Source organism: Castor canadensis, chromosome 13, assembly GCF_047511655.1.
Source record: "Castor canadensis chromosome 13, mCasCan1.hap1v2, whole genome shotgun sequence".
Taxonomy (NCBI): Eukaryota; Metazoa; Chordata; class Mammalia; order Rodentia; family Castoridae; genus Castor; species Castor canadensis.
In genome coordinates, this window is record NC_133398.1 from 56,954,492 (window position 1) to 57,098,670 (window position 144,179).

The 144,179-nt window shown below is 37.5% G+C and overlaps 3 protein-coding genes across 12 annotated transcripts in view; all 3 read left to right on the plus strand.

Moving 5' to 3' along the window:
* Positions 1–3,258: 3,258 nt before the first annotated feature.
* Cer1 (cerberus 1, DAN family BMP antagonist) lies at positions 3,259–6,211 on the plus strand. Its single transcript, XM_020176551.2, has 2 exons — positions 3,259–3,930; positions 5,839–6,211. Exons 1-2 carry the CDS (start codon positions 3,424–3,426, stop codon positions 6,133–6,135), a joined length of 804 nt encoding a protein of 267 aa, XP_020032140.1. The 5' UTR covers positions 3,259–3,423; the 3' UTR covers positions 6,136–6,211.
* Positions 6,212–22,241: 16,030 nt separating this feature from the next.
* On the plus strand, positions 22,242–84,584 carry Zdhhc21 (zDHHC palmitoyltransferase 21). 3 transcript variants are annotated; one of them, XM_074051832.1, is made up of 9 exons: positions 22,242–22,396; positions 28,071–28,219; positions 33,761–33,958; positions 35,874–35,972; positions 42,541–42,652; positions 46,116–46,254; positions 65,503–65,619; positions 78,711–78,754; positions 79,303–84,584. In XM_074051832.1, exons 3-9 carry the CDS (start codon positions 33,805–33,807, stop codon positions 79,433–79,435), a joined length of 798 nt encoding a protein of 265 aa, XP_073907933.1. In that variant the 5' UTR covers positions 22,242–22,396; positions 28,071–28,219; positions 33,761–33,804; the 3' UTR covers positions 79,436–84,584. The 3 variants fall into 3 exon arrangements, with proteins under 3 accessions (XP_073907933.1, XP_073907935.1, XP_073907934.1); XM_074051834.1 differs by lacking the exons at positions 22,242–22,396; positions 28,071–28,219 and adding an exon at positions 29,552–30,618; XM_074051833.1 differs by lacking the exons at positions 22,242–22,396; positions 28,071–28,219 and adding an exon at positions 29,554–30,653.
* A 58,313-nt stretch (positions 84,585–142,897) lies between these two features.
* Positions 142,898–144,179, plus strand: part of Nfib (nuclear factor I B) — a 442,869-nt gene continuing 441,587 nt past the window's right edge. For 2 of the 8 annotated variants that reach the window (XM_074051840.1, XM_074051842.1), the window contains exon 1: positions 142,901–143,016. In XM_074051840.1, coding sequence (XP_073907941.1) covers positions 142,921–143,016 — 96 coding nt within the window. In that variant the 5' untranslated portion in view covers positions 142,901–142,920. Of the gene's footprint in view, positions 143,017–144,179 lie in introns of all 8 variants that reach the window. The other 6 variants (XM_074051846.1, XM_074051847.1, XM_074051836.1 and 3 more) reach the window with 5 other exon arrangements.

Here is a 144,179-nt window from a genome sequence, read left to right on the forward strand (position 1 = left end):
GTTCTTCATTTTAAAAATGTTACTAAACTATTCTCCCTCTTTCCTGGTCCTTTGGAAAACAAGAGGAATGATCTGCCTTCTTTTTACTTTTTAAAAATCATCTAAACTCTCATGAAACTATTGCTACCTTGTATTTTGAAAAGAGAGGTAGTATTGAGGCAACAGCATGTAGCCTTCACAAATTTCACTCCCAAATCCATCAGCCCAAAGTCCCCTTCCCACCTGTCAGCTGTCCTGTTTAACTTCGTGGCCATCTCCTTCCTCAACACTGCCTCTCACCTTTTGTTGATTTGAGACTGGGATTCTTGTGAAGGAGTTAGCCTTTCTATTTTTGCTCAGAAGGCATCTGCCATCTTTTCAGCTTCCTTCCCCATCTCAGTAAAAGGACAGAGAATGTAGCTGTCATTGTCCTCTCACAGGCAGCTTGTGAGAGACACCAAGACTCAACAGGTCTCTTGAGTGTTTGGTTTTCATGGCCTGCTTCCCTGTCCATTTTGTAAAAGTGCCACCAGTATAAGGAAACATATTGTATTTGGGTTTCCATGAAGTCCTCTGGGGATTCCTAGTGCCCTGACAACCAGGTCAAGCTGGAAACAGAGTCAGTTCATAATGACTGACTTGTCCACTATAGTGAGTGACATGAGGTGGCTACTCTGGCTCTCACACATGCCTGAGGCTGGCTCAGGAAGCAGACTTAGGCTCTTTGGGCATTTGTCGCAAAACACACCAATAGTTTGTGGTGCTGTCTTCAGGACAGTTTCTGCTGTGTCAGGAGGTCTCCTCCAGACCAACTCCACTTGGTTCATCCAAATTGAGAGGAAACCTGATGCCTTCGCACTTGAGAGGCAGGTGCTCTACCATTGTAGCCATGCCCACGGCCCATTTTGCTTTAGTTATTTTTCAGGTAGAGTCTCAAACTTTTTGCCCAGGACTGACCTGGACTATGATCCTTTTACCTATGTCTCCCAAGTAGTTGGAATTACAGGCATGCACCATCATGCCTGGCTTGTTTGTGGGGAGGGGGCTGCACGAACTTTTTTTGCTCGGACTGGCCTCCAACATTTTTGTTCTTAATAGTAGACTATAACTTATCACATACATAGTTTGAGAAGTGATAAGAAGACAGAGTGCCAAAAGAGGTGAGTGTTGTCTGCCCTTAGCTGTAAGAGGCAGGATCTGGATGAGGGTTTAGGTTCTGTTGTTCTCATCACAGGTTCTTCTTCACCAGGTTTTTACCCTTCAGGAAGGATATTTGCACACTTTCACAGGAATGACAGAACAGCACAAAGATATTCTCTAGGAGCTATCTTTAAGTAATGTTTACAAGCACTGAAATTTGGATCCAGAGAACAAGGAATTTAGGTTTAAAGGAAGGTTAAAATTCTGTAAGTGACATACATTCCTGTAGCTAATAAAATCCAAAAACCTGTAATATCCATACACTGTCTAACCTGCTTGAGGTCAGGGACCAAATTTTAATTATTTTCAGGCATCTGTTAGTGTCTGTTCAGATTCTTGATTCACAAAGTGAGACTCCTACAAATTTCAGTGCAACAGAAATGATTTCAACTATATCCCGTGGCCAGTCATTCCAGGGCCAACGGCCTGAGACCAGGATGAAATTCTAGGTCAACCTTCCATTTGGGAAATGCTAGATACTATGTGATCAATAGTGATGGAATTTTAGTCACCGAGAAATAAAGTTTAAAAGGAATCAGGAAATGTATGATAGTTGGCTTTTATACCATATTTATTACCAGGGGACCTAGTGGTGGCTCTGGAAGGCACATTGCACAGGATGGCTGATGGCATTAAGAATTTCAAATAGCAGCAATTCAACTATGATACATTGTAAGAACTTTTGTAAATGTTACAGTGTACCCTCAGTACAACAATAATAAAAAAATAAAACAGCAAATATTAATGTTCATTTACTGTGGATTAGAGCACCTTAGATTAATACTAGTACAGGTTCTAGGGGTATTTGGTACAGGTGAAATATATGCCTTCTCATAGAATTTTGGTAAAATGTTGGTTCATTTCAAAATTGTTTATTATTGCTATAAGTAAAGGAACTAGTTTGAGGCTTTATCTCTCAGAAATCCAGAAGAACACAAATGCCTGGAAAAAATATTCCAAAGGGCCAAGTCTTAGAAAGAAAAGTTTAATCAGTACTGAAAAAAAAGTTAAGGATTGTTTGTCACTGAAAGAGTAGAATGTGATGAGTAGATAAAAAAGGGAGAAATATGAGCAAATATTTCATTGATCTCCAGTGTGAATGCTGTTGGAATGCTGTGATTGACTAGATCATATTCTATGCTTTCAGTTTTATGTTTCTCATATCTTGGCTGATTTCACTGAAGTCACTGAACAATTTTATTTTTGATCCCTGAAGACTCATGCTTGTCTCAGTCTTTATTTAACCTGATCGTCAGTTACTGCAGAATAAAGGAAAATGTGGATTCAGTAAGTAAGGAACCAACAGCCAGCTTCATGCCCAAACCCACCCAACCTGGTTCTCAGAATCCACCTTCTCAAGTCTAGCTCATTATTTAAAGAAAGAAAAACAATTGCTAACTAGCTTGAGGGATACATTTTCCCCATCCTCACAGAAGGCTGATAGCTGCCAGCCTGTAAGTACTTAGGGTCCTGTTGAGAAATTTACAAACAATTGGAAGAGTTTACTGAGCCCTGACCAGTTGTGGAATTTAGCACCCAGTATTTGGTTCTTAATGTGAGAGGATTAAGATGGAATTACGAGTTTCCAGGTGTGGAAAAGGGGAGTGTGCCCTGTTACTATCTGCAACCTCAATCCACATGTAAAAAGCAGTAAGTCTCCGGCTCAGCAAAGTTAGCATCCTCTTGTCTTTCCTTTCTTCACTATTTTGATATATTCTGTAGTCACACATGTATATGTGTGTGTGTGTGTGTGTGTGTGTATGTAAATAGCTTTTCTAAAGGCCTGACTTTTGTTAAAAGTATGCTTTTAATTTTTATCTGATATGCCACATCTCTGCCATCCCATCACAGCACAGATTCACAGCAAATGTTAGCTGACTGTTTCCTTTTCTAATAACAGTGATGGGAAATCCCAGTGAGGAATGAGTTGTTTTTGTTGATACAGCTCCTTAAATCTCAGACGACAGCTGAACTGTCAGCTAATTACCCCCTGGGTCCCAGGCTTTCACTGGGGCCTTCTAAAATACACAAAATCGAAGCGAAGGCAAGACACCATTAGCACTACATAATTCAAGCAAACACTCCATGTGTTTACTCTGCCTGGCTACTGACCACCTGCCTTCTCAGCCCACCAGGCAGGTATCTATATATAGATTGTCCTGCTCACAGTCCTGCAGAGTGAGCTTCTCCTTTGGGCCTCACCATCTGTGAATCCGAACCTGTGAATTCTGGAGCCCTGGCAGCATGTGTCTCCTCTTGCTCCAGCTGCTTGTGCTCTTACCTCTAGGGAAGGCAGGCCATCACCCAGATGGCTGGCAGAGCCAAAGTTCTCTTTCCTTTGTGCTCCTGGACAGGAGTCGCAGAGAGCTACCCATGGGCAACCAAGAGGAAGCTGAGGACAAGCCAGATCTGTTTGTGGCAGTGCCACACTTGATAGGCACTAGTCTGGCAGGGGAAGATCAGAGGCAGAGAGAGAAGATGCCATCCAGGTTTGGAAGATTCTGGAAGAAACCTGAGAGAGTACTACACCATCCCAGAGACCTGGAAAGTGAGCACTTCCCACCCAGGACCCAGGCCCTCCCTCAGCCACTGGATGGAATGAAAGTGGAACAATCTCCTCTTCGTGAGGAAGCCAAGAAATTCTGGTACCATTTCATGTTCAGAAAGAGTCCAGCTTCTCAGGGGGTCATCTTGCCTATCAAAAGCCATGAAGTGCACCAGGAGACCTGTAGGACAGTGCCCTTCACCCAGGTATGTATTCTAGGGGGAGAGCAGATAAGGGCCTGTGGGAACAGTGACAGTTGGGATGGGTGGAGAGGAGGGGAAGAGGATGTTCGGAGCCTGAGTTTCGCCTAACTCCAGACATGGTCTGTGGGGATGCATTGTAGGATTTGGCAAAGTGTGATCACATTCCCAAAGTTTCCTTCTTACCTCTTCATTGTTTGTGGGTTGCTAGAAATGCCACAAGCATCCTGTGATGGAACTGTCAATATCGGTAGTCACCACGTGATCACACAGAGCTTTGTTTCATTCATTTATTTTTATTGGGGGTGATCTATCCAGAGAGGTAAGGCTGTAACCTCATCTGGGACCCTGGGAATTTAGAGCAATCACCAGAACACATGGGTAGCTGTATCTGTGTTCAGGTATAAATGAACAGAACAATGTCGTCTGTAGATAAGGTGAGATCCACTTCTCAGGGTTTTAATATTTGTATTTCACATCTATCTACTTCATAGGTTTATGAAAGCCTTCAGTAATAGCTGTTAAAACTATTCAAGTTTTAAAAAGCTACCTTGCAACTACCTTGAGAGTCTCAGGCAAAGTTAATATATCATTTATAGTATTATAATAGCAAAAAAACTTAGTTTAGTTTACTTTTTCATAAGCTTTCAAAAAATAATCTTGCTGGCGGAGTGGCTCAAGCAGTAAAAGTGCCTGCCTAGTAACTGTGAAGCCCTGAGTTCAAGTCCCACTGCTGCCATAAATAACTAAATAATCTAATGTGAACTCGCATCTCCTTTATCCTGCCTCCTGGTTCATATTGTGTTGATTGATTTGTACTTATCATGATCTTTTCTGCACTGTTAAGCCAAAGGGGCAATCTTCCTACTCCCTCTGGTCCTAGCAACTCCTCACATGCTAGAAGTTAAATTAAAATAGAGAAAATGTACCAGGTTCTTAAGTACGAAGATGCTGAACCAAAAGCAATGCAGGATAGGGTAAAATTTTACAGTCCAGTAACTACCCAATTATGCAGGCAGTGTTATAAGGTAATTGACTATGCAGGCAGGTAAGTATTCTGCCTGCAAAGGCAAGGATATGTAGCAATGACAAGTCAATCATTGAATAATAATGACTGCTTTTGTTGGTCCATGTGCAATTAGACAATTGCTCCTAAGAATTGGGCAGTCAAATTTCCTTTGAAATTCATATTTTGAATTCTGTGCTAGTTAAATTAAAATTAAAGTGCTTAACTCTTATTTTGAAAGTCACATAAAACTAGGTATATGGGGTTACAAGACAGGCAAAGGTGATGTAACAGAGGCACACACACATACTGTAATTCTACTGCATATATCTTCATAGACTCAGGCCCCACAAAATAGGATAGAATTAAACTCATGATTTCCTGACTTATTCTATGATCAACTGAAATAATAGGTGTTAAGTACCTACTATGCACAATGAACTATAAAGAACAGAAAGGTACAGCACTTTAAGAAGATTGCCATTAGGATTTTTTCAGAAGCCTGGAGGCATGGCTCAAGTGGTAGAACACCTGCCTAACAAGTGTGAGGTCCTAAATTCAAACCCCAGTACCATTCCTGCCAACCCCCCACCCCGGCAAAAAAAAAAAGATTCTTTTCAATTGGTTACATCCATCCAGTTAGACAAAATTAAACTTTTATAGTACAAATTATTTGCATGTTAAGTTAGGGATTTCCTACCATCTAATTTAATAATTAATCGGTAAAGAAAGCTTAGTTGAAGTGGCTTTGTAGATACCATAGTTTGAATATTGCCAAATGTATCCTAAACAGGAAAGCTTTGGAAATTTTAGTTTAAATTATCCTGATTTACACTCTATAGCTTCTTCATTATGTGCATTGAGAAAATGACTCAAGATAATGTGATGGAAATATGTTTGCTTTTCAGACTGTCACCCACAAGGACTGTGACAAAGTAGTTGTCCAGAACAGTCTTTGCTTTGGGAAGTGTGGGTCTGCTCATTTTCCTGGAGCTGCACCGCTCCCCCACACCTTCTGCTCCCACTGCTCACCTGCCAAGTTCACCAGGATGCACTTGCAGCTGAACTGCACTGGCCTGGAGCCTGTGGTCAAGGTGGTGATGCAGGTGAAAGAGTGCCAGTGCACGGTGAAGACAGAGCACGGAGATGGACATTTCCTACATGCTGGCTCACAGGATTCCTTCATCCCAGGAATTTCAACTTAAAAAGTGATCCCATGATTTCCTTTCAAAAACAAAGCCTCGACAGCAAAGGTGATGGCTGTACAGTCTGGGAATGTGAAGTGAGTGCATAATGCTTAAAGGAAAAGGTGGCTTAAAAAGAGGTTGCTAGAGCACAAGTTAGAGGAAATGGTATTTGGTTACTGATACACGTTTGGCATCTGGTCTTGCCTCTTCCATGAACTGGTGGTAAATGTTAACAGGTTGTGGAAACTTTCTCCAGCTAAAGTTTTTCATCCATAGATGAGAGATTAGACACAGGTGATTGCTGAAGTCCTTTTCACTACTCATAGTCTGTGATCTATTTTCTCCAAATTTTGTTAAAACCCTCTATCTAAAGAAGAAGGAAAAAAAAAAAAAAAGACAAAACTAGGGCTGGAGACATGGCTGAAGTGGTAGAGAGCTTGCCTACCAAGCACAGAGCCCTGAGCTCAAATCCCAATGCCACCGCAAAAAAAGAAAGTAGATTATAAAAGTAAAAATGGACTTTAATAGCTCCTGTAACACCAGCAAGAAAAAAAGAAAAATATGGAAATGTTTTCAAAAATGATTCCTCATGCTTATAGTTGCCTTTGGGACTCAGGAAATGTTTTTTGATGTCTTTTCCATGATTCTTTCCATAGGTGTAAGAAGTAACTTGCTCTGTTTTACACTCCCCATAGAAAGTTCTTAAGGTTACATCTCTGGCTTTGAAGAAAGAACGTTGACGCTACTCTTAGCAGTTCACATAGGGAACTGCAAAACAAGTACCTATGTAATAAGGAAGGAAAAATAAATGACCAGCCTCAGATCCAAAGGTCACTGCAGAAATACTGATGAAAGTAACCAAGAAGGGTTACTCAGCAGGGGTCAAATTAAATACATTCAAACGACATAAAACAGAAACAATTTACAGGTGAAATGTCTTATCCACATGCATTTTGGATTAGGTAGTAAGTAAGGTTCTGTATTTGGATGACTTTTTATTATTATATAAAAATATGTATGTCAAACTCTATTCAGCAAATGCCACAGCAGTGACAACTTCTTAGCATATGAGGAATGTTTTAGTGTACTAAATCTTGTGCATGAAGGATTCTGGGAAACACGGTGGCATGTACATGTGCGGTATTTGGTTCTTGGTTTGCCTGTCTCATAATACTATGGGAGATTACTTAGTGGGAGCATTTCTGGATGTCTCCACAGGCTTACGACCCTGGTCGTGGGCTTCTCCTGCCTTTGCAAGCAGTGTTCCATTTTATGCCTTTCAGCCACTGTCTTTTAGCCATCGTCCCTCTCCTGCCTGTATTTATTTGTATGCATATATTGTGCAGAACTGGCTTTCCCCAGCCAGATTACTTATTTTTAATAGTAATTCTTCAAAAAGTCACTTAAAAAAAAATGACTGGATTTGAATCCTTTTGCTTTCAGCACGCACACATAAGCCACAAATGTTTCCCAGAGTAGTGGCTAATTGTTTTTTAAAAAGAAATTAATTTATATTTTAATTCTCCTCCTCTTTAATCACCATCTCGCATGGTGTCTGCAGAAGCAAATGCATTTATATTTAGTGTGTATTATGCAACACATCAATGTAATGGAATACGAACTACACTGACACACATGTGGCATTTACAACAGTGTGTATCAATACCCTTTGGTGGTCAAAGACAACCTAATTGGCCAAGATGTGGTCATAAGGATAAAATTGTTAAGCATTAATGATATCCCAGCTGGTCAATATATTTTGGTGCCAAAAGCTATTGAGCAGCTGTCTACTCTGCAACTGTCTAACCTGATTATATAAACCTGCCTCTGCCAATTGGAGTCTCCCTCTCCTTACGTCCTTGCAAATCCCTTTTATCTATACTTGCAAATAGACTCTCAAACCCAAGCTCCAAACAATTATCAGTTTTATTCAAACTCTGGCCTGCCCAGTTTGTAAATTCCCACATACAAATTCCAGATGGGGTAGCTGATAACAGGGTCAGAGCTTACATTCATAATCACATGAACCTCATGAAATCACCCATTTACAACCATTTTTACTTGCAAAAAAGGCAGTTTCCAATGGCTCAGTGCAATTTGTGGGCACATAAGAAGAAACTGAGAGGAAACAGACAAAGAGTAACAGCTATTAAGTGCCAGATGCTATGCTGGGTTGGTTACAAAAGGTATATAACCTATTCCTCACAAAAAACCATATGAAGCAGGTAATCACCCAATTTTACAGGTAAGGAAAGTAAGCGTAAAAGTAAAAGCAACTTGGCTACAATCACCTGGGGCATATTTTCTCTTTGTATTAAAATATTTGCTCATTCATTCTCTATCAGTTTAGATTTATGCCTCCCAAGTCTCTTACCTGTAGACCTCAAAGCTACCTTCTTTTTACCTCTCACCTTGCTCTCACTCCTGAAGCATACTGATGGCATCTCTTGAAAAAGTCAGGTCCTCAGTCAAACAGTGCTCTGATTTGATTAGACTTCCTGCCATGGACCTACATAAATCTTGGTCTCAAGTTTCCTCTCCTAAGTATAAGGCTGATTGTAGTTATCTCAAAAATATTACAATGATCAAGTATAGGTAACAGCATTTAGAGAGCTTTAGATCCTATAAAATCACAAAACTACTTTTCTCCATTCAGATTTTTCTTTTTTCTTGAGAAATGGAAAAGTACAAAAGGATGATAAAACGCACTATCATCAGAATAGTTAACGTTTTGTCATCTTCTGTGCTCAGTTTATTAAAAAAAAAAACACAAAAACAAATAGACTCATTTCAGATGTAAGTAAAAATGTGGTGGTATATATGTCTATAATCCCAGCACTTGGGAGGCTGAGGAGGAAGATCATGAGTTCCAGGCCAACCTCAGCTACATAGCAAGACCCTGTCTCAAAAAAAAAAAGTTACATAAGTTACCTCTAACCACTCCACTGAGTCCCACTCCCAAACCCCTGCTTTCCTTACATCCCACCCCCCCAAAGATTTCTGTTTATACTTCAGGCTCTTTTTGTATTTTTACAAACTTATACATATGTTGATAAGTAATACAGAGAAAATTATTTCTGTTTATGTGCCCCTTCCCTCAGTGAGTATTTATGGGTCTACCAACTATGTGCACAGCTCTGGGTGCTGTGAATATAAAAACGTAGCTCCTGCAGAGTATCCATTCCAGTGGAGATGAGGGGGAGGTAGAACTTGAAAATCAACCAACTCAATCAATCAACTGAAAAGGAAAAATACCAGTGGCTACAAGTGGAATGCAAAGAGAGCTACAGTTTGATTACCTTAGATTGAGTAGTCTCTGGGAGGGGACAGTAAAGCTGTGCACTTTTAATTACCTACATGGTATTCTCCATGGATGCTCTATAGGGTTTTTTTTTGGTTTTGGTTTTGTTTTTCTCTACACAAGATCTGTTTCTGGCCTTGTTTTTACAACAGTTTATAGATTTTTTTTTTATATCTGTGTTCCAGAAACTTGGCATTTAGTATCCCCTACAAAGAGCAGTTAAGTTAGTTTTGAACATTTATTTCTCAATGTGCTCTTTTTTATTTTTAGTATTCAAAAACAGAGGTTTATTTCTTGCACACAGCATTTCATCAGCATTGGTTGGTTGTACCTCTGCCCCACTTTTCTCCAGGACCCATGCACTGGACTGGAGCAGCCACTTTCTGGAATTATGGTCATCTTCCTTGCTGAGACAAAGAAAGGGAAAATAATGAACTGTTTCTTAAAGATTGTCCTAGAAGTGGCTGGGTGTGGTAGCTCAAGCTTGTAATCCTAAATTCTCTAGAAGTGGAGATTGGGAGGATCTTGGTTCAAGTCCAGCCTGGGCAAAAACTTTGAGAGACCTCATCTCATCCAGTGGCTGGGCACGGTGGTGCATGCCTGTCATTTCAGTTACAAGGGGAAGCACAAATAGGAGGATAGTGGTCTAGGCTGGCTTGGGCATAAAGGGAGACCCTATCTTAGAAAATAACCAAGGCAAAAAGGTCTGGCAGAGTAGTAGTGTGCACCTGTCATCCAACTGTGCCAGGAAGCACAAACTGGAGGATTGCAGTCCAAGTCAGCCTGGGCAAAACTGAGACCCTATTTCAAAAATAACCAATGCAAAAGAGAGTGGCTGAGGGGATCAAGTAGTAGAGCACCTGCCCAGCAAATGCAATTTGCAGAGTTCAACCCCTGGTGCCACCAAAAGAAAAAAAAAAGATTGTCCTGGAAGTAACACAAATGATCTTCATCACATTTAATTGCCAAGCAAGTCATAGCAAACCTGATTTCACCTCTACAAAAGTGGGGTAAACAATTCCTTTAACCTGCTGAATGAATTCCCAAAAAGAAGGTCATTTAATTTCTGAATTTTTAGAGAGAATTTATCCCATTCAAGACACTATGCTAAGAACCTTAGGATAATCAAAGATACATTTCCCTTCACCCCAAGGTTTACGATGTAATAGCAGAGATAATATATGCAAATTATAAAGCAATAATTATAGTAGTAATAGTAAGAGCTACTAATTATTATTGAGACCTCCATCCTATGTGTTCAGGTACTTCAGAACCTTGTCTCCTAGGGGAGATATTTTATACTTTTCTTTTTGTTTTTGTGGTGCTTGGGATTGAACTCAGGACCTGGCACATGCTAGGAAAAGTGCTCTGCTAGGAAGTTATATCCTCTGCTTGAATTTTTTTTAAACAAGGAGTGGAGAGTTCATTCATTCATTAAGTCCACATGCTAATGAGTGTCTGTGATGAACTGGGACACTGGGAACAGAGAATGAAGTTTAAATGCACCCCTGTGGGTCCTCTTCACCTTGTTTAATCTAAGGTTTGCATTCAGTAGTTTACAGTGAAGTAGGTGAGTAGTAATACCTGTGAAGCTGGTTTTCTAAAGCCGGGCCCCATCCACCCACGTTTCCGGAACTGGGCTCTGATTTTCATTTTATTGCTTTCCTTCCTCTTACTCTGTTTTCTTCTCCTTCCTTCCAAAAGAAGCAGTCACCAGTGACCCTCCCATGGGTGTGGTTTTGGGTTAATGCTTTTCAAGGAAATTATGACAACCTCCTCTTGTCTACCAGCTAAGGGAAGCACACCTCTTTCATACCCAATAGGCAAAGAACAAGAATTTCCAGTAAGCATGTTTTATACGGCACAGGCACAATCACATCTCAGAAAGGAAACCCGAGGCCTGTCCAAACTTAAGGCAGCAAATCGAGAGCACTCAAATGAATAGACAAATCCTACATGATACTCCGGCTGAACAGAAGATGCCTTCTTCAGGACGCCTAGGATCCATGGGGCTAAACAGTATATGTGAACATCCAGAAATAATGCCCCTGAGAGGTCAGGATCATGAAAACAAAGTGTGAAGCATTGAAGGGGCTTCCAAATGTACAAATCATAGCACAGAGAGACTCTTCTCCCCTCTCTGGTTTGTCCTCAAAGGAGATCACAAGGGCACTGGTGGCTCACGCCTGTAATCCTAGCTACTCAGGAGGCAGAAATCAGGAGGATCTCAGTTTGAAGCCAGCCTGGGCAAATAGTTCTCAAGATCCTATCTCAAAAACACCCATTACAAAAAAGGGCTGGTGGAGTGGCTCAAGGTGTAGGCCCCGAGTCTAAGCCCCAGCACTGCAAAAAAAAAAAAGGAGATGTCCTGGCATAGTTCTAAAGAAACAAACAAAAAATGGTAGAATTTTCTTTTGTCTCTACTTTTCCTGCTTTCTGCCTCTGATCTCACTCTTTGCTCACCTCATTTCCAGATATTTAAATTGTCTGCAATTCCCCAGGTTTCCTGATGAAAACATCTAACTCTCTGAAGTATGAATTCAATTAGCATATGTTTGGAAACTAGTGAGTGTGAGGCCTTGGGGCACCAAGATGGCCATGACAGGCTCCTGCCTTGAGAAGACAGAATGTGCCTAGCTGAAGAGTTTGCCTTTTATTCCAGAAATAAATGACTTTTAACCCTGTTTGTGGATTAGAATTCGTTGTGAGCTTTTAAAATACAGAAATTCTGTTCCATTAGCTGGTGGTGGGTTTGGGGGGATCACCAGGCCTTGGGCTACATGTTCTTAAAGCTGCATAGGTTATTTTGTTACAAAGCCAGATAACAGGGAGGCAGGGAGTCATGGAAAATTTCTGATCACACCTATTATGCACAAGGCCCTGGATTCGATCCCCAGAACCAAGGGGTTTAAAAAAAAAAAAAAAGAAAAAATTTCTGATCACAGGAATTCTGAACGCTTGCTCATATTTCTTCTATTTTTTCCTTTTTTTTTTTTTTTCCGGTGCTGGGGACTGAACTCAGGGCCTCGCACTTGCCAGGCAAGCGCTCTTCCACTGAGCTAAATCCCCAACCCCTGCTCAGATTTCTTCTAGAAAGAAAATATTGCACTGCTCTCCTAATCTTTCTTATGTTCTTATTGTTTTTTCATTGAAATTCTTTACCCAGTTCTTTAGGTTTCAGGTCTATGCAACTAAAGAGTGGCATTACTCCTCCCTGTTAACGCATTGATTGAGGATTGAACCCAGGACCTCACACATGCAAAGCACTGCTCTGCTTAATTGCATTTTTTTTTTTTTTTTGTCCAGAGGAACTAGGGTTTCATCTGAGTTGATTTTCTTCCCCAACTATTTATTCCTCCATTAGCATTTAACTTTATAATTTAATATTTTCAACTATTATTGCTTACAACTTGCTTCAGATAAGTTACTATTTCTGGGTTTCACACACAGGAAGTCTGATTCAGGCTGTTTAGGGGAATGTTCAGGAACCTGAATTTTTTCACTTTTTCTTAATGAAATTTCTTTTTCAGTACCGGGATTTGAACTCAGGGTCTCATACTTGCTAGGCAGACACCCTACTGCATGAGCCACACCCACAACACTTTTTGATTTTAGTTATTTTTTAGGTAGGGTCTCACATTTTTCACTGGGGCCGGTCTCTGACCCCAATCCTCTACCTATGGCTTCTCGCATAGCTGGGATCCTTAGGCAATGCCACTGTGCTTGGCTTATTGATTGAGATGAAGCCTTGGTAACCTTTTTCCCAGTCTCTTCTCAAAACACAATCCTACAACCCTTCCAATCTCCACCTCCCAAGAAGATATGATTACGGATGTGAGCCATTGTGCTTACCTATGCAGATTTTCACGCATACACAATAGTTGAAAAAGAAAAAGCACCAAGAATGCCTGTAGGCCCTCTGCCTTAATCCAACAACCATTGGCACTTTGCAGTATTTATCTGTCAACTTGTATGAATGTACGTACCATATTTATTATGTATTTTTATTTGGTTGAACACGTGAAAACAAATTTCAGATATCCTGAGACTTCACCCTTATTACTCCAGTATGCATCTCTTAAAAATTAAGGCTATTCTTTTATGTAATAAGAATAATGTTATCAGCAATCCTAAGACTATTAATATTTCCAAGGCATCATCTAGTTATTTGCATTCTGGATCCAGTTTTCTCAAGTACAGTGGTGGAAGTTTCAGACAACACTGTGGGCCACTAGAGAATTTGGGGGAACAAGCAGGACTTATAGGACAATCCAAATAGATTTCAAGTTAGATTTAACAAAGCAGATCCTGAAATGCCTCACCACTTCAGTTCCACTTCAGTTGATACACAGTCCAAGTCAAGTTGAACAGGTCACGCTACTCTTCGAATGTCCTCCCACACACTGGTCTAACTATAAGAAAGGTGAAAAGTTCTTTTGTGCCCTCAGAAACTTCAAAGAAAACCCCCTGCCCTCATTTTATAGTAGAAAGGTGACCAGTGAGTATCCAATGACATTGACGTTATTAACTACACACCCTGATCAGGGAGAAGGTTTGCCTATGGGTATATGATCAGTCAAATGACTCCCTGCTGTGATGAAAGAGTTAAAACTGTGACTCAGCGTCATGCTCCAGGGGGGCTGTAAGAAATTGGGATCATGGGAGTTGTAGTGTGGTACTTTTCTACGCTCTCTGATACTCTCCATAAAACAGTGCACCGTATAATTTTAATATGCTATTTTAATATTTACAGGGTGCCTATAAAAGACTTCATAATGATAGCTGGTAGCTCCCATGGCAATTAATAAATGACAGCCCAACCATGATCAGATTGCTTCAGGAAAGCATCTCTTAGAATGCAGGCTTTCACAAGTCAGGCCTGGAGAAGGTCCCTGGATACAGGACTTTCTAAACGTGAGGTTGGCCCTTTTCATTATTTGCCAGCACAGTTCCATACAGTCACATCTCCGGGTTCTTCCCAAGCAGCAAAAGTGAGATAGGACAGGGAGGAGTTTGCTTGCTAGACACTTTGGGAGTGGCTTTTTGGTCTTGCAGGGCAGTTGCAGTGAAAGTTATTACTTGCTTAATAGTTCAAAGAGTAAGTGTATCAATAGAAACGATTTTTGTGTATGTGTGTGTGTTATACTGTGTGCTATGTGTATGTGTCTGAATTTGACAGATACCACTGTTTAAAGCAGCACGAGTATTAATAAATCCAAGTTGTGGTCAAAGCCTTCTAAGTAGTTGGTTAGTCTTTTACCATTGATTACATCAGTTTTCTTAATTGTATATTTGGTTGCTCAAAGCTGTTTCCCATTATGACACTCTAGCCAGCATTCCCCATGACATTTTCTCAAGCATATCTATCTGCCATTGCACCCATTGCAGCCAGTTTTTTTAACCAGCAAAGGCCCAAGCTTCCTGTTGAGGCATTGCAGGGTGTCAGAAAAGGAAATGTCTAGTGACCTAAAATTTTCCAACTATTAGCTGTGGATACCATGAACACAAAATAAATCTGTTGAATTAGAATGTTTAGAAATCAACAAAAGTTAATTCTCCCAAGTGTTTGGAACTTTAAGACACAGCAGAAAGTACTAATTTTATTATCTCTGATACCTGGACACTCCTTAAAGGACTTAAAGATTTACTTCACCTAGACATTGCCTCTAGGTGAGCACATGGACTGTCTCCCTCAGCCTCTCCTAGCCTTCCCTAATGCTAAGGACTCTCCTCTTTCCTTTTCCTTTCTAAGAGCTCAGCACTTTCTGTTCTTGTGTCCTCACAGAGATGATGAAAGACTCTAAATTTAATCTCAGCTTTCCTTCTCTCTCCTTCAAAATTTCCCACTTACTTACTCCTTTTGCTTCTGACTTTGCAAGTTAAGTAATTCTTTTCTCTCCTTAGCAAAGGTAACCTTCCATGTATTTCCATGTACTTGAACTGTTCATTCTACTGGTGTTCCTACCCACCACTTTGTTTAAGCTCCCAATGCTAGCTTTCTCTTCTTCTTCTTCGTCTTTTGTGTGTGTGTGTGTGTGTGTGTGTGTGTGTGATACTGGGGATTGAACTCAGAGCCTATGCATTAATTTTTTTTTTTGGATAGGGTTTCGTGCTTTTGCCTGGGCAGGCCTTGGACTGCAATCCTCCTACTTCTGCCTCCCACATAGGTGTGTACCATTATACCCAGCTTGTTCTTTTCTTTTTTTTTTTTTTTGGTTGAGGAGTGGTACTGGTGTTTGAACTCAGGACTTTACACTTTACCACTTGAGCCATAGCTCCAGCCCTCCAACTTGTTCTCTGAAATAGGATCTTGTTTACCTTTTCTCCTGGGCTGGTCTCAAACCATGATCTTCCTATCTTTCCTCCTGAGTTGCTGGGATTACAGGCATGAAACAAAGTACACTCCTTTTTCTCTTTTTATGATTATATATTAGAGATAAACCCAGGTTTCCTTATCCTAAAACACAAACAGAAAATTATTGTCTCCTTTTACTACCAAATTCTTACAGCAATACTCAGTGCCTCCTGTCTCTATTTCCAAATAATCAATCTTCCTGCTCCTTATTATTTGGTTTGAATTATTTGGTTATTCTCTTCCTAAACTACTAGTGAAAGTATACACATTTGAAAGGAAAAGTTTAAAAATAAACCATTAGTAAAGAGGTTAATGGGTTTTTTTTTTTTTAATTGACCATGCATTCAATGGTCTCCTATCTTGGTAAGCACAAAGCCAAAAACAACACAACCAAGAGACAAAAGAGTGATGAGTTATACATACTTATATGGGAAGCCCCACTGGGGCCCAGCACACTCCTCAGCATACTCAGTTTAAGGTCATAGTTCAAGAAGGAAAGATGGCAGATGCATTTCTGGCATGCTCAGCTCAGACTCTTGGAGCACATGTTGAAAAGGTTAAAATGGTGGACAGGAACACTGCTAGGCATGCTTAGTTTGCATCATAAGATGGTGGACAGTAGCCAGGCAAGGTGGTACATGTCTGCAATCCCAGCACTTTGGGACTGAGGGAGGAAGATCACGAGTTCTGGGCCAGCCTAGGCTACATAGTGAGACTTTGTGTAAAAACAACAGCAACAACAACAACAACATAAACCTCAACCAACAAACAAACTTTTATTTGAACAAGTTTGGTGGACAACATGGCTTCTGGGTATGCTTAATTTTTTTTTTCCAAAAAGTTTTAGCTGAAACATAAGGAAAGAACACTTTGAAAGTTCATTGATACTAGAGTTTGTCCCAAATGGTCCTGGCCTCACTTAGCAGATAACAAATTTACAAGAAGTCTCTTAAAGGAAGTGAGACGAAGCCTTGATCTGCCTCATGGAAGAACAGTGGTACTTTCTCTTATTTTTTATGGCTGGACCCAAAGACTGTACCTATATGAGTCTTCATACAAGGGAATTGGTTCTTGAATTTATGGGTCTGAAGCTCAATAGAAAAAAGGGCTAAATGTATTGACTTGGAAATAATGAAGGAGATTCTTGAATCATTTCTTTCTCCATCTGATCCTTAAATACAGAGGTTCTGCCTTCTCCTCCCTACTCTTACTACATCTCCTTCCTCAGCAACGTAATCCACTTACTATTTTATTAGTCCCTGCTGATAGAGATCTCCAGAAACCATATAACAAACTTGAACTTGCTTCCCTAGCTAGCCATAGAGTCATTTTACCTATTGCTATGACATTTTGCTTTTTACTGTTTTCTCATGATGAAATCGCTCAGTGAATAAATATCTCAATCTCTGTTCTTTATGCAAAGAGGTCAACATCACCAAAATTGCCCTATTTAAAATGTTTTTATTAGCTGTTTGTTTATTAAGTGGCCCTGAGGATGGAACCCAGAGCCTGGTAATACTGGGCAAGCATTTTTATCACTGAGTCATGTCCCCAGCTCTTTCCTACTTGTAGTATGCTCTTTGCATTTTATCAAGGACTTTTTTATCATCTTTCTAGACCTCTTTTACTTCCCCACTCTCTTGGGGCTCTGTTAATCCCATTTACCTAAATTAAGCTATGTCTAAATAAACTGGTCATAAAAAAATTTTTTAAAGCATTTTTCCAGTGGATGTGGTGGTACATACCAGTAATTCTAGCACTAGGGAGACAGAGGCAGGAGGAATGTAAATTTGAGGCCAGCTTGGGCTACACAGTGAGTTCAAGGCTAGCCTGAGCTACACAGTGAGACCCTATCTCAAAAAACTAAGGACTACGGATGTATCTTGAAGATAAACACTTTCTTGGCATCCAAAAGGCCTGAGTTCAATCCCCCAGTGTGAAAGCAAAACACAACATTTTTCTGCTTGGCTTTCACTTTGTTTCACAGTTCTCCAAAGGATGAGGATTCAGGATGACCTGCTCAAGGCACCATTTCCTCCCACCTTGGAGGAGTCCATGTGTGAACTGCTGAGTCTCACTACTGGGAAGGGCAGTTACTTTATTGTGCAGTGGACACAGGAAGGGGACTTTCCTGAAGAACATTGACAAGTCCTGACATTGGAAAGCTTTCAAGGTTGAATGGGCTGTTAAGACCTAATCAGCCAAAGACTACCAGGAACAAGCCTGTAGTTTGACAAAATCAAATTTATTGCTTTTCAAAGAGGGAGAGCACTCCTAGACAAGAGCAAGGAGGGAGGCATCGGCTGAAAGTTGGGCTCCTGTTGAGAGATTTGTGAGTGAGTCTAAGAGAGCCTGGATCAGTTTTGGGTTGACTGTTGTCTTGAGGTGGGAATTAGGAAAAGAGGGAGTTAACTAGGGAGTAGGTGGTGTCGGGGGATGAAGATAGCTGAGCAATTGGAAGTCACTAGTAATAAATGAAAATTGCATGTAGTCTGAGTTATCATTGGTAAGAAGTTATCATTTAAAGAGGGGGTCATTATGGCATTTTATAGCAGCTGTATGACCTTGGCAGCAACAGTGTTTCCTTTGCAGCTGGTTTTATCTATGTCTATCTCCTGGCCTGGCTAGAGGCAGGAGTTTTATTCAAGTTGTTTGTTTGATATACCTCAAGCCATTATGTCAGCCCCCTAACCCCACCCCCCTTTATTTTTGTGATAGGTTTTTTGAGATAGGGTCTCATGAACTATTTGTCAGGGCTGGCTTCAAACCTCGATTCCCCTGACCTCTGCCTCCTGAGTAGCTAGCATTATAGGCGGGAGCCACCGGCACCAGCTCTCAAACAGATTTTAATGCTTTCAGTGTACTGGATTCTAAACTCACACGAACATTCATCAGGATGTATTACCCCACTGGAATTTAGCCAAGTGTAAGAATCTCAAGTTCATCTTCGTTTAACTTGATAGAAACTTCTAGAACAAACAATAAGCAAATACCGGGTTTCAATTTGGGCTATTTAGATTTTCCAAATGCCTTCTCTGCCTTTTGATGATGCCATTGCCCTCACTAACCATCTTTTCCAGCCTAGAGCAAGCCAAGTACCCTTGCCCAAGAGCTTAACGGCTCTTCCTTAGAAATAGCTTTGTTTTTGAGCCATGTGCCTGTTTGATGAGCCCATTCTCCTGTCTTTGCATATGTTCTACATTTGAGCCATACCTCACGGACCCTTGCATCTTCATGCCTTCGTGCCTTGCTCAGCCACTCTTGTATGCATCCTGAAATTTCTTTCCCTCCTTTGTCCCAATCAAAATCCCCTTTTTGTGGCTGGAGTTACAGTGCAGTGGTAGAACATGTGCTTAGCATTCACAAGGCCCTGGGTTTAAATTCTAGCACCCAGCCCCAAAGCAAAATCCTATTGTCACTGGCCTGATTCAAGGGTCTTTCTCCATGAAACCAACCACTCTTTTTCCACCTCACTGAAACTACCAGCTTCTTTCGCGCTTTGCTCATAACTGTTTAGTGTTGCTTTTCCTTTGTCTCCTAAGAACACATGGTTAGAGTTTTCCTTGTTATTTGAAAAAAATGTTTATTTTACCTCCTACTTTCTACACTCTAGGGTAAGTTCTTATCCTGAAGTTCATGACTTCATTGACATCCTCTTGAAAGTGTGAGAAACTTTATATATAGATATGTATCCATGTTCATACACATTCACTAGTGTGTGTGTGTGCACGTGTGCACTTTGCTAGGGGGAAGATCCACAACTTTCATCACATGCTCAAAAAGATATGTAACACCAAAAAGGTTACAAACAACTTTTGGATTAGACTATTGTGGAATGGGCACTCTGCCACTCACACAGATGGAGGAGATGACTATGAGCAACCAAGAAATCATGACGGTACATCACATGTGGGTGCCTAGGGCATGGTACCCAGCTGGGCAGGTGGAGAATGCCATCTACCCAAAGCTGCCAAGGGCTATTAGCCAGTACTGATTAAACTCTGGACTGCACTGACTTTTGGAAATTGCAATAAAATCGTGTCCTGCCTAGTCACGGCACAGAAGCACAGTGGTTGGCTGAGTTTATCTACATAAATGCCCCAACTGTGCCTTTGTTAGGAGCTAAATTGGCAGAGGCAGCAATGTTACTTGTCCTTGTCTACTTTTTTAATTCCCAGATAAAATTAGTTTGATTAATAATCATGTTTCAGTCCATCACAGGCCCAGGAAGTAGACTAGAGTTCTGGAGGGATAAACAGTGTGTGACATACATCTTTTTTCCATCCTTTAATCATACAGAAAAGCTCTTGGGCTGGAGACGTGGCCCTGTGGTAGAGTGGCTGCCCTGGGTTTGGTCCCCTAAACCCCAAACACCAACAAATAAATAACAACAAAACAAAACAAAAACTGTCTTCAAGAGATTAACTGATGCAATACTTCTTCTACTTCTTCTTGGAGACAGGTGTCTGAGTCTGTCACAGAATGAGAGCCTATGACCTCTGTATGGTGGGGAGACAAGCCTTTGGCTCTACTTCTTAGTTGCCCATGCCATTAGGCTCAGGATTTTGAGAATGTTTTTGCTATTACTTCTCTCCTTGCATGTTTTTCCTAGAACATGCTCTGTGGAATTAATTTGGCTAAGAGAAAGTCTAACTCATGAAAATAGGCATCAAAAAATATGTACACTTCCAATTGTCATGTGTATTCATGGTCCTCTCAACTAATTCTCATGTTGGCCCTTGTCAAGACCATTTGACACAAGTCATTCCCTCTCATGGGGTAGCTGAAAAGAGGGCAGAACAATATGCAGTTCAGAGAGCTAGACTTGGGGAGGGCTGTCTACTTGTTTTTCTTCGAAATTACTCCTTCACTGTATCATTTCTGCCTATTGGAACATATCAAGTTACAAAAGATCCTACTATATCAAACACATTATGAAAATCAAAGGTTATTCTTCCAAAACCAGTTGTGACTAGCCCTCCAACCTAGCTAGTATGCAAGGGGGAACTTCTTTATGAACCTGAAGAAGAATAAAATTTGCTTCTGGCTAAACAAGTTCCTCCCATTGAATTGGTACCAAATTCCTTTAGGATTCGATGGTCTAGGTCAGTAATTCTAGCCCTTGAATGTGCATTAGAATCACTTGGAAGGCTTGTTAGACCACACAGTGGTGGGTTCCACCTCCAAAATTTCTAATACTGTTGATCTGGGGTGGGACTGGAGACGACAATCTGTCACAGATTCTCAGGTGATGCTGTTTCTGCTGATTGGAGGACCATATTCTGAAACCATGTCTTTACGGTCACAAGATGTTTGCTCAGTAGGACAGAACACATCTTAAAATCCTTAGCAAAACAAGATAACACAAGGGCTCAAAATAAGCCAGAGTGCTATACAAGTACAGTGGTGATGGAGAAGTGTGAGGGCTGGAAGGATTTCAGTTGATTCCTAAGTTTGGCTAGGAGTAAGATCACCAGCGAAGAGAGAAAGAGCATGTTAGGGGAATGAATGAAAGGAATTCTAGAGAAAATGAACCAAGTTAGTTGGAGCTAGGACTCAAGACGGAGGAACAGACCCACTTGTGGAGGGCTTTCAATTCCATATTACAAGGAACTTTATACAGCACACTTCTCCCAGCCACTATCTCCTTCTGTGCCATGCAGGCGCATCAGTCTAGGTTCACATCACTGCAAATAGTGTAAGCGTTCCAAAGTCCTATTCCTCCACGATGATGTGGGAAAGGCATGAGTATTCCCCTGGTGTTTGGTGAAGACACCAAATTAGACCTGGAGGTGAATTGTTTGCATTGTCCAATCAGTTCAGTTTTCCTGGATTACCCAGATGGGAAAGTTGCAACTTTTGGAGGTCTCCTGAGATATAAGTAAAGTTTATTTGTGTATGGATTGAGGTTGCCCACAGACACTGGAAAACTCTTGGATGGCTGGAGCATCCCAATAGAAGGTGGGAAGAGGGTAAGACCCTGCACAACAGTGTAAGGTGCGCCCGTAGGAATCACCTGGAGATCCTGTTAAAAGGCAGGTGCCCATGCAGCTGGCCTGAGACGTTACATTTCCTACATGTTCCCCGTGGATGCTGATGCTGCAGACCGCACTCTGAAGCAAGGTACCCTGGGGCCACCGAGCGCGCGTCAGGGGGGCCAGAGGCCTGCGAATCATCCCCCGATGGAAGGAGGCCTCACGCGATCTTTAAACATGAGGCCCCCGTCCTGCACAGGGAGGGTGCGGGGACAACGATGTCAGCCTGAGCGAAGCCGGGCAGGGGGCAGCCGAGGGGAGGGCGAGGCTCCAAGGTACGCCAGGTACGGGTGTTCCGGTGACGGCGGTCCCCGGGGCCCCGCCGCGGAACCACTTCTGGTCTTTCGGCCCTCGGCGGCTGCCATCGCGGCTGCGGGGCGCGAAGCGGCGACGGCTACGGCGGCGGCCATCCCTCCCCGCGCGGGCGCGCGGACACCCACTCGGCCCGGCCCGGCGCTCGGGCTCCCGGAAGCGGAAGGGGAGCGCGGCCCGGCCTGGGCGGCGGTGGCGGCGTCCGAGCAGGAGGTCGGGGAAGAGCTGCTGGCGGTCGCGGGAGCCGCGGCGGTGACAGGCGAGCGGGCGGCGAGGGTGAGTGCGTGCGGCGCGCGCGGGCCGCGTCCCCGGTGCCCGCGCTCCCCCTCCCATCCCCGGTGCCTCCCCAGTCCTCGCGCATCCCGGTGCCCGCGCACCCCGGGTCCCCGCATCCCCGATGCCTACCCAGCCCCCCGCCCGGGACACCCCCGCCCCAGGTGCCCGCGCCCTTCGGGTGCCACCTCCTCCGTGCCACCCAGCCCCTGCTGCACCTGTCCCGCCACCTCCGGGGCCTGGCCTCGGAGCATCTTCTCCAAGTGCCCCTCGCGTGACGCCTAGGGGGTGGGTTCCTGCTGTGGTTGGGAGAAAAAAATCGGTGCCCTGAGTTCCTTGCCTGTGACCTACGGTTGTTTCCCTCTGCGCAGCCCCTGCCCCAAGCCCTGCGCTGGGACCCCGGGTCTCCATGCTGTGACAGCCTTCCATTCACTCTGCAGGAGGGGAAATATAGTTTGCTCCTTCATTGACCTTCGCCCTCCCTTCCCCCAGAGTAAGGGTGGTTCCAGAAAATGGCTTATGGATGGCCACACTGTGCACTTGTTACCATTCTCCAGCACAGATCGCTGGGTTTTAACTGGAGACACCATTTAAATTATGGTCTTTCTCAAACTCTACTTTGGTCACATGTTAATATTGCTTGTATCTTCAGGGCTAAGTGGACCTGACCAATTATTACTTGAAAATATGGCAATATAGCAGTTCATAAAAGTAGAAGAGGGAAAACAAATCAGGGTCCTTGTGGACGGGGTCATAAATCATAGTGTAAAGTTACAGTCTAAAATAAAGACAAATAAGGACAATTAAGTGCAAGTTAAAAAGATGTGTCCAATGGGTCCTCCACTTACCTGTGCCTAAAAAAATCCACTACCTATCTTGTGGCAAAAAATAATAATAGTAATTACCATTGATGAATGCTTAGTACTGCCATTCCTGAATGGAGAGGCTTTTGGTGTGGTATTAACTACTTCCAACTCTAGATTTACTTTAAAGACACAGTTCAAAGAGATGCTCTATTTTGCGTTAGGTGTACTATCTCTTAGTAGCAAAAGGCTTTTTTGAACAAGAGATGGGGTAAGAAATCATTTGGAAGGAAAGAGCCAAATGAGATTTGGTATTGTGGAAAGTAAAACCAGGTTCCAGTGCGGATTCTGACACTCTCCATCAGTGAGGTCATGGGTAGGTCAGTGACCCAGCTTATTTTCTAATCCATATACAACTAGACAAAATTCTCTTCTTTTCTTTTTCTTGAGCTGTGCAGCTCAAGCTGGCTTGGAACTTAGAATACTTTGCCTCATCCTTCCAAGTGCTGGGATTATAGGAGTGTACCACTGTGCCAGGCTTAGACTAAATTCTTTAAGACTAATTTTTTTCTCTTAAATTTTCCATATTTACTTTGGGGAATGCCATGTTTGTAAATAATTTAAGACTCTTTACCATATAGAAGCTACATTTACAATATTTGCCTTGTGAAAAGTTTTAGTAAAATGAGTACCAGAACAGATGAACTCCCGAATTCATTATTTTGTATGCAAAACAATTAGATAACTTTAAAATGTTGAGATTTCTGTTAACATGTATTAGAAGCTGTACTTGGAACAAGGATTTGTTTAATTAATAAAGTACTTAAACTTAAAACTTAAGCATTTAAAAATGCATACACATAATCTTTATCAGCCTAACAGGTAGGTTCTAAGACAAGTAATCAGTGAATTATGAAATTTTTATTTCTTATTTGCCTACTACCTAATTTCTTTAATTTACAGTGTGTGTTTCAGAAACTGTGGGAAAGCCCATGAATAAAATAGTGCCGTGGATTAGTGAAGAAGCTTATTGAGCAATCTAGTAATGTCTCCGTGGGGCTTTTTGCTGGAACCATAATTAAGAGTGAGTCAATGAAACTTTTCCAGCCCAGGTAGCTACAAGTGGCAGCATCAACACTACAGGCACAGCAGGAAGGTGGAGGAAAGGTTGTTTTTAGTGCCAGTTTTACTTTGTTGTTAAGGCATGTAGAAATCTTATATTACTTTAACAAAATATCAAGGCTCAGATTGAACTTTTTAAATGTGCTAGAATTAAAAGACAATTTAGCATCGAGTAGAATAATCAATGCATACATACTTGAAGTGAAGAATGTTGGAAGTTTTTTGAATCGGTAAACAAAATATAGGGGATGGATTGGGGCTATAGTTTAGTGGTAGAGTACCTGCCTAGGATATGCAAGGTGAGAAAGTAGAATAAATGGAAAAACAACACTTCTTTGTCTCTCTCAATAGACAGGGTCCTGCTAAGTGGCCTAGGCTGGCCTCAAATTCTCCATCCTCCTCAGCCACCTGAGTGCTAGGATTGCAGGCATGTACCATCATACCTGCCCAACATTGGTCTTTTTAATTGTCAGATTAGCAATTTATCAGTTAAGAATCCCTGATGAAATGAGTCAGCTACCTGACTCAAAACACTGAAGTGTGATGGTGGTTTATTTGTTTCCCCTTTTAGATCTACCTTGGGTAAAATGTGACATTTTCCAAGTTTGTCCTGTTCTCAGAGTAGATCAGTGTTCTTCCCAGTTTCAGAGGCTGGTTAGGTATCTGCTGTCTTCCCTTATCTGTTGCTTCTTTCACAAAAGGGCAGGCTAGTTAAAAAATAGCATTTACCATTCAAGCATTTTAGCTTAAAATGCTTAAGTATGATCTGAAGCAGGCTTGTAATTTTCAGTCTTTTGTCTGTAATTATAGAATAAATAACTTTTTCATGAACTGTAGGATTTTCAGCTTGAGCAAGCAGTGGAGAGGAGATTTTTCTTCGAGTGTTACTGCTGTAGGAAGCACAATGCACTGGGCTCATGGTAAATTCTGGTGTGGAGGCAATCTAAGTCAGCCTCCTTTTCTTCCCCTAGCCAGTTTTGGCATGCTGGGTACTAGGTGATCAGTAGCTGGTTCACCTTCCCTCTTGGAAGAACATAGCTGTTTACACCCAGGAAAATCCTAGCCTCTTCATTTCTGCCTTTCCCATGAAGAATTTTCCCTGTACTGTGTCTGGAGTAGAGGTTGTCGTTGCTCTGCATTCAGTTTTGCCTTTTCGTTCCTTCCCCCACGCTCTTACCTCCCTAATGAAAATTCTCACGTAGACATTTTATACTGACTGAAATAATATTTGGTAGACTGAAATTGATGTCACCCCTTGCCTTCCAAGTTCTTTCTACTTTTTGGTAGGAGATTCTGATGAAGTATGTCACTACCGAGCAGGATTCTGAGTAGAGCTCCAGCACTGATGGTTATTTTTTACCCAGGAGGCAGGTGTACAGGACAACAGCTTAGTTCAGGTTTGCCCAGAAGGTAGTGACTTAGAGACTTGTTCTGCAGAGCGGGTTCTGTAGCGATGGTGCAAGGTTGTTTTGACACTTCACCACACCCACATTTTTACTTAATTTCTTGGAGAACTTGGTAATTTATTCAGTATTCCCTGCTTTAATTATACATTCTTCATTAGCTTCTGAAATCAAGTGCTTATTTTTTTTTCAGGCTTTATTTCTTAGCTCACCAATCCTGCTTGTACTTGAAAGATATTTAAATGAGGTGCTTCAGTTCAATCATTCTATTTTAGATCAAACTTCTATTTTGGGTTTTCTGCTTGAAGAGATCCAAGGTCAATTTAGATAGGCTGTTATAGCTGAACTTTTTCTCTGACAAGTAGTTTGCAGTGTTTGGTATTAGAGAAAGTAGACAATGGGGTATGGTTAAATTGTATCACTATTTTTAATAACAGGACCCAGAAACACTTGTTTCATTTGGGAGTCTAAAACTAAAAGTATAACTCAATTTTAAGTTTTCTTTCCTCTCCCCCTGCTCACTTCCCTTTAAAGTTACTATTTTGAAGATGCTGCTTTGTTAGGCAACTTCTCATTTAAGCATGACAATAACCCTGGAAGCTGATATTTTTATCTTCATTTTACAGTTAGGTAAAATAAAGCTTGGAAAGCAAGTACGAGGCTGTGCTGTAATTTGAACATGGCTCTCTGTTTTTTAACATTTGTACAAGATTTATTTTCTACTCTGTTGATAATAAGCTGAATACTTGTATGATATTTAAAAAATTCATTTACTTTATTAGCCAATTATTAGAGGTAGCTAGACTCTGATGTTTCAGGTAACTGTCATGATTAGCCACTTTTCAGAGCAGAATAAAGTCAAAATTCAAATAGCTATAAAGTTATAGCTATTTGAGTATGCTTAACAATAGATGACTGTAACTTTTTTCTAAATTTTTTGACTGCAAAGTGTTTTAAATATCATGTATTCATTTGTTATAGTATCTGTTTTCTCTTTACCCTCGAGAAAAGAATTTTTGTGGTTGTTTGAAAACTTATCCTGCGAATTGCTGATAGAATTCTTTAGGAAATAACAGTGTTAAAAATGTTCAATGGCATTTTGTTCTGAAACTTTGGGATTTTGTCATCCCCTAATGTTTTGAATTGTTGGATCTAACTTTTATACCACATAGATGAACTTTGATTCCATAGTGTCAGCGACAGTGTTAATGACTTTGGATGCTTTCTCCTCAATGTATCACCTGTAAATGTAAAGTGAGATTTTTCTTGATTTTAAGCCAATGAGTGACTGGGATTTGACTCATGGGTGATTGGCCTGTGCTATTACCTAATGAAGTTACTGACAGAAACTCCTGTTTTGTTGAAATATTAGGAAGCCGCCCTCGGAGTCAGAGTCTTAGTAGCCTTATGACTTTGGATGTGTTTCAGAACATTTTGTTGTACCACATTAAATTCTGTTTGGAATTTTTTCTGGAAAAATAATTTTTCATTTGTCATCTGGGTAGCATCTCCTTAACTTTGTCATACTATATTTTGTCCCTAAGAAGCTAGGTACAGCCAAGGAGACTACTTTAAATTAGGTTAAAAACTTAGAGTTGAAAGAAATGGTACTTGACAATTTATCATAGACCATAGAAAAATTGACCCTGGGAAAAATATAAGTGGTAGTTTGTGTGTTTGTTGGTTTCACTAAATTTATAAAGGGGCCTGGAAGTGCAGTGATAATGACTCTGACGTACTTTTCATAGCGTCATCATGTATTAGTTTGCTGTTGCAGTGCTAAGCAGTATGCTGAACAAATCTATATCTCGAGTTGTCTTTCCTGTGTTGAAGAGTGGTACAACCTTCACTTAGTCCCTAAGCCAGAAACTTGGCACCATCTTAGAATCTGCCCTTTGCTTCCAATTGACTGGTGGCTTTGACGGGTATTATGTGTCATACATTGAATGTATTATATATCCACATGCATTATATCTAAGTGTGATTAGATACTTCTAGCCTTACGTCTTGATATATATTATGCTGTATTCTCCCACAGAGTGATCTCAGAATCTGTTGCTATTTTGTGATTTGGGGTCAAGGAAGTTAAGTGAAGCTCAAATGCTGAAAATATGATGTTAATTTGATTTTATGGGAATTGGATGATTTCAAAAGAGAGTTTTCCTGTATTATGGTAAGAGAATGCAAAGTCTAGGGGGATGAATGGAACATGAAAGCACAGAATGAGGTTCATTTTCTCTTATTTCTGAATTTAAAACTTTTGTACTTGGTATTTTCACAGGTAGACTGTTTAGTTGCTTACAATATTTTACCTTTGTGAGAGATCTTTATTTCTTAAACCATTAATAGGTGCTTCTGAAGAACTGTAACTGAAAGAGAGATCTATTTGGTGGGATGTAGTTAGAGAGAGAGAGAGAAAAAAAAAGAATGAATCAAGATAAAACATCTAAATGCAAGTACCAGAAAAATCACAGGATATCTCAGTGAATCTGCAAGTGGTAAGTTTGCATTTGATTTTACATGGGAATATGTTTCTGATTTACGTGGCGTAGTATCCTTAGACTGCAATGTTTAGAGGCAGGTAGTTGTTCATTAGTGTTTTTTCTAATTATATTATAGAAACTATTCTACAACTTGCTTCCCCCAACATTCATTTTGAAAAAAACCTTATACAGAAGCATGGAAATGAATTTTATATTGTAACATCTGAATACCTATTACATAGATTCTGTAAATAATATGTTACTGAACTTCATCACCTACTCCTCTGTCTGTCCATCATTCAACTTTATTATTAGATTTTGGATTCATCTCAAAGCAAATTGTAGATGTCGGTTGCTCCCCTTACACCGTACTTCAGTGTACATATCATAGAGATCAATATTGTTTTACAGTTTTGCTTATTTAAGGTTCATTTATATACCATGAAATGTACTGAGCTTAAGTGTCTGAGTTTTGACAAATTCACCCACTTGTATAACTCAGACTCCATATTGAAATATAGCCCATTGTGTGCACTGCAGAAAATTCCCATGTGCTCCTTCTGTCTTTATCCCTTCCCCACCAGAAACATCACTATTAAAATTCCCCATCATAGATTTTGTGTTTGTCTATGTAACTTGCTTTATTCACTCAGCAGTAGATTATAGGTAGTCACATGCAGATCTAGACTGTCTCCTTTTTCTCTTCCACTCCCCCAAATTGCAGTCATTTTAGCATTCTCCTCTTCTTGTGAACTGTTAAATGGTACAATATTTTTATGATTCCAAAGAGTGCTGTACAAAACCCCTTGTTCCTTCCTATTATTGCTTATACTCTCTCTACAACAAAATTAGAGATAAGGGCAAAATAGTTTCTGCTGGGTATTGAGGGGGGGAGCAGGAGGGAGTGGAGTGGGTGGTAAGGGAGGGGGTGGGGGCAGGGGGGAGAAATAAACCAAGCCTTGTATGCACATATAAATAATAAAAGAAAAATGAAAAAAAAAAACAAAAAAAAAAACAAAGAGTGCTGTATCTTTGTACATCTTTGTATATATACACTTGCATGGTTTCATGAGTACTTTCATAGGTATTACTAAAAATAACTCCTAGGTAAAAGGTTTTTACATTTTGATAGATACTGTCAAAATACCCTTCTAAGTGACTGTGTCAGTACATGCACATCAGTAATATGTGAGAATTTTCTGTTAGCATTGGATATATATCTGTTTTTCCAAAAGTTTTTCAGTGAAATGGATGAGAAATGTGCTTAGTTATTTCGTATTGACCTGTTTAGTAATGATTAGCCATTGGATTGTTTTTTCTGTTTGTGAATTGCCTTTTTATATAATTACTTATCAGTCATATGTTGTAATGTTTTTTCAGGCATGCTTTGTCTTTGAATTTTGTTTTGGACTCAGAAATTTAAACTTATGGCTTTCTGGTCTTGGTTGTGAATGCCATCCTCATTCCAAACTTTTAAAATCACTTGCTGTTTTCTTCCAGTAGTTTGCTTTTTGTTGAAATTTTGAAGAGAAAGAGAAATCACTGTGAATTGAAGTGCCAGAAAAAATTTCAGATATCGAGTGAGAGTCAAATTGACTTTGAATTATGAGTTAAATTTAAAGAGTAAGTAGAGTGGTCAGGACATTTCAGACAGGAGGAACAAGTGATGGAATATGACTTTCATATTCATACCATGGTAATAAAACTGCTTTGGCTGAGGTGGAGAGTCATTTAAAACTAAGCTTAGAGATGTATGTTTATCTAGATTTCCTGTTAATTATTTTGGCTAATCTTTATGACTCTAAAATTTACTTTCTGGTATTAAAGTTTTCTTGTCATATGGCGGTTTTGTGTTATTTTCTTTTCATGGTGACTTACTCTTCCTTAGGAAAATGTGTACTGAAATACAATTGTCTGAAAAGGCAAAAAAGGAAAGGTTGAGACCCATCAGAATAATTTAAGCATCATAAATATTTACTCAGTATAGTTTACTAGGGCTTTCTTTGAAAAAGTTTGTGCTGTAGCAATTTACATCCTTATGAAGCTAGTCACAGCACTCAAGTATAGTTACCAGATAGCAATCTTAAAAAATGTGGAGGTACCAGTACCTCCAGTAGTCACATCAAAGTTTGAGCTATGAGCTCACCATTTAATATACAAATTAGTGTGTCGGAATCTCTAGCTAATGAAAGTTAGCTGGAGATTTACAAATGCCGCCCTGGAGCCTGAGCAGCACCACTGTGCTCAGCTGGGTTGCTCCTCGGGATGTGTAAGACTTCTGCTCAGCCGTCTGCCACACCTGCTAGATAGTACCTGAGTGGAGCCATCCTGTCGCCTCTCCCAGCTAACGCGCTCGTAATTGTCCTCTGATTTGGAGCTCTTGGAAGACCACTGTTTTCTTCTGTACCACCACTGTAAGGATCATGAGGCACTAGTTTGTACTGATCAGGTATTTACTTGAAATATTTAGCATCTTTCTTGGTCATTGTTTTAATTTTTCTATTCTTACTCTTCCTTGGGGATACTTGTTCTTTTAGAACTTATCATCTGTATCTTTTCATTTAGGATAAACAGACACATTTTCAATGATCCTTTTCACCGTAGTGTATCTGTTGTGAGGGACCTTTTGGCAATAAGAAAAATGTGTTGTTTTCTGGCCGAGGAATAAAATGAGAATTCAAAAAATGAATGAGTATTTGATAGTTTTCCCACTTGCTGTGTTGGCTTGTATGCCTTTCTCTTTTCTAAAGTTAATAGAAATGAGTAATGAAATTGCTCTATGCTATGTAATTATTGAACTTTATATTCTGTTTTTAGTCCTCAATAGAACTGAAACTTAATTGAAATAATAATTTTGAGCATGGCTCTGTTTGAGAAAACAGAGCCTTCTGTCATTTCTTTTAGCACTTGATAATTAGCAAGGCTGTGAAAAATTAACCTTCTTGCTGGGCACACATTTGTAATTTCAGTACTAGGGAGGCTGAGGCAGGAGGATTTCAAGTTTGAGGGCAGCCCAGGTAACACAGTGAAGCCCTGTATCAAAACAAACAAACAACAATAGCAAAAATGACTGAAAAGAAAAAAATTAGCATTCTTTAGAATATTTCTTGTTAGTGATCTATCAGCTTTCCATTTGAATTCATGTTCTTTAGTTTTTTAAGTAATGATACCTAGTAAATTACACAGCATGCTTTATATCTTCTGACTGTCCTCACTTACTGATCTGCCTTTTTATTTCTACTTAAAAGGTAACAATGTTCAACTTGTACTTTTTTAAAAGCTGAGGCACTGCTCCTATTGTAGAATTCTTATACAAATCTTAATTTGGAGCATATCGAACTTCAGTCTTTGAGTGGCATTGTATTGGAGTTGTCTTGTTTTCTGTTGCCCCAGTAGTTCTCAGGATCTAGGGATGAGAGGTGGGCGGTTGCTTTAAAATCAAGTGTTTCTCCATCTTTCTTAGTTTCCATGAGCATTGGCAAGGCCTCTAGTGGATGGTGCCCAAGGCTATTCAGATGAAGATTAATTATTCTTAGAATGAAACAGTTAAGGATATAAGTGGGAAGTTGGGGAGTCACCTGTGACTCTCCTCAGTGACTCCTAATGTCAAGTCAATTAGTAAGACTCATTGTTTGATGCTGACTTTTTCTTCAATTGATCCATTCTCTGAAAACTAATTTGGGCTTTTGTGTTCTCTTAGCCTCACTGGTCTGTCTTTAGCTTCAATAACTTATTTAAAATACAGATGTTCAAGATAGGGTCTCATGAACTATTTGCCCACGGTGTCTAAGAACCACGATCCTCTTGATTTCTACTTCCTGAGTAGCTAGGATTACAGGTATGTGCTCCTGCCACCCGGCTTATAGTTCACAAGACCCTATCTCGAAAACACCCATCACACAAAAAGAGCTGGTGGAGTGGCTCAAGGTGTAGTCCCTGAGTTCAAACTCCAGTACTGCAAACAAAACAAAACAAGAAAAAATGCAAGTCTTCTCATGCTCACCTCCTGCCTTGGCAGCTTTTCTGTGTCTTTGAATGAAGTCTTAGCCTCCCTTTAATGACATACCCCTGCATTGTCCCCAGCCACTGTCCACAGAAAGCCTTGTAATTTGGGACAGCTGTTTGTATACCTCCTACAGTTTTTACCTTCACATACTTCCTTGCTGTTCCTTCTGTTGGCAATCTTGTTTTACTTTTCTTTGATTGGATAACTTCTACTTTTTAGACAGAGCTCAGTTTTCACATTTTACAGGAAGTCTTGATTGAGTCCTGATTTTACTCTACCCATCTTCTATGCTCTTCCTAGAAGCTTGTCCCCAAATCTGGAACTTGGCATATTATACGAAACCTTCTATATGACTCTTTTTCCCCTTAGTCTGTTAGTATCTTTAAGGAAAGGCCTTGTCTTCTTCAGTTGTATCTACAGTGTCTAGGGAGTGACTAGTACATAGCAGAGGCCCAGTGAATACTTCTTGAGCATGATGTTGGTGTGAAGTTCAGTGGATTAGTGGTTCCTAGGTAGCAGTCAGCCATATCAGGCATCTGGAGAGCATCTTACTGGTTTTTAGCTTTATGAAGAATTATGATTTAGTAGTTCTGAAATATGGTCTGGGAATGTACCTTTTTTTTTTAAACTCCCAGGTTGATGCTAGTTTGCTTACAGGTTGGAGAATCACGTCCTATTTTATTATTCTGCCATTATATTTTATGTGAAAGATGCCCTGAACCTTAAACAGTACTTATTGTTTAAGCTTTATGAGTTGTATTTACTAAAGTCTGGACATCCTGTAAGTCACTTTATCGTTGTCACACGTATGGAAGTTTCTTCATGCACATGGAGGTTGTCTGTCATTTGGAGTTCTGTTGGATTGTTAATGCTCAACTGAAAAGACAGCCCCATTTAAAAATGAGGCTTCCTGAGGTGATGATAATGAAATTAGTGGAGCTTTATTCCAGGAATTTTAACATTTTTAGCAATTTGTCATTTAAATTTTTCAGAATGATTTAAAAAATATTATGGCTTAAAATTAAACTAAAGTGCACAAGCTTAAAAGCACAGCTCAGTGAATGTTTATTTATGCAAACCCACGAGGTGCCACCCAGGCCAACACAGAGACATTCAGCCCTTCAGAGGGTCTCTCAGGTTCCTCCAGTTAACAGACACTGTTTCCCCTTCAAGAGAACCACTAATTTGACTCTGTGACCATCATTTAGTCTTGTGGTTTGAAGCTACTAATTTTTTATACGTGTCTTTTGTTGACATCTCCCCCCATTTCTCTTAGGCTTCCACATGAACTTGCTGGTGTAAGAACAAACATGTATTTCAACTTTAGTAGACAAAGTTAAAGGCAAGCCTGCCCTCTCAGTCTCAATTCATAAGGAACTGTTGAAGTCCTTTGAAGCTTTTGGTGAAATTTCTGTTTTTCTCCTATTTATTATTTTTTAAAAAAGGAAATTCACTTAAAAAACTTAGTAAATGTTACTTATGGTTGTCAGAAATGCAGTTTTTGGTCACACTTTTTTCTGCTAGTAACTTCTTTCTTCCTTCCTTCTTAGGACTGTCTTCCTTGTGGGTTGACAGGCAGTTCTCGGGCTGCACGATGGGTTTCCGGATTCACTTTGTTGTTGACCCACATGGCTGGTGCTGCCTGGCTGTGATTGTCTGTGTCTGGCTATTCAATGTTGCTATCATTCCCAAGATCATCATCCTTCCTCACTATGAGGAAGGACATATTCCAGGCGCATTAGTAATACGTAAGTTTCTAAGTCTTTGTTTTCTTATATAGGTAAAGATTTTTCTCATTGTGATTGTTCTAATGTATTTGTATTTGTTATTTTAGTAGTGCTATTAGTATTGTTATTTACTAAATTATAGAAGTTTAAAAACAATAGCCATTATATATTTTCAGTTAGATAAAAATGCTACCTCTACATTTTAGCTCTGCAAAATATATAAAGACCATTTTGTTAAAAAAACTGAAAACAGTACTAATAATTGTGTGTCTGTGTGCATTTTAATTGCAAACGTGGAAGTTTTATTTTTTACTTCTTTTTTTTTTTGGTATTTTGAGACAGGGTCTCACTACGTAGTCTAGGCTGGCTTCAAACTTGCTATCCTCCTACCTCAGCCTTCTGAGTACTGGGATTATAGGCATGTACCACTGTGCCTAGCTTAAATGTGAAAGTTTTAAGAAAAGAGATAGCGTACATTACTGCAAGGTAAGAATTTCATGATACTAAAATCACTGATTATGAAGTTGATTGTGATAGCTTTGAACTTCCAGATAATTCTTTTCTGCTATAGTCCATTGATGATGGCTTGCTTATGATTAAAAGAACGGATCAAAATGGTATATTGTATCTATCCATAGCATTTATACTTTTCGTATACTCTCCCTAACTTTGATCTCACAAGAACTGTAGGAAATAAAATCTCTGTTATACAAATAAAACCGGCCTGTATCACCAGGCATGGTGGTACACCTCTGTAATCCCAGCAGTCAGAAGCTGAGGCAGGATTTTGAGTTTGAGGGCAGCCTAAGGTACATAGCAAGGCCTTGTCACAAAAACAAAATGAAATAAACTGAACAGTGTCATGCAATCAGTCCTGGAGTGAGCACTCAAAACTGTTTCCTTCTACATGGTCAGTATGTTAATCCTTTCATTCCCCCAGTAGAATGCTTGTGTCTTATTAATTTAAAATATGAAATTATGGAGACTGAATGTCAATTTCCCCTTACTGTTATTTTTTTCTGGTTATTTTGAAAATCAAATTTTCTATTTTTTTTTGGTGATACTCAGGGTTGAACTCAGTGCTTCGTGCTTGATAGGTAGGTGTGCTGTCAGTTGAGCCACTCTGCCAGCTAAGTTTCTTAATTCTGTATTTTCAAAGTAAGCATCTTAAGATCAGTCGAAAAGGGCAATTGAGCACAGAGTTAATAAAAATTTTAAATGTAGAATATTTTGGCCCTTTACAATGTACTACATGTATGGCTGTGTGCAGTGGCTTGTGCCTGTAATTCCAACTATTCAGAAGGCAGAGATCAGGAGTATCATGGGTCTAGGCCAGCCCTGGCAAAATCTCAATAAACAAGCTGAATGTGGTGTTGCTCCCCTGTAATCTCAGTTACATGGGAAGGATAGGTAGGAGAATTATAGTCCAAGGCCAATCCAGGCAAAAATGCCAGACCCTATCTGAAAAATAACTAAAACCAAAAATAGTAGTGGAGGAGTGACTCAAGTGGTAGAGCACTTGGCTAGCAAGTGCAAGATGCTGAGTTCAAACCCCAGTATCACTTAAAAAAAAAAGTGTATGTGTATGTATATATATATATATATATATATATTTTTTTTTTTTTGGATGAATTAAAAGGGTGCCCATTTATTTATTTACACCATTGTTTATTTGAAACCACTGTTAATATAGAATCTGATTTATAGCATTTGTAATTTATTATGAAAAACAATATTTTAAGTTGGTACATTTCATGTAGTGTTCTCGGTGGTATTATTTTGTGAGTAAAATGATTTAGTCTCTTGATTTTTCCATCTCATCTTTTGAAAATTATTTATCATGATGATCATTGAAATGTGCTTTTTAAACTTTATGCTTTTTGATAAAATGTTTTAAAGGGCGAGTGACTAATCTGCTTATTTATTTATTTTAAAGTGTTCTATGGCCTTGCCATATTTTGTCTGGTTGCCTTAGTGAGAGCCTCAATAACGGATCCAGGAAGACTCCCTGAGAACCCCAAGATCCCACATGGAGGTATGATACTGTGTGTACTGAGCAGTTTTGCTGATGCAGAGTTACTGCCTTTCAGATGCACTGTATGTCCCCGGGCACCCCTTTTAAGTCTTTGCTCACAAAAATGCTCCTTTCTAGACTTGTGTATTTAAGATCACACACGGTCCCCATCACACCCTCTCATTCCTGGCCAGCCTTCTAACTTAGTTTATGTTTCTTTCCCTCCACCCATTCAGGATATGAGGATGAAGATTTTTTTGTTTGGTTTTCTTTGTATAGTATGTTATCCCTAGTCTCCAGCAGAGCCTCTGTCACTTAGATGTATAAAGAAATATTTGTCAAATCAAATATAATTACCTGAGAGATTTCTATTTTTATTAAAGAAAGGATTTTTCATGTTGGCACCATTTACCTCATGATACTGTAAATGTAGTTTGGAGTAAATATTTACATTTCTCCAAATTGTAATAATTCCATGAAAAATTTGAAAGCCTTTTATTCTGGTGTCATTTCAATCATCCTCTTGCATAATAACCATTCAACCATTCAAACACAAAAATGAATGAAAATGGAATGGGGTCATGGCTCCAATGGTAGAGCAATTGTCTAGCAAGTGTGAGGCCCTGATTTCAAACCCCAGTACTGACAGAGAAAAGAAGAATGAAAATGTATTGCTGTTTTGTTATATACCAGCTATGGCATAAACTCCATCTATTCTCTTTCCTGAGTCTCACCTTTTGATTATTTGCTATGTAAGCTTTGAGAATTCTACACTTCATTCTAGTGAGAATTTGTATTTCTTTGTAGTGCGTTATAGAATCAGAATACTTTCTGTAGTAATTTTGTGGTGTTCAAAGTTGCTGCATGTTAAAAAGTTACCTGGGGAGCTTTAAACATCTCACTGTCCAGGTCAAACCCCATATGAATTAAATCAGAATATCTGGGTATTAGCATAGGTATCAGAGTTTTTTGAAAGATCCCGAGTGATTCTAGTGTGTAGCAAAGTTTGGGAGCCAGTGCAGTAATTCCAATGAAATGAGATCAAGTAGCAAGTCATTTTGAGCCTCCTGTAAGTCCTGATTATTATTTTTGAAATCCATCATTTAGGGCTTACTTGGCCTTTCAAATTTAGAGATTACATAGGAGTATTACCCCAATGTTTAGGCAACTGTAGACCTTTCTGGATGCTGAATAGTTTATTAACTTAGAGCAACATTAGCAGTGTCACTTAGCAACTAGTGTGCATGTGTTTTGTGGTGGAGGCAGAAAAGGATGTTCTCAGCAATCTGTATAGAATCCTTTTTCCTCCCAAGGGCATAGCCACGAGGTCTCTAGTATATTTCACACATGCATTATTTGCCTCAACACTAAATCCCAGCAGCCCCAGAACAAAGGAGCAGGCCTTTTTTGACTCTGGACCCACTTCTGATGAATTCTTTTGTTTGCAGCTGGTCAGATACCTGTGGACTCCACTGCTGATCAGTGAAAGGAAGATTGTTAGATCTTAAAGTTTTAAAAACAGAAACAACTGTATTCTAGTTAGCTTTTTGTCATACTAATGAAATATCCAAGGCAGGCTGACTTTATAAAGAAAAGACTTATTAGCTCACAACTTAGGATGCTAAGAGTTCATATGGTATGGTTCAGGCTGTGGTGAGGCGCTAGTCCAATTTCCAGTAGAACCCTCATTTTAATCTACCACTAATTGCTGAGTCTCATTGTCTTCTGAGCCTTCACTGGAATTGCCCATAAAGCTCTGTTTCTGATATTATAGACTTTTTCTAGCCTGTTCTTAAAACCCTTCCAAATTCTGTCAGAAATCCAGTTTGAAAGTCAACTCCATGTTTTCAGGTAACAATCCTACTCTTAGAATCCAATTTTCTGTATTAGTTAGTTTTGTCTTACCATAATGAAATACCTGAGGTAGGCTCCTTATGAAGAAGAGAGGTTTATTTAGCTTACAGTTGAGGAGGTTTAAGGGAATGGTGAGGACCATTTTGGCTGTGTCACATCATGGTGGATGGCAATGGTGATGCTAGTGTGTGCAGCAGCAAGCAATCATGCTGACAAACAGGAAGCCAGAGAAAGACTAGATGGAGCTAGGTTCGGGCATTTATAACAACTTGCTTTCATGAGAACTCACTCCAAGAGACTAGTCACTTCTGAAGCCAGCACCCCTCAAAACCTAAAGACCTCCCACTAGGCCGCACATCTTAAAGATTCTGTCAGCTTTCATATTACCACGCTGGGTACCAAGCTTCCAACAGAGACCCTTGAGGAGCAAACTATACCCAAACCATAGCAAGAGGGAATCTTATTTTTTATGAGAAATTTCATCATTTTGCTCTAATGAGAGTGGGAAGGTAAATGAAGGAAGTAAAAAAGGTGAATATGGTTGATGTACTTTCTTTACAAGAATGAATATGGAACATTCAAACCTGTTGAAATCGCTATAAGAAGGGAACTAAGGTAGAAAAGAGAATAATGGAGGAGACAAACCAATTTGGGGTATATTTCCATATGTACATATATATGAATGTCACCCTATATAAGCATCATAAACAAACAAAAATGTCTTTTTTGAAAAATGAAGGACAGGAAGATAAAACTGGACTTGTTTGGGGGTTGGTACCAGTGGAAGGGCATAAGAAGAAGGGAAAGGAGAGCAAATATGGTAAAAGTGCTATGCACTCATGTATGAAAATGGAACTGTAAGACCTGCTGAAACTGCTCTAAGAAGGTGGGGAAGAGGGAGAAGGAGAAAGATGGAGAGGATGAATCTAACTTAGATATATTGTAAGCACTTTTGTAAATGTCACAGTGTACCCCCCTACACAACTGTAATATGCTACTAAAATTAAAAAAAAAAAAAAAGGCAAAACCAAAACCACCTCTTGCTAAGTGTGGTCTGTGCTTATAATCCCAGCACTGGAGAGGTTGAGGTAGGAGGACCTTGGCTTTGAGGCCAGCCTGGGGTACATAGGTAGACCCTATCTCAAAAAAAAAATGTCAGCAGCTGATTAAAAAGTTTAAAAGCATTGTAAATACAAAACAAATAATAAAATATTATCTACAGACTTGAGTCTATGTGGGACCACTGCTGTCATGTCTAGATTGTAGATGCTAGAGATGGAGGCCATCATGGCACTTTGCTGACTTTTAGATTTCATTTTGTTGCAGTTGACAGTTGGCCTGGTTTTCTTCTCTGAGTCTAGGAAACTCCCTTACTACCCACTTGGAAAAAGTGTAGTTGTTTATCGTATTTTAAGGTTCCTAAAGCCGTTCGGTGTCTGATGTCACACAATCCTCATGGTAGTTGAGGTCGCCAGGCTGGGCGGTCAGGAGTGTGGGCTGTCTGTCCTAGAATGCACAGCTGTAATGTTACAGAGCTGGGGTGAAACCCAAGGCCTGGTCTCTTTCATCTTTTAGCATGGATTATTTGCAGATCAGTAATTTTAGCTCTTTACTCACTTTTGCTATGATTCTAGGGAAGACTGAAGTTATCATGTACTTCTTGGTGCTGGTTACCTGATTCTTTTGTAAATATGGTTTTGGATTTTAATTTAGTAAAAAAAATGCAAAAATTTAACAGTGAAAAATAATATAGCATGACTAAAATGTCAAAGGTATAGAATAGTGACATTTGCTCAGGAATGTTTGAAGGTTAAGCAGTTTCATATAACTGCGTTCTTCAGAAAAGGAAACTGAAAGCCCTAATACTTTTGTGATTCTGACCGTCTTTTATTGAATTACTCTGAAATATTTTACATACCTTTCTGTTTTCTCCAATAATAACTTTAGTATACATGTGACCATTAAATGTGAGGCACGTGGAGTAGAAGGCAATGTTCTGTTTTCCTGTGAGCAGATTCCCAGAGCTTGATCTTAGAAACTTTTGAGCATGTAGATGAAATAGTCAAATGAACTTCTTAGGTCTGCAGTTTTGAAACTATTCACATGCATATTTGGAATAACAAACATGAAATAAAACCTTAGAAATAGAATTTTTACCATTTTGAAGTTCTTAGCTTTTGAAAAACTGCTTTGTTGAGTGTAATTTATACGCCATGTCATTCCCCCATTTGAAGTGTACCATTCAACAGCTTTTTATATATTTGTAGTTGTGCAACTGTCACTATTATCAGTTTTCTAGCAATATCAGCATCAAGCTGTTAGTATTGCAGAACCCCAATGTTCTGTGATCCACAGAACTGCAGTTTGCCACAGTGTTAGGGCACAGAATCTTCCAAGTTAAAAGATAGCATGTTTTTATGTTGTTCCTCAATACTTTACATCAAGCAATAAGGATGTGTGTGCCGTTGATGAACAGGGTCACATGTCCACTCAGAGCTTTGCTTTTTTCCTTCCCCTTATATTGCCACTTGAAGATGATCTATAAGAGAGTTATTGACATTGATTTCCTACACTGATGACCATTTCTGTAAGAAAGTGTAGATTAGAATCCAAACCAGTGTTGATTTTGATAGTTTCAAGTAATATTTTTCCACAAAACATTACTTTGTGGTTTAAAATATTGTAATTGAGAGAGGGCCCCATATTTGTTATTGTTGTTGTTGTTTGTTTGAGACAGAGTTTGGCTGTATATAACCCACCTGGCCTGGAACTCATGATCCTCCTGTGCCACCATGCCTGGCTAAGTGTGAGTCTTTCAAAAGGTTCAAATAGAAGATGATTCCTTTTTTTCTGCGAGCTAACATCAACCAAAGCAAACATAACTTTATATTCATTCAGGCATTATAGCATTAGTAAAAGTCCAGGCCAACCAATGTCATGCCATTTACTCATGTTAAATAACTCAATCATTTATGGAGTTTGTCTTTTTCTCTGTTTTGTTTTATTCTTTGATTTTTCTCTCCCTAAAAGTATATCTGTGTTAGCTTTTAATTTTTCTATAACTACCATAAGTTATCAATTGGATTCTCTCTCCCATGGGCCTTTTCTTTACAGTATTACATGGCTAGTACAAAAACCCAATAGATAGTCATCAGACAGCAGAATGTATCAGACACTAGGTCCTATTTAGACATGAGCAAACCCTGAAGAAGGAAAGGGAAAGGGACTAAAAAATGCTTTATTAGTAAGCAGGATAGGTTAAGGCAGATGGATTTTTTTTCTTGGCACAGCAGGTGAAAACATTGTAGATGATAATTCAATTACATTTCTAAATTTTTTTCAGTAGTGATTTTCTTTCTTGGTTTTCTGAACATGTAGGGCATGTGTATGCTTGTGTATGTGTATGGAACTGAATTTTTAAAGGTCTTTCTTATTTTAAATACTTGTATCGTACCTTTAGTACAAGCTCTTTCATTAGACACACTCTTCCTTACTGTAAAGGCTTGATAGTGATAGTTTCAGTTCTGTGGGCCACAGGTTTCTGTCACAACCCAGCTTTGCCATTGTAGCACAAAACAGCCGTAGACAATGTGAATGGGCCTGTATCGAATACAACTTTATGGACACTGATATGTGAATTTCATGTGATTTTTACATGTCATAGTTATTTATCTTTTCAATCATTTAAACTTGTAAAAACAATTTTTTAGTTCATGGGTCATATGAAAACAAACTTTGATTTATTTATTCCCATCCATTAAACTAAAATAACAGAATCGAAATTGGGAATCTTTTCAGAACATTGAGTACTATCTACTCTTATCTTCTTTTACTTTTACTTAGGATTCGTCTCTCTTTTTTTCTTGTTTTAAACTTTCATACATTTAGTGACTGACTACTGTATGCTAGGGTTACACTGCATGTACTAATACCACTATGAACATGGGAAGTAGTCATTTTACCATGCCCTTACTTTCAATGAGATTATGGGGCAGTAATAACAGAAGTGCTGAAAAATTTAATAGTTTTGTAAAATTCCATTTCAGTAAACATTAAAAAGATACTTTTTATATAATAAAGCTAGTCTTGTCTTGGAGAATGATTCTTCTATGATTTTGTGGATCTGATTAGAACAATTCATAATGAAAACAAATGCCTTTCTCTTTATGTATGCTAACCTTCACTTCTGAAACTATTCTGATACCTTCTAAACCCATCTGATCTCCTCTAACATGCTTCTATGCATTAATTCACTGATATTTAAAAAATGGTTCAGGAAAAGAACGTGTGTGTAAATGCCTTTTCTGTCTTCTCAGTGAATTTATAAGATTGACTTCAACATATTCATGTGCTACTGAACAGGCCTCAGCACCATTTCTTCTTTAGTGCTTGTAGATAATACAATTGCTGTGTATTTGTCTGAATAAAATTCTGTTTTCGTTTGGTTGAACTTTGGAATTTTGTCATTAGATTTTGCCAAAACCCAAATACGGTGTTTTCTGTTCCTTACTTTGATGGTAACCATAGTGTCTTATTTTTGTGGGGTTTAAAATTAGAAACATATAAAATAAGGCATACATAGAATAAACAGAATGGCAACATTTTATGTCAAAGATGTTTATACTGGCCACTCAGAAAAAAGAAACATCTCTTAGTGATACACATTAAAGACTGACTTTAAATAGTTGTTACTATTTATTACCTTCATTAAAAGGATCTTAATTTCCTATTCTAGAAAGGGAGTTCTGGGAATTATGTAACAAGTGTAATTTGATGAGACCAAAGCGTTCGCATCACTGCAGCCGCTGTGGCCACTGTGTGAGGAGAATGGACCATCACTGTCCATGGTGAGTAAAGAATAATTAGCTTTCAGGAAAAAAAAAAAAAAAAAAAACAGCTGGTAAAACATTTGAGGACAGGTGGGTATGGTGGTGTATACTTAAAATCCCAGCACTTGGGAGGCAGAGGCAGGAGGATTGCAAGTTCAAGGCCAGACTAAGGTAAATAATAGCGAGACTTTGTTTCAAAAGACCAAAAAAGCACACACACACACACACACACACACAGACACACACACACACCCTTAGAACTTAGCAGGTTTAAACAAAAGTGAGATTAAAGTTATTCCATTTTTTAAAAAAAGTCTTTCAATAAGGATGTCTTTAGTTGATCATATAGTTCTATCAGTTCTCAAGGTAGTTTTCCCACAGAGATTATATCTTTTGTAATGAGACATTCGAGCAGAAAATTAATAAGAATTAGCATTCATCCAAATATACAGAAAGACTAGGTGTTTATATTAAAATGAGACAATGCATGTGAAGTGTTTGGTTCAGTATCTGACAAAAAGTACTTCAAAGTAGCTATTATTTCTTATTGGGGGATGTGTAAACCATGCATATCCCATTGTTTTTATTCCCCTTTCCTTATTCATTTACTGATTAACACATTTCAGATATTCTGATAATCCCGCGTTAAAAATATATTGTATTGCATACAGGTGCTAGCATTTCTTGCACATTGTGTCTGTGCAAGTGGGAATTAGCTGTTCCTGCTGAACTGCCAATACTTTTGGTCAATAGGGGGCACTCTTGTAATATTTAAAGAAGATCTGTTGAAACAGAATTTGTTACAAGTGTGAGAATTCTGTATTGTGTCTTATTTCAAAGCTGTCAAAAAATCTGTGAACATGATATTGTATTTAATTCTGTTTTCCTACCCTTGGATCTTATATAAACATTTAAGTTGGTGTGGTTTAGCACTTTATAAATATATGTACATACATGAATATTTATGTTGGTGTACACATGCATGTGTACACTGTATACAAAGTTAACTACATAATAGTCTTTAATTTTAGTTGCATTTATATGAAGGTGACTGAAGAGCAGAAATTATCTTTGCTTAATACTGCTAATTGATCTACAGTTTTCCTTATTTTTGATAACTTAATATGATGGTAAAACAAATTAGCAAAGTTTTAGAGAAACTTGACTTTTACTATAAACTGATTGTGTAGACAGAAGGTAATTTCCTGAGATTAGGGGAAAAAAAGGGAATTTTAAATAAAAGCACTTTGTTACTATATAAAAAATTTTTACAATCATTTAAATCTCTTAACAAGATAATATAGTGTATGGCATGCAGTGTTAAAACAACGTGCCTTGAATTTGAACAGATTAGTTCTCAAGCAGTTTTCTAAACCTCAATGATAATTTTCAATCACAATAGCAATAGATTTTAAAAAGCTATATGAAATGTGTTTAGGTAAGTGGGAATCACAATGAAAAACTCAAAGCACTTTTAATAGTTTTTCTGACTGAAAATATAACACATCTTCATGGTGCAGTTGGGTATTGATGCTTCCTTGCAAAAGAATGGCATAGTTTAAAGATGTTTAAAAGAAATCAGCTAGAAAATATACTTGTAGAGACTAGTGATATTTGTTTATGTTTAAGAGATAAAGATTAGGTTGTTGGTGAGAAAATAAAGTGTTTAACCTAAATTCTGATATTGGGGTGATTTGTCTCTTTTCAGGCTTATTGCTTTCACATAGTATCAGTAAGGAGGGGAAATGGACATAGGAAAGATCAGAAGTTTGGAAAGGAGGGTAGACAGGGTCTAAATGGATGTAGGAATTTTCATGACCAAATTCCCTAACAGAGCACTGCTGAGATATTCAGAGAGTGAGGGAAATGTACAGCATACATTAGAAGCAAAGCTGTGTGAGGTGGTACACTGCTGAAATCTGAGGCAGAAGATCTAAGTTCAAGGCCAGCCTGGACTACATAAGCAAAACCTTATCTTTAAAAATCTCAAAGAAGCAAAGAGAAAGATGTTTTTAGAGTCCGTAGTATTTTAACTTCTTAGTGGCTTTTGATTTAGAAGTCAAATCTCAGATTGCCTCAAAGTTTTCTGTATTTTTAGCTCTGATCATTCTTTCAAAATAGTTTAACTGTTGTAAAAAGATACCATGTAGGTTGAACAGTTAGTCCTCAAAGTTCCCTGGTTAAGAGTACTGTTATCATAGTAATTGTTTCCCAATAGGGACAGGAAGGATGGGACATCTGTTAAGGAGCATTTTTTAAAAATAATTTAGGATATATCCATTGTACAGGGGTGATTCATAGGGAGAATTCCAAATAGGCTTATCTTAATACGTTGATCACTCCCACCATCTCTCCCCCTCAATCCCCTCTCTGCCCCACTTAAAGCAATTGCTAGAGGTTTCTTTGTTCTGTTTTGTATATGAAGTCCATCAACCATATAACGTCACCTTAATCTCCTTCATTCACCCTTCCCCCACCACTAGTACTCCCTTATAGGACTTAAGTCTGAGAAATATTTCCATAAGGTTTTCAGCTCAGTTTTATATTTAATTTAAAAAGATACACCTTAAACACAACAATTGAAATTCGGAATGGAACCTGTTATATAGATATATATATTTCACCAGTGGTAGTATAGTGCTATTTTTAAGGGAAAGTATTCATGTAAGATATTTTTGGTGGTTCGGGGTTTGAACCCAGGCCCTTGAGCTCTACCACTTGAGCCACACATCCCTGGTGTGCAAGATTCATTTTGAAGTAAAGTTTTCTACCAGAATTTTAGACTTGATTTTTCTGTTAGGATTTTAAGACACTTTGAAAATTTGGGTACAGTAAGTGAGTTCAGTTCATTAAAATACTGTTGTCTTCAGAATTTTGGGATTATAGCATTAATCTTTTTTTTCCCCCTTTGGCATCACTGTTGTTTTGCTGGAGTGTAAATAGTTTAGAATACTTTTTTGATTCTCAGCAACCAGGGGTAGATTCTTTTTTTTTCAAGTATGGACAGTTGTGTGTGCTTAGCAGTTATGTGAAGGCAGCAAGTGTAAACTATTTTGCTTGATGGCTTTCTAGTTGCTCTCCATGACTAGGATGCTGCCCTGTAGGAGCAAAGTCCCAGTGGCCTGCCCCCGTCGGCCGAGCTCCCCTAACTCTGTGTCCTCTGCTCCTGGCTTAAGTCTTTTGCTGCTCTTTCCAAATCATCGGCACAAGGACACCACCTCCCATCTGGTCTTTCTACCTCACTGGAGTGTTGGGAATCAAAGGAGGACAGTATATAAGAGGATTTGCTTTGTAAAGCAGGGTCTTATAAACTTAGGGTGGTATGTTTATATCTTTATGCAGGTTATTTTTCAGTTTGAGTGACTTTAGCATAGCTCCATGAAATTAAGGGTATATGAAGTGATATGCATTTATTTTTAGTCTTAGCGATCCTGAAATGAACATATTAAAATTTAAAATACTGTTTTCATTTTTCCCTCAGGATAAACAATTGTGTTGGTGAAGATAATCATTGGCTTTTTCTCCAGTTGTGCTTCTACACTGAGCTTCTCACTTCCTACGCACTGATGTTTGCTTTCTGCCACTATTATTATTTTCTTCCACTAAAAAAGCGTAATTTGGTAAGATATGTTTATCTCCACTAATGTTAGAGTAGCTATTAGCATATAATGATTAACATTGTGGTTCCTTTAAGTGCAAAGATTGAACATAAAAATAAACCCCAAATTGGAATTGAGACAGTAGACCTTAGTCTGACACTTCCCCTAGCCCATCCTTTTTTTTTTTACATTCCCAGAGTTCAAACTCAGGGCTTCATGCTGTTCGGCAGGCACTCTACTGGTTGAACGATGCCTCCAGCCCTAACATTCCCTAACATTCCCTTTACAATTATTTATTAGCACTGAGTGGCTTTCTTTAGTAAACAACACATAAGATTCTTCAGTGTATGTCTTTGTTAAAGTGCTAAATTTGTGTATTTTTAGGATTAAAAACATAGAAGTAGTTTAATTTTTTTTTTAAAGCTTTTCAAAGAAATATTAAGTTTTTTGAGAAGAAAACTCCTTCCCATCTTTTTTAGGACAAGGTCCATGTAGCCCAGGCTGGCCTTGAACTCAAGATCTTCCTGCCTTAGCCTCCTGAGTGCTAGGATTACAGGCATGTACCACTCTGCCTGGCCTTCTACCCTGACTTTTAACAACAGTAATGAGATGAATTTTCAGGATATTTTAGAATTATCTGTACAGTTACACCATTTGAGGCGGTGGTTTCCGCATTGTATGGAGGAAGTACAGTGGATGTCTGGACTTGCCTAAGCGATGGTGAAGGTGGTAATGATAGCAGCAACTGGAACTTTTCATTTTTTGACTGTTTGTGAACACTGCTGTGGACATCTCATTTCAGTTCTTTAATGTTCACAACACTCACATGAGAAAACAGAAACTAAAAGATACTGAAGGCACAAAGCAGGAAGTAATTATTCAACTGGTTTAACTGTAGAGCTGGAATTTGAACCTGATCTTGTGTGTTTTTTGATTGCTACAGTTCCATTTTAATTGGACTTGGATTGCGTTTTTAAAAAATACTGTGTGTGTGTGTGAGAGAGAGAGAGAGAGAAAGAGAGGGAGAGAGAGAATGCAAGTGTACAGGAAGGTAGGAAGGAAGAGGGGGAAGAAAGAATAAAAACCAGAGAGGGGAAATTTTTCTTTCCTATTTATATATAAATTTTTATTGTTTAAATCTTTGCATAAAAATTTTGTGGTGAGACATACAGTCGAATTTTGGAATAGGGAGTGAGAGAAAATCTTAAGTTCTATGTGTTTGCATCATTTTAGTATATATGATTATTTGTATGTGTTAGTGGTGACTTGTGATTCCATTTATTTAATATAGTTTGAGCAACTAAAATTAGATACTAATTGAAAGAAGTTCAAAACAAAGCATTTTAAATATAGGTGTTTGACATTTTCCCATCAAGAGTATAGAATATAGTGCCTGGTAGTATCGTAGTTCTAGAAATGTTTCATTTATTTATAGATTAATTTAGGCATATTTGATGTTCTAGTTGGAGTCCTTCAAGTAAAATATTTCTATTATGCCTAAGAAAGGAGGCATTTAAATAAAATTGGTCATATTTGGGTTGCAATACACATGTGCATGGAAGCAATGCTAGGAATCTTTCTGTATAGCTATCCTTATCTCAACTAGCAAAAACGCTATGTCTTTCTAAAAGATAAATAAATAAATAAAATTGATCAGTAGGATAAAGGTCATAATTTTCTAAAAAGTGGAGAAGAAAAGAAAATGTAGGTTTTAATGAAAAGCTAAAAAAGTGACAAGGTGTTGTGCAGTGCAGGGATCCGCAAACTGTGGGCTTTGTGTTGACCCTCCATTTAAGTGTTTTTGTTAATAAAGTTTAATTGGAAAACAACTATCTCATTTGCTTACATATTACCCATGGCTGCTCTTGTGCTATAACAGAGGTGAGTAGCTTTGACTGAGACTGTATGGCCAGCAACACCTGAAACATTGACTATTTGGCTCTTTGTATTAAATTTGCCAACCCCTAATAGTGGAAAGATCTTGGCTTTGTAAATAGACACAGCCTTGGATCAAAGTCTGACTTTTCTTATTAAAGGTATAGATTTCAATGGATTGTTCAGCTTCTCTGATATGTAATTTCTTCCTCTGAAAGATAATAATAATAATAAAATTAAGATATTAAAAATACCTAGTAGATAATAAACGTTCCCTTTACGGTACATTTGGTTCTAGTGAGAACTCTGAGAATGAGAGAACAATTTTTTCTTGGCCTATTTATTTTTATGAAAAGTTTACAGTCCATTTTACAGTGCTACTGGGAGACTGATGACAGACTAAAGAAATTCTAGTAAATAAGAATTAAATGGCAATAGTTATTGAAGGATTAAGACATTTAAAATTACAAACTGATTTCTTTCTTTAAATGAAAGATAAAAACTGGAGAAATTCATGCCAGTTAGAGGAAGAAATACTTTTTTTTAATGGAGAAACTAATTATAGTATTTTTTTTAATATACCTGACTAGATATGTATGGTTTTTTTACATGCATACTGAATCTTGGAAAAAAGACTAGCAGCATAGTAAAAGTTTATTAAGAGGCTAAAATAGTAAGAAGAAAATATATAAAAAGTGAATACAAGTTGAATTTTGAAAACTCAAACCAGATTTTTCTTAGAGCAATTCATTGTGAAAGCAATGTGGGTTTTTTTTTTTTTTATGGTCATAACGTAGTAATCAATAAATGAAAATCAAATAACTTGATCACACTGGCTGTAATAAAACTACTTGGGAATAAGCAGTAAATTATAAGTAATTCTAGGGGGTCTAGCAGAGATCCTTATGTCTAATAGTATGCTTTTATAATTTCCCACCATGTTAGAGATAATGAAATGGAAACTTTGGAAGAGTCTGTGTTGTGACATTTCCAAGATCATTTTGTATCCTTTTGAGGAATCAGTATTCTTTAAAATTATTTATGATAAATTTTGAGTGAATGAAGAAATTCTTATATGTTAATGAAGTTACGAATTTGGAAGGGAGAGCTTTACCACAATGTTGGCCAATATAAGAAAGATAATTTTATTAGACAAACTTGAATATATAAAATAGAATGTTTATTATCAGTGTTTCTAACTACTTAAACTTGAGGTAAAGCTAAATTCTAGGGAATTACAACTAAACTGGGAAAAAGTATTTTATAATTTATAAAATCCAAAATATTCCCCGGATCTGAAACAAAATGAATGTTCAGTAGTCACTCAGTATACATGGAAGTGAATTCTAGTCATGTCATTGATTTAGATGTTGAGGATTTGACACTATGTAACAGGCATATTCAAACTTAGAACTGTTATATCTTCTTGGTAGATCGACACTTGTATCATTATAAAGTACCTATCTATAGTAAAGATTCCTACCTGAAAGTGTTTTTTTTTTCTCCTTTTATGTTATCATTTTTGCATTTACTTACATATGTATACATTGTTTGTGCCACCTAGTTTACTTATATCAGCTTTCTTTTGGTTAGTGTTTTCTTGGTATGTCTTTTTCTATCTTTTTACTTTCAATATTTGCTCTTATGTCTTGTGTTCTTTGTAAATAGCAGATATTTTAGTTAAAAAAAACCCTATTCTAATAATCATTTTTAATTGAAATGTTGAATCCATTTTTATTTAGTGTGACTAGCATCAATTCTGTCCCCTTCCTATTTATTTTCTATTAGACCCTCTGTTCTTCATTTCCATTTCTTCCCTTTTCCTGCCTGTGTTGGGATTTTTAATTAAAATTTCAGTCTATCTCTTCTGATGACTTTTTTTCTCCTACATTTTAAAAAAAGAAATAGTTTTCCCAGAAAGGAAAAATATTTTCCATGAATTTTTTTTGGAGAAATGTATTGTAAGTTAGTCTGTGACCTTTGTCCCATATAATGAATGCCAGAGCCTCAGAATACCATGATCCGTTTTTGGTATTGTGGGGTATAAAATAGATACAGAACTAAATGACATGATAAGAAGATATACTTGTTGTTGCTTACACATTATATGTACAATACGCATGTTACACATGTTTTATATTCATTTTGACTTCTCTACATATTGGTGCTTTTCCTAGTCCTTCATGCTGTCATAAAATTCTAAGCTTCCCCTATGATTTTTTTTAACTTTAAGTCTGCTGAAATAAATTCTCCCAGTTTTTATACACCTACAATGTCTTTATTTCTTCTTAATTTTTGAAGGATTTATAGGTTGGCAATAAATTATAGCTTGATAGTTACTTTCAGTTTAGAAAAATGATATTTCATTGTCTTTTGAGCTCTGTCATAAAGTCAGTTGTTGGGCTTATTACTCCATTGAAATGATAGATTTTTTTCTGGCCACTTTTGTTATTCTTATATCTTTGTATTTTAGTAGTTATTCTGTGATCCTTTAATGTGCATCAGTGTTGTTCTCTTTGCATTTTTCCTGTCGGATACTTAGTTGAGTGTGTTGTCTAATAAAATTCTTAAGCTACAGGAATTTCTTGACCTATGTTGCTTCAATTAATGGGTTTTATTTGTTTGTTTTTGTTGGTGCTGGGGATCAAACTTAAGAGCCTCACACATGCTAGCCAAGCACTCTTCTACAGAGCTACATCCTCAGCCCTGTATCACTTTAAATACTACTTTTGCCAAACTTTTTTCTTACAGTTCTGGGATTCTAATTATATGTACATGAGGTCTCACTGCACTGCATATCTTCACCCTTTTCTACATTTTCCTTCCACATCCCACCATGTGGTTCAGTGTAGACATTTTCTACTGACCTAGCTTCTGATTTACTAACCATCTTTTCTGCTGTCTAATCTATTGAGTTCTTAATTATTATTACATATTTTACCTTTAGATTTTCCATTTGATATTTTTTCATAGATCACTTCTCTGATGAAATTCTCCATTTTGTCATCTTTTTATTGAACATTTTAATTAGTTGTTTTAATATTTATGTCTGATAACTTTGATTTTGAGATAGCCTTATAGGTTTGGGTCTGTTGCTTTTGGCTTTTCTTTTCCCTCTTAGTTCCCAAATGTTTGGTCCTGTGTTCTAACATGACAGATAGATTTTTATTGGATAGTGGGCATTTTGAATGACAAATTGTAGAAGATTTGGTTGATGTGTGACTTTAGATATGATTTACTCTTAATTGTTTTTTGTAGAGGATGAAAGAGAAGACTCATCTTGATCCAGGCAGGGGTTGATAACATGTTTTTCTAGTACTAAATAGAGAGCCTTGGTCTTTATGCAGCAATTCTTTGGAAGATGACATTTATTATATTTATTAATGCTTTGTAAGGATTTATGACTGCTGGGCTTGTTTTTGTGAAGGACTAGTTTCAGTTTGCTTTTACTCCTGTGGTGTATCCTTCTGGGGTCTCAGCTAAGAAACTGAGGTCTTTATTGTGGATTGTGCGCCCTAGTCACTTCCCTATCCTAAGGTAAAAGGCAGTGCAGAACACAGGGCTCACCTTACATTTCTGTTCTCCTTGGCATTTCTGCTCTTGCCTTTTAAGTTCTGGCTAGTTTGGCTACTTTCCAGTATCTTCCCATAGCTGTTTATTAATTAATTAGATTTTATCTGACTTTTCAGTGTTCTTATGCATGTTGGTCTCATCCAAAGATTCCCTCGTAGGTGTCAATGGCACCAGCACTTAGTGTGACAGTTTCTTCTCGGGTGATTCTAATCATTGCTGTCTAATTGCACACTCCCAGGAGACAATGCTCTTGGCCTAATCTATGTAAATAGTGTTTTCTGGAGTTGTGCAGAGCAAAACTTGTGTGGCCAGAAGATTTGAGAATGTTAGACACAGGACAGACTTTTAGAAGAAAGGTCCGAATGAACTGAATGAAAGATGAAAGAAGTCACTGCTGGGCAAGTAAGCACCAAAAGGCTTGCAGTAGTGATTGGAATAATCAGTTTAAAGGTTGAATCTGCTATAAAATGCTAAATATATAGGAAACATTTCTAAGGCTAAATAATGGAAAGTGTTCTTTCTATAGCAGTTCTCTTGAAGACACTTTTTTTTTAATAAAGAAATTGCCATTAATGTCAGTACAAAAGTCACCATTGTTACCACTAGCATTTTAAAAAAGTGTTTTATACTGGAATATTCTTCAAATAATCCTATACTATCAGTATGGTTTATTTATTTGTTTGTTTTTTGGTGAATAAGTCCTTCTTTGTGTTCCTTCCATTTTTCCTACAACACACAAAAATCTATATTCAGCTCACCGCCTTTATTCATGTGTTACCCTTTCTGTTACTTGGGATATGGAATAAAGATTCCCAGAAGCCCCCAAGTATCTTTGAAGGTCGTACTAATGATTACTGTGCATCCTTCATCTGGGAATGAGGCGAAACAGGACGGCTTTGGCCTGCATTCTCTTTATACCCTTTTAGGTAGATAGATGGCAGCATGGTATCTACTCTAGCCCATCTTTAAATTCCAAAGTTGAGTGCTTGCTTATCTTCTAGGGTGGAAAAGAAAGTTTTAATAACTCTTAGGTATTTGTTTCTAAGGTGAAAGTTTTTATTCATTAAACAAGAGAAAAATATGAATTGCCCTTTGAATGACTTAACTCTTTCCAGAAGAAAATGGTAAATTATGATTATATCATGGGAAAGAGTTGGAAGAAAGCAGGCTGTTCACAAAATCTGGGGAATGAATGATTTGGGAGTCTGATTTTCTACTTCTTCTTTGCTTTCTGTTTTTAGGAGAGGTCTCTCTGACTTTAATTACTTTAATTTCTTTGCAATTGCCTTTTTCTTTTTTTTTTTTTAAACCTAACTTAATTTTTTTTTTTTAAGATTTCTTCTTTCCTTCCTTGCATTGTTGGGGATTGAACCCAGGACCTCTGCATGCTAGGCAAAGAAGCCTACACCCCCAGCCCTTTAGATTTTTTTCTTAATCCTTACTTTAAAAGTAGTCATCTGTCATGGATGTTCAAGGATTTATGTTTTTATTTTGTGAAATTTTGAGAAAATACTTGAATATGTCCTTTGTTGAGGGAAGGAAGGAGTTAGAAGTGTAGGAGGTAAGGAATTTATAGCTCATCATGAATTGATTCCGAAATGTAGGATTTATTTTTAAGCTGTAAATATTGATTTACATTCTAAGTCTTATGCTAAGGAAGGCCTACAAACATAAAAAGAATTAGTATATGCTATATATTGAATTTATCCCCTCTGTCATTCCCCTTTACACCCCCACACCCCATTCCTGGAATAGTTTCAACATGTCTCATTTTTCCATTTTCATACATGAGAACATAATACTTCCACTACATTCACCCTCTTGCAATCTTTCCTTATAACCCCCTCCATACAGGGGTACCAACCCCTGTAATTGAAAAAGTCCAAAATTCTCAATCAATGAAGAAGTAAATAAATGGATATCTAGAAAAGTTGCTGAAACTTGAGTAATAATGCTTTTTTCTAAATAAATGAGGATAAATGAAACACTTTTGTTAGAAACAGAAAATCAGTAAAACCAGCTTTGAGATGTCGTCAGGTGAAGTTGTTAAATGTCTGGCAATTGGTTCGTTTAAGCCTCATTTGCATTTATCATTCTTAAAACCACTCTTGAAGCTAAGTCTTACTTTAAGTAGTTCTTGGGATGGAAATTATTATAAAGATTTAAAAACCTGTATAATGGGGAATAATTTGGGATTTTAATTGAATAAAATAGATGATATTGAAGAAAATGAACTTCTGTTTTTGACCAAGCTTCATATTGGACTATTTCATATGATTATTTTAAGTGTTCATAAGCAAATATTTAGTCATTTGGTATATTATTGTATATATCAGTACGTATATAATTATACATATAATTATATACCAACATGTATATAATTATTACATGTTGGTTGTTTAGTAAAACCAATTCAAGACAATTGCAACTTTCTGAGCTGAGGGCATAGCTCAAGTGATAGGCACTTGCCTAGCAAGGACAAGGCTCTCAGTTCAGTCCTCAGCACAGCCAAAAAAAATTTAGCTTTTTAATTAAGTGTGAAGGAAGGTATCATTATATTCAAAATATATACTTTTCTTTAATTATTATATGTTAGTCCATGAATACTTTATTATTCTTCATATATTTACATTTATAAATCACATATATTTTGTGATTTGTATTTTATATATTCAGGATTTTATATTGCTTGGATTAGAGGAAAATGTCTGCTCTGTAGAAGTATCTGAGGGAGGATAAGTAGTATGGTTTCCATTTTATAGGTTAGGTGATAGAGATTCAGAGAGATTCAATAATTTGTCTAATCACAGAATAACCACTTAGCAGAAGTGTGATTTGGGCTTATTCCTGACTGCCCCGAAGTCATGTTCTTGGTATAGCACAAAGCTGCAAATACTTTTCCTGAAGAAATTTTGAAAGCAATATTCTTACAGTATTTAAAAAATTTAAATGCAGATTAAAAAATGCTAAAAGTATCACAAAATGTGCTCTTCAAAGAATGCTTGTTGAACCTTTTGATTGGAAGATTCATTCTCTGATGTTTTCATTTTTTGTTGAGGTGTTTGTTTTAATATTTTTTTCTAATATAAAAACTGTCTGGTATGTCTTATGAAATGAAAGCATTACAGTAGGTAAAAATATTTTTAAAAATATATACCTGCTAGTAATCAGATACCGTATACTATGATTACTGTTTCTCTCCATAAAGAATAAAGTCCACTTAAAAAAAATTTTCAGCTCTTAATGTCAGAGGCTCTGAAGCTGATCACTTATGGTGTACCACTGTAGTTCTAAAGTTGCATGTTCTGAATCATTTGTAGATGAAGTAGATTCAGATCATTTTTAATTGGTTCTCTTATACTTATTTTTATGTGGAGGGCAAAAACTAGCATAGTTACTGCATTTAATGCCATGAGAGCAGGGGGTGACAGAAGGGGAAGAGAGGAGAGAGAATTTCAATAAAGGACAGGCTGCCAATATTCAGAAGAGGAAAATAAATAACGTTCAGTAGCCCAGCCAACTCTTGCGTTGGAAGATACATTATTATTTTTCCAATTGGCTGGCATCTAATGGCGTTGCTAGGGATTTGGTGTCAGCTAGGATGGAGCCACACAATGATTTGCCTGGGCTTTTGGTAACAAAGACTGGAAATAGCCAGCAGACTTGGTGCAGGTCGCTCTGAATATTTGTAAATCTCTTTATAGTTTGTTTTAATATTTTCATGTAATTAGTGTTAAAGTAGCCTGGGCACTTCTCTTATTTATTGCAATTAAATTATTTTATGCTTTAATAACCTTCATATTCTTAATATCAACAAGGTCATTGTGGTCACTGGAAAATGTATAAAATTACCAAAACAGTTAGTTAGCTTTTTGGATTTTTGACAAGAATCGTGTTGAATTGAGATCAGTTTGAGATGAGAGTCATTTATAATGCTAGTATGAAAGAAATTGGATTTTTTTGTTCATGTATCCTGAAATGCTAATAGAAATTTTGTCCCTTTGTTGTAACCTTTTTTTTTTTCCTGATTTTTGCTTGAAAGGAATAGCGTCAGATAAGCAGTTTATATTTGTAGGCAAAAGCAGTTCAAGACCACGCTTATTCTGACCATTGTCACTGCTAGTTGTCTGTCTGTTCCTATGCTTTGGTGACAGATGAGCATAGAAACCTTGCAATAAGTCTTGACCTAGTGTTGCAGTACCAGGTTGACTGAATGTATGTCCTTATAAAACATGCTTATATAATATATTATTTATAAATGCAATAGCATTTAGCGTGGAACTTTTAGCATTTCTTTCTTTTCTATATGACTATTTCAATCTCTCTGAGTTTGAATAGTTAAAATCTGGCAGCAGTTTTATTGTCACTCTTCTACTGGGCACTATAGCACTGTATTAAATGGTAAATTTAGCAAGAAAATATGTTATCTTATTTTCTTATTGAGTTGTTCCAGTTTTTTCTATAAAAATATGATCAGGCAGGCAAAATATTTTATGCTGAAATATTTCCCTTGGGTGCCAGTAAAATTTGTTCTGAAAGACAGCCGCATGCACATCTGTACCAAAATGTCATACTGAATTCTGGACATTCAGTGATAGTCATTAGAGAGGTATAAATAGTGATTTTTTTTCCATTTAGATATATAGGCATATATATTAATAAGACTGGAAAAGTGCATTTTACTTCAAGGTGTGTGCACGTGTGTATAGAAATGGTAGTTTCAGGATAAATCTGCAACTTCTCTGCCTGTATTTTGGAACCAATGAACTTGAGGCCCCACATATGCTGATGACCATACAAATATAATAGAATTAGAATTTTATTTCAAGATTAAAATAACATTTATTTTAATGTAAGAGTGATTGTCTCATGAGCTTATCCTAGCATGTGAAGTTCTGTATTTAGTATTTTGGATATTCACGTCTGTGCATAGTAGATGCCTTTGGTGTGATCTGAGTTATTTCTCTTCTTGGAAAGCAGAGAAAAACTAGATCCCTTCCTAGTGACACACAGGCTCTCAGAGGGAATGAGGAAGACATTGCCCCCCAAAGGACATTTGATGACAGTGGAGACATTTTTGGTGACACTGGTATCTAGTGGGTAGAGGCCAGGTGTGCTGCTAAATGTTCTGCAATGCCAGACAGCTACTCACTTGTTCAGCCCAAATGCTATCAGGTTGAGAAACCCATCAGGAGAGGAAAAGTCACAAGGAAAGGGTCACAAAGAAATTGCACACCATTAGTTTTCAGACTAATCTCATTAAGACATGGAAACTACTTATAGCCAATGACTTACAAGTAAAAATTGCTTCATAGTAAATTGATAGAAAAACTATCATTTCTTATGTAAAATTTTATTTGTAAACCATAACTTCCTTAAAAAATTGCGAAGAACATTCATTCAGTCATTCGACAAATATTTATTGAGTGCTTACTCTGTACACTTGTCCTTGTCCTAGGCTCTTAGGAAGCAACAATGAACAGAATTAAGTTCCTATACTTAAGGAGCTTACATTCTAAGTGGGGGAGAATAGGCAATAAGCAAAACATGACACAAGAAGTGTTGTCAGTATGACAGAGCAGGCTATGGGTGGAGAGTAATAACTGGCACTGTAGTCAGAGACGGCCTTCTTGTGGAGACAGTTGAGTGAGTCGCTGTGATCAGGAGCAGGAGCACTCCAGCAAGAGGAAGGAGCTGGCACAGGAGCTGGCGTGGGGCATGCTGGCAGTTTCAGGAACAGTGGAGTGAGTTAAGGAGAAAGTACAGGACGTGGACTGAGAGCAGTGAGGGCTGTGACTGGAGGGGACTGGAGGTGTTTTGTTGTTTAATTGGCTGGGACTTTGGGAGCGTTGGAGGGTTTTGTGTAGATTGACACAATCTCATTTACCTTTTAGAAAGAAAATTCTGATTACTATAAAGAGTAAACTGAGGGACAGGATGACAACAGGAAGACTTCTTACTAGGCTATTTATATATAGTCCATTGCTGGGTGTGGTAGCTCACACCTGAAACCCCAGCTACTCGGGAGGAGGCGATTGGGAAGATTGTGGTTCAAGACCAGGCTAGACAAAAAGTTAGTGACACTATATCTCAACAAATAAGTCAGGCACAGTGGCTTGTGTCTATAATCCCTGTTAGGTGGAAGGTATAGGTAGGAAGATGGTGGTCTGAGGCTGGCCCAGGCAAAATGTTAGTGAGACCCCATCTCAAATAACAGGCTGTACGTGGTGGTGCATTTTGTTTTCCCAGCAACAGAGGAGGCAAAGACAGTCTGAGACTAACCTGGGCAAAAGTGGGAGACCCTATCTGAAAAATAACTAAAGCAAAAATGACGAAGGGCATGACTCAAGTGATAGAGCATCTGCCTAGCAAGCTCAAGGCCCCAAGTTCAAACCCTTGTACCACCACTAACACACACACACACAAACACACTACAGTCAAAGCATGAGATGATGACAGTGGTGGTGATGGAAGTGTTAAGAAATGGTCCATTAAGGGCTGGCAGAGTGGCTGAAGTGGTAAAGTGCCTGCCTAGCAACATGAGGCCCTGAGTTCAAACGCCAGTATCTCCAAAGGAAAAAAAAAAAAAAAGAAATGGTCCATTAGCTGGATGTGTTTGTGCATGCCTGTAATACCAGTCTCTGGGAGGCAAGATAGAATTGTGAGTTCAAGGCCAGCCTGCCCTACTTTAGGAAGGCCATGTCTCAAAAAGATAAAAGAAGAAGGTGAGTTGAGTGGGAACAGCTGGCAGATCTTGTAGTGACTTGTGGTGGGCATGAGAAGAAGGTGGAGTCAAGGATGATGTCAGAGTGTCAGGGCTTGGACAATGGAAGCATGGAAATCTACTTACCAAGGCAAGGGAGGGAAGAGGAGGTTTTAGAAAAAGCTGAAGCTTTGGGTTTTACACGTTTTCTTTGAATACTGATTTGATCTCCAAGAAGAGAGTCAGATGTGGAATCTGGATTTCAGTCCGGTGGTGTGGGTGAGATAGTCAGCATAAAAATGGTATTTAAAGCCATGCCCCTCTGTGAGGGATTTCTTGGAGAGTGGGTGTGGAAGGAGAAGACTAGAGATCTGGGGACCAGCCCCGGCTGCTCTTAAAATGTAAAAGTTGGAAAGCAAGGAGTAAGAAGGGCGAGTAAGAAGAAACAGTCTTCACAGCAGGAGGGGAGTGGCGAGAGGGCTCAGAGTTGACAGCATGTTGGGAAATCCTTACAGGGCCGAGAGAGCCAGTGTGGACAGCGAAGCCACAGCTGGAGGAGGCATTGGGCCCATCCAGGGAGAATTCATTGGCGTTACAGCAACAGGGAGTTGGCGTGATGGATGGGAGGGTGGCCTCAGAGGGTGGCCTTCTTGAAACTGCAGTTTTATTATGGGCACAGTTACTGGAAATGATAAAGTAGAATTTGGATAGAGAGCAAGATAAATGAGTTCAAGGAACTCACAGACCATCACTGGAAGGGGTGTTTGCTAGATCATAACTAGCCCAATCTGACCGTTGGTTTATTTATTTTCACTTAGCTTGCTTTAAGCAAGATGTCCCCACTACTGCCTAGTCTCGTAAGGTCTTTGAAATTTTAGATGACCTCATTCCAGAAGATTACCGGGGGGAGTACAGGGACACTGTTTCCTGTTCTGCTGGTGCTGGTGAGGACACGTATGCTGTGCGTCTTGCCGAGGGGTTCTGTTTCTGAGTTTATTTCTGCTTTTCCATGTGTAACAGTCCTTGTATGTGATACTGTCTCTTTCTATGTCATCCAGCTTTCTTCTTCATTTTCACTCATTCATTTGGTAAATACTTACTGATACCTGCTGTGTGCTAGAGCACCTTCTAAGCTGTAGGTACTCATCACCGAGCAAGACAGACAAACATCTCCTTCTTTAAGACATACTACTCCTAGGAAACACAGAAGGGAAATAAATAACTAGATATCAGGTGAAGATAAGAACTATGGGAAAATAGGGCAAGGAGATGGCAAAGACTGAGATTTTATTTTGGTCAAAGAAAAATTCTGTGATAGGTGATATATAAACTAGACTTCAAGAAAGTGAGGGACAAAGCATGTGCTATCCGGAGAGTTTCTGGGAAGACTAAGCACAGGGCCTGGGCGAGTTACTGGGTGCATCTGAGAAACAGCGAGGAGGTCAGTGAGGTCCTTTTCTTCATCCCAGGTGACATGTTTATCTCTTCTTTCACATAGGTAACTAAATTTTTTTGCATGTTTTAAGGAAGGATTCTGTTTCTATTCTGAAATGAAGAAAGTAGTTTTATATTCTAAATTTCGCTCTTGTAACATTCTTTTTTACTGTAATTTCAATTTTATACCCTTTACATCATAAAACATAAGAGACCTACAGAGGAATGCACAAAAACTAAAATAGATCACTCCGTGAATTACCCCAGGAATTCTTTGGGTAACATTTGTAAGACTTACTCTTTTTGTTATGTTAGGGGTAGTTAATATTTGTTGCTCTATTGCTGGAAATATTTATAGTATTTCATTTAGTATAAAATACTTCATTCATTCTCTTGGTGGACATTTACCTCATTTCCAGTTTTGGCCGTTACAAAGAATACCATGCTAAGCAGCCCTGTTCCTATCTTTCATTGTCTGTGTGCATGTGTGTCACTTGGATGCATGGTTAAATGTGGCTAGTGTTCAAAATGTATGGATGTGTCTCTTGCACACTGATACTCTGTTTTCCTAAAGCAGTTGTACCCATTTAATTTACTACCATTAGAATTCTGTAAGTTGAGGTTGCTAACAGCCTATCACTAATACTTAACTCTCACTGACATTAGCTATTTGGCGTGTGTGACATACTTCATTATGTTTTGCCTTTCTCCCACAACTAATATATTGACTGGGGAGGTATAAATATTTTGCCCATTTGACTTTTTTTTTGGTAATTGTAGGGTGTTTTAGGATGATTTAGGATGTCTTTGAATGCCATTTGCGCCATGCCCTCGGGCTTTTTTGCTTTAGCTATTATTCAGGTAGGGTTCATGTTTTTGCCCTAGGATCCTCCTACCTATAGCCTCCGTGGGATCACAAGTGTGTATCACCATACATGCCTTGTAGATTGAGATGGAGGTCTTGCTAACTTTTTGCCTGGGCTGACCTTGAACCATGATGTTCCTGATGTCTGCCTTCTGAGTAGCTGGTATTACAGGAGTGAACCACCATGCTTGTCTGGATAGTACTTTTGAATTTAATTTAAGAAGTGCTTTTCTCTCCTAAAATCATTGATATGATTTTCCTATAATGTCTTATAGGTACTATAATTTTCTGTCTTTCACATTTCTACCTGGAATTGATTTTTATGATTCTTGTGAGATAGGAATCAGGGTTTCATTGTTTACACATGAACACAAATTGACTTAGCATCACTTGTTGAAGCAATAATTCTTTTACTCTCTGCTGTGTAGTGCCAACTTTGTCATGAGTCAAGACCCGGATGTGTACCTGTCTCTGGCTCTTCTCTTGTCCATTGGGCTATTTGTCTCACCTTGTGATTACAACTATAATTGTGTCATTATAACTATAATTTTATTATAGTTTCATAATAAATCCTGTTGCTCAGTAAAGCAGTATTTTTCATTTACCGCCTAAGGAGATGTCTTAGATATTTTCTCCTTTTCCTCCTCCCCATTGAATTTGAATACCTATGAATAAGATTTTGTCAGGCAGAGCCCCAAGCCATTGTTAAGAGCTACATTTTTTTTCCTACTTATGGGTGACATTGACCCTGTTGAAAATGCACTAGAACAGACCCACCCTCCCACCTTGTTCTTTTCATATACCAGTGTTGTGCTATTCTTTGTGTTTGTTTTTTCTTTTTTCTTATGGTATTTAGAAACAGCTTAGCAATTTCTAGAAAGTAAAACAAAAACTCTTGCCAGTATAGCATGCTCTGTACCATTGTGGGAATCTTTTTAAGATTATATGAATTACATAGTTCAGTTTGGATAGTTGGCATCTTTACGTGAATTGCGTTTTCTAATCCACAAACATAATATTGATTCAAGAATAAATTGGGCAGGATATTGGTGGCTTATGCCTGTAATCCTAGCTACTTGGGAGGCTGAGATCAGGAAGATCACTGTTCAAAGCCAGCCTGGGCAAATAGTTCATGAGACCTCCTCTCCAAAATAACCAGAGCAAGATGAACTGGAGGTGTGGTTCTAGCAGTACAGCGCCTACTTTGCTTTGCAGGTGCAAAGCTCTAAGTTCAAACCCCAGTCCCAAAGGGAAAAAAGAATAAATTGATAACATATTTAGTCTTGTAATCATGAGTAGTTAATATTTTTCAGTGAATGTTCACAGGTGGATTTTTAGCTCTGTCAAATATGAAGGGAAACAATAATTTCACTCACACAAATTCTTTCAAAGAATAGAAAAAGAGGGTGGGAGGTGGCCCAAAAAATGTAGACACATGTAAGTAAATGTAAAAATGATAAATAAATAAATAAATAAATAAATAAATAAATCTTCTTTGGAAAAAGAAAATAGAAAAAGAGGAAATTCCCTCAATTAATTTTATGTGCATAGCCTATCACAGATACATTTCTTATCAAGGAAAAGAAATAAAATTATGTAGTCTGATTATGAACAAAGATGAACAACTCCTAAACAAAATCTTAGCAGTCTGAAGCAGCTTATATATAATCAGCCTGACCAAGCTGAGCTTATTCTAGGAAGGAAAGGTGGTTTTTGCATTTGAAATTCAGCCACCATACTTGTCATATTAACAGATTAGATCAAAACACTTCCCCCCTGCATTACTGGACCTTGAACTCAGGACCTAGGCAGTCACTCTGTTATTTGAGTCATACTCCTGGCCCTTCAGATGAAAATGTTCAAGTGAGCATCTCAATATATGAAGACAAATACACATTGAATGATATTCATTATGAACTCTTTGCAAACTACAACTAGATGAGAACTTCTTTAATCAGATATAAGATAAAAGGTTTTCAACCCCTCCCAATCCAAAACAAAACAAAAACAAACAAAAAACTAAAGACCCTCAACCAAGTATGTAAGGATGACATGTTGACTTCTTCCCCTTTGAGTTGGAGGACAACGCATCTAGCTAGGCAGCAGGGCAGGAGAAAAAAAGAGAAGGTATAACTGCTGAAAGAAATAAAATTGTCATTTCTTATAATGACATAACTGTAAATAATTTGTAGATTCTTTAGATTTTAAAGACAGCTTAAAATTGTGACTTTAAAATTATTTTAAAAAATTAATTCTATTTCTGTATATTAGGAACCTTTAGTAAGTGAAATTTGTAGCAAATGTCATTAAGAATAGACTAAAGAACCCCAAGAAGTTGTTGAATTAAATCTGACAAAAAAGCATAAGACCTCCAGGGGGAAGCTTAATTATATGTATGTCTGTCTGAGCCTGTGTCATAACTTGAAAATCCAACTTGAAGGCTGGGTGCAATGGCTCACATCTGTAATCCTGTTCAGGGGGTGGAGATCTAGAGGATCATGGTTTGAGTCCAAATCAAGTCTGTGTATACATGCATGTACACACTTGATCACTGAGGAAAATACTTTAAAGTAAATCATCCTGGGCCTGAGTATCCATATAGTATAGTAAAAGTAAATTCAGATTCCTATCTTTCACTGTGCACCAAAAAAAAAAAAAAGAATAAATAAAAAAATAAAGCATCAATACTCCAGGTATTTAATGACCTAAATGTAAAAGGCAAAACCTACGGAGCTTTTAAAGGTTTTCATTCTGAGTGAGGTTAGCCTGGCTCAAAAGACCAAAAATCGTATGTTCTCCCTCATATGTGGACATTAGATCAAGGGCAAACACAACAAGGGGATTGGACTATGAGCACATGATAAAAGCGAGAGCACACAAGGGAGGGGTGAGGATAGGTAAGACACCTAAAAAACTAGCTAGCATTTGTTGCCCTTAATGCAGAGAAACTAAAGCAGATACCTTAAAGCAACTGAGGCCAATAGGAAAAGGACCAGGAACTAGAGAAAAGGTTAGATTAAAAAGAATTAACCTAGAAGGTAACAACCACGCACAGGAAATCAATGTGAGTCAATGCCCTGTATAGCTATCCTTATCTCAACCAGCAAAACCCCTTGTTCCTTCCTATTATTGCTTATAATCTCTCTACAACAAAATTAGAGATAAGGGCAAAATAGTTTCTGCTGGGTATTGAGGGGGGGAGCGGGAGGGGGTGGAGTGGGTGGTAAGGGAGGGGGTGGGGGCAGGGGGGAGAAATAAACCAAGCCTTGTATGCACATATGAATAATAAAAGAAAAATGAAAAAAAAAAAGGTTTTGGAAGATAATATAGGAATAATAATAATATTGTTACTCAGGGTTGAAAAAGATTTCTTGGATGTAAAAAGCACAAAGGGAAATGATAAATTGGATTACATTTATGTTAAAGACTTAGATTTACTGTGGATATCTTAAAGAGAGTGAAAAGGAAGTCTCAGAATGAGAGAAGACATTTGCGATATGCAGATGAAGCACGGTGGTGTCCAAAGTGCAGACCGTAGGGGTCAGGGTGGAGATTGTGGTGGGGAAGGAATGCATGGGAGGTGGGTGTGCTTTCAGTTCTTCGTTCTTGGAAAGATGGTATTACTTTTCTGCAAACTGAACTTAAGTTTTATGCATGTGTATGTAAGCACATTTCTTAACAAAAGTAGGGAGAAATGGAAATAAAAGATCATCGTTGATTATACTAGTTTGCTAGGGCTGCCATAAAAAATACCAAAGACTGGGTGACTAAACAAAAATTCATTTCCCCCTGGTTCTGATGGCTGCAAGTCCAAGATTCTGGTGTCACCTTGTACCTTTTCCCTTGGTTTGCGAAAGGCCACCTACTCGCTATGTCCCCACATAGCCTTTCCTCTGTATGGGCGTGTCCCTAGTGTTTCTTTGTGTGGCCAGATTTCGTCTTAGAAGAACACCAGCCAGAGTGAGTGAATGTCCACTCTAATGGTCTCATTTTAATCTGGTCTCTGTTTTAAAGGCCCTGTCTCCAGTGTGCATAGCAAATATCCTCGCATTCTGAGATACTGGGCAGGGGATCAGGGCTTCAACACAAGATGTTTGGGTGAACACATTCAGCTCAGCGCATTGGCTATGCAGTAAACATCATAAATACCAAATGGGTTCTTATGATTTTGGTAATATTTCCTAAGCTAATTTTTGAATTAAAATAGTACTATAAAAAAGATCTGAGACAGAAGTAAAGATATGCTCTGGAGAACAGTGTTAAATGACTCAAAATACAGATTTAGTATTGGTGTTACTTATGCATGTGTGAACTTGGAATACAGTTGGTTTTTGAAAATGTAGAAATGATAAAAAGCAATGTCTAGATTATGGATTTTTACCATTTTATATAAGTACTTTATATAGCCAAATGAATAAAAGTAATTTTATAAGTAGACATTTTAGTCTTACTGCCATCCCTGACATAAATTTGTTCTTGACCTAAAAATAAAACAAATTGTTCTTGGTAAAACAAGTTTTTCAATGGGAGGAAAGAGAATGATTTTATTTGGGCAAAAATGGTAATTTTAGTATGGTAAGTTCTTCTATAATATAGTATGTACATCTGTAAAAATCACTCCACTTGTATAAAAACCTGCCATAAATACTACAGGACACATGGGAAAATGAAGGTACAGCTCTCAAAAACATTGTCAGTGACACTTAAAATAATAAGAACCTAAAAAAAATAGCAGATGTGTTATGCTCCAATCTCGAGTATTGTAGAAGCAATAAACAACTCTTCAATTGTTTTTAAGACTTTTTCTTTTTCTTTGTAGGACCTCTTTATTGTTAGACATGAATTGGCTATAATGAGATTTGCTACATTGTTGGGCATTACTATGTTAGTTGGAATAACTGGGCTCTTTTATACCCAACTAATTGGCATCATCACAGTAAGTATATTATACATATTTTTCTTTTTTATTAGCATATATCAATTGTACAAAGGGGTTTCATTGTGATGTTTCCATACATATAAATAACATGCTTTGATCAAATTCACCCCCTCTATTACTCTTTCCATATAAGTATATATTTAATGTAAAGTGACACATGTGTGAACATAATACTGAGTTATGGACTGAATTCTAAAAAATTATAGAACATTTAGTAATCAAAGAGAAAAATGACCCATAATCTTTAATATATTTCCATTCACATATGCCTGTGTAATTTTAGTAATTTTGAAGTAGCTATAATTAGGTACACGGTATATATACAATTTTGTATCTTTTTTACATTAATAGTATTTTTATATGGCTATAGATATTCTGTTCATAGTTTTTAATAATTGCATGTACTCTTTTAATTAACTACTTTAATTAACTTTTCCTGCTGATTAGCATATAATATACTGTCATTTTTTTGTATATAACAAATAACACTAATTCAGTGTCTCCTTTTTCTCTTTAAACTATTTATTTAGGATTAACTCCCCAAAATAGAGTTACTAGCACAAATACGTCATTAGTAATTCTTTTTTTGCATATATTTATTGCTTATTGGTTTGCAAACTGACTTAACAAGTGATTATCATTTATTATTGCCTAGTATATCTGAAAGACTGACTGATGGTTCCTCATTTTATATTTGATATGGGAAAGTACTGAAACAATAAAATGTCTATTTTTTATGTTTTTACATGAAAAATATAAGCAATATTTACATATTTTTATCTCTTTTTCATTATTACCTACATTGGACTTAGTCCTTTTTTTTCACACCACCTAAGTAGAACAATTACATCAAACACCTGGAGGGTTATCATGTTAGGTACTAGTCCCTGCATAGGTCCTTTTATTTCAGGAGTTTCACAGGTCAGTTTGAGATTATAGAGGTAGAAATAATGAGAGGTAAGGTTGAAAAATACATTATAATACCAGTCTTCATAGTTACAATGGTCAGATCCCTTTCTCACAACAAAAAGGTTTTTTAAAGTGAGAAAAATTGTATTAAGTAGAGATTGAAAAGTTAACACTCTATTGCAGAAAATGTAGGGTAGGCAAATAGGCTTTTTGTGCATTATGGTGGAAGTGTAAATTGGTATAACTTTGTTGGGGGCAAATCATTCAAAATTTTAAATGCACAGCAATTTTGACCAGCTGCTACAAAGTTATGTCATAGAGGATTGTTGAATGTGTATAAACATGGATGCTAGAAAGGATTCCAGCATTATATTATGTATAATATATATATTATTTATAAAAATTAAGTGTTTACCAGAATATATATAGTAAAAATACATATAGTAAGAGAAATGCATTAAAAATACTATAAAACAACAATAATAAAAAAAGTATGGTACTGGCATACTGATAAATAAATAAAATAGAATTGAGAGTCCAGAAATAGGCAGTCATCTCTTGCCTATCCATGGGTGATTTGTTCCAGGACGCCCATGGATACTGCAGTCTGCAATGGATGCTCAAGTCCCTTATGTAAAGTGGCATAGTATTTGTGCACACATGCCATGCTATACTTTAAATCATCTCAAATTACTTACAATACCTAGTACAATATAAATGTTAGATAATTAATTGCTACACTGTATTGTTTAGGGAATGATGACAAGGAAAAATTGTCCGTATACTGTGTTTGTATGTATGGCCAGTTGGTTTTCAACAAAAGTGCCATTCTTTTCTCAGTGGAGAAAAGAACAGTCTCTTCAATAAATGGTGCTGGGACAAGTAGATTTCTACATGCAAAAGAGTGAAGTTGTACCCCTAGTTCATAGTATATGCAAAAAGTTAACTCAAAATGAATAATAATGCTAAATGTAAAAGCCAGAACAATAACTCTTAGAAGAAAACATAACTTTGGTGACCTTGTATTAGGCAATGATAATATCTTAAATATGACACCAACAGCATGAAACTACCAAGGAAAAAATTGATAAAATTTTTTGACTTTTATCAAAATCACAAACTTTTGTTCTTCAAAGGTCATTATCAAGAAAGTTTATAAAATACATCCGAAAGAATAGGGAAAATACGCAAATCATGTATCTGACCAGGGTCTTGTATCTAGAATATGTAAAGAACTTTTTAATTCAATAATTTAAAAATACAATTAAAATATAGTGGAAGGATTTATCCAAAGATAGACAAATGGACAATAAGCTCATAAAAAGATACTGAACTTTATTAGTCATCAGGAAAATGCAAATCAAAACCATCATGACATACTACTTCAAAGCCAGTGGCGTGCAACTGGTGATGTACCTCAGTGGCACAGCACTTGTTTCCATGTGCAAGGCCCTGGGTTCAATCCTAGTATCATAATAACAAAACACTAGAGTGGCTATAATAAAAAAGAGCAGATAGTAACAGTCACTGGTAAGGTTGTAGAGGAATCAGAACCCTCATCCACTACTAGTGGGAATGTAAAATGGTACAGCCACTTGAAAAAAACAGTACATTTTGATAGTAATTTAAAAAGTTAAACATAGAGTTACCACTAGATGCAACAATTCCACTCCTATGTCCACACAAAAGTCTGTACATGTATATTTATAGAAGTATTATTCATAGTAACTTAAAGTTGAAACCAATCTAATTATCAAGCAATTATTGAATGGATACACCAAGTGTGGTATATCCATACAATAGAATATTATTGTCAATGAAAATATGGAAAGAAATGAAGTAGTGATACACACTACAACATGAATGAAATTTGAAAATGTTACACTAACTGAAACAAGACCATATATTCCACTTATATGAAATGAAGTATGCAGAACAGACAAAACTATAGAGTCAAAGAAAAAGATTAGTGGTTTCCTAGAGCTGAGGGACTTAGAATGTTAGCTCAAACGTATAGGGTGTCTTTTATGGGGTGAGGAACATGTTCTAGGAGTGAAATTACTGGTTCACATAAGGTCAGATTTTCTTTTATAGGAAACTGTCAGGCCTTTCATTTGAATGATTCTGCCATTTTGCATTCCTGCCAACAGTGTGTGAGAATTTGCTTATATCCTCTTTGTCATTTGTTGTTGCCAGCCTTTTTAATTGTAGCTATTCTGGTGGTTTTTAATAATATCTTATTTTAATTTGCATTTTCCTGATGACTAATGATGCTGAACACATTTTCATATGCTTACTGGTTGCTCATGGATCTTTGTGCAATGTCTGTTTGAATATGTATTTTTTATTATTCCATCTGAGGTATTTTCTAATATCCCTAGTGATTCCTCTAATGATGATGCCGGTAAATACCGTGGTGTTAGTAACAATGCCAAGGATGAAAGTAAGCTTTTCTCTGAAATCTTTCTCTCTACTTTTTTTGCTCATACCTAATTACTTCATAATAATGAACTTCTCATAAGTCATGTCAAAGTTGCCAGGTTATATGTGCATCTTTTGAATTTCCGGTTTTGAATTTTCCAAAATCATTGGTAGTTGCTATGTCTGTCTAATAGGATTTTTCAGATTTCCTCAAGTCCTTACTATCAATGGCTGGAAGTGGACATTTCAGAACACTGCACCTAAGAGTACATGTTATAGTGGGGGCTAGCAGAGGTTTATTGCTGACTGTAACAATTTCCTTCCACCTAGCAGCCCCACTCATCTCAAAGAGAGGGGTTTAACAGCAAAGATTTTGAACTATTTTAAGGATCCCACTTGAAAATTTTAGCATTGTCTTCTGGGTTGTACATAATAAGTAAATGATTTATTATTTTTGTTGGTTCTGAGAGGATGTTTATCAGGTTCTATTCTGACTCTATTGCATTCTGCCAACACAATAATACTAATTCTCAGATTGCACAATTTCCTTTTTTATTGTAACATTGAGCAACATTTCCTTGTACAATGTAGGGAGACTCAATTATGCTGTGATATTTCTAATACTAAGTAGAAAGCACATTTGTTAAATAGTGTTTTCTCCAAAAGTTTCTCTGCTTCCTGCATATATAAAGTACTTGCTCAGAGCACTGGCGGGCAGAGCTATATGTGTAGAATTTGTTTATCTGAGAAACATTCAAAAAAGAATGCAAGTACTGAGAGAGGAAGAGAGTATATTTGTTAGTCTGATCTGTAGTCACTGTACTTCCTCTTGAGTTAAACCATAAATTACAGTACATCTTAATTCCATTTGCCTGAACTTTCATAGTGAGCCTTAAGCATTATTCTTTTTGGATTTAAAAATAAATTGTTCCCAGAGTGTACTCTTCCCACATTGATTCAAAGTTCTTTAAGACTTAAATTATTTAAAATTGCTATGTATTCACTGTTTAATTTTTTAAAATCGAATGAACTATCAGCGTCTAAATAAAAGAGTGTTTAATATTTTAAAGTTAAAAATATAGATTATGCTTACTTTGTAAAATATATTTCCTGTTTCATTTTATGATACAGAAAAGTAATGATATAATATGATACAAAAACTTACAATAATACAACTACTGAGATTACCTATAGGAAGTTTCATGTCTGGACATGTTTTTGTCATGATCTGCATCCAATGATGTCGCTTTACAATGTGAGAGAAGTGATGAATTTGTCAGACAGTATAAGAAAGAAGTGGGAGAAAGAATCACAATTAAATTTAATCATTCCACTAAAGTCTTCCTCCTTTCCCTACCCCTGAATCACAAAGATCCAAGAACATTTTGGAAAACATGGTCCGGGGTATCATTTTGTTACGTACACTGGTAGCCTGAATGTATGCCTGTTAATAAGCAAGCAAGCAAAACAAATAAACACTGACTCTTTTTAGGTTAGTTTGAGGTTTCAGGGAAGTAGCATGTCAGTTTTCTGGAGTTTTCTCCTGTTACTCATTTTAACTGAGAATAAATAAATCATTTATCTCCTGTATAAGAAAAATCCCATCTCCTATTGATAGTAGAAGGTAACAGGATAATCATTGCAATGATAATCTCATGTCATTTTAGACCTAGGAAGAGTAGATTATCTATGACCCAGATAAAATAATTAGAAATTATTTAAACTTGAAAATAGTGGATTTCTAATCTTACTTTCAAGGTTAAAAGATCACAACACAACCAGATGTTTCTACGAAATAGACTAATCTAAAGCTCAATTCTAACGGCTTACTTTATTTTTAGCTGTAATTTTAAACAGGATTTGAATAATAAATCAGTATTGAAGTTACAGTATTTTAAATGGCAATCTGCTTTGAGGTTGGCTTTTTTTTTTTAATTTAGGAGTACTAGTTATTTTAAGTCTTTACTGAGACTGTTTAGCTCCCCTCCCCTTTTTCTGTTTCTGAATGAAATAGTGATATTGTAATTAGTGTCAGAATTATTGAAAAGTAGTTCCAAGGCAGCCAAGAGTCATGTCCACTCTGCTGAGCACCACCACTAGCGGTGCTGGGTGTCTGTATCAGTCATGTTTTCAGTGACAGGGCTTGGAGAGAGTTAATCAAGAAGTGCTCTAACAGCTGGTCCAGTGCATTCTGGCGAGGTTCTGACAGTGAGCTATTGTCTACCATGACACTCTTCTGACAGTTTATCTAAATTCTGTATACAAGCATTTTTGTTTCCTGGGCACTGTGGAGTTTGTGAAATAGCATGAGCTGTTGATGATGTCTCTGGAGCTTAGTGAGTTTCTCAGTTGTGGTGAGGTTGGGGGAAGAGTGAGAACAATGTATTTAGCTGCACTTTTGTAAAAGGCTTAAATTTCACAAAGAAAAACGTGAGTGATTTTTGCAATTGGTCTCATAGGTACTTTTGTTGGATTCTAGCTGAATTACTAAAGATTGCTTATTTTTTTCTTTTCAAATTAAAAGAGGAAAATATTTCCCCCATAAGTTCTGACTCATCTTTACATTGCAAAGTTAGTGTTTGACTAAAGAATCACAAATGCAGAGGTGACTTAAGTTGGTTATCTCATGCAGTGAAAAACATCTTCTGTTCAGAATATTAAATCAGTTTAAAGGAGATTAGCTATTACATAACATTTCATTAATCAATTAGTGCACTTACTTGCCTTTTAATCTGTACCAGAAATATAGTCTTGAAATTATTAATCCTTATAATTAAATTTTGCCAAGCATTCCCAGGAATCATTGTGGCGCATTAGCAGTATTTAGTACGGTCTCTATACAAATTATGTCTGTTCTGCTCAACTCCAAGTCAGCACACAGATATGCAGATCAGATCGGTGCTAGTTATGCTGAACCCTGCTTAGAGCATTTTTGCTTTCCTTTCTAAATTATATTTTTGCTTAATAAAAACAAAAGAAATTTGTTTCTAATATAACATTATATGTAATGAAAAGCCTAGAAAAATCATTAAAATTTAAAATGTCATTACTTTCCTCAGATGCTATTAATATTATATGCAAATATTGGGTATGATATTTCTTTGAAGTTTAGATACAATAAAGAATTTTATAGAAACCAGATTCTCAATTCCTCTAAGGCATTAGTTTAAATATCAAGTTACATTTGATAGCAATATAAAAAATTCTCTTTTAAAAAGGATTGTCATCAAAATTATTGTCATCAAAATGATTATATGTGGAATTGAATTATGGTTTAGCATGAATGTGTTCACATATTATTTACTTATGTCCTATGTGCAAGTGTATTTATCTTTGTTCAGTACAATAAACTTCTTGGAACTATTTATGATAAAATTAAAAGTAATTAAAATAATGTAAATCTGCTTTAGTAACTTATTTGGTAGGACAGTGCACTTAGTTTCTTACATCATTAGTGATTGTTGAGTGATTAAGTAGATGTTTTTTGTTATTGATGCTTTTGGTAAGGAAATGATGCATTTATGAGTGTTGCTCTTACTTGCAATTTTCCTCAGACATTATCATCTCATGCTCTGAATCCATGTGAATATTTAACTTGAATTTAAAACATTGGCAGATTGAGCATGCAGCGAGCCTTAGATTTACAGTTTGCTTGTGACCTTTTCCACAATGGTTTGCATGTCTCTCATCATCACGCTCTATTGATGTATTAGTTATTCCCCAAATCCCAGCCAGAGGGGCACATTAAATGTCCATCTAACTTCTGCTGACAGTCAAAAATCTTATCAAAAGTATAATTTTGATAAAAAATATGTAAGAATTGTTGAATTTGAGTGTTAATTCTAAACATAATTTTCCAGCTGTTCAAGCAGTCTAGCTACTGAAAGGTTTGTTGTTAATATACCATCTTATCATGTATAATCTTCCTCTCTGGCCTCCTGTATATATTCCTGCATAGGTTTTTTTTTTGTGTGTGTGTTGGCTCCTGACTCCATAGTTTCTTTTTTTTATTTATTTATTTTATTATTCATATGTGCATACAAGGCTTGGGTCATTTCTCCCCCCTGCCCCCACCCCCTCCCTTACCACCCACTCATCCCCCTCCCTCTCCCCCACCCTCTCAATACCTGGCAGAAACTATTTTGCCCTTATTTCTAATTTTGTTGTAGAGAGAGTATAAGCCATAATAGGAAGGAACAAGGGTTTCTGCTGGTTGAGATAAGGATAGCTATACAGGGCATTGACTCACATTGATTTCCTGTGCATGTGTGTTACCTTCTAGGTTAATTCTTTTTGATCTCACCTTTTCTCTAGTTCCTGGTCCCCTTTTCCTATTGGCCTCAGTTGCTTTTAAGGTATCTGCTTTAGTTTCTCTGTGTTAAGGGCAACAAATGCTAGCTAATTTTTTAGGTGTCTTACCTATCCTCACCCCTCCCTTGTGTGCTCTAGCTTTTATCATGTGCTCAAAGTCCAATCCCTTGTTGTGTTTGCCCTTGGTCTAATGTCCACATATGAGGGAGAACATATAATTTTTGGTCTTTTGGGCCAGACTAACCTCACTCAGAATGATGTTCTCCAATTCCATCCGTTTACCAACGAATGATAACATTTCGTTCTTCTTCATGGCTGCATAAAATTCTGTTGTGTATAGATACCACATTTTCTTAATCCATTCGTTGGTGGTGAGGCATCTTGGCTGTTTCCATAACTTGGCTATTGTGAATAGTGCTGCAATAAACATGGGTGTGCAGGTGCCTCTTCCTGCATAGGTTTTTTAAAATATATGCTTGGCTGCTTTTATTAGACATAAACTGCTTTATGCTAAAGACTGTGTCATAATAGTACTTAGTAAATTTTTGATAGATGACCAAATGAGTAAATCAACCATCTTTTATGTAGTTAAGATTTGTTTTTCAAATGAACTACAAGCCTCTTGTGGGTATGGGACTTTATGTGTATAGTCACTGTCATCTTATCTTGCATGATAAAAACTTTTTTACACATAATTTTGAAACATCGCATTCTGATGTAATTGAGATACTCTGTTTCCAAGCATTTACAGTAGGCACCACCAATAGAAAGTGGGACTTGTACTTACTGAGGAATTATCAGGGTCTCTACCAGACATTAATTTATTTAATCCCCACAGAAACTATGAGATAATCATTATTGCTTGGAAATTGATGTAGAGAGTTTTAAAATAATTTTCATCGGTCTATATAGCCAGAAAGCAGTGAAGACAGTGTGGAAGTTATTTTGCAAAGTGAGTTTTAGTGGCTGCTAAGATCAGCTGTGAGACCTGCCACCCCTCTTACTTGGTTCAATGATTAAACACTCATGCGAACTTCACATCCCAAATAAAAGACACAGCTGTCTTCTGCTAGTGAGGGATGCTTAAAGAACCATTATTTCAAGAGAAGAAAATAGTGAATTCTGGCTTGAAAGCAGAGAGAGTTAAGATTAATAAGACTTTTTCTGTCTTCAGACTGCAAAAGAAATCAACTTAAAAATAAGGAATCTTGCTGCTTCTGGCCCTGTCCAATTAGTTTAGTGCTGCAAATACACACACACACACACACACACACACACACGCACACACATATACATATACATATACATGTACATGTGTATACCCATTTTGTGCACTGCTAGGTGCATTGGAAAAATTTAAATTCAAAGTTAAATGAGTTACTGTTTATATTCTTGTCACAGGTGCTTGAGGTGAAGTGAAGTTCTTAAAATTAAAAGAAATTGCTAATAAATAAAGCCAGATATATTATCTCTAGTTATGAAGGACTGCCTGAATAGTGTTTCAGCCTCTGGATTAAACCAACCTAGAGGCATCAGATTAGGTGGTATACAGCAGCAGAATTAGAAGCATATACAAGACCTTTGTTGAGAGTAGAGGGCAGGTAATCACTGAGGTTAGACTGGCCTGTAGTCAAGGGGTCTCTAACTGATAAAATATTCTTAACTTTCATCAGGTCTTCCGTTTGGAAGGCTTAGAAATTTCATTTTGAAACTGTTTCCAGTGTTAATCAGACCTAGAGGCAAAGATTCTTACTTCGATACTCTTAAAGAGATAGTCATATAAAACAGATTGACTGTTCCTTTATGGAGAATTGTTAGGTGTGATAAAGGGCTCTTTCGCACATTCTCTCTTCCATTTTCTCTCCCATATGACAGCATAAGTGGTAGTGTTGCTTGGTGAGAATGAGCTCAAAGCAGGTTGAGTTAGTTGCATGGATTGAATTATCAAGCTATTTATGCCAAGAGGGCTGGGTACTCAGGCCTGTTAACCAGGAAACCTCTGATGATGAATTCTTGCCCTTCATACTCCTCACCCCCAATTTTTCCAATAAATACCTTTCTCTCCTGGGAGAAGATAAAGTAAGACCTATGTGTCTGTTAAGTCTTACTACTTTTAGTTTATTAAAAAAAAAAAAAACCAAAAATCCAGTTTTTAAAATAGTGAAGCATTCTCATATATTGCTTAGTTGTGCAGATTAATGGACGTTTTAGGTATTTTGGCCATTAGACCGTAGCAGGCATAAATACTTCTCAGGAAACAGGATAAACTCATTGTAGTGGCACGCTGTAAATACTTGGTTTGTGTTTTTTATCGTTCCTGGAGGAATGCATTTTTCCTGGAGAGCTGAATTTATAAATCGTGTTAAACTCCTTTAGGATAGCGGTTGTCGTGTTGGTCCTTTCCTGATGGACACTAAAAGTGTTGAGTCTTTTATATTGAATGAAATTATCCACATCAAAATATTTAAATTATTTTTAACATTTTTATTTTTAAAAAAACTTCCACAGTTCTCCACATTGTAAAACAAAACAAAAAAGTAAATTAAATCTAATTTAGCACTTGAGAATAACATAGTTTTCACCTTCTCCCAGCTGGCTTCGAATCTCTATACTCCTGATCTCTGCCTCCTGAGTATCTAGGATTACAGGTTTGAACTACCACGTCTAGCCAGCCAGCCCTTTTTGCTTTAGTTGTTTTTTGAGTAGATTCTTTCATTTTATGCCCAGACCAGTCTGAACTGTGGTTCTCACATTTATGCTTCCTGCTTAGCTGGGACGGCAGGCGTGTCTGCTTTTATTGGGTGAGATGGGGGGGTCTTATGAACTTATTTTTCCCGGGCTGGTCTTGCACTGCAACCCTCCTGATCTCTGCCTCCTGAGTAGCTAGGATCACAGGTGTGAACCACTCTGCCTTGCACTTTTCTTGTTTGCTGTTCTGTCCTGCTTTGAATGTGATAGCATCACAGAAGCACTGCTGTGTTGCTCTTGTGTTCTGTATAAGTTCCAGCACAAAAAAGTAATGATGTGTTTGGGTGCTCAAGTAGAAATACTTTTTTCTTATAACAGTATTCTGGATAGCTGAATTTCAAGTGAGGAGCATCTGCCATTTCTAGGGAAAAAGTAACCTATTTTGGTCAGTCTTAGAAATCCTATACATAAAGTAATAGTAAACATCACATCTTGTGAAAGAATAGCCATCTGCTTGGGTTGATTTAAAGGTAGTATTTTAGTTATTTCCTGAAATGCATTCTAGAAAGATGTCAAAAAACTTGCGAATAAAAGCTTTTTGTATAAGAAATCTAAATCTGAAGTCTTTAAAGTTGACTCCATCATTGAGGAATAAATTCCTCAAGGTTATAGTGAAATTGCAGATTTCTGCAGAGTAAAACTTCTTAATATTACATGGGGATAGTAATCTGACCTTGCAGTTGACTTCCTTATCCTCTTCACTGTACCTATTTTACTGTCCTGTCTTTTGCTATTAATTCCAAAGTCAGTGTTCAAAGGGGTTTCTCCTTGTATCCCTTAATATACTTAATATACTTAACTTTGGCTCATTCAATCCCTTTTGTTACACTCCCTTACCCCTTCCCTCCCACCTCCCATTATGCAACAGCTTTCAGTACATATCCTTATGTCCTCTACCTACACTGTTGTAATGCACTTCAAATTGTCAACACTTTATCATTCTCTTTTCCTCTTCTTCCTTCCTGAATGCTGTAGAGTAGTTTCATTATTACAAACATGTTCTACATATAAATGTGTATATGATTGTTTTTGTGTATATGTTTATCATTTGGATTTATCTTCCAACATATGAGAGAAAACATGGGGACTCTGTCTTTCTAAACCTAGCTTATTTAATTTAACATGATTTCTCCAATTCCATTTACCTTCAAACTACATAGTTTCATTCTTCCTTATGGCTGAGTAATGCTCCATTGTGTGTGTGTGTGTGTGTGTGTGTGTATATATGTATATGTATATATAGATTATTTGCACCTCTTCCTTTGAAAATTCCCTGTTCAATAAAGAAATGTGCCCATTTCTTTATTGAGTTGTTGGTTCTTTGGGGTTGAGGGTTTTTTTTTTTTTAGCTCTGTATAGATTTTGGATATTGGTCCCTTATCAGATGTATAGCTGGCAAAGATTTTCACCCATTCTGTGGGCTGTCTCTTGAGTCTAGTGACTGTTTCCTTTGCTGTGCAAAAGCTCTTTAGTTTGATGCAGTCCAATTTGCTCATCTTTTCTCTTATTTTGCTGAGCCTTTGGAGTTCTATTTAGGAAGTCATTGCCTATGCCTATATGTTCCAGTGTAGTTTTACTATTTCCTGTAGTCATAATTTCTTTAGAAATCCTTGGAATTTCTGTAAATGAAACTGTTATTTGTTATTGATTTCTAGTTATCTTAGCCACAGATTTTTTTTCCCTTATGGAGGCCAACTGGTCATTCAGTTACTCATATATGAGAATTTAGGATCATGACCTATTCATGTAACAGCTCTAAAGAGTTTTTTTTTTAAGTAATGGTGCTGTTCATTAGCATTGGAAAATTTGTGTAGTCAAATAAGTTATTGGGATTTGAGTTGCATCCACTAGCATGAATAGTTCTGTTTAATAATTGCACAGTCTATTGTCTATATGTGAGCAAGATATTAAAGGGAAAAGAGAAAAACTTACCTAACATTTTTGTGTATTTGAAAGAATGTATTTTTTTGTACTTCTTTAAAGTATGTTTAAAGTATAATTTTTTTATCTAAAAACAAGATTATGCAATTTGTGTGTTGATTATGTGGCCATTACTTGTAACTGTTTCTCAATCTTATGATAGGCCGTCTGTTAACATAGTTTAAATTAGCATTTGTAGAAGCTATCTTCTTTGTATTGTTGTTTAGAGCCTCATTAAAAAACATGCAATAAGAAATTGTGTTGTTAAGATTGATTTTTCTGTTAAAAAAGAAATAGTTTTTAACCAAAGAATACTAATCTGCTGACTTTACTTTTCAGAGCAATAGATGTTGTAATATAGCAGATTCATAGTTTGCCTTGCTGAATTTTGCTGTTCAGATATCTAAAACCAAGAGCCTTCTTTGACTCTGTAGTTTTCTGTTTATTACTTTTTATTTTTATTTTTAATGCATATTTGCTGACAGTTGAGTTAGAAATAAATACTAGACTTTAAAAAGAATTATCAAGAAAGCAAGTGTATATTTAAATGAAGCGATACACATTTTTTGCAAGTGCTTGAACAGTTTTTCTGGCATAGTGTAATGTTGATTCTGTTTTTCCAAGGGAACTCAAGCAATGTATATAAATAACTTAAAATTCTTAGATACATAAACTTTTAAAATCTTCAGATTGTTGTCTGAATAGTATTAAAAACATCAAAAATAAGTATAAATATTTGATGAATTCATTACATCTGAGATTTTTTTTATTTTTAATAGGATACAACATCTATTGAAAAGATGTCAAACTGTTGTGAAGAAATGTAAGTATAAAAGTGAGGTGTGTGGTATTCTTATTTAAAAACTTGGAACAACTAGCCCTGTTTGAGAACTGTGTGCATATAGTGGAAAGATAATGCAATGACAGCTTTTTCCTGGTGCCTTGCCTGAGGCCTGAGCTAGACAATCATACCCCAGTCTTATAGTGGGGGTCTTCTAGCCATGATAGGTTTTAAACAAAATAAGTACTGATCATTCTTTTTCCCTGCCTCACGAAAGTAAGTTAAATTATTTGCTCTGAAAGTACATCAAAAGAGATTTGCTACTGTGTTGTTGACACACATTCTGTGAATCCCGAGATTCTCCTCTGCTTCAAAAGTTACCCTAGGTTGATTGACGACACAGATACAATATCTGCTATCCAGAGTTAAAACTCAGCTGCATGCCACAGTGAAAGAAAAGCTGTATTTGTGATGCTGGGACACAATTCATCAGAGTCCAGTAATGGATCCCCAGCCAACCTGTATTGTTTTAGCTGACTGAAGTGCACCATGGGAGTGCTGTCTTTCACTAATAATGCTGTCTTCTGTAGATCGAGGCCTCGAAAGCCATGGCAGCAGACCTTCTCAGAAGTTTTTGGCACTCGTTGGAAGATCCTGTGGTTCATTCCTTTCAGGCAGAGGCAACCACTGCGAGTTCCCTACCACTTTGCCAATCATGTCTAAACAGATGGATGGTGGGCACAGATGGGTCCTCCATGCTGGAAATGCGTTACAGGTTTATGATAATAGAACTATGACAGTCTTCAAGTCAATTAAAATCCACCCACCAATCTTAGGCATCATAATGTGCCCCAGGCTTTATTTTAATAGTGATCTTGATCCTGTTGTGGGACTAATACAAGATCTATATTTAAGTTTTAAAGCATGTTTACTTTCAAATTAGCTTTCCACTGGGATTTCTTTAAGTGCTTTTGTTATTGAACTTAAAAGGCAATGGTTGGAATGAAATAATTGTACATAAATTTCTTTTAGTACTGACAGTGTTATAGATTTTAATTTATGGGAAATTTCAGATGTTTATTTAAAATGTTTACTTTTAAGCAGTACTAACCAAATCTGAAATTAATTCTTCAGGTTTTACAAAACTTGATATACCTTCTTAAATGTAAATTTTCTTTTTCAAGTAGAAGTTAAAATACTTAATGCTTTTTTTGTATGTGCTGCAAGATTTTTAAAAGTGCAGCAGAGGCGTGAACAACAACAAAGGGCAATGTTTTCTTAGGAGTAGCTTTCTAATGTTTTCTCCTTTTTCTCTTCACTAAAACCACAATAAAAATACCACTGAAGTGAACCATCATCTACCTACCTTATTGTGAAGGAAAGATTGATTTTTTTCCACATTAATTTTCCCTTTACTGTTGTAATTATTAATTGCTATTAGAATATCTGCTCCCAAGAGAAATTTGTGACTAGTGGGCATGTATTCCTGTTTTACCATAAGATTTTAATGAGCAAAGAAGGGTAGAAGATTTGCAATAATTTCAGTTACTTTTTCTAGTGCGGTTATATTAGAATGCATATGTTTTTAAAATGCTAGTATTACTAGATAATATATAATGTACAGTATAAAGAAGAATATTGTGGTTTTAAAAAAATATATACTTCTTACTTTTATTTATCTACTAGTAGATCTAAATATACACTGCAGGTTTATTTGTAATAGAAACTGGCTAACTGATATTGAAGTTTTATTTATAAGAAGTTACTGGTAAAAGTAAATCACTAATGTTTATGTACCAATAGTTACCCAAACTGAAGTTAATTTCCATTGGCCAACTCTAATTTGCATTGCTCTAGAGAATTTTTATTAGAAGCTATGTTAGGAAATGACCTTAAAATAAGAAAATATTCTGATCTATATTTATCATAAACCTTATGCAAATTTAAACTGCTAACAGTGATGGTCTCTTGGGAAGTATAGAACAGTTTCATGAAAAGACACTTAGTGTGCTTTGAAAAAATTCAGCTTTTAATTTTTTCCATCAGTATACTGCAAACCCTTATATGTTTTTATGTACTTGCAGTCTTTCCTCTGAAAAGAATATTGAATGAATCCACTATTCTTGGAACATACGTGTAGTTTTCTTTTAGTTAGTGTTGGAAATAAGGAATTATACCTGGGAAATAGTGAACTAGATTGTTACCATTGGCACCAGTTAGCTATACCATGGCTAGTTTTTTCAGAAACTATAACTATCTTTTCAAATATTTTAAAATAATAGAACAAGCTGTTCTCAGAAATATTGATACCATGTTTTTCATGTCCTAATTATATTTTATTACTTTTAGAAGTAGCAGATGAAAGTATTTATTGGTGCTAAGACACATAGTAAATTTGATCCAAGAAAGATATTTATAAAGCTTAATGAAACACAAAATTAGTATATTTGTGTAATGCAGAGGAGTTGGATTTTGTGCAAGCCAACTGACCAAATTTGACTAATGATAGAATTGTTAAAAGGAAGGTGTTTTTTAAAAAAAATATTCATCTGTATCTATACATACATATGTGGGTAGATATAGGCTGAACACCTCGTGTTGTGTATAGTCCCTTCATATAAGAACCTTGAGAAAACAGCAGAGCCAAGATGAAGACCCCACAAAGAACTTTCTTGACATATTATACTTCCTGTAGTAGCAGCAGCTATGCTGAAAGGTAATGATGGAGCTTTTATTTCCCATTCTGAAGACTTGTGTTTTTGGTTTTCACCACTTCTAGGGCACATTCTCTTCCCTTCTTTCTCTTTATACTCTCTGTCCTGATCCCTCTTGTATCCATTTCCTCTTAAGTTATTGGTCTACAAACTAATACACTTATTTTGTTTGAATTAAGAGATGCTACTTAACAATGTAGTTACGTAAGAATTTATATTGAAATATGTCTCTATATACTTACTCTGTAACTTTCAGTGTTTTCAAGTTAATACACCTAACCCTACTATGGGATTTGTAATTGTTGTTACTCTGCTAGAGAGAAGCCAATAGGCAGTGTCCTAAGAAAACTCTGGTGTTCTTTCTGCGCCCTCTTTTGGCTAATTGTTGTAATTATACTGGCTCTAGAGGCTTACTGCCCCATAAGTCAATTGTGTAGCCGAATTCTGAACGTGTCAGAGGTACACACTTAGGAATAGTGTGTATGCAAAAGTGTAAACTTTGTGAAATTTAATGTTACTGTTTGTGATGTTACTTCTAGTTCATAAGAATGGGCAACTATTTTTGCTTCATTTATGTATATCCTTAGAATATTTTTATTATCAGTCACAGATTTAGATCAGGATAAACTAAGCTAGTTCATGTATTTTTACTTTAAACCTTATTTTGGCAAATTGATTCTTTAGAATTAGAAAAACTATTATTTTTAAATTACCAGTTGATTACAAAACCCAGAAATTTATTGTAATTAACCTATGTTAAAGAGTATTTTTCATTACTTTTAAATCTAAACTTTGGAATGACTTTGTTCCTTTTATCTTTTCTTGCCCTAAAACAATAATAGATAAGTTAATCTTCCTATACTTTTCTTTGTTCTGTTTTAAGTATCCTTGACTTGTACTTGTAGCTTCAGTAGCCAGTTGGTTATATATTTTGCTTTTTTTTTTTTGGTGATGGTACTGGGGTTTTGAACTCAGGGTCTCACACTTGCTAAGCAGGCTCTCTACCATTTGAACCACTCCACCATCCCATTGTTATATATTTTGAATAGCTAAAGATGTTTAGCATTAGAAAGTAATTGTGGGCAGTGAGATTACTGGTGTCATCTGTATGTCAAGAATGGAGTATTTATAAACTTTCCATTTAATTTTAACAAAATACATGTTAAGTGATGTTTTTACATTATTGAAGTCATTATTGGGTTTCTGAAGATGAAATGTTTGTACCAAGATACATTTATACTTTCTGAACAATCAGTCACTTTCTATAGACAAAAATGTTTTTGGGTTCCATAGAGGCTCAAGATTATAGGCAAAGATGGACCAAGTTCAGAATCCGACAAACAGTAGGCATTCAGTTAAAGAGCTGTTGGTACTTTGTAACCCAGACTTAAAGTTTAAAAGTGCTAAGTTAGCTGATATTGCATTATATTAAAAATATGATTTTCTTAAGAGATTTATGAGAAATACTTGTGGTTAACATAAAAGATAGCCATTTAAAATCATAGTTAACATACTAACCTCTTTTTCAGAAGAAAGCCTGATTTATTTTTAATAGTGATGAAGTAGGGTCTGGGTGGTGTGGTTCAGTGGTAAAGCACATGCTAGGTCCAGCGTTCAATCCCCAGCATGAGAAAATAAATGAAGTAGCAAACATAAGCATACATGAAGTTCAGTATAACAGTTGAGTTGAAACTTGTGTCAGAATGCATATCAGTGCCTTTTTACTGATGCATAGAGGTGTTTTTCTTTAAGGATGATGTTTAATTCTAACTATTCTTAATCAGACTTTCAAATTACTTCCATATAAGTAATCTGTTAGAAATATGTTAATTCTAAATGCTAATCATGAAAGCTTAAGTTAGGATAGCACTTCAACCAAGAAGTGCAAGCTAGTTTAGATTATAGCCACACAATTTTCTGTGTGCTAAACCATGGAGCAGTGTGAGTATTCTTACATATATTCTATACAAATCACAATATGCCTAACTGTGGCTTAATATGACATTAATATTTACTAACAGAGGCACTCAGTTCTCTGATTGCTATTGTGATTCGTGTATTACATAGATTACCTAGCTCAAGTTTACTAAACTATAGTTACTTCATTAAGTTTTAACGTTACCTCTGATATACATAGATATGTCTAGAATTTACTACAAACCTAAGTAGTGTACAAATAGATACACATATTAGATTTTCATCCAAACTCTAATACTGTTGCTTTTTAAAATGTAAGTATTGGCAAAATGTGCTTAGTAAGTCATGTACATTTAGTGTGTTCTACTTGCTGGTATTATTAACCATGCAGTTAACTAAAAAATGAATATATTATTTAATGCCAACATTTGTTGCCTTCTATTGTAGGAATCATCCTCTGAATTTATCTATGAATCTGAAATTTCAGTATGCTTTATTTTTAGTCATTCTCAATTGAATTCTAGAATATGCTGCTGTAGAATATGAGAAAGTATTAGAACCTACTTGCTTGAAGTATTTTGAATAAATATTGTTATTCACTATTTCAGTCAATATGTAGCATTTCTGATAACCTTTGGGGTAGTGATGGTTTAACTTCAGGAAAATGACTTTTCTCACACTTCTTTCATTATCATTTAGCAGTTTTTAACAGCAAGATTCACTACATTTTTGTCTGTTCAAATGTTGCTGTGTTGAGACACAAATAACAGTGACATTTAAAATCCTTGTCACTGGTATTACTGATTTTTCATTATATTTTTTTTACTACTTGATATCCTTTTCTCCTTGTCCATCATAAAGGATAGGTACAAATGAGTAGTGAGTAGCCAAAAGTTGGATAAGGAGAGTAGGGAAGTTTGGAAGATGGAAAAACGGCTAATTGGAACATGAATAATCGGTATCTCAGTCCGAGAGTTGACTGGAGAAAGTTGCTGTGATCTTAGGGGATCTCCTTGCTGTAGTCATTGTAGTGTCATCTCTTGTTCATACCGTTTCACTTAAGAGTTGTTTGTGCATGGGAGCATTTAGTTCAAGTTATTTAATCTGAGTTTATTTTGTTCTTCAGCTTGTCAAATGCCTTTAAGAAATTATTTTTAATTTTAAACAACTAATTGTGTAGTATATGTTAATATGCAGTATTAAAAATAATAGGGGAGAGATAATGAATAAGGTGCCCAAAGTTTGGGGGAAAAAATGGGAGCTTTTCTAGGTGTCATTATGGCAAAGAAAGGGTACTAAGTGTTACAGAAGATTTTTGTCACCAGAAGAAAATCAACAATTTGAATAAAAAAGGTAGTTTACACTTTAACATTTGGGATCTGTTGGAGTTTTGATACCTTTAAGGTCTCCATTTCTACTGGCATTTGAAATCCTTGTCACATGTAAATGTAGTGCTTACCACCGATGTTGGGCACTCTGATCTTTTTGGTATTGATAGCTTTATATATAAACAAAGATGTCCTGACAAAAGGCACAGCAACAAATGGTGTGTTTCTTTTTGTGGCTTTGCTTGCCTGTTTGACTTAATACAGGGTATAATTATTTGTGGGCTGTTAATGCAAGGGAAAGGTTGTCTGCAAACTGCAAGCTCTGTATTCTTGCCAGTGTGTATATGGGTGATACTTTAACCCACTGGTGCCTGACCTTAGTGTTTCACCACCTCAACAACTGAAACATCCTGGTGCTTGATTGAGTGACATTTTTAATTCCTGTACCAAAGAGTTCACTTTCTTTTTGGTTAACTGAGAGTTTTCTTCTCATGTCTTCGTCTTTTTAAAGTAGAAGTGAATGGTACTAAGAACAGCTTTATTACCTGATCTTTACTTTTTGCAGCTGTTGCCTCTTTTTCATCAGTTTTAAATGTCTCTTATTTGAACTTAAAAAAAAATTCTGTCAGGTTAGTATGGATTTTAATTTTGCATTTTAATATAGCTTGGCTACTTTAAAAGGTAGCTTAATAGACTGAAGTATCAAAAGAACATCTAAGCACTTTTCACAGTTTTTGTTTATATTTCTGCAGCAACAAATAAAAAAATAAGAGCTCTACTTTTATTTCTGTAAATGAACTGTATAGCTTATTGGCACTTTTAATGAATGCTGAAACAAAATGTAAAAATGAAGGGTTAATAATGGGTCCGGTTTGCTTACAAATCAGGAATTCAGCATCTTTCTGTATGTACAATCCTTAGTGGCTTTAAATAACATTGCTTTTGTCTAGTTTGAAAATAAAGATAAATTTAAAGAACACTTACATACTTTCCCAATAGGAAATATAAGTATACATTGATTCAAGCAAAACTGCTAGTAGAAAATTGAATTTACCAAAAAAGTCTGGATATAATTACTCATTTCACATGAAAATTCATGGTAAAATTATTGTTAAACCTAATTTTGCTTAGTGATTTGTTTTACAAAAGTGGAAGAACACATCTTTAAATGTACTGGTAATTATCCGATTGTCATACTTCTGTGTACACTATTTTGGTTCCCTATTTCTTCTGCCTTAATCCTAAAAGCCACTCATTTAGTGTGTGAAAACTGCAGCTGCAGTGGTTAATCATTCTGGCAAGAAGGTAACAGTGTGTATGTATTGGAAAAGTAGACAATCACTTTTGAAAATGTCTTGCATTATCAGCAAAAATCAACCTCTCCCTGAATGTAGATACAATATATGGTTTTGCAGTGAATTCTGAATGGAAAAAAAGAATCAGGTCTGAAACTTATGTGAGACGTGACTTGAGATCATTTGAGGGATATGTAGGAATCTAGGTGAACATGTTACAGATGAAAGCAAAATTTGTTTGATAGAAAGATAGAATGGAGCAACATATGTCTCTAATCTGCCATCAGTACACCCTGAGTTATGTTGCCACTGTATGGGTTCTGAGTAATTTTGCTCATGTAGCCATCATTTAAATTAATGTAGCTGAAAACAGTTATTTTTCCAAGTTAAGGGCAGAAGAGGATTCACTACTGCCCCTCTCTCACAGAGGGAATACTAAAAAGTAAAAAACAAAAAAAAGTACTTTAGCATAGGTAGAAAAAAGCAAGTAACAATATAATAAGAAAGATTTCTACCATAGAGATTTTCAGATGGGTGAGTTTGAAGTCTGACACAGGAGGACAAAGGTAGGCTCTCGGGAGGACAGAGCATTTGTAGATCATGGTACAGGAGCACAATTATATCCCTGGAATTAGTTTTTTGAAAAATCTGTCAAGTTGATTAAATAGACAAAAATCTGCATTATTTTAAGGCTTATAAAATTTTGTATCATTCCCAAATTCTGTTTAGCATTATATCCCTAAAGTAACATTTTTCTTGTATTTTAATAATGGTATGTTCCAAGTGCCATATGAAAGATCCTGTTTATAAAGTTGGCAGGCATTTTTTTTCATTTAGTGCATAAAATTTGTAAATCTGGTGGCTGTTTTCCTGCATTGTCTACTATTTTTCCTTTGCCTGTTCCCCTCGGAGAATTTAAAGAAAATCTTCACTAATACTTCTAGTGTTAATGGTAAGAAGGAAAGCAATAGTTGAGAGACTTAAGAATAGATTGAGGAGAAGGAGGAAATGGGTGAAAGAGTTAGGTGGAAACTGTGGATCTGAGATACACCTTCCTGTTTAAATGAAAAGTCTGCACTGGTTCTTAAAATGAAAAGAAACCATGTCTTTACCTTAAGAACAATGTTGTCATTAATTTATTTTAGTGATTTGGTTATTTTATTCATGTAATATTTTATTTTCTTTGCAGTTTGTTTTTAATTTAAATTGTGGAATTTTTACTTCTCTTGAAATGTATTATGTACTGTATTTTTAGAAATCTTATTTTTAAATAAATATTTTTTAAAAACATAGGACTGTTTCTCCTCTTATTTCCTTATTTATTAAAATCAATCCAAATTCTAGCTTTCAGCACTCACAATATGATAAACATTTTTTAATACAATTTGGATGAGCAGTCATAATCAGTGGCTTTGGACTATCTACCATAGCCATAAACGTCATTAAGTATTCAGGAAGAGCTAGGGTACACATTGGGGTTGAAATTGACAAAGTAGTATTCCTAGTTAGACATACTTAGCTTTGAGATCACCAGATGGCTAGATTCAGTCACCCATTTTATTTCATATTTATTGTACCAAACACTATTTTATTGCACTTTTTTTCTTTGACAAATGGTCAATCTACAATAAAATGGGAGTAAAGCTTATATCTAGACACTTTTAAATCTAGTGATGTTGGGTTTTTATTTAAAACCTTTGCTCTTATAACAATTTAATGGCTTTGTGAACAAATTTCCTAAGCTTCAAGTAACTGCTTTACTGTTAAAGTCACAAAGGAAAAATGTATATTAGCGAGTATGAATTGAACAAAAACAGCAGTAGGTCACTATCTCTGATGGTGAAGGAGTAGAAACTGCCCCGAGGCTGAAAGGCAGGCTTGACTTTATTTTTTTAAATTCTTAAATTTATATTGACAAAAAAAGTATTTCTGGTAAATATTCTGGATTAGTAGATAAAAGATTTACAATAAAGCTATAAATGTTACTGCTTTTGGTAAATCAAAGCAAATCATTGCCTTCTGATAAATTTTTAAGGATTGCAAAACTTCAACCTTGTTTCCTTTGTAGTTTACTTTGTTCTGATTCTAAGTAGCAATTACAATAATGCTTTCTTGGGGCGGGGGTTATGGGGCTGAACTCAGGGCTTCTCACTTGTGAAGTAGGTGCTTTAACACTTGAACCATGCCTCCAGTCCCTTTTGCTCTATTTTGGAGATGGGGCTCTCAAAAACTATTTGCCCAGGCTGGCCTCAAACCTCAGTCATCCTAATCTCAACCTCCCAAGTAACTAGGATTGCAAACGTGAGCCACCAGAACCTGCACCCAGCAATAATTGTGCTTGTTTCGTTCAAGAGTGATATGTTTGATACATTGTAAGAACTTTTGAAATGCCACAATGTACCCCCACTCAGCACAACAAAAAAAGTTTGTAGCAATTCTCAACCATTTTGGTCTCAGAATTCCTTTGTATTCATAAAAGTTGTTGTAGGCCTCAAAGTATTTTTTCAGATATTTATCAGTATTTACTGTATTCGAAATTATTAGAAATTAAAACAAAAATTTAGATGCTTCTTAAACATAAACTCATTACGTGTTAACAGTCCATTTTAATTTAGAGACCATTGATTTTGTTTCTACAAAGCTCTTTCATATCCTTCATAGAAGGAACTTAATTTTCATATTGCTTCATCATTTAATTGCTTGCATTGTTATTGTGGCTGAAGTATCTGGAGAAATCTGGTTTGCTAAGATAATGTAGTTGGAAAGGGAGGAGTATTTTGCTAGTCTTTTCAAGTAACTGTGTATTACTAATACACTAGTACATTACTAGTACTGTACACAAACTCAACAAGTAATTTTTTTTTTTTTTGTGGTGCTGGGGATTGAACCTAGAGCCTTGTACATGCTAGGCAAGCGTTCTACCACTGTACCACTGAGCTATATCCCCAGCCCAAGTGATGGTTTCTTAAAGTGTAGTTGCAATGTGGAATGAGAAACAACACCAAGAAGCTTTTCATATTCATATTAAAATCCATCGGTCTCTTTTCACTTTGGAAAGTTCTCTTCATATAAAAAAAGTCGTTGATAATCACTACTGATTATGTTGGAAAAGTCAGTACTGTATTCGAAAACTGTTAAGCTCATCTGACATTTTTTTTTCAGTTCTGAATTTCAGTACAAAACTTAAATGTTCACCTTGACAGTTATACCGTCATTGGTTTTCCTTGAAATAACAGGTGCTCTTCACTCATTCTTGAGCCAAAAACTATAGTTTGTCATTCATTCTTTCAAGTCACGATGGTGTTCAGTGGCTAGTTCAGCTTGCAACTCAGACTGTAACAGATTCCCCAGATATGAGCAATCTTACTTTGGAATTTACCCACAATGCTTTATGCAATTCCCATTTTGTCAAATGGAATATTAAAAAATGTGCTCAAGAACAAGATTTAATAATGTTTATAGTTTTTACCAAATCATCAAGGGCATTATTAAATAGACCTTGCTTTTCTTTTGTTTTCTTTCTGAAACCAGGTCTCACTTTATAACCCAGACTGGCCTCAAATTCATGATCCTTCTGCCTCAATCTCCTGAGAGTGCTGGGATTATAGATGTGCTCCACCAGGCTCAGTCTTTGTCACTTTTTTTCTTTTTTGAAAGCCAACTCTTTGAATCTAGTTAATTTAAGTTTGGGAAGGAGGGCAATGGAGACAAGTGGGACAGAAGAATGTGCATTTGAGACTCAATTTCCTTTGCTCTGTATTTGATCAGTAACAAGAACATTGGCTGCTTAGACATTTGCATCTGTACATTCCAGCTTTTGAGCACTTAAAATATACATCTTTACAGAGTCATATTATTTAGCCTTGTTTTAAAGAGACAAAGACTAAAAAATGCATGATAGCATTGTAAGACTGCAAAATCATTTGAAAAGCTGCCAGGTCCTTTAGATGAACACGGGCATACAAATGCTGCTCTAGGCTGACCAATTACCCGTATGAGCAGCAATTATATTAGCGTGCAAGGGCAATTGGAGGGAAAATTGGACCCTGTGGACATCCAGCTGAGCAAACAGGACTGAGGAAGGAGAGAGGATGTGTGTTACTTTGAAAAAAAACTACTCTAAACTTATAAAAATATTTGTGTCAGTCACAGCACATTCTTTGTATGTCCTCTGGATGTCTAATATTTTTCAAATTAGTCCTCTTCTCAAATGAAAAAGTACCTCTGCTTAAAGATCAAACATCTAAATAGCAATTTGTGTTTTGCATGTAAAAAAGCCAGAGTATTCAGTAAATAGAGCAGTTGGAATATACAAATCCAAACTACTGTAGATCTGCTCATGAATGTGTCCTTAGAGGTAAGTAACTGTGGCATGGCCTGGATGATATTTATCCTCTTAATACTAAAACTTACAGTGTTTTTAAACTAACTTGCCATGATTCTTGACAAAACTGAGTAGCTGAGGAACTAATAAGATGTGGAGAATTTAGAGTTCATTTAAACTATGGATGGGTTGTCTTTTCATAAGTAATGATCATCAAGTTAATGAGATTTTTTTCTATAAATGCTGTCAGTTATGTATTTGAAGTCCAGCTACTTTCGTTCAGTTGAACAGGTTCAGATTTTAACATGACCACTATTGAGGTTTCTGGGTAATATACACATGTTATAACTTGATGTCTGACTTAGTTCTTGAATGTTTGAAAATATTTCACATTCTCAGCATGGAAAAGGACCCATGATGTGGAAAATGCTGATGTATTTAAACAATACTGTAAAATGCTCTACTTTTTCATTTATTTTCCATGTCTATTTTCATATGTGAAGGTGCGGTAAGCTTATGACCACTCTAAGAGGATCCCCATGGTTTCCACCTTCTATATTCAAACCCCTATCGAATCTCCTTTTCCCTCCTTAGAGACAAACACATTTCTAAATTTGGAATTTGTCATTCCCATGCATGTATTTACTCTTACATATGTAAACATGGAAAATGTTGTTTGATTTTTTAATTTGCATAAACATCAGTCCCTGTCTCTTTTACTTTCAATTTCTTTGTCCACAGCACTTAATCATTATCTAGAACAAAATATGAAAGATATCCATTACCAAAATCCCTACGCTCATTCTCACCAAAGGTGACTGCAGGCAATAATTTGGTATGCATCATTCCACTCTCTTCCTGACATATCACATACACATACACTTACACAGACACACACACATCACATACATGATTGACTTTATAAGGGGGCCCTACTAAGCTTTCTGTAATTTGCATTTACCTTTTCAACTTAATGTTTTAGTGATGATCCATATTGACATATAGTACTCTCCATTCTTTCTGTGGATTTCATCTTAGGAACAATTTATAATTTATGTAGTGATGCCATTACAATGGGTGTCATATAGACTCCTTTTTGGGACACTAATAACTACATGCTATCACACAGATTACTCACATGTCTGACAGGCTGTCAGCTGGGACCTCAGGGGGGCTGTCATCCAGAATGTCTACATACATGGAGAGCACCTTTTCATTCCCTTTAGGGGCTTCCCTGCAGCATTGTGGCTGCGTTCCAGGAGTGAGTGGACACACTTTCCTCAGAAGTCACAAGCCTACTGTAATCCCAAACAGCTCAGAAGGAGCAGGAGAACATAGTGGAAAGAGCATCAGAGTCACATTTCACAAAAGAAATGTGGGGTTGGAGACATTGTTGAAGATGTCTTTGGAAAATAAACTGCCACAATAATTATGTTGTAGGAAGAATTAAATTACCATGAAATGTGATGGTTGTCTTCATGAGTTTTATTACCATATTTAGAATTACCATACTTAAGGTCTTTCCTAAATCAAGATAATGTATTTTCCTTTTATTTTTCCAAAAGGAAACTTTGATGGTTTTGCTCCTTAATATTATGCTCTGGAATCCATTTGGAGTTTGTCTTTTATAAACTTAAACATAACTTTGTTTTGTAAACATCAATGTTTCATAAACTTCTAATTTGCAATAAAAGTGTAGTGGGAAACTGAATTTTCAAATGAACAAGACCTCACCAACACATAACCTGAAGCTATAAAACTCTGAAAAGAAAATGTAGAGGAAAAGCTTCATAGCATTGGTTTTGGTGATGACTTCTTGGAGATGACACCAAAAGCACAGCAAATATAGACAAGTGAGACTGCATCAGAGCAAAAAGCTACACAGTCAAGAAAACTGTCAACAGAACGAAAAGGCAACCTGAAAATAGCAGGAAATATTTTCAAACCATCTATCTGCAATGGGGTTAATAAACAAAACATGCAAAGAGCACCTGTGACTCAATAGCAAATTAAAAAAAAAATTACAGTGGAATGTTACAGCTACAGTATCTGTCATCTTCCTTCCAAGAGGTAGCCACTGTCCTAAAGCTGGTGTGTATTCCATTCATAAATGTTTTTGTGCTTTTATTATGTATGTAGCATTCATAAATTGTACTATTTAAAAAATTTGCATAAGCATGTTAAACTTCATCCTTCAAAACTCCTTTTAGTCAGCATTTATTTTTTTTAAATTACCATCTTCACTCATGTAGATCTGGACCATTTATTATAAGTCTCAGAGTGATTGCTCGAATCAACCATGGTTTATATATATTCACTAAGTGGATTATTTCCCTTGTCGCAGACATGCTGTTAGAATCTCCCTGTACAAAAGTGAGTGTTTCTAGGGTCCAGAAATGGAAGAGTGGGATAATAGGGTTTGTGCATCTTTAATTTCACAAGGGATTCCCAAACTGGTCAAAGTGGCCAATCCAGTTTACACTTCACCCGACATGGCAACTTCTTCCCACATTCTCACTAATCCTTCATGTCATTGTAAAATTGGTTATTTTTCCAATTTATTATTTATGTGTATTTTCACATCTTCCTGAATCATTTGCCAATCTAGTCATTTACCACTAATCTGAAACTACAATTTTCTATAACAAGTCTGGAAATGTCAACAGAAAGAGTGAATGAAAAACATAAAGAATTCAATAATTCATAATGAAATCAACATCTAAAAGTATAAAGATGAATCTCAAATCATGTTCTTATGAGGTTGCCAAAGATAAATCAACACTTCAGATACCGTAAAGTCTGACTTCTACACTAAAGTTTAGGGTCAACCAGATTGTGTTTATTCCTTAATAGAGAGCCACAATTTCATCTTTTTATCTTTCAGAGCTGGGACTGGAATTTATAAAGTTCTCACAGGAATTGGTAAGTATCACTTATTGAGATCTTACTTTCATATTCTATTTATCTGCAAATCAAGGTTAGCTCAGCAATTTATATGTATCACTTGAGGGTGAATTAATGAGGTCTGGTTATTAATATATATAAAGGGAATTGAATCCAAATCTTTCATTTCAAATATGCTTGCTACTGGTGATGTACAGAAATAAAAATTTCACTGAGGGAAAAATGCATCAAAACAGTTCTTGTTTAGTACATTTTTTCATATCTAATTTGCAGTGTCATCTGTGTCCTTGAAGTTAAATAGCATGTATTTAATTCTTCCAGTGGTTATTGTTAAAAATTTCAGAGACAAACAGAAATGTCTTACAATTGCTTTAAGTGGGGCAAAGAGGGGATTCAAGAGGAGAGACAATAGAGGTATTGTAACTAATGTACAATGTAAGCCTAATAGGAATTGTCACTATGAATCCTCCTCATGTAATGAATGTATCCTAATAAAAAATTTATTAAAAAATTTCAGAAGCAATCACCTATATTTTTATAAAATTGTAATTTTCATGTAAAATGGTATCTTTCAGTTCTCTCCCATTTTTGAAACAAGAATATTTTCATGTTTTACTGCATTTGCACATTTTATGAATATAATTTGGAGTTTTGTAGATTATTATTTTATATATTACATTTAAAATCCACTTTGTTGTTGATAAATACAATTTGTACCCATCTTAAGTATATATTGCTATACGTTTTAGAAACAAACATCCATATAGTTAAAATCACAATCCAGATATAGAATATTCAATACCCAAAAAGTTCCCTTAGATCCCTTTCAGCTCTCACCCCAGTAAACTGATCTGCTTTTTGTCACTCTAGGTTAGATTTGCCTTTTCCAGAATCTCACAGAAATTCTATTATATGATGGGACTTGCTTCTGGTCAGCATAATGTTTCTGGGATTAATTTTGTGACTAGCGTTCTGTTCCTTTTTGTGCTGAGTTATATTCCACTGTATTGATAATCTTTGATTTGTTGCCCATTCACTGTTAAAAACATTTGGGGTCCTTAATGCAAATTAAAACCACACTAAGATTCTACCTCACTCCTGTTAGAATAGCCATCATTAGCAACACCACCAACAACAGGTGTTGGCAAGGATGCAGGGAAAAAGGAACCCTCTTACACTGTTGGTGGGAATGTAAACTAGTACAACCACTCTGGAAAAAAAATTTGGAGGCTACTTAAAAAGCTAAACATTGATCTACCATTTGATCCAGCAATACCACTCTTAGGGATATACCCAAAAGACTGTGACACAGGTTACTCCAGAGGCATGTGCACACCCATGTTTATTGCAGCACTATTGACAGTAGCCAAGTTATGGAAACAGCCAAGATGCCCCACTACTGGATCAAGAAAATGTGGTATCTATACACAATGGAATTTTATGCAACCATGAAAAAGAACGAAATGTTATCATTCACTGGTAAATGGATGGAATTGGAGAACATCATTCTGAGTGAGGTTAGCCTGGCCCAAAAGACCAAAAGTCATATGTTCTCCCTCATATGCGGACATTAGATCAAGGGCAAACACAACAAGGGGATTGGACTTTGAGCACATGATAAAAGCGAGAGCACACAAGGAAGGGGTGAGGATAGGTAAGACACCTAAAAAATTAGCTAGCATTTGTTGCCCTCAATGCAGAGAAACTAAAGCAGATACCTTAAAAGCAACTGAGGCCAATAGGAGAAGGGGACCAGGAACTAGAGAAAAGGTTAGATCAAAAAGAATTAACCTAGAAGGTAACACACATGCACGGAAATTAATGTGAGTCAACTCCCTGTACAGCTATCCTTATCTCAACTAGCAAAAACCCTTGTTCCTTCCTATTACTGCTTATACTCTCTCTTCAACAAAATTAGAGATAAGGGCAAAATAGTTTCTGCCGGGTATCGAGGGGGTGGGGGAGAGAGGGAGGGGCAGAGTGGGTGGTAAGGGGGGGGGGCAGGGGGGGAGAAATGACCCAAGCATTGTATGCACATATGAATAATAAAACAATAAAAAATAAATAAATTAGAAAAAAAAAACATTTGGGGTCCTTTCAGTTTTTTCTGTTATGAATGAAATTGCCATGTCTTTGTCTATACAAGTCTTTGTATACAAGTTTTCATTTTCCTTGGACAAATGTCTTAAAATAGAAAGACTTCAATGAATAGTTAAGGGTATTTTTAACCTTAAAGGAAAGAAGCCACCAGAACTTCCAAATTGATTGGACCATTTTACATCCCACCAGCAATGTAGAGAATTCCAGTTCCATATCTTTCCCAACACTTGAAATGATGTCTTTTTAAGTTTTAGTCTCTCTAATGTGTCTGTGATTTTAATTTGCATTTTCCTTATGGCTAATGGCCACAAGCATGTTTTATGTGCATGCCATGAAAGTCACTCATTGCATGTGCAGAATTAAATAAGTTGTTACAAATGTATAGTTGTATACATTGTCAAAATCCAGTTTTAGAACATTTCTGTCACCCTACAATGTTTCCTCATACCCAGCCAAACAACAGACTACCTTTCATTTTCTATGCAGTATCAAGCCAATCAGATGACATGGTCTTTTAATCTGGCTGCATGACTAAGTGCAGAGTCACTGAGGGTCATGAAGTATCATGCATTGGTGGTCCATGCCTTTTGATCATTGACTATGACTTCATCTTATGGGTATGCCCCATTTTATTTGCCCATGCCTCAGTTGATGGCCATTTGGGTTGCTATGATGCTGCTCTTAACATTTGCATGAAAGTGGCAGACATGTTTTATTTCTCTGAAGCAGATACCTGGGAGAGGAAATCTGCAGAGTATTATGTTTCTGTTTAACTTTTTCAGATGCTGCCAACTGATTTCAAAAATATTTGTAACATTTAGCATGTCTACCAGGAAGGTATAAGTTTCACATTCCACTCCATGCTAGCACTCACCGTCTGTTTCATTATAGCCATTTGAGTGAATATGTAGTAGCTTTAATTTGCATAAATAATTAATGATGTTGAACTATTTTTTTCAGTGCTGGGGATCAAACTCAGGGCCTTGCATGTGCTAGGCAAGCCCCTCACCACTGAGCTACGTCCCCAACACTGTCGAGCATATTTTTATGTGCTTATTAGTCATTTCCATATCTTCTTTGATGAACTGTTTATTCAAATTTTCCCACTTATTAAATTAGATTGTTTGCTTATTATTCCACGAATATTTATATATTCTAGATACAACATATACATTAGATGTATAATTTGGAATTACTTTCCCTGCTTGGGCTTAATTTTTCATTTTCTTCATGGTGTCTTTTGAAACACACAAAAATTTAATTTTGATTTCTTATTTCTCATTTTTAAAGAGTCATGTTTTTGGTGCTGTGTGCCTAACCCAAGACCATGAGTGGTTTTCATCTAGCTTTTTTGTAGTTTTAGGTTTTACATTTAGGTTATGACCTATTTTGAGTTAATTTTTGCATGTGAACTATCTGTCTCATAAGTTTGTTTTCGTGTGTTGTGTGGAGATAAACCAGTTGTCTCAGTACCATTGATTGAAAAGGCTTTCCTTTCTATTGTTTTAGCAAATTTGTTGATGGCCATTGGTTATAAATTGAAAATTTCTTCCTAAATTTCAGTTATAGTCCATTGTTCAACATTCTTTTCCTTACAGCAATACCATAATGCAGCCTTAAATGAAGATTTGAAATTGGGGTATAAATTCCCTAACTTTGTTCTCTTTTAAAAATTCTTTTAGCTAACGTAGGTCTTTTTTATTTTTGTATAAATTTTAGAATTAGTTTGGAAATTTCTTTAGCTTTTTCTTTTTTTATGAGACAGAGTCTCTGAATGTAGCTGAGGCTGCCTTGAACTCATGATCTTCCTGCCTCCACCACCTGAGTGCTGGGATTAGAGGTGTGAACCACCATGGTCTGTTTCTTAAATTTTCTACATGAAACATAGCATCATCTGTAAATAAAAACTGTTTTAGTTCTTTTCATACCATTTATTTCAGAATGTTTTCTCTCCCTTTCTTGCTTTGACTCTCCTTTCCTTATTATGCTGGCTATTATCTTCAGCGCAATGTTCATGATCCTACAGGGAAAGTGCTCTCAGCCTTTCGCTATTAACTGTAATTCTAGCTTTTTTAAAAAAGTCATGAATGGATGTTCTTTCTCTGCATCTATTCAGACTGTCATGTCTTTTTTACCCTTTATTAACTTAGAGGTATTTCATTAATTGACTTTCAAGTCAATTAAACTAATCATGTATTCCTGAAAAAAAAATCCTGTTCTTGGGCAACTTATGTTTTCCAGATGTGTTTCTATTTTATCCATGTTATCTAATTTGTTAGTATAAAGTTGTTCATAGTATTCCCTATGATCCTTTTATTTCTATAGTGTCAAGAGTAATGTCCATGCTGTCATTACTAATTTTGATAACTTTTCTTTTTTGTTTTGTTTTATTTAGTTAGTCTGCCTGTTTTGTTCATCTTTTTAAAAGAAACACTTTTTCTTCATTGATTTTCTCTATTATTTTTATTTCATTAACTTGTATTGTAATTTCTGCTTTCCACTTTCTTTTCATCTGCTTCCTTTGAGTTTAGTTTTTAAAGATGAAAGCTTAAATTACTGATTTGAGACCTTTATTCTCTTCTAACAAAGATTTCCCCAGCTATAAATTGCCCTCTTGGCACTACCTTAGCTGCATCAAACAAATTGGTTCTCTCTCTCTCTCTCTCTCTCTCTCTCTCTCTCTCTCTCTCTCTCTTTCTATCTGTTAGTTAGCAAGACCACTAACTGTGCTGGGGCTGATCTCAAACTTACAGTCCTCTGGACTTTGCTTCCAAGAAGATGGAATTACATATGGATACCACCATATGCAGCTTGTTATATTTTTTATTCAGTTAAAATAATTTCCCTTGCAGTTTGCTCTTTGGCCATGGATTACTTAGAGATGTGCTGCTAATTTTTCAGTGGTGGAGAGTTCTCCAATTTGTGTCTGTTGTTTATTTCTAATTTCATCCCATTATGGTTAAAGAATATACTTTGTATGATTTCAACCCTTCTAATTTATTGAAGTTTATTTCATGAGCTAATATACTATGTATTTTGAAGAATGTTCCATGTGTGCCTGAAAAGAATATGTGTTCTGATAGTCTGGGGCTACAGCATTCTACAAATATCAGAGCAAGATTGTTACACATCTTTTTTATAGCCTTCTGTATCTTTAGTGACTTTCTGTTTAGTTCTTCTTTTTATTATTGAGTTGTCTATTTCTTTTAATTTTACAGTTTTTACTTCATTTTTTTAGGGCTGTATTGTTAGATGTGTGCACATTTGTAATTGCTATATGGTCCTGATAATATACTGTAATGTTGGGTTTATAATACAGCAAGTCTATGTGAAAGTCAATCTCACCCAAGAAAATCCTCATGAAGTAGTAATATATATAGAGAAAGAGCAATATCACATAATATATATTATATAATTATATAATGTGATATATACAATGTAATATATATTATATGAATTACTGAGAAAGAGAAGGAAAGAAGAAATGGAATTATAGTAGGAAACCTTTCTATATTTTACTGGATTAAGTAATTATGAATCCATGGCAGATAGTGATGAATTGCAATGGACATTGTAAGGGTTGGAGTAACCACTAAGAAAATAATCTGAATATACACAGAGGAATTAAAATGGCACACTAAATATATTTATTTAAGATCAAAAAAAGCAAGAGGGGAGGAACTGAGGGAAAAAGATGTAAGACACAGAAAACAAATGACAAATGACACACTTACATCTAACCTTATCAATAATTAATGGAAGTATAATTAAAAACTCCAATAAATGGGAAAGTTGTCAGACTGCCTAAGAAACAATATCCAAATTTATGCTGCCTGTAAGTGATAAAATTTAGATTCAAAGACTTAAGTAGGTTGAAAGTAAAAGGATTTAAAATGATAGAAAAGCAGTAATCATAAGAACTGGAATAGCTCTTGATCTCAGACAAAATAGATTTAATGCTAAGAAAAACAGACAAGTTGCCTAGTGACAGAGGGGTACTTCTAATGAAGAGAAGTGTACTGAAGGATCATAGTATCAGTAACTTTTACTGCTTCATGAAACATTTTCCAAATGAAATGACTTTTTCCCACTGCTGTGTTCACGATGAGTAACAATACAACGATCACTAGTATGGACTGATGTTGTGTCTTGATTTGTTCTGTGGCACTGTGGGTGACAATTTTATTGTTGCTGATTTTGTGTTTAATGTCATTGTCATTACAGTGCTGTTCCAATCTGTCATCGCTATTTGCTTACTATTTGTCCTGTGTCTTAGACTATTTTTGCTACTATAATGAAACATCTTAGTTTGGGTAATTTATAGAGAAAAGAAATTTATTTCTTACAGTTCTTGAGACAGGTAGATTCAAGATCACAGTGCTGAACTTTTTGGTGTCTGGCTGCATCCTCACATGGCAGAAGGGGCAAGAGCTATGTTCTCGTATGGCAGAAGGGATGGGAAAGCAAAAAAGGGGGCTGAACTCACTTCCTTAACACTAATCCTTCCTGGCCTAATCACCTCCTATAGGCTTCACCTCTTAATGTGACTGCATTGAAGACTCAGTTTCAATATGAATTTTGGAGGGACACAAACATTCAAACCACAGCATCCCATGTATCTTTGTCCCATTTCCCTACCTTTTTTGGATTCAATATTTTCTTTTACCCCATTTCATCTCCAGTATTGTAGTTAGTTAACTGTACTTCTAATTTTTAAATGTTTTCTCTCAGGATTACAGCCTGCCTTATCAGAGTCTACCTTCCACTAGCATTATGCTACATTTCCTTCATTTACCCCTTCTTGTCCTCTTGAATTTTGGTATAAAAAATATATTTTTGACACATATTTTATAAACTTCACAATATACTGTTACTACTTTTCTTTTACCAGCCATTTATCTTTCAAAGAAATTTAGAAGTGGGAAAAGTATCTTCTAAATGTGATGACATGTTTACCATTTCTGGTGATCTTCATTCTTTGTGTAGATCTTAGTTTCCATACAATATTTTCTTGGTCCTTCTGTCTGAGAATTTCCTTTTAATTTTTGTGATTCAGGCCTGCTGGTGATAAATTCTCTCAACATCTGTTTGTCTGGAAAAATATTCTTTCACCATCATTTCTGAAAGCTAGTTTTTTTTGTTTTTTTTTTTTAATTATTATTCATATGTGCATACAATGCTTGGGTCATTTCTCCCCACTGCCCCCACCCTCTGAAGGCTAGTTTTGCTGAATATAGAATTCTAAGTGGTGGATGTTTTTCCTCCCCCATATTCATCCTCTTTCATTCTGGTATTTTGATTATTTTCTAGTATACATATTTTCTGGTGAAAAGTCTGGTATTTTTTTTCTTTTGCTCAATGTGTCACTTTTCCGTTATTTTTTTTTTTTTATCTTATTCACTTAATTTGAGTGAGGCCCTCACTAAATAGCACAGGCTGGCCTGGAACTGGTGTTCCTCCTGCCTCAGCTTCCCCAGCACTGGGATTACAGGCATGTACCACTTTCAGCAGTTTTGATGTGTCTTAGTGTGGTTTTCTTTGTATTTGTGCTGCTTGGGGTGTGGTCTATGAGTGTATTATTTTCAATACTTTTGGAAAACTTTGGTAACAATGTCTACCTCCTCACTTCAAAACACATGTTGTATCATTTGGTATTGTCCCACAGTTTACTGAAGCTCTGCTCATTTTATCTTCAGGGTTTTTTTTTTTTTCTCCTTTTCCTCTGTCTTTCTGTTTGAATAGTTTCTCTTTCTATTTTTCAAGTTACCTATCTTTTCTTCTGTAGTGTCTAATCTACTGCTAACCCCTCCAGTGGATTTTAGATATTGTGTATTTCATCTCTGGAAGTTGTATTTAGTTTTTCTTACTCTGTTTATTGTAAATATGCTTTCCTTTAAATACTTAAAAATCCCTCAAAAGCCCAGAGGTTAAAGGAAATTTCAGAGCTGGAGTCTCAGTTTTTAAGCATTAGTGATATTTCTTCCCAGATCATGCATTTTGGAAGTTAATGCAATTGAGTTTTCATCTTCAGGTGGTCTTCACAGGAATCATTTGGAGAGACTGAAGGGGAGTGCACAGGGGACAGCGGGGGGCTGGGGGGGCGGTTGCTGGATGGAAGCCATTCTCAGCTGGATGTCTCACTTTCTCCTTGGAGTCTCTCACTTTAGGATTCTGTGATTTGCCCATAAATAGCAAATATGGTTTAGTAGAAATTAATAAAACACTCATGAATTACTGCCAATTGTACTCTAGGTCCTTATATCTGTGCTTGTTCTCTTGGGGACTAACTGTCTCTATGGGAATTGATTTCTCTGTGTGAATTTGAATTAATTCCCTCAGGCCAAAGAATTGTAATCTGGGAGAATTCATTCAGCTCATGGCACCCAGCTTTTCCCACTCTGCTTTGCCGAAGACACTGCAAGGCTTTGTTTGAACACAGGCAACAGTGCTGGATGGCAGATGTTTGCAAATAACATTTGTTTAATTGCTCAGGCACTTTATAATATATTTTTGTCCTAAGCTGTGGAAAACACATCCTTCATCAGCCTTAAAGCAGAGCATAACTTTGGAGGGTCATTCTGGCCGTCTTTTTTCCTTGTGCATTGGGCCAGACAGATGGAGTGAACAAAAAGAAGAGAAAGGGGGAGCTGTTGGCAGTTACCTTGAACTTTTCCTCTGTAACAGCAGCAGCAATATAGAAATGAGCATCCCTCCGAAGAGGTGCAAGGGGAGGGGGGGAGCAGCAGAAGAGTGTCAGAGTCATCAAGAAGACAGACAGTCCTGGAGGAAAATCATGTGGTAGCAGCCCTCCCCAGCATCCTATAGCATCACCAGCCAGTCAGTTTTGGGACTCTGCTGCAGGGACCTGCCATGGCCTTCTTAGCTGGCACTCATGCACTAGAAGGTTTATGAGGTCAACATAAGAGTGCTCAGCACAGCTTTTCATTCTGAGTTCCATGACTTTGGTCACCACATGGGCCGCAGAGCCCCCAACAGCTACAGCTCTGACAGCCCATGGGTGTGTGATAAATTGGTGACGGTTTCAGGGGCACTGATGTTGAGGAGCTGCTCATCTAAGAGGTGAGACTCTCCAGACCCACCTTCAGCCATGTAGCCACAGCTCAAGAGTAAGCATGCCAAGCCTTAGGACCATTCTGCACTCTCAAAGCAACTTCGGTGATACCTCCAACATGCAACCAGACCTTTCCTTTGGTCAGTTGGTCTTGATGGCACCTGGGAATCTACACTCATATCTCAGTCCATAGATAATTCAGATATGCAGCCAGGGTCAATACTGTAGTATTATAAATTGGCTTTCTAAAAATGTGACCTAAATGTATCCTTTGTATGTAAATTACAAGAATGGGCTCTAGAACCAAGAGTCTAATCCTGGCTCTCCCACATACTAGTTATGTGACCTTGGACAGTCTGCTGCACTACTCCGTGCCTTATTTTCACAATGGGACATGGTAATGGAAATATCCCCTACAATATGGAGCAGTTTGAGAATTTGATGAACTCAAATATGTTAAACACTTAGAACGTAGCAGTCTCCCAAAAGCTGTTTTCATTTGTGTGTAAACTTACTTAGATAAATGAAAAATGGCCATCTACCCACTCTGAGGTTTGTTTTCCTGGAATCATGTTGGAAAATAGGAAAAAGTCTTCCTCTCCATCTATCTGGCCAGCACATAGCAAGAGCCTCTAGAACTCCTCTGGAGTGCCCAGTAGGTTTCCCTTTAACTCCTGCTTTCATTTATATCTCTCTCCTAAAACATAAACTTTCTTTTAGACCCTGGTTTAAATAAAAATTTAATTTTATTTTTAAAATATCTAAATAGATTATTCTGGCTTTTCCAGGAATCAGTCTTACACCCAAGTGAGGCATCAATCCAACTGTAACAAACAGTTACAATTAACCTCAACAAATATTTCTTAAGTATACACTAGATGTAAGGCACTTTGGAGCAAGCATGGAAATAAAGGAAAGGAATCTGACATTTATTAGACAGCTACTTTATGCCAACAACTGTACTCAGAAATTTGTAATCATTTAATATCTGAAGTTGATATAGCCAGATGTATTTTACAGATAAAGAAACAGAGACTCATGGAGTTTATTGTCCTAGCATTTTTTAAAAAGAAAATAAGATTCAAAGATTAAGGTGGAAGAGTTTGAGCCAATGGTGGTGCTTGTATTTCCATAGCAATTATGTTTTATATTGGCATACATATTATATTTGGCACTGTAATGGGGACTTGGATGCCAGAACTCTTGCTCTTTCCTGTATTCCATGCTACTTCTTATAGAGCTGATCATAACCTGACTTTGTGGGACCTTGATGCTGAGGGAGTGCTTTGTCTTTTTGTTGTTGTTAGTGTAATTGTAATTGTACAAAATAATGGGTTTCATTATAACATTTTCATATCTGTATAAAATGTACTTTTATCATATTCAACAACCCCATTAACCTCTCTTGTCCCTTCCCTCTCTACCTGGTTCCCTGTCCTGTTCTTTAATAGTTCCCCTTTCTACTTTTGTGTCTTTAAAAACTAAAAACTAGATTTTACATATGAGAGAAAACATGCAATACTTGTCTTTCTAAGACCGACTTGTTTTGCTTAACATGATAATCTCAGCTTCATCCATTTTCCTGCAAGCGACATATCTTCTTTCTTCTTAATGGCTGAAAATACTCAATGTGAGTCTACACCATATTTTCTTCATCCATCCATCCATTGATGGGCACCTTGGCTGATTCCGTAACTTGGCTATTGTGAAAGGTGGGTTTGCAGGTGTCACTATTGTATGTTGACTATGATTCTTTTGAGTATATAGCCAGGAATGGCATAACTGGATCATGTGTTAGTTCTGTTTTCAGTTTTTGAAGAACTTCCATACTGATTTCTATAGTAGAAGCACTAATTTACATTCCCACTCACAGTGTATGTGTTTCTTGTTTTCACATCTTCACCAGCATTTGTTGCTTTTTATTTTCTTGATGCTAGCCGTTATGACTGGGATGAGATGGAATCTCAGTGTAGTTTGATTTGCATTTCCCTGATAGCTAAAGATGTGGAACTTTTTTTCATGTATTTATTGGCCATTTGTACTTTGAGAACGATCTAGTTCATTTTCCAATTTATTGATTTGGTTATTCTTTGGTGTTTAATTTTTTGAATTCTTTCTATATTTTGGATATTAATCCCCTATCAGATGAATAGCTGGGAAAGATTTTCTCTAATTCTGTAGGCTGTCTTTTCACTCTGGTAATTGTTTCCTTTGCTGTACAGAAGTCTTTAAATTTGATGTGATTCCATTTGTCAATTTTTGCTATTCTTCCTTGAGCTATTAGACTTCTATTCAGAAAGCTATTGCTGATAACTAGATCTTCAAATGTTTCCCCAATGTTTTCCTGTAGTAGCTCCAAATTTTCCAGTCTCACATTAAGATCTTTAATCCATTTTGAATTGATTTTTTGTATATGGTAGAATATGAAAATCTAGTTTCAGGCCGTCTACACATGGATGTCAAGTTTTTCAAACACCATTTGTTGAGGAGTCTGGCTTTTTCCCAACATATGTTTTGGCACATTTGTCAATCAGATTGCTGTAGCTATGTGGGTTTATTTCCAGGTCATCTATTCTATTCCACTGGTCTCAGTGTATCTTTTATGCCAATACAATGCTTTTTTTTTTTTTTCACTATGGTTTTTTAGTATAATTTGAAATGAGGCATGTGATATCTCCAGATTGCACTTTTGCTCAGTGTGTCTTTGGTAAGTTGCACTTCCATTTGAATCATATAATTGTTCTTCTATTTCTGCAAAGAATATTATTGGAATTTTGAGGGGCAATGCATTTACTCTTTAGATCGCTTTTGACAATATAGCCATTTTAACAATATTAATTCCCATGAACTTGGGAAGTCTTTCCATCTTCTAGTATCTTCTTCTTCTTTTGGCATTATTGTGGTTTGAACTCAGGGTTTCATGCTTGCTAGGCAGGCACTCTAATGTTTGAGCCACATCTTCAACCCTTTCTTCACCATTGTATAGTTTTCAATGAGGAAGTCTTTCACCTCCTTGGTGAGCTTTATTCCTAAATGGCTTTATTATTATTATTCTTTGAGCTTATTATGACTTTTTAAATTTCTGATTTTTTTTCCCCAACATGTTCATTATTAGTATATAGAATAGCTATGGATTTTTATATGTTTATTTATATCTTGCTACTTTGCTGAGAGAGTTCATCAGATCTAAGAGTTTTCTTCATGTTGTATGCAAATAGGGATAATTTGCCTCTTCCTTTCTTATTTGTACCCATTTTATTCTTATTTGTATCTCAGCTTTATAGCACTGGCTGAGAAACGAAGCACTATATTGAATGAGAGTGGTGAGAGTGGACATCCTTGTCTCATTTCTGATTTTAGAAAAATGATACTATCTTTCCTTCATTCAATATAATGTTGGTTATAGTTTATCATATGAAGCCTTTATTATTTGAAGTGTGATCCTTTTATTCCTAGTTTCTTCAGAGTTTTTGTCATGAAGGGATGTTGAATTTTGTCAATGGTGTTTTCTGTGTCTATTAAGATGATCATGTGATTTTTGTCCTTGATTCTGTTTATGGGTTGTGTTACATTTATTGATTTCCAAATGTTGAACCATTCTCGCATGCCCTGGAGTAAAACCAAATTGATTTTTTTAACACATTTTTAATGAGTTGTTGATTTCAGTTTCTAGGTATTTTGTTGAGAATTTTCATGTCTATGTCCATCAAGAGAATTGGTCTACAGTTTTCTTTTTTTGTTGTGTCCTTATCCAGTTTATTAGGGTAATATTGGCTTCATAGTATGAATTTGGAAACAATACTTGCCTTTTTTATTGTATAGAATAGTTTGAGAAACATTGGTATTTGTTCTTCTTTAAAGGTCTAGTAGAATTCAGTCCTAGTCTTTTCTCTGTTGGGAGAGTCTTTATTATTGCTTCACTTTCTTTGCTCAGTATAGATCTGTTTAGATCATTTATTATTGTCTTGTCTCAATTTTGGCAGATCGTATGCATCTAGAAATTCATCAGTTTCTTCTAGATTTTCCAATTTATTGAAATATAAATTTTCAGAATATTCCCTAATGACATTCTGGACTTCAGTAGTATATGTTGTAATATCCCATTTTCAGTCTAATTTTATTAATTCGAGGATCTTCTCATTCTCTTTAGGTGAAGTTTACTAAGGGTTTATCAATCTTGTTTATTATTCCAAAGAACCACCTATTTGTTTCATTTATCCTTTTTATTGTTCTTTTTGTCTCAATTTCATTAACTTATACCCTGGCCTTTACTATTTCTTTCCATTTCTAAATTTGAGTTTGGGTTTGCCTTGCTTTTTCTTTCTTTCTTTCTCTTCTTTCTTTTCCTTCCTTCCTTCCTTCCTTCCTTCCTTCCTTCCTTCCTTCCTTCCTCTCTCTCTCTCTCTCTCTCTCTCTTTCTTTTCTTTTCCACCCTTCCCTCCCTTCCTCCCTCCCTCCTTCCTTTCTTGTACTGGGATTGAACTCAGAATCTCACAGTCACTAGGCAGATGCTGTACCACTTGAGTCTCTCCACCAACCATTTTGGCATTGGTTATTTTTGAGATAGGCTATTGCTTCATGCCTGGGCTTGCCTGGACTGCAATCCTCCTATTTGTGCTTCTCATGTACCATGCTCAGCCATTGGTTGAGATGTGGTCTCATGAACTTTTTGCCCACAGTTGCCTTCAACTGTAATCCTCTTGATCACTGCCTCCCAAGTAGGTCTCCTGACCTTTAGGGTTTGTGTTGAGAAGCTTGCTGTTATTCTGAAAGGTTTGCCTTTGTCAGTAACTTGGCACTCCTCTCTTTTAGCTTGCAGTATTCTTTCTTTTTCCATACTTTTGGCATTTTAACTATAACATGATGTGGAGAGGTTCTTTCCTGGTCATATCTTTTTGGGGCTCTAAATGCCTCCAGTGCTTGGATGTCCATTTCTTTCCCTAGATTTGCAAAACTTTTTGCTACAATTTCATTGAATATGTTTTTCTTTCCTTTTCTTCTTCTGTTTTACAATCCTGGGGTTTGAACTCAAAGTCTGCACTTGCCAAACAGGTGTTCTATCATTGGTGCCATATTCCCAGCCCTTTCTGCTTTTTCAAATCGGGTCTTGTGTTTAGGCCCAGGTAGGCCTGGACCATGATCCTATTTATGTGTCCTGCATAACTGGGATGGAAGGTGAACACCACCATAGCTAGCTTTTATTGGTTGAGATGGGGGGGTCTCAAAATCATTTTACCTGGGATGACCTCAAACTGCCATCATTCCCATCTCATTTTGGAGTACAGCAACTTTGAGGTGCAGTACATCAAGTTAATTGGAAAGTACTGCAATCAGATACAAATACAGAGTTTGGGAAGTCATTGAAAGGAAAGTGCCAGTGGGCTAGATGGTTGAGGAGGCAGGCATGAAGAGAAAAGGGACAAAGTACAACCTTTGGGCATACTTGCATTACAGGCCAGGCAGGAGTTGAGGAGCTCCAAAAGCAGGCAAAAGAAGGAAATGGGAGGCAGGGAAGAAGCAAGAAAGAACAGTGTCATGACAATCAAAGTAGAGGAATGATTAACATTAGGAAATGTACAGAAAGTCAAGGGGGATGAGATCAGAAAAAAGATCTTAATAGCAAATTTAATTCTAGAATGGTTTTGAGTAGAGAGAAGTTGGAGGTAGGTGAGTCAGAAAAAAGGGGGTTTCAAAAATGAATGAGTTGAACCAGGCAGAATGAGGGCTGCTAACTCTCAAGAAATCTACTGGTAAAAATCTTGTCAAGGCACCAGCTTAACTCATTCCTATTTTGTAACATCAAATGGCATATTACATGCAAGTTGGAAGGAGAGTAAGTTCTTTTTACATACCAATCTGTATTTTCAGGAGATTTAAGAACGTAGACATAAAAAATGTTAGAAACCAACATGAGGGAGATTTTGAAGGCGTTTCTGAGGAGGGTGGATGAAATGTACACCACAGGATGGAAATGAACTTGTAACTTAAGATCACAATTCTGGCTTTGATACAACATTCCATAAGTAATTATAGCAAACTACAGCCTCTGGAAGAAAAAGTACTCAAGTCTTTTCCAAACCAGACACCAAGTTTCTAGAAGTAACTAGCAGTGCACCTGGCTATACATGGTCCTTATCTTGTAGATAAACAAGACAGCTTCCTCATAGTGATAGTATTCAGAGTTATCTTATTAAATGCTTCATTTCAAAACATCCATCCCAACTCTTTCAACAGATAACAATGAAATGATGGAAGTTTTTTTGTTTTCCTTTATTATTAAAATTCTTAGTGTTTTCTCTTTTTTATTTTTGTTGTTGTTCGTTTTGCATGCTGCTATGTCTATAACATGTCACAGTGATTTTAGATTAAAACAGGCTTTTTCAAAAATACTCAGTCAAGGTTGGAGGGTTGAAGAGGATACATAGGCTTTCATTCATCAGTTTGTATGGATGTGGTAACTCTGTCATGCTTTTGGAATGTCAGGTTCTACAAAGGAATCCAGGTTATACTGTGATTCTAGATCATCCAGAGTTACCTCTGACTTCAGAACAGAGAGAGGGAAGGACGGTAGGAGGGAGGGAGGAAGGGGGGGAGAGAGAGAGAGAGAGAGAGAGAGAGAGAGAGAATAGGTAAAATAATACAGCTAGAGAATTTTAATTTTAATCCTGACTTCTCTTATTGAGCTACTTTTCATTCTTGGAAAATATGGAAGTCTCTCTTTTTTTATGATTTTGCCACGTAACTTCCTTTACATGAATTTGTCTCTCTTCCTATATATAGTCTAAAACCAGGAAACCAACAAAATTCTCATAACTTATTGGCCTGATTTCTCTTCTTCAGGTCCTCATAAGTTCAGAGTCTCCTGTTTATTCTAATCTTAAGTGTTCTGTGTTTTTAGAAAATTATGGAAGAAACAATCACCTCATTAATTTTAATGTTATTTTTAGAAAACTACATTGTAGAAGATCCTAAAAATAAAAACACTACCCATAACTTCATCATAAGAGCAGGCACAATGCTTATTTTAATGTGTCTCCATCCAGTCTTTTTTTTGCTATGTACAGTAATTATACAATTGTACTCACAGGCTAATACAACTTTGCATTCTTGTTCGCTTGATTTGCAGTATACAATCTGTGTTTTTTTTTTTTTCATTTCATTCCAAACCCTTAAACATGAATATTCTAACCAGGATAGAAAGAAGAGAGAAGATGAGATGCCAATGAAATGTTCTACTTCCCTTCTTCTCAGCTCATATTTGACAGCACCACAAATTCTTTTTCTACCATTCTGGAATTTGAGTCCCACGATTATCAAACACATAGGATTTTACATGTAAGTGCAATTGATGAACTTGTTAAATTCAAACTCAAAATCACAGGTCAGGCTTACATTTTAATTTTCAGAACCTAAAATATAGAAATGGAGTGGGATATTTTAAAGTTAGGAACTAAAATATTGGGGACTTTTTGACATGAATTCTTATGGTTGGCCTCAGCATCACTCATACTCATTACTGAACTTTTTTTTCAGCTTCACTTAGAACACCGTCTAGCTCACAGTTTTATAATTGGCTTACATTACATTTCTGGGTTTTAGATAATCTGGTTGCCCTAGTTTCAGAATGCTGTTTACTTAATAACTAACTGAATATGAGTCACATTTAACTCAGCAAATGATGCTCATTTCTCTATGTGGATTCAATGCCACCTGTGATGGGGAAGAAAAAATCATCAGTGAAGAATTCAACTCTCGTTCTAAGATGAAAACAAATTTTTATTAAAAGTACAAAGCCTTACTCCCTTCTTTCTTCCTTCCCCTCTGATTTAAAATGTGTTGGCATGATTAAAAAAAAACCAAACAACAGGCTTCCCTATACCCCTCTTTCTTTATTTCTTTTAAATTTGGATACATTTATATGTCAGCTTAAACTTTTTAGGAACAAGTTTAATTATAAGTGAAGAAGTTAAAATTAATTTAGTAATAATGGGAAAGACAGTGAATAAAGAGAGAAAAATTTGCCTTATGAATTTGCTATAATTTAATTTATATTCCCCCTTACTCACATGTAGGTAACATCTCTTAAATGCCTAGCACTAAATTAAGATTTTAGGGTTGACCTGAAAGAGTTTAAACCATAAAAGGATAGAAAGACAAGCAACTAAATTACAGACAAAATGTGGTTAAAGGCTATGGTATCCATGGTTCCTCATTAGTATGTGAACTCGTGAATGTTTCAATAAACTTGTGGAAACACCCAGAAGAGAGCCATGACCTGACTGGGAGTTGGAGAAGTCTTAATGAAGAGAAGATATTTAAGTTGGATTTGTTTATTTAAAAAAATTCACACCAGCAAAGTAACACATGTACATAGTTTAGTATGTCTGACAGTTTTACAAGGTTTTCAAAGAATCAGCCAACCCCTGTTGTCAACTCCCTGGAGTCCCACTCTTTAGAAACAATGATTTCTAACACTTTTTGGTTTTAGTTCTGCTACCAATAGATCTCTAAAAATTATGCCTGTAGTACTGCTCTTGACCCTTTTCAATGGTGTGTACTTTGTGTTGACTTATTTCTATGGAAAATGTGGATTTTGCTTTCTTATTTCTCAACCCCTACTACCATCTCCCATTTCTTTTATTGAATGGTTGGTTTTGTTGTTATCATGTAGAAATGTTGTTCAAACAACAATAATCTGACTCTTGTCAGATTGGTCCTGTAGAAGGCTGCTTGAATGCCCTGTGTAGAAGGGACAGGCCTGTCGGCTAGAGGCCTCACCACGGGGATTTCAGACAGATATCCTGGCATTTTTACTGGCCAGCTCAAAGACATCAGCATTTTTATGTCTTCTCTGTTGGGCTGCTCAGTTTCCCTAAAGAGGAATCCTACAGCTGCTGGTGGGATGGTTACAGAGCCAAGCCCATCATACAGGGGGGCATTTTACCTTCTGGTGTGACCACATTCCCTTAATCCTGCTCTTTTCAGAATGGCACCCCTGGCATGAGTCATGCCTGCTCTTTCTAAGTCTCTCCAGGAGTAAAGGTCCAGACTCTGGGTACAGAGGGGTCTTCACCTAACTGTGGAGAGGGTGAGTAGATCAGCTGCTTCTTGTCCATTCAGCAAATCCTCTGGTTTTCCACCACCCAGCCCTGCCTTCCAAAGCATCCAGGAATCCTAGTTCCTGAGCCTCCAGGGTTCTGTGCTGAGATATGTTTTATTGTTTGGCAAATCACACCTGCAGACACTCAGTCTCTTCTGGCCGTTAACTTGGATACCATATATCTGCTTTTCAAATCCCAAAGTTCTCTTGGTACTTGTTGATTTGTGCATCTTTATAAAAACTACTTTTTATATCCTTTTCTAAATTTTCATGAAGGGAAAGGATCATCTTCAATTTCTCCCCTTTATCTTGGAGTCATAAATTACATTTTAGGGGTAAAGGCATGGGGGAGTGAAAGGGGCATTTAAATTAAGGAAACTGCAAGCCCCCAAAATGTATCTTTTGAAAAGATTTGGCACTGTGTTTAGGAAATAGGGATTACAGTTTGGCTGGAGTATGAATAAAAGGGACCTTTGGCTAAGGGAAGTAGATAAAGCCCCATGATAAGTTGGTTGCAAAAATGGCCCAAATTACTTTCCTCCCTCACTGTGCATTCCTTGTTATGTCACTTTGAAACTTTCTCCTTAAGTGGAAGAGTCTATTTCCCAACCCCTGAGTTCAGGGCTTGCCTTGTGATAATAAGATGTGGCAGAGGGGTGCCGTGCAGTTGTGACTAGGCCAAGGGGCCTTGCATCTTCCACTTGCTGCCTTGGAACCTGCCCAGCTGCCACTAGAACCAGCTCAGCTCACTTTGAGGAGGAAGAGAGGCATTGTGGCCCACTCATCTTTGGACTGGATTGACCCATCTCAATCCTATAACCCAGGCAGTCCTAAAGCTCACAGCCCAATAGTGACTCTCATCAGCCACAGGACTCACCGACAATTCTGGGTTTTATACTCATTGCCAAGTCTACTTTTTAGGTCTGCAAGGACTCTTCTGATTAATAAAGAAGAGGGTCACTGGTAGCTCACGCCTGTAATCCTAGCTACTCAGGAGGCAGAGATCAGGAGGATTGCGGTTTGAAGCCAGCCTGGAGACCCTATCTTGAGAAAACCCTTCACAAAAAAGGGCTGGTGGAGTGGCTCAAGGTGTAGGCCCTGAGCTAAAATCCCCATACTACGAAAAAGAAAAAGAAGGTCATTGAATCTAGGCTGTCCTTATTCTTCCACTTGAAGGGAAACTGACTCAGCTTTCTCATTTCCTTCAAATCATCTAGTGTGTAACACTTGGATTTTCTGATCAACAGCTGCAGGCTTCCCGTGTTCTTTGGTGGCTATGGGTAGGGTTACTATACCTTGTTTGTCTTGCTGATTATTCAGGCTATCTGAACCAGTATGTCTAGAAGACCCTAGTCTTCTGCCCTGGACATTGCTAGTTTCCCATCTGGAATGTTCTTCCCTTAGGCCCAGGTTGCCCAAACTATGGTTTCTCCTTGGTGACAGGTGACAGCTTCACTATGAATAACAAACCGTTCCTTCTCTCATATCAGATAGCAAGCCTTATCAAAGCTTTACTTTCATTTATTCTCAAACCACACTGTGTACTGGGAAGAGAGGACAAAAAGATGGAAGAGTTTCCATCAACTGTGTCCATATTGTGTCCCCCCTTCACATCCTAGGGAAACATTTTTTTTCTTGGGACATGAGACAAAAGCTTAAAGGCAGATAGCAAAACTTATGTAGTTCCCAGCCTCAGGACAGTGGGTGGGGTTTGCAAGAGGCAGGCCTCCTGGGAGCTGGAGAGTGCCTGGCTCAGGAGATGAAAGAGACACTCGTTATTGGGTGACTTGAAAGTCTGACCCTGTCTGGCTCTGAACAAGCCCATCTCTGGATGCCCCTGTGGACTGGTGAAGTTGGCTCCTCCAAGCTACAGTAATTAGCAAATCTGAGCAATTTGCACATAGGTATTAAGTCCTTTTTAGGATTTAAAAACCATTGAGGGGTCAATAAAGTTAATTTAACTTTTTTTATTAGGAAGCTAGAGCAATATATCAGATAATGAACATCTGGCATAATGTTCTTGGGAGCATTCAGCTACTTCTGTGCACTCAGCCAACATTAGAAAATAAATAACCTGTTAACAGTTTCCTTCCTCTTAAGTACAATGTCATCTCAATAAAACTAGCCTTTTCATAGTGGGAAAAAACAAATCCCCTCCTTCGGTTTCTTCATTTTCGGGCCATGAATTAAGGTTACTTCACTAGAGTTGGGTAGATCCTTGCTGGCAACCTGCAGAGGAGTTGGTTTGACTGCAGATCAGGTTGTTTTCTTTCATGGGGACTTAGGTTTGATTGGTATGACCTTCAGATTCTGTTTTCTTCACTATCACAAGCTTAGCAATGGTAGGTCCTGTGTGTTCTAAGAGTGGACGCTTGACCCCATAAAATGAGCACTGCCCTGTGTTGGAGCAACTGAGTTCCACATAGAGGCTGGGCACCCATTGGCCACGTGATCCAAGACAATTCCTTTGACCTCCTGCCTCTCATGTTTCTTGGTCATATGTAAGGATGTGGTATCAGTGGTCTGTAGAGCGCTTTTAGATCCAGCACTGTGAAGAGAGCATACTTTTGATTATTGCTGTCATTGATCAGTAACTGGAGAGATATGTGGTTCAGAACCATCATCTACAGAGTTCTTGACTGACAGACATGGCATTGGTTCTCCTGCGCTTTGACCAGTCCTTACTGAGGTGCTATTTCTTACTTCAGGGGGAGGCATTGAGACCTGTTTTGGGTTTTGTTTTTGTTTGAGACAGGTTATAACTATGTAGTCCAGGATGGCTTTGAATTCATGATCCTCCTACCCCAGATTCCTGAGTGCTGGGATTATAAGCAAGTGCATGGCAATGGGACTTTTTTTTTTCTTGCAGTACTGGGGTTTGAACTCAGGGCCTCACACTTGCTAGGCAGGTGCTCTACCACTTGAGCCACTCCCCCAGCTCTTTTTTGTGTTTGGGTATTTTTGGGATAGGGTCTCATGAACTATTTGCCCCAGCTGGCTTAGAACCTCAATCCTCCTGATCTCTGCCTCCCAAGTAGCTAGGATTACAGGCATGAGCACTTGTGCCTGGCTAGGAGCTGCTTTTTTTTTTTTTAATTCAAGAGAATTGCAGTACTACATAATGTTAACTTGCTCACATTCCAAATGCCAGCATGTACTTTAGAATACGTTTTCTCATTTGGTCCTTACCCTAATTGGAAAGCAGGGTGTTAGCACTTTTGTTTGACAGAAAAGATAAATAGGTCTCACAGCTATAAGTCACATGTCCTGACTCATGTGGTCACACCACACACAGTCACTACAAAAGTGAAGCTACACCTTAGAGAGTTGACCCCCTGTTCCACCTGTGTTGTCAGTCTTTCTCATGCAGATATTTCCAGGATTCCGTTGGTAGTAATCAGATCTGCCTATTCATTTTCTTTTTTAAGTTATTATCATATTATTGTTGTACCGAGGGTACACTGTGACATTTACAAAAGTGCTTATGATATATCTTAGTTAAATTCCCCCCTCCATCAGTCTCCTTTTCCTCCCCGTCATTCTTAGAACAGTTTCAACAGGTCTCACTTTTCCACTTTCATACATGAGTACATAATATTTTCACCTACTCACCCTCCAACACCCTGTCCTTATATCTTCAAATTTCTCTTACTGTGAATTAGGAATAGGGTTAGAGGTGGAGAAGCACTACAGGAAAACCCCTGAAAAATAAGCAGGTATGCTCCCATCCAACTGCATCCATTCTTTGCGCAGATTGCAGGGGCCTTTCTGTGCTAGGCAGGGTACCAGCAACAAACACAGTATAAGCCAGAGTTTGGTGAGGTATGGACCCACACCATTTTTAGCACAGGGTAGGAGCCAGCTTCCCCAGGTCCCTAGCTATAGGCTTGAGAACCCTCAAGATCATCACTAGGATTTTCTCCTCACACTTAGTTTCTCCTTTATTTAATAGCAAAAGAAAATTCATTGAGAATGTCAGAACTATTCTACTGTGTTCTGAAGATAGTACCACTCGAAGGAAAAATAATGTAAAGCGTATATATAATTCAAAATTTTCTAGCCGTCATGGTTTTTAAGAAGCAGTGAGTAAAATTAGTAATATATTTTATTTAAGTCAAGATGACACAAATGTTATCCTTTTAACATGCAATCAATACAAAAATTATTAATTATCATTTGGGGGCTGGGGATGGATCCCAGAGCCCATGCCTGCTAAGCTACACTGCCCATCACCATCCCCCCAAACTTTTCCTTTGGAACTGCCTTTGAAACAGTGTATCTTTTAAACTTGGAGTACACCTCAATTTGGGCCAGCTGCATTTTAAGCCCTCAGTAGCTGCCTTTGGCTCATGCTGCCATATTGGACAGGACGTTGCCTGAGTTTGCCTCTCAGGACAGGTTTTGAGGTAGTGGGGCCAGTTTCCTGTCACCTGAGCCTCCCTGCAGGGCACTAGTCCTGGAGAGGGGCCTCCTGGCGTCCTGCTCCAATCATGATCATGTTTGCAGGGAGAGGCAGCTTCGTCCCCTCTTTGCCGGGGTTCAGCAGCAGGAGAAGCTTAGCTTCCCTGGGGCCCCAGCCTCCAGCAGTCTCCTTTCCTTACGTGAAACATGACCGCTGGCCAAGCCAGGCCTGTAGGCATGCCTAGGAGGGAGTCCTGTTTGCAGCTCTCATGAATCGCTCTTTCTTCTCCACAGCACACAAAAAGCCTTGGCCTGACTCCTTTTACTCCCTCCCAGCATTACAACGACCTGGAGGGAAGGTAAACAAGGCTCCCTTTGTATCTCAGCTTGGACTCGAACAATGTACCTGCTTTAGATAAAAGTCTTCCCCTGCAAAGCCACATTTTTGTCCCTTTTCTTCCTTTTCAATTTTTACAGAGCCAACAATCAAACCTTCACTTTCAACATTTAACCTTAGAAAATGTGAGCAGGTTTAACTTGGAAAGTGGATTTGAGAATTTCCCAGCTCCCTGCCTAGGGTCTGGCTTTCTGAGAGGAAGACTAAGAATGGGACCTTGGTTCTGAGGACTCCAGAAATCCCTCTAGTATGACTCATGATACTTTGATGACCCTACATCCTCCTCCATTTCTCAAGGCCTTTTTAAAAAATGAATTTAATGAAGATACTGTGCAGTTAGGTTGTCCTCTGAGAAAACCGGGCATACATCATCTGTGAAGATGAGAGTGACCAGTGTTTAGACAGGAGAAAAGTGAGTGGCCTCACTCACCACACCTTGGCCTCAGGTAACCTGCTCCTGAGAGACTGCCTAATGTGGGCCTTCCGGTCAGAGGCAGCTCTGTTTTCTAAGTTAAACTGAGTAAAACCTGGAAAACTTACATGTGCAGAATGGCAGAATAGTTGGAAAGTCAATCAAAACATTTTCTGATACTGTCTTAGGTACCCCTTAAAAAAAAAACAGCACTGAGGACAAAGTGGATTCATTACAGTGTGCATTGAGCACCTAGGGTTTACCACCTGTAGGACTCAGCACTAGTGATGGACTCAGTGGGTGAAATGTTCATTCTTACTTTTTAATATAAGTATCCCCTGAATGTCTAGATCAGGAGTTGGGAAACCGCAGCCCGAAGGCCAGCTTTGGGCAGCGGCCTAGTTTTTGTTTTGTTTTAAATTGTGTTAAGATACATGTAACTAATCTTGCCATCTTAGCCATTTTTAAGTGTATAATTCATTAATATTAAGTTTCTTAACACTGTTGGGCAGCTAATCTCCAGAAGTCTTCATTTTGCAAAACCGAAACTCTGCCCCCATTAAACAACTTCTTGTTCCCTGCTCCCCACAGCCTCTGGCAACTGCCATTCTGTTTCCATGATTTTGACATTCTAGGTACTTCCTGTAAAGAGAATCATGCATCATTTATTTTTTTGTGTGGTTGTTTTATTTCACTTATCCTAATGTCTTCAAAGATTCACCCATAATGTAGCATGTGTCAGAATCTACCTTTCTGAAAAGGTAGAATAATATTTTATTGCATATATAGTTTCTATTTTGTTCATCACTCATCTGTTGATGGACACTTGGATTGCCTCCATCTTCTGGCTATTGTGAATAATTGTCCTATGAACATGGCTGTACAAACATCTTTTCAAGACCCTGCTTTTAATTCTTTTGAATGCATACCCAGAAGTTGAATTCTGAATCATATGGTTATTCTTCTTTATATTTTTTGAGGACCATCATATGCTTTTCCACAGAGGCTATGCCCTTTCACATTCCCACCAGTTGTGCACAAGGTCTCTAATTTCTCTACATCTTTGCCACTATTTTTTATTTTCTGAATTTTTGCTGTTAGTAGTCCTAAAAAGTGTGAGCTGGTAGTGGTGTCTCACTGTGGTTTTGATTTGCACATCCTTAGTGATTAGTGACTTTGAGCATCTTTTCCTGCACTTTTTGGCCATTTGTGTATCTTTCTTGTAGACCTGCCTATTAAGCCCTTTGTCCAGTTTTAATTGGGTTACTTATGCTAGTGGTCTGTTTGGTAAATGAACTTTGACTGGAATATCCTTTTACCTTTGCCCATTTATGTGCATATTGTCCATTTCTGTTTTCCATGCTGTAATGGGAGAGACCCTTTGGTCCACAAGTCCAAAATGCTTATTATGTAGCCCTTTATAGATCATAAACATACTGACAGCTGCCCATCATTTCACAAATGATAACTTCCACACACAAATAAATGCACTGTGCCAGGGTATGTCACTTCCCAGTGACTAAGCTGAGGCTTGGATTTGTGTTCCTGGCCAACCCTATTCTCATGGCTCATGGCACTGGCTTGAAATTCATTTCGCTTTCTTCAGACTTTCTCACTTTAAGACCTGCCTCACTTTCCAGAAATGACCTGGTTTCCTGCTCATAGGAATAAAAGTGTAGCATGCATCAGAGTTCCATCAGACTTCCTTACCCTCTAAATTGAATTGCTCCATCCTTGATTTCTGTCTCAGAGGGACCACTGCCTCCACCTGGGCCCACAAGCCCACCTCACCCCGCTTCCCTGGCTCCATCAGCTATATGCCTCCCTAATATTTGTTCTTCCTTTCCATTTTTTAAGTCACTTCTCTACACTTTTAATGCTACTCCCCTGAATATATCTCTGTAAATACAGATACAGATAATATAGATAGAGAGAAATATATTGATATTAATATGTATTTTCTAGTCCATCTATTGCATATAAATATGTATAATTTGCATCTTTTTCTTGCTTTGCACAATAGGCTCAACCACATGTATTGGTCTCGTATCTCCATACCTCTTCTAGCCAGTTCTCAACTCAGATGCAGCAAACTGAACATCATTCTCTTCAGGCCTTTAAAAACATTTAATGTTTGTTCCTATCAAATAGTTTTTATGGTGAAAAAACTCTACTTTATAAGGTTTATTGTAGAAAAAAAAACCCCAGTAATCTCTGTCTGTGTTCTTTATGGAAGTAACCATTCTCAACTCTTTTAGCTGTTTCCCCGTATTTCTAATGAACAGTTCAAATGTCTTCTTTTGAGCTCTCAGCTTTAGCATTTTGACACGTATTTTTCCCTTTCCTACCTGCCTGATTCATACACGCACACACACATACCCAAACACACACAAACTTTCCCTTACACATCCTTTCTCTGTAGTTATAGCATAACTACATTGCACATCACTGAGCTCCATTATATATTATGACCATGTTTCCTTTACATTTTCCCAAGAGTTAGTAAGTACCATGACTTTTAAATTGTTTGCTACTCTGTAAATCAGTCAGGGTTGAAACCTAAGTTTGTGGCCAGGAGATAAAACCTTATCTCAATAAATTCATCCATGCTAGTTAATCCATCTGCCTATTTATTTTCTTGGACACCATCTTCCTGAATTCCTTTGTTTCTTCATCTGATTTTTTGCTTTGGGAGGAGTGAAGATGGAGTCAGGGAAGGGTGCACAGAAGCAGAATATGTCCATCACTTTGGTGTTTAGGAGGAAGAGAAAACACTTTTCCCAGATCTCATCACTACTCACTTCATTAAAAAAAACAAAAACAAAAACAAAAAAACCTTCCATATTAGCTTATTTCCTATGTCATACTCACTCCAGCTACATGGCCTGAGCTTTTCTTTCTAAAGTAGCTCATTTCCATTTACCCCCAATTGCAAGGCACTTAGAAAATGTAGCCTCTCCCATCAAGATATGGTGGGGTGATGGACCACGCTGGTGATGATGGTAATGACCTTGCAGATATCTGCCTTGATCTTTGCAAAGGACATTGAAAGCACACAACAGGAGCAATGGCAAGTATGGCTTCTTTTTGTATGAAAGTCTGAGCAGCCACATGGTTGCTCAGTAGAGCACAGACACACTGCTCACCTGCCTCTGCAAATACCTTCCAGTTCTCCAGCACTTCCAGCTTGCCAGGCACTGTGCTGAGTGATGGATCTGCATGGTTTCACTTAATCCACACAACAGCCCCATGACATTGAACTGTCAGGCCTTCCCCTTTACAGAGAGGGAACCCCCAGTGGCTAGTATTTATGGAATACTAGTATTTATGGAATTCAGAAGTTGAGCCCAGGAGGTCTGTCCCCGACTGCTCTTGATCTTTGAAACGATATATGGGTACCAACTCTGTGGTCCCAACTGACAGTAACGAATGGTTGAGAAGACTACCAATGGTGTGTTGAAGAACAGATGCCAGTTATATTATAAGCATCAGACCATTGAGGTCTTTTAATGTTCATCTCTATGTCCTAAGCATTGCTCAGTTTACTTGATCAATTTATTTGAGTAGAGCCCATCATTTCCACACACATGTCAGCATATGTTCTCTCTACAAAGAAAGCAGGAAGGGCACACATATTAAGGGATACTTAAAGGTTCTGCAAAATCAGAGCCAGTTTTCATTCTGTTTCTGCCTCTAGACCCCAAGATAATCAAACTTTGTTGTCATTCCCCGACCCTGCCATATCTTTCTCTGTGCTTTGGAAATGCTGTGTGCTATGAAATCTCTTCCTGGAAACACTTAGGACTGTAGTCATCCTCTCCTTGAGGGACATGTTCCATGACTTTCCTAGGGAAAGTGTCTCACAAGGACAAAGATTCGTCCTACCCACTCAAGGATTTACTCAGTGCCTACTATACAAGTACCCAATGCAGTGCTTGGCCCTCTGGAACTATTCAGTAAATGTTTATTTAATTAAGGAAGAAATAAATTAATGGATGACTGAATGGATGAATATTCTTATGCCAGCTTTTTCTTTGCATAAAAAACCTTACAATTCTCCAGAACCACATTCCTTGATTAAGAAGTTTTCCCCTAATAGGTACTAGAGAAAAGGTTAGTTCAAGAAGAATTAACCTAGAAGGTAACACCCACACACAGGAAATCAATGTGAGTCAACTCCCTGTATAGCTATCCTTATCTCAACCAGCAAAAACCCTTGTTCCTTCCTATTATTGCTTATACTCTCTCTTCAACAAAATTAGAGATAAGGGCAAAATAGTTTCTGCTGGGTATTGAGGGGGGGAGAGGGAGGGGGCGGAGTGGGTGGTAAGGGAGGGGGTGGGGGCAGGGGGGAGAAATGACCCAAGCCTTGTATGCACATATGAATAATAAAAAAAAAAGGAAAAAAAATAAGAAGTTTTCCCCTAAGCAGTTCCCCTTATTGTTTACCTTCTTCCAGCTTTATTTTTTGTTATTTAGTCTAAAATATTGCATAATGGAAAGTGGCGACCCTTAATTTCTGACTATTTTTATTATACCCAACTGAGTACATGTATTCCTTTCCACTACTTTGTTATTCTTTTCAATATTCAACCTACATATTACTCATAAAAATATGACTTCCTGCTGTATTTCCAGTGTAACATAGAGAGTTCCATAAAATCTAGCAGAGAAAATGAAATGTAGTGCAGACAGAAGATTTTATCTATTCCTGTGGCTCCCTGCTGCCGACTCCTATCATGTAATTCTACTTAGCACTTCTGGGCCATTTCCTTCAAAGGACTTTCCAAGCATTACCTAAGTGATGTAGCCATAGGTAAGGAGCAGGATGCCAGGAATCCAAGCTGTAAATGCAGAACTGTTAAACGCAGTTTGAGGAAATTAGATTTTAGAGTTGGAAAAGAAATATGGTTCTGACAGTAACGGCCCTGTCTCACTTCAAATGACCAAATCTCTACCTCTCCTCCAACATCTCCGTGAAGACAAGGGGGATATTATATTAACTGCAAGAGAGACTGAGAAGCAGTTTTCCAAAGATTATGAAAAGTTATCATTCCTGGGGAGCAGCCACAACCAAAGACAGTTTTTTTCAAAGTTGTTGGAAAAAGAACTGCCATCACTTCATGATCACTGCCATCAACCATGACTGGAAAGAGCAGCCACAGTTCAAGATCATGCTTACTTTTTAACTGCTTAGAAACACTTGCTATTGGTTAAGTGCCTACTGTATGCCAGGTGTTTCACATGCAGCATCTTTAATCCTCTTCACAATGCTCAGCACAAGGTCATGAAAGTTCAAAAGTGAAGCTCTTTGCCCAGCCCAGTCTCAGAGGTCTGTGCTCGTTGCAGTGTAGGCGAATTTGCTCACACAGGAAGGGCTGTCGCTGATTGTCCTCACTGAGAGCCCTCCTTCGAGATTAGGCTTTTCAATCTCATATAAGGGTCTGGAAGGTTGAACTGAAGATTTGCTGTGGCCACTTGGCAGCAGGATGAGAGGTAGATTTCAGTTGTTAGCATATAGATTTCTGAATCAATTGGAACACATTAAAACAGCAGCACAAAGTCATGTAGGAGCTTTAAAATCTCATGAGAAAACATATTGTAAAACTGTTGCCAAAGTCATGCATCATATTTACAGAACACAGTAGCAAATATACTGTTTATCAAAATCCAGGTCTACAACGTCACTATCCTTCTCCTTTCCTAGCCTTCTCCTTTCCCAGCCTTCTCCTTTCCTAGCCTTCTCCTTTCCCAGCCTTCTCCTTTCCTAGCCTTCTCCTTTCCTATCAGTCTAAGTAGTCTAAGGTTGTTCACTTAGCAGGAGTTTACTGAGAGCCCATGAGGTTCTAGATCCTTCTCTAGGGATCTAGAGTCCCAGGCTTGGGCCTTTTTTGCACATGGTCCTCCTGAAATTCTCTTCCTTCTATTTCCGATACCCTCTACTCAACTGCATATCGCTTTTATCATTATACATTAACTAGAAATGAGACATAGGCAATTTCTGCCTTTCTGGAAACTTGAACTCCACTAAGCTGAGCTCCCACTGGGTTCTTGACTCACTGCTGAGGCCAGGGAGCAGCCAAACGTCCTCCAGCCCCCAGCTTCTCTCCCTGCCTGGTTCCTTTCTCCATAGCACCTAGGAGACTCTATGATTTGGCCTGAATTGACACATGTAATTCATTTGAATTCTATATACCTCATCTGCTTATCTAATAGACTTGCCTTAGAGTCACAAGAATTCTCAGCATAGGATTCTGACTTGTATAGATAAGTGAACAGATGTTTAAAATGATATCAGCTTGGGAAAGTAGGAAGTAAAATAGTATGTGAATCTTGATTTCAGCTATGTGAATTATATGCATGGATTTTGAAAAGGTTTGAGAGAGGAAATGTTAGATTACATCTATTTAACAATTCAATATTTATTACATTTTTTCATTGAACTTAAAAATAATTTAGATTTAATAAAATAGCTGAATTTAGTGGATGTGATGTTTTTGGCAAACATCTGATGGTTCTAAATTTTCACGTCTGGAAAGTACTCCAAAGAAAGAGATGGATAGCCTTACACTTAAATGGGATCTCCCTTAAAGTTACCTTGTTTTCTTTTTAAAATTTGAAATGCAGGACATGGCTTTACTCAGGATTCTAGAAAGTTCATCATTTCTATGATTTCTCAAAGTGTCAAAGATGCTGGCAGTGATTGTGATTTCACATTCTCTACTACGCTCAGTGCCTTTGACATGAAGTTTATAGGGCTGTTGTCCTTCTTAGGCTTTAGTTTCCACTTGATAACATTTGTCCTATTTTCCCTGGAAACCAGCATTTCCATTAAAAAAAAAAAGAGGGCTAGACAAGACTGTATTTACCTTCAGATCTAAAGGAGTACATTAAAACCATTGTATTTTATATACCAATGTGAAAAAGCTTATCAGATGTAAAGGCAGTGTACAAAATTAAACTTGGAATGATGAACTCATAAATTTAACAAGGAGTGTTATATAATAGTTATTTTTGTCTTGGTTATAAAATCAAAATCACTTGACTTCTGAAATGACAAACTTGATAATTTTTTTTAAAAATTAAGAAATAGGGTATTGGTATTATCCATAGAATTTTTTTTTATGCCCAATATCTCATGTTCCATGAAAAACAATGTATTAGCCAGTCACAAATGAACAAATATTGTAAAATTCCACATATATGAGGTACTTCTTATAGTCATGTTCATAGACAGAAGGAATGGTGGGTGCCAGATGGTGGGGACAAGGGAGAAAAGGCATTATTGTTTAGGGAGTAGAGAATTTTAGTTTTGTAAGATAATGGGAGTTCTGTGGATTGGTGATTTATTCACAACCAAGTAAATATACTTAATTCCACTGAACTGTACACTTAAAAATGGTTAAGATGATAAATTTTATGTTATTTGTATTTTATGACATTTTTAAAAAGAAAGTATATTACATATTCAAGTGAGAGAAGACTTTCACTTCTATATATTTATTCAAGTTGAAACCATCTTTTTTCTTCTTATAATAAAACTTGGACACACAAAATGGAAAAGTAAAAGCAAAATTATTTCTTTATGGATGACATAAATATGCCTGAAAAACCCAGAGTTTCCAGTGAAAAAATTATTAGGAACGTCAGAATTCTGTAAGATGTCTGATAAGAGAATTGATGTAAAAATATAGAACATTCTTTACTACACAATGAAATAACAATTCTATGTAACTTTAAAATAAAATGCCTAGGAAAATGAGAAGAATTTATAGAATCTGAATGAAGGAAAGTTTAAAACTTTACACAGACATAAAATTGATTTGAATAATTGGAGAGACTCCGTGCTTCTAAATATGAAAACTCAAATGAATAAAGTTGTCTCAAAAATCTCTAGGTGTAATGTGCTCCTCTTATGAAAGTAGATAAACTGATTCTGAAATGTGTATCAAAGAATATGCAAATTTTCTTTTAAAAAGAATGAAAAAAGAGTAATTAATGTGGCTTGGTATCTCTAGTATCAATGTGTATTGCAAGGACTGGGGGAGCGGTTCACATGGTATAATCCCTGTTTAGCCAGCTGGAGGCCAGGAGTTCAAACCCCAATACTGCAAAACAATATACAAGTAAATTGTCTTATAAAAGCTAAAGTAATTTTAAATGGTTGGTATCTTACTGTTACAGACAAACGAATGGAACAAAATACAATTCAAAAATAGAGCCAAGTGCATACATGAACTTGCTGTACAATAAAAGTACATTCCAAATCACTGAGGAAATAGATCTATTATTCTTTTAATCATATAAAGACATTGGCTAGAGCTTTGGGAAAAATCAAGACTTTGCTTCTCTGGCAAAATAAGTTCTTGAGAGCTCAAAAACGTAAACTTAAAATAAGGTAGTAACTAGTTAAGGATACCAAATAAAAATACAAGAAATAACTTTTATGAAAGTGTAGTGGAAGGACCTTTGTTTTTTGGGGTAGTAGGGCTTGAACTCAAAGCCTTCACTTTGAGCCACTCCACGAGCCCTATTTTTGTGAAGGGTTTTTCGAGATAGGGTCTCATGACTATTTGCCCAGGCTGGCTTCAAACCACGATCTCTGTCTCCTGAGTAGCTAGGATTACAGTTGTGAGCCACCAGCACCTGGCAAGGACTTTAAAATAAAGACTCAAGGACCAGAAATGATAAAGAGATGGTCAGTAAACAGGAGCATTTCAGAATGAAACACTTCTGCAGAGAAGTACAATGGATTGTGTTGACAGAAAATGCTAAGGCCAGTGTCTCTAAGATATAAGGCACTTCCTATAATCCTAGCTACTTGGGAGGCAAGATCAGAGGATTGTGGTTTGAGGCCAATTGAGAGTGGGGGGAAGGATGGGCGGGGGAACAGACCTCATTTCCAAAATAACCAGAGCAAAATGGACTGGAGGTGTGGCACAAGGTAAGCCCTGAATTCAAACCCCTGTTTCACCAAAAGAAGAAGTAAAATAAAAAAGACTTTAGGAACCCTTAGATTTAATTAAGAAAAGACCAACTGCCAAATTAATTTTAATTTGGACAAAAAAATGGAATCAGTCTATAAAAAAGAAATGTAGCTTATAAACTTAAAAGTAAGATGTTTATTATGTCCCAGATAGCAATAGGAATTTTAAGAAGTGACTTGTCATCTCACACATTGGTTGGGCAAAGATCTGATGTGTGTATAAGTAAGAGTTTAGGGAAGTAGGCATTTCCCTTCTATTGTGGTATGGCTATGAACTGTCCCCCAAAAGGCTTATGTGTTGAAGGCTTGGATGCCAGGTGGTGGCGCTACTGAGAGATGACTGGATCATAAGGGCACTAACAACTTCAATGGACTAACCCATTGATGAGTTCCTAGCTGTTAGGAGGTGGGGCCTAGCTGCAGGAAGCAGGTCACTGTGGTTGTGCCTCTGAAGGGTATACATTGTCCCTGGCCCCTCCCTGTCTCTCTGGCTCTCTCCCTCTCTCTGTTTCCTGGCTGCCTGAGGTAAGCAGCCTCTGCCACATGCTTCTGCCACCAAAGCAATGTATCCTGCTGACCTTGGACTGAAATTTCTGAAACCGTAAGCCAAAATAAATCTTTCCTCCTCTTAAGTTGTTTCCCTCAGGTATTTGTCACAACAATGAAAAAGTGACTGACACATCCATCCATTGATGGGAAAAAAATGGGAATTACTTATTTATTGCATAATTGCCATTTTGGAAGGAATTTATGCAATAAATACCAATATTTTAAGTGAACATACTATTTTATCAAGTAATTCTCATTCTAGGGATTTATGTTGATGATACACATTCACTTAAGAGCAAAGTCATATGTGTAAAGGAAGCTCATTTCAGCTTTGCTTTAATATCAAAGGATAGGAACAATACATCTTTCTATAAATAAAATATCAGTTAAGTAAATCATGGCACTTTCTTACAATGGAACATTAATGAAGTCACAAAAAGAGTAAGGCAGATATGATAGTATTACAAGGCCAATAGCTAAGAAATAGACAACTCAACAGTGAAACAAAATAAAGAGCCCAGTGATAGACCCCATCATAAATGCTCAATTCACATTCAGTAAAGATGAAGCCAAATAGCCAGTAAACATAACTACTATTAGTAATTTTAAAAGTGTGAATTAAACAGTAGGATTCTGTATTTGCCTGCCAATAGACAAATATTTAAATAACGATAGCAGCAGTATCAGTAAGCTATTGATTTCCTTATCTTTCGGTTGGTTTATTTATTTGGTTTTGTTCATTCATTTACTTATTTCATATTTGCTACATAACATGTTATATATTATGCCAGACACTGGGTTCTTCTTGCTTCAAATCTAGCTAAAGAGAGTATAAATTTGAGTTGTGGCAGTATAAATATAAAATTAAAATATTCACAACTTTTACTTAACCTCATCTTCTAGGAATTATATCATGTAAATAATCAGGTTAAGTACACACAAAAGTGTTGGAAGGATATCAGTGTTTAGCCAGTACTTGTGAAGAATGGTAAAATAGCCCAAACTTCCTCCTCCTTCTACCTACATGTGTTGTAACATGGCAGACTCTTCCACTATTTCTCCACCTCTTGAATACAGGTTGAGTAGGTGACTTGAGTTGGCCAATGAGACATCAGTAAATATGTTCGAAGCAGAGGCTTAGAAAGTCCTTGTACAGTGGTGGTTGCTGTCAGAGACTCTGAGACCACAAAATAAAGAAGCCCAGGCTAGTGCACAAGAGAAAAGAACACAGGAAGAGCAACCCCCAGCATTTCAGCTGTGCCAGCTCTTCCAACTTCTTCATGGAATTATGAGCTAAAGAAATGGCTTGTTTAAACCATCACATTTTTTTTTTTCTGTACTAAGGATTAAGCTTGGGGTCCTGCACTTACTGGTAAACACTCTACCACTTGAACCACACACCTGGATCCAGCCCTTTCTGTTTAGTTTGCTTTTCAGGTAGGGTCTTGTGCTTTTGCCAGCTTTGGATCTTGATCTTCCTATTGGCCTCCCTGGTACCTGGGATTACAGGAATTAACCACCACAGTGGGAAATTTATGATTTTTTGAGATAAGGGGCTTACTATGGAGCCCAGAATACCTTCAAACTTATGATCTTCCTGCCCCAGCCTCTTGTGTGCTGAGATTACCTGCATGTACTACCAAGCCCAGCTAAGTCATCAGATTTGTGGGTGATTTTTTTTTTAAATCCAGAGAAAAGTTAATTGATAAGGCATTACTTGTATTTGGGGAAAAAATCTTCTACTTGTCCAACAGAAGGACATTCAGCTGATTAAATGAAGTATCATTCATTCATAAAATGAAATATGAGAATAACGTCATGGATGCCTGTTTACTAACATGGAAAGTTATTCTTCGTGTGTTGTTCAGTAAAAACAAGACAATGCTAAAATGGTGCCTAGAATATGTGCTCATTTTGTATTAAAGAGCTAAATTTAACCAAGCAAACACATGGTGAACATGTCTGACAAACTAAACTCTAATGTTAATGGTGGTTATGTCTGATGCTTTTTAAAAAATTTAAAGATAAATGTTTTGCTTACTTCTATTGCCTCAATTATTTACTTGAACAGGAAGGTAAAACATGTCTTGTGTGGGGGTTGGCACCGGTGGGGGGGGGTAGGAAAAAGGAAAGGGTATAAGAGGGTGAATGTGATGGAAATATTATGTACTCATGTAGGAAAATGGAAAAATGAGACCTGTTCAAACTATTCCAGGAATGGAAGGAGAGGGAATAAAGGAGAATGACAGAGGGTGTAAATTCAACTATGATATATTGTAAGAACTTTTGTAGTTGTCACAATGTACCCCCAGTACAATATTAAGAAAAAAAATTATCTACTTGAATTAAAAAATAATAAGAGTTTGGTTTTTTAAATAGCAAAGATACTGAATACTGTGTTCTACGGGTGATATTTCAGTTAATTGACTTTCAAAAAAGCCATTGTTTTTATTTCTGCCCTGGTCTCCTTGCTGTCTTCTTTCCATATTTTTCCTCACCTCTGCTCAGTGAGACTTCCTTTGCACTCCTCCCCTCGGTCTCCCTTCTCTCTGTCTTTCCCTTTCAGCCCCCTCTTTGCGACTCTTGGTCTTCATGAAACATTCCTTACAGTTTTATTTTTTGCTTCCCTTTCTGTCTCTGCTCAGGTTCCCGTGAGGGCTCTGGGTTTGTGAATGAGACCTGAGAGCACTTGGCTACTGACATACTTTTGTCTTCTCAGTGAGCAAAGTAATGTGAGAAGACCTGGGATGGGATAAGTGCTACTAAGTGGCAGGGATGCTGCTGGAGTGGCGCTGGGAGATAGCAGGGCACATGAGGGGAAATGCACAAAGGCTCCACATAGATAGAATGCAATGACAACAAATGGCACTGCCCTTTTCCGAAGACACCAGCATAGTATTTTTATTATGACTTTTGCTGAGGAGTTTACTCTTTTTTAATTCTGACTAATCTTGAGGTAAGCAGACAGTTCCTTTTAACTGAGGGAGAACTGAGCACCAAAATGACTGATAATAGCATAGGGCAGAGTTTAAAACTAGTTTTCTCAAGGGGTTAATACTTGAAGCTTCCACAAATAGAAACTCTAAAAAGAATTGTGTGGTAACATTGTTGAGGTTTTCCACAAGTGAAATTGCATTTTTTCCTACTGAAAAATTTAAACACTAATGAATGAAAAAGTAAAAGTGACTACTTGGATTGGAAAAAGAATAAAATTTCTCTAAACTCTCTTACCCATCTCTCTATTCATCTTTTCCTGCATCCCTATCATGGGAACACACTGTTTTGAAGTGAGTTTACATTAGTAAGGTGACCATGTTTATGAGGCATTTGGGGGTAGTTTCTGAGCCTTTGTTCTGGGTTTTCCAAACATTGAATCAAAATGCTAAGTGATGCAGTGTGATTCTGTATTTTTGAGAGCTTCAGGATAGTTTTGGGGTTTTTAATTGGCTCAGCCCTATGTTTTCCCTAATGGTTATAAATGATTAGAGACTTGGAGCTATGAAATCTGCTTAGTGAAGGTAATCCTTGCCTGGAAGTCGTTCACTGTGCCCGAGGGGAAAAAAGTAGTGCTTAATCCATTATCAGTGTAAATGATTACACTGGTGCTAACACTGGGGCAACTATTAACTGTGGGCGTCGCTAATCCACAATTACAGTTAGAACACTCTCTTGGAGTAGCCAAAGGTTTAACAATCTTTGGTTCTTTAATACCATGCAGCAAGTATGAAATAAATTCCTCAAAGCAACATATAATCAGACCAAAGCACATTTCTTCTAAAGGAGAAGATAGTTAAGACAGCCATACTAAAATAATATGGTTTGAGGTAAACACTCCTTTTTAATCACATAGAAGTTGTCCTGTAGCTTTTGTGAACTCATGGCTCACCCCTCCCTTTGAGGGAGTTTCAGAGGCACTAGCAGGGTGGGGGGTGGGAGATGGAGGGAGGTGGGTGGTGGAACTCAGAAAGAGAAAAGGATGAGGCAGTGTTCTAAGTCAAATTAGTGCTTTCAAATGCAGTGGGCATAAATGATTGGTTTATTTATCAAATCTTTACCACAAATTATGTGTCAAGAATTATGTTAACTGCTCTGAACACATGGCCGGGGCCTTGTCTTCAAGAAGATGTGACAAGAGTCTAACTGAAGACAGGTGGAGAAGCATCTGCATTGCGGTGTGAAAAGTGGAAACTGCAAAGTGTGCAGCACGATTACTGCTCAAAGTGGGGAGAAAGCAAAGGAGTCTTCAGAGAAGAGATGGTGATCCTAGCCACAGAGCTTTCCAGCAAAAGTATTAAAGATTCTCAGATATCAGTCTCACTCTACCGAGCACCCATTCAGTCAGCTTGGGCAGATTTGTTCAGCTGCACTCAGCTTCAGATCCCTCATCAGTAGGGTGCAGACTACTAGTGAAGCAGTAGCACAGTCTCTGGCACATGGCACACGCTCATGAAATCATAGCTCTCATCAAGAGTCTGTTGCTCACCACCCTTGCTTTGTAGATGAGAAAACTAGACAGAGGCCCATGGAGAAGTCAGTTTTCCTAGTTCACATGGCTGTGTGAGAAAGCATGTTTTAGACTCTCAGTCCATACCCCTTCCATTACCCAGTGACACCTTGGAAGCCAAGACCATCTTTTAGACTTTGTCTAGGCTGTGTCTCTCTGCAGAACAGCCACGAAGGGCCACATTCTCTTTGTACTTACGGAGATGGTATTTGTCTGGCAAGGCGGGAGGTTGCTTTTCTTTCTCTGTGAATTTGATCTGCAATGAGCAAAGTGGAGGAATTATAGGAATAGATGCAAGAGAAAGAAGGATGGTATGCAGAGGGCAGAAGGAGCAGAGAAAAGGCCCCTTATCTCAAGCAATGGACATAAAATTTAGTGCAGGTGGCCTGTGGTCTCTAAAGCACTTAGAACAAAGAAGTATTTGGTCATCTTTCTCCTCCACCATCTCTACATTGAGGTGAGAATGGGGAGAGGAAGTGGGTGTCTTTGGAAGCACTGCCCTTACCAGTCAATGGGGATGGTTCTGATGAGGGCCAGGAGGCCCAGATGTGCCTCTTGAATGGATTTGGCCTGAGTCTGGGGAAGTGAACAAGGGGAGGGCAGATTTTTTTCCTCCAAGTGTTGTTTTATTAGACTCTATAGAGTTTTATTTGCATCTATGGAATTTTTGGTAAAAACCTCTTGCACCTAACAAGTTCTTGAGACCCCTGGTAAATAGAAAGAATGGGAGTGGGGAGGTTGGGGCTGAGTCACATGGTGATGCAGGGAGATGGGAGCAAAGCAGGACACTGGTCTCTCCTATGTCCTGTTGGAGCTTTGAGAGCTGAATTGCAGTCTGTCAGAGACAAGTCCACACTAACCTCCTTGGAACACCATCCATCCAAGAAACTCCTAACATTTGTGAAATGCTCTACAACCTTGTCATCTGAGCCTCATGACAACTCTGCACACTGAAAGGGTGCAGATTAGTTCTGTTCTTCAGGTTAGGACCCTGACTCTAGTCACATCTGTGGTCATTATATTGGACAGCACAGAGCTGGACAGTTGTGCTCTGCTCTGCCTTGTCACTTATCTGAGTTTGGTGGAATTCTAGGCTTATAATTTGTAAAATTTTAAAATAGTGCAAGAATGACCTGTGTATTGAAATGCAGCATCAATACTTAGAGCCACAGATGGTTTTTGTTTTGAGACTTCTTATTTCATTTGCATTTTATGAAGTTAAAATTTAAAAGATTATTTGAGTTCATCCTAGTTTTCGCCCCCACAAAGTCACATGATGGTCTGAAAATGAGAAAACTAAGAGATAATACAAAAGCTAAATTCCAATGCTGGAAGGCAATTTTATGGGAAAAAGCTAGATTTCTATATGACCAAAAGTGACCACAGGGACAACAATGGAGAAAGAACAGTCTGCTCCACAGAGAAGACACTAGCTTGGAAGGCAGTGGGAGCCTATATTAGAAAAGAATAAACAGAAAATCAGTGACCTATGATCAGGTTTAAGTAACTAGAAAAATAAGAGCAAAAATAAATCCCAGATTTGAAAAAGAAAATTCTAAAATTAAGAAGTAAAATAAATGAAAATAAAAACCATAAGAGCAATGGAGAAAAACAATGTCAAAAGTTGACTCTTTGAAAAGATTAATAAAACTGATCAAAAAAAAAACTTTAGAGAAAAGGTATTTTAGGAAAGAAAGGAGAGGAGGGTTATCATGACATATCCTGCAGATATTAAAACAATAATAAAAAGATATGATAAATAGTTTAATGCCAATTAGGTTGACAACTTAGTTTGATGAATTTATTTTATCAAAACTGATACAGTAAGAAATGGAAATGAAAATAGCCAATAGGACATTAAATTTCCTAATTTAAAACTTTCCCAGAAAGCAAGCTCCAGACTGAGCTGGCTATGCTGATGAATTCTGTCATTTTTAAGGAAGAAATCACAACACTCCCACACTACCTTTTTCAGAAACTCGGGAGGGAATGCACTTTTCCTAGCTCATTTAACTAATCCAGAATTCCATTGATATAAAACAAAGACAAGACTTCTAAGAAAATCATATTACAAGCATTTCTTGTGAATATAGACACAAAAATCAATAAAATATTAGCAAACCAAATCCAGCAATGTATAAACCCCACCATGTGGGGTTTATGGCAAGATTGGTTTAGCATTTTAGCAAACCAAATCCAGCAAATGTATAAACCCCACCATGTGGGGTTTATGGCAAGATTGGTTTAGCATTTCAAAATTAATTAGTAAGATTAAAAGATGAGGAGATTAAAAGAAAAGAATTCTGCAGTCACCCCAAAGGTGCAAAATAGCACCTGACAAAATTCAATTTTGTATTCATCATTTTAAAAAACTTGTCAGCAAATTAGAAACAGAAGGAAGTTTCTTCAGTACAGACAACTACAAAAACCCTACAGCTAATATACTTGATGATGAAGACTTTCTATCAAAGATGGGAAACCAAGAAAGAATGTATTTTCTTACCACACTTATTCAGCATGGAGACTATATCCATAGAAATAGTGAAAGAAAAAGAAATAAAGAGCATACACTTTACAAAGGAAGAAATATAACTCTTCACAGGTGACATGATTATGTAGAGAGCAAATTTCAAGTGATCTAAAAAAACACAAACGAAATAAACAAAACTACAAACTCTTACCAGCAAATTTAGCTTGGTTAGTAGAAATGGGAAAGTCAAAAGTATAAAAATTAGTTGTATTTTGCTGGAGGTATGGTTCAAGTGATAGAGCATTAGCTTTGCAAGTGTGAAGCCCTTAGTTCAAACCCTAGTCCCACCCAAAAAAAAAAAAAAAAAGTAACTGGATTTCTACAGTGTAGCAATGATCAATTGGAAAATAAAATACAAAATTTCATTTGTAATAGCATTACATAAGATACTTGGGGATAAATCTTTTAAACTTTATTTTTCTTTAAATGTATCACAAAGACCTCTACAAAAAGTTACAAAACATGACCTTATTCAACACTTGTATGCAGAAGTCCACAAAATATTACTGAGAAAAAAAAATTAAAGGATATCTAAGGAAATGATAATATATACTGTATTCATTGATTGGAAGATACAAAAATAATAAAGATGTCAATTCTCCTCAATATGATCTGAATACAATTCCAGTGGAAAATCTCAGCAGAAGCTGACAGGCTGGTTATAAAACTTATACAAAAGTGTCAAGGATCCCAAAATAGACAAAGCATTCTTGTAAAAGAAAAAACAAAATTGATAGAGTTATACTACCTAAAAGTTATAAGAGTTAAGACAGGGTGGTATTGGTAGAAGACAGGTAAATCTAGTAATAAAGCATGCAACTAGGGAATTCAGACATTGATCCATATCAAATGACTTTTGTCAGATGCACCATGGCAATTAAATGAGAAATGTAAATAATTCTTAACAAATGTTCTGAAACAAAACATTATCCATATGAAAAAAATCATTGATCTCTACCTCACATCATAAGCAAAATTAACCTAAACATAAAAGGTTTATGATTATAATGCTTTCAGAAGAAAACACAGAAGATGATCTTTGTTATCTTTAAAGCAAGAATTTCTTAGATAGGAAACATAAAGTAATAGCTATAAGATAGAAATTGAAAAATTGGACTTTACAAAAATTAAAAACATCATTGAGAAACTGAATAAAGAAGTTTTGGTCAAGGAAAAATATTCATAATACAGATGTCTAACAAAGGACTTAAAGCCAGAATTTATAAAAGACTTCTACTTCCCCTGTAATAAAGAGCAATCAACTCAAATAGATATTTCACAAAGGAAGAAGTCAAAATAGCCAGCAAGCATATGAAAAAGGGCTCAGTGTCAGTAACCATTAGGTGAATGTATATGTAACTAAAATGAGCCACGTCTACATACATACTAAAAAGGCTGAGATACACACTTAAAAAAAAAAAAAGATAGGAAGATAAAACAGGTTCTGTTCAGGATGGACAAGGGAGAGCAGGGAAGGTAAACAGAGAAGGTGAAGGAGAACCAATGTGGTCGATGTACATTATATCTTTGTATGAAAATAGAACAGTGAATAGTTGAAACTGTCTTAAGAAGGAAAGATGAGGGACAATTGAAGGAGGTGAATCTAATCACGGTATACTTTAAGCACATGGAAAAATCATGATGACCCCCCCCCTCCCGTACAACTAATAGATGCTAATAAAATTGTTTTGATTTTTTTTAAGGCTGAGAATACCAAGAGTTGAGGAGGATCAGGAAAATCTGTAACTTTCATCTATATGTAAAATGGTGCAACTACTTTAGAAAACTATCTGGCAGTTTGTCATTAATTACACATCTATTTTATGATCGACCAACCAATTCTCACACTAGTATTTACCCAAGGGAAAGAAAATGAGACTCACGAAGAAATTGTCCATGAATGGTCATAGCTTTTCTCAGAATAAATCAAGAAAATTCAAATGTCCATCAACAGGAGAGTAGCTAAGCAAATTATGGTATAATCAGACAATAAAATATGACTCAGCAACAAAAAGCAACAAACTACTAACACACAAGAAGATGGATACATCTCAAAAACATATGCTGAGTGAGGGAGCCAGACACCAAGGAACAGATGTGATGTGATTCCATTCACTTGAATTTCTAGAAAAGGCACAGCCTGTGGTGATAGACATGATAACAGTGATTGTGGGTAGCCAGAGGGAAAGAGGGTGACCTGGTAAGGACAATTGGGATGTTTTAAGGGCATTGAAGATATTCTAATATCTTAATAGGGGTGTGGATTAGACAGGTGGGCACATTTGCAAAAACTTCATTACTTAAGGTTTGTACAAGACACTATATGTAAATTATATCTTGATAAAATTTCATTAATATCATATAGGTAGCCTCAGGAGCCCTATCTTTAGGGATATAGTCCTCCCAAGTGCCTTGTAAAAGGAGTAGATTCGGAGACCCTTACCAGAAACTTCCAGTCCTAACCTTCATTTTCTTGAGGCAAAACTGCCCATCGAACCTAGTGAATTCAGAGTGCTTTTACTCCACCTTCCTCCAGGCCAGAATGTGGTCACCCTATGACCATATTCTTGGTGAGCAAGAACAGAAGCCAAGACACATCATCAGCTTCTGAGACTACAGGTGGCCTACAGAACCAATGATTGGTTTCAGAGAATGATAGTCCTGGTTTTCATTCCAAGCTTCTGTACTCATTCTTGGATAAATTGCTTAATTTGTTCTGAGATTTTATTTCCAATTTTGTAGAAGGAAGATAGTCAAACTTCCTTGAAGGTTATTGTGAGGAATTGTGGCACTCTTTCATCTTTTGTTGCTTCTCCTCTGAAGCCTTTGCCAATTCCCCAACTCTTGCAAACTCTCTGCCTTCCCAGGGACACATTTTCACAGGCTGCTCCTTTAAAGCACCCTCCATGGATGGTATTTAGTGTCTACTTGTGTTGAGCAGGTGATTAATGCCTGTCTGCTCCTACTAGACAGTAGTAAGTTCCTCTAAGGAGAGAACCATGTGCATTTTTGCTCACCAACATTTAGTCTACTAGCAATGGTTACTAAGTAATAAATGCTTGCTGCTTGATGAATAAGTAGTAAATAACTATGTGATGAATGGACATTTTAGTTGTAATCAATTCCTCTCCCTCTTTGGTAAAAGCAGGTAAAACTGCGAAACTCTCCTAGCCCCCCTTTCCTCCCTCCTTTGATGCTAAACACACACACACACACACACATTCCCCAGACTACAGACTGCCTTTTGGAGCCTTCTTTCGCCCTGTCATGTCACTGAGTTCATTAGTGCCAATTTTACTTGTCTTACAGTATGTGTGCGTGTTGAGGGGGAGTAGAGAAAGGGCATAGTGTGGGGGGGTGTTTGGCACACAGGGAGATTTGTCTCTTAATGACAGTCTCAGAGAGATAACCCTGCCCTTAGGACCCAGCAGTACCAGACTTTGACGTAGTCTTTAAGGACTCTGCAGTCTTTGTTGGTTCATAGGAAATTTTACGCAGGAGTGCACTCCGGGCCACTATCGCTGCTTTCATCAGGGGCTGGGGTGTTGTGTTTATCTGTGTTACTCAAGTGTTGAACTTGCACCAGCCTCCCTCCCTGAGTCGTTCCAGGAGCCTTTTTTGTGAAACCCGCCTATCTTTTGGCAAGATTTGCCTTGTCAGAAAGGGAAAACACGGCAGTATATTGTTACTCTGCCACCACTACTGCTTTCTTTTTTTTTTTTTTTTTGTCTTTTTCCTCTGTTTTATGAAAGTTCCATGGGAGAATATGACAATGACCACATGGTCTGGGAAAACCTGTAGCACCGCCAATCTTCTGGAGAGTCTCTGTCACTGATATTTAAAGTTTGAAAGTCCAAAAATGTAGACGGCAAATGTATTTATTTACTTTTGTTCTTCAACTTTTTGATCTGAAATACAGATGCCCCTCAACATATGATGACAAGTTATGTCCCCATAAAGCCATTGTAAACTGAAAGTATCATCCGTCACAGTGTGTTGGCTGTATCTACCCTACTGAAAGTTGCAGCTTAGCAACACAGCCCTCTGCAAAGCACCGTGGCTCACTCTCCTGACTGTGAAGCTAACTGTGAGCTGTGGCCTGGTGTCTCAAGAGAGTATCAGACCACATATTACTAGCTTAGAGAAAAAAATCAAAATGAAAATGCGAATTACAGTTTCTACTGAATTCGTATTGTCTCTGGTACCACTGTGAAGTTGGAAAATCCTAAGTCAAACCATTACAAGTCATGGTCCCAGACTTGTAGAGTCACAGGAAATTGCAAAAAAAAAAAAAAAAAAGTACAGGGAGATTCTATGAATCTTTCACCTTACTTTTTGCTTTTATTTACGGATGGCATGCATGACCTTTATAATTTTTCGAGCAGCACAAATCATACAAAAAAGAACATGTTCCTCCCTACTTATAATTGAGTCAAAATTCTTCTAATTTTTTTTCTATGCACAAATGAATAGATAGATTTGGTTGACTTATTTATCAAAACTGGAATCATGCTCTCCAGTAATTTTTTTAACCCAGAATCAAAGAAAAAATCCTCCTGTGTCAAGTTGCGGTAGCTGCCACACTTTCCAACTATGTAAAAGAGAAAATGTTTCAAACACATGTTTTCAGAAAATGTAGCATTTTTTGCAACTTGGTAGAGAAATGTTAGTGGAAGTTAAGGGTGAGCACACTTGAATTCCAAACTCAGACTCTGCTCCTGGTTTTAATCAGATTATCCTTGTCTATAAACAAACAGGTACCTCCGAGCAGAAGCTGGAGGTAGAGCCTGCTATCACTAACACAGTATGTCTCCAACTTTGATAATCAGCTAATTCTATTCCTTGAAGTGGGAAGGAAAAAATTTTGTTATTTGTCTCTCAAATGATCTTCTGGCCATCATGCTTCCTTTGAGAGCCATTGGGGTGGGAGAGACCAATTAAGATGAGACCTGGGGGGGAGGCAAAAGAAAGACGAATGGTTGTCTAGGAGAGTGGGAAACTAAGTCTCCCTGGTGGGCAGGCCCTGCCCATGACATGGGATCAGCTCAGTAAGGGCTTCCTTCCAAAGGAGAGGACAAGTGCAGCCTACCCTTCTATAGAGATGTCACCACCAGAAAGAGCCTGTGAAGATGGAACCCTGAGGATGGTTATTGTCTCTTGAGATGGGTTATTGTACTGGAGATGAAACCTGAAGGGCAAGAAACCCTCATGGTCTTCCTGCTGGGTCAGTCTCTTCTCTATCAAGCTCAAACCCTGAGGGCCCTGACTTGAGGAATTGCAGGGTCTGGGACAGCTCCAGAAGGGGAGGGGAAATAGCTCAGGAAAGGGCCACAGGACCTTCCTTGAATCCTCAGAGGGAATGAAAAGCTGAAGAAAGCCATGAGTTTGGACTAATTATAAACTCATGAAACCACCATCACCACCAAGGTCATAGACAGATCCATGCAGGATCTAATTTAATCTTCACGGTAACTCCACAAGAGATACTATGCTCAGTCACTCCTTCCCTTCCCCTCACCCCCTGCTTTTTTTTTTTTTTTTGACAGTTCTAGGATTTGAACTCAGGGTTTCATGCTAGGCAAGCATTCTACCACTTAAGGCACACTCCCAACCCTTTTTGCTTTAATTATTTTTCGGATAGGGCCTTGCTTTTGTCCAGGGCTAGCATCGGACAAGGATCCTCTTACCTTTACCTCCCACATAGCTGGGATTACAGATGTGTACTACCATGCCAGGCCCTGTCAGGCCCCTTATATAAGCAAAGAAAGAGGTACACAAAGTTCAAGTAACTTGTTTGAACTCATACTTGGCAAGTGCCCAGAACCCAGGACTAATTAAGTATTACATTCATGGGTACAGGGTTTACAGACTCAGTACAGGATTAGATTAGAATTGGCATCAGGGCTAAAAACCTAAAAATAAAATAAATCACAATAAAATAGTTGAATTAAATGACTCTTCAAATAGCAAGTAAATTTGTAGGCTCCATGGGTCAAAAGCCCTGAGAAGTGACTGCTCCCATCCATGGAGTCTGATGGGAGTTTCAACAACTTCATACCCTGAGGGGTTACACAGGAGAGGGTTGAGATACCCACATGAGCACTGGGGTGGGTCATAGTAGCAGAGCCGGCTTGGATCCTTCCAAAGAGCAACGAAGACATGAGAATGGCTTCATTTCATCCTCACTCTCTGCCTTCCTTCTCTCTCTCTTCCTCTCTTGTGTCTGTTTCTCTCTTTCTTTCTCCCAGAAGGCAGATGATTTTCCCTCCTTTTTCTTCATTTGCTTTCTCATTCTCCCTAATTATCAGCTGTATGATTTGAAATGAATTATGGACACCAGAGTTAATCAACCTGCCAGGTCATGCAACTAGTGAGTAACAACTCAGTGATTGGAACTCTGGTCACCGACCACCATCAGTGCCCAGGAAGAAGGGGTGGCTGTGAACAGTTGGAAGCAATGAGGGAGTGCCTAAGAGCCTCTCACAAACATGAGCATTCTTCAGTGCAGCTCCAAGCTTATCCCTGGTTAATTTGGCAGTAATGTCAGAAATTAAAGTTTTCCCTGGGTACCACTGAACATTGACTGGATCACTTTGGGCAAAATATCTGACTTCTCCCAGGCCTTTATCCTACAGGGTTAGGTGTCTGTGTTGGGGAGGCTGCTGAAGGCAGTACAAATAAAAGAGTCACAAAGGGAGACTTTGGGAGTTGAAAATATGCTATGGAACAAGGATTTGGGGGGAAAGAGCTAAGGTTGGGGCGTTTTAGGGATTTAAGCAAGGTGGGATATAATCACCCCCCAAAGATTCTGTGAAGTCTTCACTAATCATTAGTGCTTTTGGAGTTGAATTCATGTTTTTCAATACCAAATTAGCCTTTAGACCTGTGTCAGGTGAGAGCAGTTTGGCAAAAGAACCACTCACAACTGCCTTCCACTGGAGAGCCCAGCTGGCCTGCAGGCTCCAGTCCATCAAATGCACTGGCACACTCAGAAGTTTTGATGAAAGATGTCCCGGGACCTCAGATAAAGAATGGTCAGGCCCAGGCATGCTTCTTGCAAATACCAGCCCCAATTCTGAGTTTGTTCCCATTTTAGATCTGCTAGAGATTCCCAGTTACCTGGTCTCTGGGTGCTCCCAGCTGTGCAAGTGCCCGTGCACAGATCTGTCATTTCTATCCCATCTCTTTGTTCCTCATAGTTCACATATTTGTGTATAAATGCTGCAGCCTCTCTCTCTCTCTTTCTCTCCAGTGGTTTCTTCCCATGTTTCTGCCATCATCTTTTATCATTTCCCACTTGTGTTGCCAACTAATCAAAGGAAGTGTCTCCACAGAGACAGAGATAACAGATCCTCTCCGCAGATTCACTTGTACACATTGTGCAAGGATTATTAGGGGATTCCAGGCAGTCTGGAAGTGTTGGTGAGCTGAATGCTCTCAGGCTGGTGCCCAAAATTGGCATTTGCTCCAAGCAGTTGGCTTTATGCCAGCACAGCAGGGAGAGGTGGGTGGGGACCCTCCTTCCATTGAGCACCTGAGGGAGGTGGGCTGTGGAGGGGCCGATTGCAGGGAAGACGGAGGAAGAGAAGCCATGCCAGCGTCAGCTGCAGGCTAGACAACTGCCTCAAAGGAGAGCTCTGGAAATGATGCTGAGTGAGATCCTATGCCCCAACCTGTCCTGTTGCTGGCTCTGTGCAGCCGCAGGAGGTACCCCCTGTCTGGTCTCTGTCTCTCCCCCTGGCTGCTACCACAGCCTGTAAATCTCCCCCTGCCTGTCAGGACTTTGGGTGCTCACAGTTGTTTGGTTAATGAGACAGACTGTATCTCTAATCTCTGGGCCTCCACTGTGATGTCTGACACATAGTAGGCATTCAGCATGGCCCCTGTGATCTCAGAAAGTTCACACAGGTAACTATGATTACCACTCATAGGCTGATTATCCAACCATTGCTCAAAGAAAAGAAAAGAAAAAAAAAAAAGTCTTGAAGAATGAGGTGGGGGGAGAGAGAGTGAGAGAAAGGAGGTGTCAGGATCATGGGGTACTTCAAAGACAGAAGCCTGGGTGGGGCAGTCCAGTCCCCCAACAGCCCCTCCCGCCTGAGAATTAAAAAGCAAACTGGAGGAGGGAAACGCAGAAGCCTCCTGGGCCCAAGAAGATAGCAGGTCCTTTTTCTGCCAGTCCGGGGTCAGACTACCTTAAGCTCCTGTCCTGTCTGAGACTGTGGCTGACATGTGTCCCCAGGTGAATATAAAAATACCCGAAGGACGAGCTTCAGCTTCAGCAGGCATTTTCATCCTTGCAGTTCCCAGGTGAAACAAGCTGTCTTTCAGACTGCAAACCGCATGCAGAGGACAGAAAACAGGGTAATGCAGCAACTTTTCCCTTCTCTTTGACTGAGTCGAATAGGAGTTTAACCTTTTAAGCTATATTCAGCAAATGTGAATTCTAAGCCTGAAAGCCAGACAGAGAATATCGCCAGACCCACAGAAGACAGGCAAGGTGACAAAATGCCTGGGTTTGGTGGTGTGCTGCAGGGGCCCTGAAATCCAATGGCACCATCTCTAGATTTGTACATGTCTTCTGGTATTTTAGCAAAGAAGAGGCAGAAGTACATCTGCTTGTCTTAGCCAGATTTCTAATTCTTTAAAAGTCTCTCTGCCGTATTTAGTTTTTTACTCTTTGGGAAAAAAAGAAAGGCTATGGGAAGCAAGTGACTTTACTAGCAAATGTTAGTGTATGCTTTTTGGGAGAACTACTTCCAAGTCTTGGAGAGAGCAGAAATGGTCCCTTCCAAGAGCAGGACAGAGAGGGCTGAGTGAGGAAACAGATCTAGAGTGAGATTATTGCAAGCTCACCCTTCTCTTCCTCGTTTTGATCAAGTCTTCCCTGCATGAAGAAATGTTATTTCTTGACCATTTTTAGAAGGAAGTGAGCACCAGGCCAGTTGCCTCCTAACTGAGAAGCTGTTCTCAAGGCCAATTTATCCTTGCAGACTGCAGAGCTCTTCTCAAACAGTGATTTCAAAGAGTTAAACTGCTTCCATATGTCCAGCATGAGAATGGAGTTTGTAGCCTTTGGCAACCTCAGCTGAATCCAGCTGCAGCTGCTACCTGTGTGTTCCACTGTGTGTGTGTGTGTGTGTGTGTGTGTGTGAGAGAGAGAGAGAATCTCATATGCTCATGGGTGCTGTGACATCTGAACCATGTTCCGACTGTGTCAATGAAACTGTTATGTCTTTGTTGGGGGACATATTAATTCTGAGCAATTACAGCTCCCTCTCCCCTCACTCCCTCCCACCCGCTCCCCTCCCTTCATCTGCTCAGCAAGGACCATGGACCATGTCAAACAATATACAACAGAGAAGAATGCAAATAAACTTTAGTCTGCATCGCCCAGCAAAGCAGTTAGCCGCCCACTTGCAAGATACTTAACTCTTGTACACATGATACACAAAGAACGCTAGCTACTTTCACCAATCCCTTCAGACCAAAAAAAAAAAAAAAAGGCAAAAGAACTGATCCTTGTCTTTCTATCTGTGAGGGTGCAGCTCCTTCTGCTAATAAAGGAGCTTTTCCCATGATGCAGTGTGATAAGGATTGGCCTACATGTAGTCCAGAAAGCCACCGCTGATGTTCCCTTGATTAGGTGTCTTATCTTCCATTGAGCTGCATCTGATGAAGGTTGCTGACAGCACGATGGCTGGGAAACCGTCAGACAGCTCCATAAGATGGCAGCTATGTTATGACATGTCAGCCAGGACCTGGTGGATGGTAAGTTTGGCATGATAACTTCTTTTTCCACTTACCCCCCCAAAAAAACTTTCCCCCTCCCTTCTTTCTTTTGAGCCCCTCCTTTATTGTTCCATGCACGTGTTATAAAGTTCGCTGCCGGCGGAAAGTTCAAGCTCAAGTTGTGGGAGCGCGGGCTGCCTGTGCACACCAGTGTGCTAGATAGGATTTCCCCACTATTGTGGCCACGGACATGGGCCTTCTTTTGAAAAAGGCAGTGTGGGGTTTTGTTCTTTTTTTTTTTTTGTTTGTTTGAAAAGAGAAAAAGAAAAAAATGCAAATGGTACAGTGGGTCCCAGGCTGGCTGCTGGGAAACATAGGAGGTAGGGCAGACAGTAGGAGACTGGAGCCTTCTTGGAGACTAATTGTTCTTGCATTGGTCTTAACGCGGAGCAATGTACTTCTTTCTTTGGCTTCTCTGAATAATGATTTAGATGGTGTATTGTATCATGTTGTGTGCCACTGCCTCATCAGTATGCGACTGTCCCCCACGCTTCGCCTTAATTTGGAATCCACCTCCCTTTCAATGAATACTGTAACTGGAGCAACCACTGATTACTGTGCCACTCAGCGTAATTAAATTTAGTTAATGAGGATATGCATATTCAGTTCATTATTTTTCTTTGCTCAGGCAAATGTGTGTGAGTTTGTTGTTGCTGTACCCCCCTCCCCATATTTGTCCAGCTGTAAATGTGGGGAAGAGGGAGAAAAAAAAGCATAAAACTTCAGGACACTGATGGATCCTGGGATTCAACTTTAAAAATAGTACTGGGAAGAGAGAAGTCCTAACTTTCTTTGACCGGAATGCGAGGATTAGAGGTGGTAGTTTGGGGAAAGGAAACGTTTCACGTTAAAAAAAGAAAGTACTACATGATAATATGCAGTGTACTGATTTCTGTTGTGTAGACAATGGTCTCTTGTGTGCACCCTTCCTCAGACCAGCACTTCATGACTATTAAGTTCATCACTGGGTTAACTCATTTGAGCATTTGCTTGCTTTTGCCATTTTCTTTTTATTGTCTTCTTTGTCCCTTGCATTTAGATCTTGATTATTTTGGCTTATATTTTCAATAATTATTATGCTTACTTCAAGCACTATGTATATTTTTTTTCCACAATGAGGGACAATGGCACTTTATTCTAGG

Coding starts and splice junctions, on each gene's coding strand:
- Zdhhc21 (XM_074051832.1), top strand. CDS start 33,805: ATGGGTTTCCGGATTCACTTTGTTGTTGACCCACATGGCTGGTGCTGC. Junction 33,959..35,873: donor TCCAGGCGCATTAGTAATAC/GTAAGTTTCTAA, acceptor TTTATTTTAAAG/TGTTCTATGGCCTTGCCATA. Junction 78,755..79,302: donor TCAAACTGTTGTGAAGAAAT/GTAAGTATAAAA, acceptor TGTCTTCTGTAG/ATCGAGGCCTCGAAAGCCAT.
- Cer1 (XM_020176551.2), top strand. CDS start 3,424: ATGTGTCTCCTCTTGCTCCAGCTGCTTGTGCTCTTACCTCTAGGGAAG. Junction 3,931..5,838: donor GGACAGTGCCCTTCACCCAG/GTATGTATTCTA, acceptor TTTGCTTTTCAG/ACTGTCACCCACAAGGACTG.